This window comes from Peromyscus leucopus, chromosome 7, assembly GCF_004664715.2.
Source record: "Peromyscus leucopus breed LL Stock chromosome 7, UCI_PerLeu_2.1, whole genome shotgun sequence".
NCBI classification, from domain to species: domain Eukaryota; kingdom Metazoa; phylum Chordata; class Mammalia; order Rodentia; family Cricetidae; genus Peromyscus; species Peromyscus leucopus.
The window spans coordinates 20,709,134-20,831,029 of NC_051069.1; the positions used below are offsets into that span (position 1 = coordinate 20,709,134).

General features: G+C 40.1%; 1 protein-coding gene across 2 annotated transcripts; it reads left to right on the plus strand.

Moving 5' to 3' along the window:
- The first annotated feature begins 63,493 nt into the window (after window positions 1–63,493).
- Window positions 63,494–121,546, plus strand: Zc3h12c (zinc finger CCCH-type containing 12C). 2 transcript variants are annotated; one of them, XM_028864945.2, is made up of 6 exons: window positions 63,494–63,709; window positions 88,014–88,765; window positions 107,060–107,199; window positions 112,102–112,336; window positions 114,995–115,101; window positions 115,648–121,546. In XM_028864945.2, exons 1-6 carry the CDS (start codon window positions 63,686–63,688, stop codon window positions 117,042–117,044), a joined length of 2,655 nt encoding a protein of 884 aa, XP_028720778.1. In that variant the 5' UTR covers window positions 63,494–63,685; the 3' UTR covers window positions 117,045–121,546. The 2 variants fall into 2 exon arrangements, with proteins under 2 accessions (XP_028720778.1, XP_028720777.1); XM_028864944.2 differs by lacking the exon at window positions 63,494–63,709 and adding an exon at window positions 63,790–64,197.
- The last annotated feature ends 350 nt before the right edge of the window (window positions 121,547–121,896 follow it).

Below are 121,896 nucleotides of genomic sequence, written 5' to 3' on the forward strand. Positions count from 1 at the left end.
TGTGTTTGTTATCGCAGTTACAACGTCTTGGGATTGTAGATCTTCCAAAGTAGAAGAGGACAGAGCAAGGGGATTGAAGTGGAGTTGTTGTAGGTTGCACTTAAGGTGAGGAGGGAACAGGAGTGACGTCGGCCAGCGGTAAAGCGTGATTAGATCAGGAGTATCAGTCGATTAATGAACTTCTTTCTTGCACAAAAATACAAAATATATATAACTACTAAATATATTAACAATATTTGTGGGCGGGGATTATTAAAACCCTCAACCTTCCACTACCACCTCTATCTCAGCAAACATTTAATATTCCTCACATGACCAGAGGAGCATTGGAAACTCATCATTTTGCTAAGCCCAGACATATGTTCCCAATCGTGACGTGCCATTCGTCCCAATTATATTACATCTTGGTAGAAGGATCGCTGATTGGGAAAAAAAAAAGCCATATAGATGCTCTTAAATGGACCCCGCGAAATAGGATCGTACTATAGAGAATTTATGCACCATTACACATTATGCATTAGAAGAAAGGCTCCTGAAGATGCAGTCAGTTTCAACTTTGTAGTTAGGTAATGGATGGAAGATGATTCGATCTACAGGTGATACGCTCAGTCTGAGTACTTCAGTTCCCGTAGCATATAGGATGGGAGAATAAGGAAAATTTGGGGACGAACTTTTGAGCCTTTTTAGGTCAATATTGTCAATCGTTAAAGTGTAAGCCTGTATTTTCTCTACTAGACTGAGCAACATACTACCATTGATATTGCTGACGCTCATTAGTCAGATAGCTCATTTTTTCCAATCTCTAAAGCTAGACACAATCATTTAGTCAAGGTAACGGGGACTATGTGCTCCATGCTTTGGATCACTTCGCAAAAACGGCGTTTTTCAACCCTTAGCCAATACAGTTCAACTCGACACAGTGTCATGGACCAATACCGGGCCCCTTGTGGCCCTTCACGTTTTCTGACGACGTCAATAATCAAATATCCCACCAATTCTCATAACTTAGGCTCTGGAGAATTAAAACATTGACAGATTACTTCCTTCTCTCACACTAACTCATTCACGGTCATTGGGGATACATACAATAGAACATGTTGTTGCCTAATTGTAAGCATTGATAGGGCTTTATTAGATCCTCGTTCCTCTGTTTAGCTAATAATATTGTGGTTCTTAGGTGTCTCTTGGTATATCTCTATGCTGATTTAGAATTGTGAGAGAATACAGTCATTGCCGTGCTTCATCTATACCCTCTTACTACAGAGTCGCCTATCTCTGTTTATAATTAAGAGTTAGATCCATGAGGACTTTAAACGAAGCCCCACCATTTTATGAATGGTGTTGTGTCTTCCTGTACTAGACTTCTATACCATGAGCCTCAATGGATCTAGAATGCAGTCTGTTTATTATGTGCGACTCCATCTCCCAGGCCATTATTTGAATCCATAATATATTCAATAGCACATCCCATACTAATATCTGTGTGTATAAACCAGAGATTTCTTTCATCACGCACAAACCATACTGGTCAGCTCATGATAATAAGAATCGAGCAGAATTATGTCGATCTGTTTATATGTCTCTTTATCTCATATAGACGTTATGTATTCCATGCCTTCAATACGATATTACATTCATAGAAATTCAAACCCAAAGAGGGAATAGGCCATCCAAATCTGAAAATTAATTGTTGATATTTTATTTATCGTCGATTGAGACTGAAGCTTCAAAGTATTGCGTTGACAGGTGCTGAAAAATGTATCGATAATGATAAACATCACCAGATAGCTTCAGGGGCGGAAATGACCTCTTGTACGTAAGAATCTTTGGGTCACTAGCATTGTTTTCTCCACATACTAAAATTATCCGTGAGTAATCATAAAAATATAACAGGGGCGCCCCCAAAATAACATGGCTCTGGCTCAGTTTCCAAGTATTCATGCAATAAAACATGATCATAGTTGATATGAAAAGCCTAAAGCGAAGAGTTGTGTGGAGAGAATATTAGGAAGTACTATGAAAATATAATTATACTGCTATTTTTTAACAGGTTCAGTATGGACCTGATCCCTAAAATAGACACTATATTGGTGTAAATAGACTTAATAAATTAAAGCAAGAAAAGTAACATTACAATTAATTCATGGTTTTACAAAGAACTATGATACATGTCCCAACATTGAACATTTGTTACATAGTTCATAATTATGGAGGTCCGTGGCCTTCTCTTGCAAAGGATATGGAGTTCATTACATGAGCAATTGTAGAAAGCAGACGAGGCTGCATTCAGATCAACTTCACTTACGAACGAAACATCAATTTTCAAGGCTGTTCTTATTGATCCAATGTGGACATCATTAATGACTTGTATACTTGTTATATTGTTAGAGTTTTAAAAACAAACTAATGGATTTTAAGATCCCTCCTACCAATTGATAACGTTTAAATCGAATCACTTACTTGTCTTTATAGGGATATAATTCTACATACATTTAAAAGGATGTTTTTAACGCCTCCAATTGACAAATACACCTTGGGGCTTGTTAGACCTGTCTTCTCTCGCAGTTTTCCTGTTTTTACTTTTTTAATACCTGCTGTTTTTACCTTCATCTTTTTCACTACAAGTTGTGTTTTCTAGTCTAAGCAACATTTTTGACTTCAATTGACTGTTGAAGGTAATCGCCTATAGTCTCTTCATGACCATACCATTTGAAAATAAGGTAACACCCCGAATCACACATATTGCGAGACTTATCTGCTCTATATGGTCAAATAGATTAGTTAAAAAAATAACTTAAATATGGGCAAATGGTACACTTTTTTAGGAGTTTTTAGTCTACCTTAACCAATGCGGCTTCCTCTCCATCTCAAGAGAGAGGGTTTCAATGAAGGGCCCATGTATCGTCCTACAGAGCCCTCACCTAACCTGGACATTCCTTTCACTTAGGATAAGCTAAGGGCCCTTGCAATGAGATGGTGAAATTAGATAGCCAACTCCCCATGTTAGACGATACGAAGACAGGAGGAATTAACTTTCAGATGATCGTGCATACTCTGCGTGCATTCACATTTGTTTTCCTGCTAACTGTAGTCTTGACCTGAACACCAAATTCAAATCTCATAGTTAGAGAAGCTCTCTTGCGCGTTTGGTTTTTTAATTAAGCTGGACACTTGCTTTGAAACAACCTTTCATCTCTGAGTAATATGACACCATGAATCGTAGCTTTGAAGGTGATTAACTTGGCTCTCAGTTTAGAGCACTAGAACACATGAAAGCATACACACAATTGTGTCTTACTCACGCATTGGAATTTGTTGGAAACAAAAAATGATTATTTCTTAAGAACTAAACTCGAATTAATTGAGTTCATAGATTTAATAGTGGTGATTCATGTATTTTTACTTGTACGTCACACTCTGTATAACATAATAATTTAAATTGACTTAACTAAAAAACATTATTCATCCACTCAGTACTTACGTCAGATCTTCACTAGTCGTCGAACTGAAGTCACTTTTAAAGTTGGTTTTTGAGTGTATCGAGGAATTACATACTAATAATTTCACTTCACGTATGACTCGGAGGAGATTTACAAGCGGGGTGTCAAAGAACTATAATGAAATATCTATAGATTGTTAGATTAAACAACTTATAACATATTGAGTTTAATGCAAATTATGAACTTAGGAAGTAGGACCGCCGATAGATCGGATCTAATCAACCCATTTAAATGATCTTGTATATAAAATATAGGCATTTTACTCTATAATACCCATGTGAACTTCCTAATAGGGATGAGTAGTTGCATAGAGTGGTTCCTCACACTCACCTCTTGCATATGGAGAAGCATAGTGTTTAGATTTGCCTGTTAACACCACTAGAGCTATTATAGTGATCAGAAGACAACACATTAGATATTAGGTGACACATTTCCAGGTTCATTATCAAAGAGAAAAAATCAGAAGGGTAAGCTGAAGGGACCCTTTTACCTTTTATTGTTCTTGTAAGTTTTAAGAACAGCGAAGAGAGCTATACTTTCGCTAAATCCCGCTCATGTTCAATGTTCCAAATGCTTTGGCTATTGCTTCGTAGAGGAGGCTTGTAATTCTAGAGCCAATTCTTGCCCGTCCTTCTCGGCACATTTAAGGAAAGCCTACTGCAGGATAAGCTCAACTTTGTCCTCGTGCAAAAGAAGATTTAGCGGTGCCGAACGTGGACGGTATCCACGAGTTCATGACCTGTCCTCTCTCACATTTCATTCTTCATAAACAGTAAGCACAATTATAATACATATCATTGTCTTTCGCCCCTATATATCTCAGGTGTAATATAAGGAAGATTTCATAACGTCAGTGCATAAGATCCCCAAATAAGACTCAATATAGACCCATAGGATAAGAATAGTGTAAAATCGCCACTTTCCTCACTCTTTCAAAGCCTTCTGTTTTTCCCAAATCAATTGTCTTATTATTGGTCTGACAGTGTTTAACTTGTAATTATAGAATAATATAGTCTATTTATTAAATAATAAAAACAATACTTGTCCTCCTTCATAGATCGAGTCACTCACTAATTCTTAGATAATGCCTCTGGTTTCCTAAAATGTCAACAGGCCTTATGCTTAGATTATATGTCAGTAGTAAAACACTAGACTTTCCTATGCTTGACACTTCTGATTCGTTATCCCCAGTAGTATTTCCACATGTGTCAGGAGATCCCAGCACTACTCGTTGGCGACAGTGTCCTTACATGAGTCTCCTCACATAATAATTGTCTCACTCTGCATCCTCTCTTCATACATCACAGCTATCTCTTCTCTATTCCTACCTCCTCTCTCTCTCTCTCTCTTACTATCACACACTGAGTCACTATTATCACTATCATTGCTAGAATTACATATAATTAAATATTAATTCACCTCACATGATAGAAGATCTGTCATACTCTACCATACATGACGTTTTTGTTTGTAGATTGCCATTATGCTGTGGTCAACCACACCCTACCTTTTTTGTTCCATTGACAGCTCCTTACCTATCTTGACAAATCGAGATATATTGTCCTTTTACATCACAAGGTAAGCCATCAGATAACATTTCTAAAAGAACTGCTAGAGGATTACCATCAACAATCTCTACAAAACTCACAAACCAGTCTTCTTCACTCATATTGTATACTACTAACCTATCTCGACCTTATGACTGTATCTCCTCATACTATTGACATAGCCTGAGAAAGGGCTTGCTTGCTGGCTCGTCGCGGGCTGTTAGAAACGCTTCACCTCTCTGTATAACACGGGTGAGGTCCATCAAGACATAGATTTGCATATCTTATCTGAGATCTATAGGCATTGATAGCAGAGAAGCAGATAGGTAAAATGGTGGTCCATAAGGCTGACTTAACAGCATCAGAGACATCTGAGAGGTTGCTCTATTCTCTCTCCATGTAGCTTCTATAACAGTGTGATATACATAAAGATATTGTCAAGATATGAAGAGTACTAACAAATAGGTGTTATTATTACACAGACGCCTCAATAATAATCCACTTCCAGCCAAAGTTCTAATGATTTCTTATTCTCATAGGCCATATTAATCCGGACGAGTAAATATTGAACCAGGAAGGGAAATATATATTTAATTAAGGAGATCCTCTCAACCTAACAGCTCTATGATTAGGAGAATTAGTTGAACATACTACGACGCCGGATAAAACTTACCAGGATCAAATAGTTCCAAAGAGCTCTAATCGGTGTATGAAGTACAGACGTTAAGTATCTAATCGTGAAGTGCGCTATTCACATATATATCTCCTATAACTATAAGATTCCTATATCTCTTTGCATAAAAGAAATAACGATAGTTATATATATAATATCTATATACTATATGGATCAAAGAAAGTAAATATTGTAAATATTTCTACTGGGAATCAACTCACCATGAACATTTTCCTAATATATAAAAACCCTCCCAGATGAATATAAGGTTATGGGTTTATTTGTTTATCTGGAAAGTGAACACCTTGTTATATTTGCTTTTTTAGTATTAGAGTGTGTGGATGATATTGCAATTTTACCATTATTAGTGTGGTGCTGCATGTAAGAACTGATCAAGAAGAAGTAAAGCGAAATCCAGCTCTATATATCTTTGAATCAACTCTTGATAACCTCACTCAATAGAAGAGTGTGTAACACATCTCATTGCAGCCTAGGTGTTAAGACTGTGGCAGTGCGCACCTCCTCCCATGACTTCCATGTGATATCATTACTTAGAGTATGCAACGAGAAGACCAATAGACAAGTGATGGCAATCGCCTAAGACTATATGTCCACAGTGTTATACAGATAGCGTTGCTGTGTGTGGATATTACAGCAAAATTTGTATGATCCTGAATCCTTCATGAGCATGCCACTTCTTAGCCTACCAGTGTCATACATACGCTCTTGACTCTCGAGCTATTCGTCTTTAAATTCACAGTCATCAATAAATCGCGCCAGCCCCACATTACAGCGGGAGGAAAACTAGAAACAACCCCACCACTCCCAAAAGGTTAAAATCATCTTTTATTGATTTCATATTTATGCCTTGCCTTTTGTTTGAAGACGCTTTATGCCTTGCCAAGTAGGAAGGAGTCAGCTAGATTTATAATGCTTGAAAGAATACTATATTTGGTATTTAATGGAAAGGCTTCTATACCTATCTTAGTCTCCAGAGTCTGACAGCATGATTTTCACCAGGCCAGCCAACTTCGACCAAATGATCAAAGGCTGGGTTTAGCGATGTCAGAGCAAGTATTTTTATTATAGAATTCTCCGTTTCATTAAGGTGGTGCGTATAAATTTTTCAGCAGGAAAAAGTGTTTCTACAATTGATTTAGAAGTTTCTGTTCATTAATTATACCGTATTGTCACCATAAGTGGATAAAAAATACAAGTCAACTTGTATATGTGAATGATCTTTAAATCTTATCTTCCCTTTTTAGAACTGCGTGGATATTAACGCGGTTTTCACGATAATGCGTCTTCCAGGGGCTATAAAACCATCATCACTGTAATTAACTTCTCTCTACATTCCTAGAGCACTATCCATCATAACAAAAACACGTTTACATTGTCAGGAGGTTATGGAAATACAGGCCCACTAGTATGTGAACAGTATTAGAAGGCCTGCAGTCAGGCCCATAAGTTCTCAAAGACAAATCTCGGCAACTCCCCAACTTGTTCTGAATCATATATTTCCAACTTCGCTCCAACATGATAAAAGCTTGAGTATCCACTCAGTCTAACATCTAAACAGGAATTACTTTTCTGTCACTAAGACTCCTAAACTCGGACTTGCGTGTGACCTGGTTTGAGTCTGATACAAAATCTCTTTTTCCAATATGAATTACACTCCCCTAGCTGCTAAAAGAACTCTGCACACTCCCCTATCTCTATATAGTCCCATCTTGACATGTACATTGGCGGATTGTATGACTCTATCCAAAGACCTAAGAATCTGGGAAAATGCACTAGGACCCCTCGACTCTACGTATGTAGGGGGTCTCCTTGCTTCTTGCTGTCTAACTTCTGAGCCCAGACCTATCTATAATTCAAAGAGGGTTGTGTGGCAGAAGTATCCACATTTAGTGCATGTATTTTACAGGGACCCGGACACGCCTAATTGTTCTGATGTGCATTAGATTGAGCCTCAATGTCCTTCCTGTTTCATAAATTATATACTCTAAACCAAGACTAACTGCGCTAGTCTGGATTATAGAGGAATATTATGGGACAAAATATCGGCCTTCCATAAACAAATGGATAAAGTCTTCATACAACGAAGGACCAATATTTTATCTTTTATATCATATTTTTAGGGTTAAAAAAAATTGCTTCAAAAGCAAGCTCTCTAAATTTTTCTAGTACCATAGAGATTTAGATATAAGTGACTTCAAACATTAATGAGAGATAATTAGGAATAACAATTAAGCCTCATGAATCAACATAAAACAAGGCATTCCAAGAGTCTCAAAATGTATATGACGAGGAATCCAATAGATCACAAGAATAAAATTGCCATTCTCTGTCCACCTGAATTACTTGCCAGAATCTTGATAACAAAGAACTTGTGTGACCATTCAATGAATGAATCCGCCTTAGACAATTACTCACGTGACAGGATAAGGGTCTAATAGACGTGCGAGATTCGCAAGGGTGAAACCAATCTCACAACAAGAGCGTCCAGCGCAATATTTGAGATCGCTCTGTAGATCTCTATCTCCGTTTGCCCAGATTCCTATATGAGCAGAGTTACCAACAACAAGAGCAATAATTATGTTATATATTATTAATCGCACCTAAGAAGTGAAGTCAAAGATGTTTAATTGGTATGGCGATAGTGAACATGAAAGAGTAGATAACATGAAAGAGTGCTCCTTCTTACACTTCTCTTCCCTTATGGTGTGCAGCACACTAATCTATTATGGCTATTTCTTCTAGTATCTTCTTGACTGAACCAGAAAAACTCTTCTAAAATAGGAAGCTAATGAGAGCCGCGGTGCGGGCATCAAATAAGAGACGCCAATAAGCAGCCCCAGGGATGAACAGCACTCGACATACTTAGGTCTTAACATGCATACTGTAGGGTTGTTAATATAGTGTTATAAAGGCATAAGACCGCGGATAAAATCCTCAAATGTGGATTCAATTCATGAGCCATGACCTCGATCACAAGGTGTGCCAAGTGGACGAAATGCCATTAAGTACTCAATAAAAACAAATTACTCGAGGCTGTTAATGACTTATGGTAACACAGACAAGGAACACAAGTTTTTAATGTAGGTATTTAGTTGACCGAGGTCGTCTACAACTATTTTACAATTAATAATATCAGGACCTTCAATAGGCCTTGGATTTGTTTATATGTGTGCAGAGCTATTGTGTAGAAAGCAATAAAGAACCTATTATGACTACATCTCAGTTATCTTATGTAACTCCCAACGCTCGCATTGGTGCTGTGGTGGGCTGCGGAATGTACTATTGATTGAACATGAAAAAATAGCCTCCACAAGAACCTCTCCTTTCCCTTCTGCACCTTGGTGTTTGCTTTAGTCTGAGTACACCACACAGTCCAGACCTGTTTTCATGAACAGTAGAAACACTAGTGGGATTTCACTGATCACCCTAAGGACACACCTGTAAGAACATCAATTTTAGTAACTTAAAATAATCCCTTCTGTGTGAGAGAGAGATTGCTGTGATTGGTTTAATAAAGAGCTGAATAGCCAATAGCTAGGCAGGAGGCACAGGTGGGACTTCCGGGCAGAGAGAGGAAGTAGGAGGAGATAATTGAGGCACAGAAGAGATGCCATTGAAATGCAGAATGAGTCAGACACATAAAATGGGAGAGAGGTAAAAACCATGTGGTAGAATATAGATTAATAAAACGTGGGTTAATTTAAGTTCTAAGAGCTAGTGGGGAAAGCATAAGCTAAGGCTGAGCTTTCATAATTATTAATAAGTCTCTGAGTCATTATTTGTGAGCTGGTGGCCCAAAGGAAAGTCCATTATGAATTATATCAGCTATATATGCTCCACTTTTTTTCTAGTTTTCCATGTATGTTCCACCACTAAGATAAACAATATATATATATATATATATATATATATATATAGTCTGATTTTATTAAAGACTTTGTTATTTCTCATTCCTGACCAAATATTTCCAAAGATCCTCTGCATTACAAAGAATATCTTAACAGAGTTACTTTTTCTAACTTAGTGTGCAATTTTCCTGTGAGCCCACACTTCCCCTATTTCTGTATTTCCATTCACTCCCTCCACACTGATTTGTACTCCATGTTGTGCCTTTGTGTTCCCATCCCAATGGTCTCATCTTCTCTTTGTTTCGCATAGCCCCAGCCCATTCCACTCATTGGCACTCTCATACAGCAGCCAACACCTGCTGCTCTGAGTTTCTCTTTTTGTTCCCTGGGTTCAATGCACAGCTTCCCTGCCATCTCTCTCCGCCTCCTGTCCTTGTGCCTGTGGGCAGGTCCTCTTTGTCTTTCCAGGCTGCTGAGCAGAGGCTGCAGAGGCTTTGAGAGGGCCGCCAGGAGTTGGCATTTGGGCCACAGCTAGTCATGATCTAACTGTGCTTTAATCAGCAGGAAACTTACAGTATTCTAGAAGAAAAGGGGCACAAAGAACATGCTCCACCTCAGCCTTTGCTGGTGTGCTAGAAATACAAGGCTAACTCTGTCTAGTGTATTCAGACTGGCTTGCTTTTGATCCACAAACAGGACGTGTGGTCAAGCTTCTGGAGTGACTGTTAAAGGTCTTTTCCTTTTTTAAATTTTCTTTCTTTCTGGTTTGCCATTATAGTTGCAATTGTTGTTTGTTTAGTTTTGTGAGTGTCTCGTGATGGAGCCCAAGCTGGCCTCAAACTGACAATCCTGCTTCATTCTCCAGATGACTGCGATTATAGGCATGGTTAAGTGCGGCGACCTTTTTCCTTTTTATTACTTTCTCTGCGTGTTCATGTGGGTGCATATGCGTGTATGTGCATGCACATGTGTGCCGGGAAGAGACAGTCTCAATTGAGATTGGCCTCTGGGGCTGTGTCTCTGAGCAATTATCTTGACTGATAATTGACGAATGATGTAGGAAGGCCCAGCCCACTGTGTCATAGGCTGTAGAAGAAAGCTAGCCTAGCAAGCCAGTAAGCAGCATTCCTCCATAGTGTCTGATCTCATTCTTGCTTGAGTCTCTGCTGTGACTTCCCTCAGTGATGACTGTTCCCTGGAAGGGCAAGCCAAATAAACCCTCTCCTCTAATTTGCTTCACATCAGAGTGTTTTGTCGGAGCAACAGAAAGTAAACTAGAGCAACCTGTGTGCATGGAAGTGTGGAAGTGTGGAAGCCAGAGTTCAGCCTTGGGGTGTTGTTCCTCAGACTCTCACCTTGTTTTTGAGGCCCAGAGATTGCTGAGTAGTGGAAGATGGCAGAAAGCTCCTAGGTTCTGCTTGTCTCTGACTTCCCAAAGCTGGGATTACAAGCGGACACCACCACACCCAGATTTTCCTATGGGTTCTGGGGATGTAATTCAAGTCCTCATGCTCACACAGGAAGCATGCTACCAACTAAGCCATCTGCAGAGCACAAACCTTCTCCCTTCTGCTGCCATTCTGATCTTCCGTGGCGATGGGTCGTTTCCTTTTTCTATTTGCACTTATCTGCGAACAAAGTCCTTTCACTTCCTGGTGCTGTGCTTTGCCCAGATGCCATGCTGAAAGATTTTTTTTTTTTTTTCTGGTGATTGTTTAATCATCCAAGTAGAGACAATAGCTAGTCCTTAGCTGAGCAATAGCACATGGAAAAAGATGCACTAGACTGTTGTTGTTTGTTTTAGCTCTTTTGGGGGACCCGCCACCCAGCTATCAAATAATCACACCCAGAGGCTTATTCTTAATTATGAATGCCCAGCCTTAGTTTGTTTAGTTTCTTGCCAGCTTTTCTTAACTTTAAATCATTCTATCTAACTTTTGCCTCTGGGCTTTTCCTTTTCTATTCCTGTGTACCTTTCTTTGTTTCTTACCCCATGGCTTGTTGTGTAGCTGGGTGGTTGGCCCCTGGAATCCTCCTCCTCTGGCTCCTTTCTTGATCTCCCTCCTCCCAGATTTCTCCTTCTATTTATTCTTTCTGCCTGCCAGCCCTGCCTATCCTTTCTCCTGACTTGCTATTGGCCATTCAGTTCTTTATTAGACCATCAGGTGTTTACATAGGCACAGTAACATAGCTCACAGAGTAAAACAAATGCAACATAAGCAAAAGTAACACACCTTATAATAATATTCTGCTACACTAGACCTATGGGTCATAAACACCTGCCAGCATGGCCTGATAGGGGCATTTACAAGCAGTTTACCCTATTAATCAACATGCATTTTTGAGCACGTAGTAATTGCCTGTTAGATTTTTGAAAGATTTACAGATGTGTCCCTTGTCCTGGAGAAAGCAAGTTGGCTGGGGAGGCAAGACTAATTCACCAAGAGATAAGTGAGGGAGGCATGCTGGAAGAGAGCTGGGCTACAGATAAAGCAGAGGCAGAGCCTGGGGAAAGTGGGGAGCACTCCTGCTTTGCACTGAGCCAGGAAGGTGAGTAGCATTAGGAAGGACACCCAGGGACAAGGAAACCCCAAGGCTGATTGTGATGTTTATCACTTTAGAATGCTTCAGGTACCTGTCTTTGGACTCTGCTTTGCAGTCTACATTCTTCCCTGTGGCTTTAATACTAACTAACCTAGCAGGTTAATGATTCTGAAGTCTATTCAAGCCAGGCTCTCCTGAGTTCCACACTTTTACCTCTATTGTTTACTTGCTCCTTCTACTTGGTTGATTAGTAAACATTTCCAGCTTAACAATCAAAACAGAATTATTTCTTTCCCCTTTGCAAAACACCACACTCTAAAGTATTTCTGTTTTTCATCTAGGTGAATGGCACCACTAGTCAGTGTATTGGGGATGAAGATCTGGGGTCAGTCTTGATTCCCTCCTTACAACCAGTTCAGTTAACAAGTTCTGTTGTTCAGCTCAAAAGCGTTTCACGCTCCCCCCTGACAGGCTTCCCCATCTCTGCTGTCTCCAATCACTTTCCACTTCAACAGAACAAAATGCAGTTCCTTGGCCTGGTGCTGTGTGATCTAATTCCGCTTCCTTTTCTGACCTCATCCCTCACTGTTCTGCTTCAATCACATGGACCTTTCAACCCTTCAAACACCTTAAGTCCAGTCAAGCCCTGGTCCCTACACAGGTTGTTGCTTCCACCTATAAAGATCCTCCTGTAACTTTCTGTGGCTCCCGTCTCCTTGCTCACTTTGGGAGAAAAACCTCTCAGACAAAAATAATAATAGAAAGTAAAATAAAATCCCTGACTACCTCAATAACAAAAACACATTCCTCTCTCTTTATTTTCTTCATGGTGCTTACCTGGAATTATATCTTTGCTTATAAGCTCATAATCTCTTCCTCTACCTGCTCCAAGTTTTATGAAGACAAATCCTTTTCCCACCGCTTCTTCTCCAAGAGCAGGAATAAGGTTTATAGGTATGAGGCAAGGGACTGATCATTGGCACATGATGATGGGAAAAGAGGACAGAGATTCGGTGTGAATGGCAGATCACAAGCAGAGAAGAGACAGAATTCAGGGGTGAAGTAGAGCCTGACTTTATCTTCCCATCCAGGCAATTTGGATCTTGGAATCTAGAGAAGCCCTCTTAAAGAAGGGTTCAATCACATATGCACATACCAGCATCCCTACACTGTCCTCCTATCAACTCTAGTTATCCTTGAGGGATCTGGTCCAAGACCCCTATAAATACTAAAATACATGGATGCTAAAGCACCTTGTGTAAAACAGCATAGTCCTTACAAATAACCTTCTGTTTACTCTCAGTCATCTTTAGATTACTTACAATGCTTAATACAACATAAAAATCTGTGTGAATAGTTATATTTGTTCGGTGGGTATTGACAAAGAAAAGAATGTCTAGATGTTCGGGAGAGATCTAAGTTATTTTTTAATTTGAATCTACACATGCAGAAGCTGAAGTTATGCAGGGCTAACTCTGCATACTGAGAGCATGAGACACATTACGGTATAGGCAGGAGGAAGTCATTCTTTTCACCGATTTGACGGAAATATGATTAGAACTTGAAGCGTAAGGGCTACCATTCACTGAGCCCTTACTGAGCACCAGGATTTCCCCCTAAAGCATGTTACACTTTCATTATTCCATTCTCATTTGCACAATTATAAAGCAGCCCTCACTGTTCCTTCTTTGTAGATGAGAAAGACTGAGGCCCAGTGAGGCCATGTGACATCTAAGATGACAGAATGGCTAATGACAGAGACAAAATTCAAGCAAAGGACATCTTTAAGCCAAACCCAGCGCCCCTCCAGCCTGCTGTGTGTCCACAGGAAGAAGCAGCAGTAATGCTGGATCAAGGCTAACCTGTGATCTCAGAACAGAGGGGCAGTGGAAGGTGTTCTGGGCACAGTGCTTTTCAGGGAGTATGGGCATCAGCAGGAAGAAGGAATCTCCTGTTAGTCTGTGTTCCCATGACAGACAGCAGTAAAGGAAAAGTAAGCCAAGACAGTGTGTGAACTTCGTTATCAAGTGTGTCACCCATAATGCAATGCGGGCCAACTCTTCAGCCTTGGTGTAGCCCCATGAGACCTTTTCCTAGAACCATATGTCTTTCCTTTAGGGCGCTTGCTTGCCTCTGTTACAAATTTTATTGTACATAGAATCTTCTATCATTAAGGAGAGTATCTGTTTTTATTTTTGATTCTCTCATCAGGTATTATATATGATCAAAAGGAACACAATGTCTGGTCACTCATAATGATGCTGAAGTTGATTTCTGGGTTAAAGTGACAGGAAGCAGTCCTCTTCATTGTAAAGTGCACATCCCCTTTGTGATTAGCAAAATATAAAACTAAACGAAGAATAATGTGGAGTATTAATTTGGCTGAGAATGACTACCCAAGGTGGATATGCTGTAGTTTATAAAGTCTGGCAGTTTATGGGAAATCACACCTTGATGCCCCAGATCCATCCCATCTGAATCTCTCCTGGCACTCAATAGGTGTCGAGGACTTCCAAAGCCCTTCGGAGATACCAGTGAACAACTGACCTCAAGAACCACAGACATCTGCTCGATGGCATTAGCAGCGACTGACGAACTCGCCTCAATTTATTTACAATGAGTTAAAAATCAGTGATTTGCTAACTCTGTAGCTCCTTCCCCCTGCATTAAAGGAAAGCTTCCCTTGCTGGTTTCTGTGGTTACCCTATCTTACATAATCACACCTGAAGATTTGCAGAGAGCACCCACAGATGGAAGAGAACATGTAGCATTTGATGTAATCATATTTTAATTAAAAATATATTGAAAAAACAAAAAGAAAATTTTCCATCATCAATGAGGTTATTTGGCAGTTGCAAAACACAATTCAACTAAAAAGGCAGATAAACTCTTAATACTTTCTGGCATATGCCTTGTTACTTTGAAGAAAATCATACATTCACATCCCTTAGACATCAGAGGCTTATATAAGGAGAGTCAACAAGATGCTGTATTTTTTTTTCCAAGACAGGGTTTCTCTGTGTAGCTTTGGAGGTTGTCTTGGAACTCAATCTATAGACCAGGCTGGCCTTGAACTCAGAGATCCACCCGCCTCTGCCTCCTGAGTGCTGAGATTAGAGGTGTACATCACCATCGCCCAGCAGCATTCTTAAGACTTCCATTCAAATGAGGTGTGTATATACTCTGAAACATTACACACATATGCATGTGGGTAGATGAGTCCGTAGTCTCAGGTGTAAACATTCATTTGTGTCCTGGTTCTGGCCTGCCCCGTTCAGCACTCACCTATTGGAACAGTATCGGAGATGCCCATTTTGTTGTAGGTCCTCAAATTCTTTTCTTCTATTTTCCAGTCACTTTGTTTTTCTGTATACTTCAAATGACTTAAAATATTGTGTTCTCCCTTATTTTTCTGCTCCCAGACTTTGCTCTTTTAATTTATGTGTGTTGTCTTCTATTTCTTAGTTCTCTGAGAGTTAAGTTTTTCTACCCTGCCTGGGAAATATTTGCCCAGAGGTTATCTCAGAATGTGTCTTCATATCTTCCAATATTCCTTGATAAAGACAGACAATGGGAGCTTTCAACCCAAGCAGTCATATGGTCCTCAGATACGACCCACTTCACAGCACATTTGTCAGGATTTGTTGCAAGACCATTTGACCTTCCCTTCCTGCACCGTGGCTGGGCTCACTCATTCCACACACATTTCCTCTGCTTGGTTCTCAGATGCCATGTTTAACATCAGCATTTCCCTCGATGTTCCTGGAAGCAAATGATTCACTTGTAAACGTTCCTTTGGCCTTGAAGGTCTTTTGCTGTTTTCTGTGACTGTGAGGGACACAGAAATCATGGTGCAAAGGCAGCCAGTACACAAGAGCATGTTACACCCTTGGGTTGGTGGTCCATTCCGAGATACTTCATATGAGTTTTGAAAAAAAAAAAAAGAAAAAAGGGGAATTTGCTTTCCAGTTTCCCAAAGAGATAGGTGAATGTCTTCATAGTGTCCAAGGAAATGAGATGGGACTTGATACTCAACTGTGCCAATCCAAACTTGTCACTGCAGGAACATCTCCTGTTTATACTTGATTTTTAATAGGTATAACCCTTTCTTTCAGTTCAAATTAAACTGATTTGGCAGCTAGAGTGGGGGCGCACTCTTAATCACAGCACTCAGAAGACAAAGGCAGACAGAGCTCTATGAATTTGAAGCCAGCCTGGTCTACACAGACAGCTCCTGGCCAGCAAAGCCTACATAGTGAAACTCCATCTCAAAAAAATATATATATAGATAGAGATATATAGATGAGAGAGAAAGAGAGAGAGAGAGAGAGAGAGAGAGAGAGAGAGAGAGAGAGAGAGAGAGAGAGAAATGAAACCTGTTTTAGCTAGGCCTGGTGGTACAAGCCTGAAATTCCAACACTCTGAAAGTTCAGGCAGGGGGATCCTGAGCTTCAGAGGTCCATCTGAGCTACAAAGCAAAACCTTGTCATACCATACACACACACACACACACACACACACACACACACACACACACACACACTTAAAAACCTGTTGTTTTTTTTTTTAATTAAATCTACCAGCCTTTTTAACAAGTCAGTATCTTCCTCATGTGATTCTCTGCTGCTAGATTTGAATTATTTGAAAACCATGAGAAGTGAGATAAGGAACCTTAGTTTCTCAATACTCCTGTGACTCTTCTAAAATCCTACTAAGATATAGCTCCCATATTTTCTGCCACAGCACCCTGTCTCCCGTGGTATCAGCTGACTTTCAGGTACCTCATGGACTGACTGGCCCATAACCTATGAACTGGAAGAACTTTTCAAGATGGGCCAGGCCAATTAGAGTCCTCTCCAAGAATGTGAGTTATATGGAAGTCAATAAGATGAGCCATTGGCAACAAAGCACAAAATGAAAGTTAAGGATTATCAGACGGTAGGAAAAGCTGAGACAATCTTACTAGACCAAATGAAAGTCAGTCATGAGAAAGCAGAAGTTTAAAATCAGTTACTATTGCAAAGTGTTTCATAACATCTCTGTTTTAACATATAGTATTTAGATGCACAGTTTATATGCATGTGTGTTTCATGGCGTCTGAAAGAATTTGATCATGTTGTTCCATGACCAGTTCAGCACACTTCACTATTCTCCTGGCTTGAGAAGAAAATTCCATCTCAATCCAGGACATTCTTTATGCCCAGAACATACCTAAAAATTCCAGATGGAATTCTTCTAATGGTGAACACTTTCACTGAGTACATAATAGATATCATTTGGGTAGGAACAAGCAGAGGGACTTCAGAAGTACTCTCAACAATATCTAGAAGATCCTAAGGCCTCCAGGCTTCTGAGATTATCGTTCTCTATAAAAACGTGGCCAGCAGCTTGGTCCATCATCCCATTTCCTGTGAGAAGACCAACTTTCTTCCCCAAAAGTGGTTCATTTGTTCTTATTAGCACCTCACCTCAGTAAGCTTTACCACTATATTCTCAATCTGGGAGTCAAACCCTGTGTATACACAACAGTGGCATTACTCAGACAGTGTACTCAGAAATGAGACACCACTGTTCCTAGATGTTCCTGGGTGTTTATCCTTGCATTTTGTTTGTATCTTAATCCCAACATTCTTGCTTGCTCCCGAAGTCTCCACCCCCACCCTTGATGGCTGCCTATACAAACTTTAAACTATTTGTTTTACTAAGCAGAAGGACTCAGATGTCTTTTGTTCCAGGTCCTCACAGGTCCAATCACCTGTGATTATAAGTCAGCATCCATTTCAGACCAAGCCCTTTGTGCATTTTGCTAAAGAAACATCAATCAAACCAAGGGGGAGTTTGAATTATTAATTGGGTGAGGGGTTAAGTAGGCACCATGGAAAAATGTGAAGTTTCAGCAAGGATTTGAAGGAGATTGAGCAGCTGGTTTGCTGAGCTTACCATTATGTTGCTGTCACACAGATAGTGCTGTTTGGGTCAGAAACATACACTGAAGTCTTGGAGTGGAGGAGGGTGAGAGAGAACAGAGCAGCAAGTTATGATCAACTTATTCAGGAAAAATAAATTTTTGTATTGAGTGTGCAGCTTTTCTGTGACTTTGTGGTTGTTTCTAAGTAAAATAATACAAATGAAAGCTCAAAGCTATAATATGGATGCTAGTGATAAGGACAGAGACACTATTGAAGAGGCTGTTCCGCCTTCTAAAATGAAAAATGGTGGTGGTTTAAAAGCAGTGTTTGCTCTGTCAAGCGATCGGAGAAAGAGTTAACACACGGGGCGAGGTTCCTTTGACCTACTGCTGAGTTGTACAAGGGATAGGAGAGGAAGAGAGGCACTCAAGGATTGCAGGCTTTGGGTCACAAGCTTCTGGGAAGATTGGAGGAACACGGACACAGAAAAGGCTACATGTGTGGCAGGCTGGAGTCACCAGAGGGAGAAGATCAAGGGTTCAGTTTGAACGGGCTGAGTTTAAGACTGGACACCAAAATAGGGCTTTGTCATGTGAGTCTGGAGTTCAGAAGAGTCAACATAGAAACTGTACATAAATCGTCGCATAACATGAGCTCAGCCTGGGTGTGTATATACAGAGAGAAGAAAGCTACAGCCAGTCGTCAAAGCCTACCATAAAACCCACATGTAGCTATTACTTTAAAATATTGCCACTTAAAAGGAACAATTTTATTGATAATTGACAGAGCTTAGAAGCAACCAAAATTTTCTTTGATAGATGAATGGTTAAGCGTTTTTATATAGGCAGTGGAATTTTATTTAGCACTATAAAGAAATGAGCTCTCATTCCATGAAAAAAAAAAGCATTGAAGAAACTTAAGTATATATTATCGTGTGAAATAAGCCAATGAAAAGAATCTGTGTGTTTTATGATTCCAATTATTTCACTCTCTAAAATGGGTAAAACTACACAGCAAGGAATTAGCATGGCTGCCAGGGGTTTGTGTAAGGACAGGGATACCCAGATGGAGCACAGACTTTGAGGCTAATGAAAATGCTGCCAATGTTATGACAATGGAGATGGTATGAGGCCATTGTCCAAATTCGTAGAGTGTATAACCCAAGAGAAACTGTAATCTGAACTTTGAGCTTCAGGGGATAATCAAGGGTCAGTGTAAGTTCATCAGCCACAGCAGACATGCCATGCTAGTGTAGGATGTGGATACTGGGGGAGGTATCATGACATAGACGTGAGTTTAAGTCTTTGCTAAATATTCCCTAAGATACCTAGATGAAGGGAAGAAAATTTCTTATACTAAGACTAGTATTTGCTTAAGTTCTCCATTTTTTTTCAAAAATATCATTTTTTATGGGATAATAACCAATATTTCCAAGTGGCCTTTGATTTTTACCTTGCTCCAGATAGTTCTCTGTCTTGGAGTCCACCTCCAGATCATGTCTTATGATCCCTGACAAAAGTTACCCTTATATGTAGCATAGGTATCATTGCATCATGAATCTGAAGTCAGAAATAGAGAAAAAGGAAGGAAATCATGATGCCTATTTTCACAGAATAAACACAGTAGACATAATAGAGGGCAGTAGATGGTCAACGTTTCCTAAGACAAAATTGTGTGTGATTGGTATTAATAGGATATTTTATGGAATTAATGTGTTTAATAACTTGTAATGACTCAAATGCTCAGACACCTCTCAAAGCTTACTGAATCCTAGCCTTGAAGGAGCCCCTCTGGGCTAATTTCCTGTGCAAGAGGACATTTTTGGGCAAAAATTTTAATATCTTAAGCACTCTCAAACCTGTTATGCTTTGTCATTCCATTATTCATTATTACAGCTCCATCTTTATTCTGTTCATTCTTCATGACGTACAGGAAGCCTCACCTGCCCTCACACTGCAGCAAAGGTTTAACTGTGAGTTAAACTCAAGGTACTCATGAACTATACACAATAAAGCTGTAGTCATAGCCAGCAAAGTCCTTGCTCCAAAAGCAGTTTGATCTACAACAGAATTCACCAAGAAGTCCCAAGCAAGCCATTTGTTAAAGTAGAAACTGGGTAGTAGGGCGTGGAATGCTGTCAAAAATAATTTTGATAATTCCTCCTGACTTCAACCTGGCCTCATCCTGTCCCCTGTTTCTTTACTTCTTGGGGCCTTCACTTCAGGTACAGTGTAGGTGGAAGTTTCTGTCCCATAAGCCACTCCCAAGTAACCATACAGAGGCTTAATATTAACTATAAATGCTTGGTCAATAGCTTCAGCTTGTTACTAGCTAACTGTTCCATTTAAATTAACCCATATTTTTTTTGGGGGGGGGGCATTTTGTGACAGGGTTTCTTTGTATAGCTTTGTGCCTGTCCTGGAACTTGCTTTGTAGACCAGGCTGGCCTTGAACACACAGAGATCCACCTGCCTCTGCCTCCCGAGTGGTGGGATTAAAGGCATGTACTACCACCACCCAGCTAACCCATATTTCTTATCTATGCTTTGCCATGTAACTTGGTACCTTCTTTCAGTATGGCATGCCTGTCTTGCTTCTCTCTGCATCAGCTTGCTACTTCTCTGACTCTTCCCTTCTTCTCCCCAGTATCCTTAGTCTGGTTCTCCTGTCTAAACTTATCCTATCTAGCTATTGGCCAGTCAGCTTCTTTATTAAACCAATCACAGCAACATATATTCACACAGTGTAAAGGGATTATTCCACATCTCCCCCTTTTTGTCTAATTAAAATGGAAGGTTTTAATGTTAACATAGTAAAATTATATATAACAAAAAATTATTAAGAATTACAGTTACAATACCCAGTCCATTTGTATTTGGCAAATTTAGAGAAAATACTCTATGATTTATCTTATCTTTGTGAGCCTAAAGTTTTATACCTAGTTTACCTTTTTATCATAACTAAGGAAAACTTTAAGTCTAATTGTTTAGTCTTTAACTCCATCAAAGATCCCAGAAGGGTGAAGTGTTACCCAATGACAGGGATATCTAGCTGCCTGGACAGTCACCCAAAGTTCTTCTGTAATGTTTGGCCTTCCAATTTTGGCCTACAGGACTAGTTTATCTGACAGATTTTTCTGAGAAGCAAGGAATTTTGAAGGACTGTCCTACCTTATCTTGGCAAAGTTTGGCAGTTGCTTTTTTTTTGCATCCTGCTGGTTCACTTTGGACAGTATACTATCAGCAATTGAGGCAAAGGCAGTTTCTTTGCAAGAATGGCTAGCTTTTGCCATAAAGAAGACCAACCCCTCCAGGCAATGGTGGTGTGTGCCTTTAATCCCAGCACTTGGAAGGCAGAGGCAGGTGGATCTCTGTAAGTTTGTGAGCAGCCTGATCTACAGAGCAAGTTCCAGGACAGCCAGGACTGTTATATAGAGAAACCTTGTCTCAGAAAACCAAAAAAGAAAAAAAAAGACAAACTCCATATGGAGTTTCTTCAATGTCCATTATACTCTTTTAAAGTAAATTGGTGCTGTCAGGAGCAGATGTGTCTCACTATCAAGAAAAGTCTTACATTATTAAAACATTTTAAATGCCATATTCTGTAGGTCTTTGAAGTGTTTGAAGATCATCTATCTATCTATCTATCTATCTATCTATCTACTTATCTAAATATATTTCTTTGACCTTGAAAACATACCTAATATGACTACAAGTTTGATTATTGTAGATGACTACTAAGCTGTATTTCTTAATTATACATTCTATTTTTAAATAAGCTGCATAAATATAATACCCCAAACAAGAGAAGAAAAATATATACAGTATAACAAAATTAACTTTAAATTTGTATCAATAAACCAAAATCCATACCAATGTAAAATATTTTGAGATTAATGGTTGTTTTTTGGATTAAATTAGATTCAATAATCTACCCTTTTTTCTAATCATTTCTATGTCATGTCCCCCTTTTTTCCTTTAGGATAAGGTCTTTGAATTTAACTCCTTTGTCTAGCTTTTTTCCTAATTATGACCAATAACAAATTGTATCCAACCCCTTTTAAATGATAATAAACATCCATAACCCATCTTTTGGGAATCTGGGCATCATTCTCCAGACTACTTCCTGGTCTGGGGGTAGTAGACTCTTTGGAGGAACCTTGAGAAAATCAGGATAATTGTTAAGTCTTGAGTAGAGTGTTCTGTGAGGTTGGACTATCTCGGTCAGCAGCCTTGAAGCTGTTTTGGATGAAGGATTGAGGAGACTGTACGGAGACATTTTGAGATGCTGAATCACCTGGGCCATCTGTTTTCGTTGGTATCTGGTCTTCCTGTTCTGAATACATAAACTTTTAAAGATAACATATATCTGTATTAATACTAGTATAGATTGTACAAGTCAGCCAGAGATAATTTTTTTTTTGTTTTACGTTTAAGCAGGTAAAATATAAATGCTGTGTCTTGTAGTTCTTTTAGGTTTATTTCTTTATGTCTGTAGTTAGGATTTCAGGGAGTTTTCCTTGATCAAACCTGACCCATATCAATATGGCATGGATCCACAGCCTCTCATTTCCTATGGAAATAAAAGCATAACCTCTTCCCCAAAGTAGCATATCTTTTGACTTCCATTTTGAAGTCAAGACATTTTAAACTGTATAGGTTCATTTAATCCAGCAGTTTTCATAATCACATGTCTCTTGGTAGCTATTGCTCCTTTCTAGTAGTCAAAAAATTCAAAAACAACACAGTAACATACAGGATCCAGACTCTATATTTTCCATCTTTATGTGCCCTTTTATATATTACTTTACTCCCTTTTAAAGGACTTTGCTTTATTATTTTAAAATTATATTTTTTTCATCTATGACTTATATTCTCTTCCTCTTCTCTCTCCCAACCCTATGTATATTTTTAAACACATTGTAACCCATTCAGAGGCCTTTTTCTGTCTGGATCTGTTTTTACTGAGCATCTGATTATTTTGTGATTACATGAAATGAAACTGGTATGTCAGCCATCACCAGTGTAGCTTGGCTTAGTGTATGGCAGAAGTGCACAGTGGCTGGCTCTTCCCGCAGGCAGCTGCCAAGAGACACAGCTTGTACCACAGCCTGTGTGAGAGATTGTGGGAACCTACTGGGCAGCTTAGCTCATGGGATGCTGGCAGCTGCCAGGAGGTGTGTTTCTGTACTGTGGCTGGCATGAGAGACATGAAACTAGGAAGCTGCATTTTGCTACATTTTTGTGGGTTTAGAACCTTTTTAAAGCTTTTTTAGGCATTATGTGTATATAGGTGGTAGACATTTGGGTGCCATTTGTAGGCATAAGTTTCTGTCCTGTAAACAACTCCCAAATAACCACACAGAGGCTTAATATTAATTATAAATGTGTGGCCAATAGTTTAGGCTTGTTACTAGCTAACTCTTACATTTAAATTAACCCATATTTCTTTTTTTTTCCTTTTTTTTTTTTTTGGTTTGGTTTTTTTTCAAAACAGGGTTTCTCTGTGTAGTTTTGGTGCCTGTCCTGGATCTTGCTCTGTAGACCAGGCTGGCCTCAAACTCACAGAGATCTGCCTGGCTCTCCCTCCCAAGTGCTGGGGGCCACTGCTGCTCAGCTAACCCATATTTCTTATATATGCTTTGCCACATGGCTTGGTACCTTATCTCAGTATGGCATGCCCATTTTGCTTCTCTTTGCACCTGCTCACAACTCCTGACTCTGCCCTTCTTCTTCCCAGAATTCTCTGTTTGGCTTTCTCCTTAACCTTATCCTGTCTAGCTATTGACCAGTCAGCTTCTTTAGTAGACCAATCATAGCAACTTATATTCACACAGTGTAAAGGGATATTCCACAGGAGAGGCTACCATCTGCCTGTTTTTTGTTCCTTCTTGCAGCCATACTTTTTGAACTATACTTTATCCATTCTATTTTTCCATATTGGTGAGAGAAAGCAAATGAAGCTGAAACTGAGGCAAAAACATGCTAAGCAGAATAAAGGGACATCATACTCTAAGCCACAAAGTTCTTAGAATCAAACATGAAGGGAAAGCTTCATGAAACCAGAGCTGGCTATGATTTCTTGGATCTGATGATAAAAAAAAAAAGGCAACAAAAGTAAAATGGATGAACTGGACTTCGTCAACACAATACATTTGTGCATCAAAGAATACACTACCAACAGATTGCAGGCAGCCTATAGAATGGGGGAAAAATTGTACGTGATTAGTGATCAACATCCTGAATATATAAAATGTCTACAAAGCAACAAAAATATACAAACTGATTAAAAGTGAGGAAAAGGCTTGAAGAGGCATCTTTTGAAAGATACAGAGATAATCATCAAGCTCATGAAAAGATGCATGACATCGCTAGTCACTGGGGACATGCAGATCAAACCACAATGTAATGCCACTCCATGCCCACTAGGATGATTGATACTAAGAACAAAAGCAAACAAAACCACAGCAGGAAGCATGGAGAAACTGGATATGTGACATTGCTGGAGGGAGTGTAAAATGACCCAGCTCCTCTTTAATACAGTACAGCAGTTCCTGGGGAAACTAAACACGATCAGCAATTCCACTTGCAGATGATGCTAAAATAATAGAAAGCAGGAATCTGGGTATGTGTTCACCAGTGGTCAGAGCAGCATTAGTCACAATCCCTAATTGTGAAAACAGCTCAGGTATCCATCAATAACTGAAAGAGTACAGTTTAATGTAGTCTATGCATTGATGGACTATTATTCAGCCTTAAGTAGCATAAAACCCTGAACCTTGAGACTATCATGCTTAAGTAAAAGAGCCAGTCACAGAAAGACTAACATCATATGTTTTCTCTAATCTAAGGAACCTAGAGTAGTCACTTCACAGAGACACAAAGTAGGATGGTGGTCCCCTTGGCTGGGTAGGGGGAGAATGAGGAGCTTGTGTTTCATGGGTACAGATGAAGATTTTGGAAGACAGAGGACAGCAATACGAATGTACTTCATGCCACAAAACTCTACACTTAAAAGTGGTCTAAGAGGATACTTTTATGCTCTGCACATATGCCATATTAAAGAGTTGTCATCCAGCTTGACACAATGCAAAATACCAGTTGTTATTTTTTTATTAGTCTCACGATCTAAATTAAAATGTGCAAAACCAAGTGCTAAGAATATAATAAAGGGAAGGCTCAGCTACTGTGTGAAGTGAGGAAAAATTAGACAAGAAGCAGAAGTATTAGAAAGAAAAAATGAAACATTGTTTATGCAAGGCATGATTATGAACATAGAAACTTCTAATGAATCTACAGAAAAGAAAAACCAACACTAGAATTAACCAATAAAATCAGAATTGTTTGAACATATAAAAAGTCTAATTGTCATATCTCCTCCAGCAAATGATTAGAAATATGTTTAAAAGTAGGAAAAATCAAATTGCTAGAATTATACTTAACAAAAAATACACAAGATTCTAACTAAGCCAAAAACTATGAAACATTAAAAGAAATTCATGGGAAGCCAAGTAAATGGTTATGGACAAGTATTTAAAGACTCAATATTATTAAGATACCCATTGTTTCATGTTTATTTGTGGATTCAATACGATCTATATTAAAATTAGTCACATTTTGGTAGAAACTGACGAGACGATTCTAAAATGCAAGGGAATTAGGAACAACACTGAAACTTGACTCCCTGCTCCAAAGGTTTGTTATAAAGCAATGTTAACTGAGACAGTTTGGGGAACATAAGACAAACAGGTCCATGGAGGAGAATAGCGCAGCTTGGTGACAAATTTTTACATATGTACTTGGCTCATTTTCTAAAAAATGTTTCCACAACACCAAAATATATTTATGTGGGAAATGAATCTTTATCCTATTTGTTCTATATTCAATTTCTTTGAGGTAGTCCATAAACTGAACCATAAAAGCCAGAACTATACATTTTCTAGATGACAACATAGGAAAATATGTTTGTGACTTGGGGACAAGCCAGTGTTTCTTAGAAAGAATATAAAAGCATTAATAAAATACTAGCACATTGGCTTTCATCAAAATTAAAAGTTTCTAAACTTCAAATAGCATTAGTGTTACACTTCTAATTAAAAATCAACAATTATAACAGAGTTAGTGATGGAAGCAATGTAACTGGCCCCTAGAAGCTATCTAAAGCTGTATGACTTCGCTAGCAAGCATGAAAAAAATATTACCACAATTTCCCATCAAGTAAATAAGAACCTAACACATTTGTAATATATAATAACAGCAACAGCACACAAAAATGGGCACTGTGAAAGAATCAGTTGGAAAAATATTGAGGAAGGAAATTTTCAATATTTAATAATATGTTAGCTGTATATGGCTGTATCCCAGCTATTGTATTTCTGAGAAACTTACTTTTTTGTCTACATGCACAAACATATCTGTATTGGGCTTTTTATTAGTTTCAACTAAAGCACTTAAAACACATTTTGATATGGGAATTATAAATAACTAGTTTCATACACCATGAAGCAATTATATGGAGATACATAACTCTTCCCAGGAGTTATACTAGACTTCTGATATACACACGTAATTTTTCATATACACACAATGGTTATAAAACAATGAGCCGGGCGGTGGTGGCGCACGCCTTTAATCCCAGCACTCGGGAGGCAGAGCCAGGCGGATCTCTGTGAGTTCGGGGCCAGCCTGGGCTACCAAGTGAGTCCCAGGAAAGGCGCAAAGCTACACAGAGAAACCCTGTCTCGAAAAACCAAAAAAAAAAAAAAAAAAAAAAATGCACATAGAATGACCCTACCTGTGCATCTTTAGTGTATGCATGTATATATGTGTGTTTTGTATAGTTAGATATCACTACATAAATATTTAAGAACAGAGTAGGCTACACTTCAAAAATTTAACAGTGGTTGCTTCCAGGAATGGTAAGGGACACAAATAAGTATAAAAATCAACTTTAACCTTTTTTTCTAGAAGTGTTTTCTTTCATTTGAATCTGTCATTGGAACATGCCTCTGTCATCAAACCAGACTAAGTGGCATGCCTACTTATTCAACTATTTGGAGCCAAAAATATTTCCTAAGGTTCATTTCAACATGGTAAGATTTGTGTGTGTGTGTGTGTGTGTGTGTGTGTGTGTTGTTGTCATTTAGATAAATGAATAAGGGAGAGGGAAAATGCACGTGGAATATGTGCACAGTTTTCAGTTAAATGAAGCTGAATGAGCAGCATTAGGCAGGACTTGAAGGATTTATGCCAGGCGGTGCAAGGAGAGGGCAACACTCCAGCATTGCCCACCTCTAACTGCTGCACTCCCATGAAGCTCTCCTCTTTGCCCTTTGTCCATGAGTGTTTCGATGTCCTCAGTCTTAGAGAAACAGAACCTCCTACTTCCTCCTCAACCCTAGGACCCTGGCTATTGAATGAGATGGGCTTCTGGAACTCTGTGCTTCTCTGAATACATCAATGACATTTTTGCTGGCTAGAAATAAAAATTCCACAATTTTCAAGGAGCCCTGAGAAATGTGATGGTACAATTCTGTACTCCCATTAGTAATGTTCTATAATCCTGATTTCTGGCACACATTACCGTAAAAATAATGACCCAGGCATCCTATTTTTTTTTTCCATTACCGAAAACCCCATTAGCAGTTTTATTTCAACAGAGAGTGCTTTTTCCTGTAAGCATTACAAACTGTTTGAAATCAATCTACTTTTTTTTTCATAATTGGATATACAGTTGTTAAAAGTTTCATTTAGTTTTTTTTAAAGTCATGCTTTCAAATCGTCTTTGCATTGATTTACTAAGAATATATGATTTTAGCAAAAAGTTTTAAAATTTTCTTTCAGTCTAAGACAACATTTCACTTTCTAATCACCACAGCAAAACTGAAAAAAGTCCGTAAGTTGGCTAGTCACATCTGGTTGTTATTACTTTCCCGATTTTAATATCTGTACTATGGGTTTATAAGAGTATTTTCTCGTTTGTTAAGAAATACACATTGAAGCATTAATGATTATTATATTGCGACTTACTCTCAATTGTATCAGAAAAAAGTTATATGCATACACATACAAAGAGAAAACTATAAAATGGATTATAAAGCAAACATAGTGATCTGTCAGAATTTGGTAAATGTGGAGAGAAGGTAAACAGAAATTTAAACATCATTTTTGCAACTCCTCAACCCCTTCATTTTGTTCTTTGTTCTTCTGAAGAGCCAAACCTATGGCCTTGTACATACTGGGTGTCTTAATTAGTATTTCTATTGCTGTGAAGAGATACCATGACCACGGCAACTCTTATAAAGAAAAGCATTTAACTGGTGTGGTGGTATTGGGTTCCCAAAAATATTGTGCACCCTAATAAACTTATCTGGGGTCAGAAAACAGAACAGCCACTAGATGCAGAGGTGAGAAAATGGTGGCCTCTAACCCTATCACTTGGGAAGCAGAGATCCATCCAGATCTCTGTGAGTTCAAGGCCACATTGGAAACAGCCAAGCATGGTGACTCACGCCTTTAATCCCAGGAAGTAATGTCAGAAAGCAGAAAGGTATATAAGGCATGAAAACCAGAAACTAGTAGCTTTTGGCCTGGTTAAGCTTTTAGGCTTTTGAGCAGCAGTTCAGCTGAGACCCATCTGGATGAGGACAGAGAGGCATCCAGTCTGAGGAAACAGGATCACCTGAGGAATTGGCGAGGTGAGGAAGCTGTGGCTTGTTCTGCATCTCTGATTTTTCAGCGTTCACCCCATACCTAGATCCAGGTTTATTTTTTATTAATAAGACTCTTTAAGAGTCATGCTACAAACTGGGGCTAGCTTACAGTTCAGAGGTTTAGTCCATTATCATCATAAAGGGACTATGGAAGCATGTAGGCAGACATGGTGCTGGAGAAGTAGCTAAAGAGTTCTACATCCTGACTCACAGGCAGCAGGCAGAGAGAGTGACACTGGGCCTGGCTTGAACATTTGAAACCTCAAAGCTCCACCCCCAGTGACACACTTCCTCCAACAAGGCCACACCTTCGAATAGTGCCACTCTCTATGAACCTTTGAGGGCCATTTTCATTCAACCCACCACACTGGGCAAGTGCTCCACCACTGAGCTATACTCCCAACACTGTTACAACTTTTTAAAGTCTCAAATTATTTTAGAATTAAATATTACCCTCAAAATTTGTTTATCAGTTCATTTAAATGTCCCCATCTGCCCCTCTATGCCATACAGTACCTGCCTTCTCAAGGAGCATTGCTAACTCCGGGTCTTGTGAAGCAATACTGTTACCCTGTGCTACTGAGCATGTGAGAGTCTCAGCCATGGGAGTGTCTGATGGGACAGTCTAAGCTTTCTTCCATCTCTTCAAGCCCCCTTCTCCTGTTATCCCCACAACAGCCTGCTTTTCCTGGGCACATTTCTTTCTTTCTTTAATCATTATGGAATCCTTAGTCTTCTAATTATTCCAAAAATCTACCTCTCACCTGACTCTCCTCAGCCCATATATATGGTAAACTTAGATGCACCCTCTTTCCAAAGGCCTCTCTTAATTTTTTATCACCTTGTTGACTTTACAATCTGGTTTTTAAGATGAACTTGTCTCAGCAACCTTTCTTCCAACTCCCCCCAGTGAAGAGGCATTGTACCAGCATCCAGCTAGATGACTGATTTTTTTAAACTAGTGTTTTGGGTTTATGTAAGTTTCCAGTGAACAGAGGGGGAAAATGAAGAAAATTAGAGGGATGTTGGGAAGAAACAGACTTTCTTCTCCCTTGCCTGTAAAAATCCACAGGGAATAAAAGAGGTTGATATGTGTGTATAAAACTATAGGACAGTATTAGCTACTTAAGAGCAGGGTCTTATTCGTGATCTACTTCTGATTTAAAATATGTTGAACCACCAGCAATGAAAGAAATGCTCAAGACAAAGATGAGTGAAGTAATGGGATGATTCCCAAACAATCTTTCAGGCTTTTAGGTCAGATGAGATATTAGCAACAGAGGATGAGGGGAAAACTTGTCTTCCTGGTGAGTTCAAGATCTAATTTGCATATCACAAAGGGTTAATCAAGTGCCTGCTTGGTTTCAGGCAGCCATGAAACACAGGATAATCTGGGTTCTGCTGCTAACACTGTGCTCAAATATTGTGTTGGATCAGATAGAATGCCCAGAAAGAAACCCAGTGTCAAGCTGAGGAGCCCCCTCCCAGTGGTCACCTCCCTCCATTATCCCAGGAAGGAATAAATTAGTTTCTGTACCATTTCCTGAGGCCAAGTCTCAACTCCCTACATCTGAACAGTTAGTATTATACAAAGACAATCTATAGCCATGTGAACAGAGGTGACATTCAGCACTATACATGGAAGGATCGGTGAATGAATTTTATCCTGAGTATCCCGCACACTGATGAACATTTATGGATACTGCTTGAATGCTTAAGTAATTTGACTACCCAGTAGGATCCAGGGAAAAAGTATTATTTCTGCAGTTATATTTCTAAGTCTTCCCAACTCCATACCCAACTTGCAGTCTCCTTCTATATAGGCTCACTGAATCCTTTAAAGATATTTGAGCACTCAGCTGAGACTGAAGACCAAAAATTAATCTAGGATTAAATCAGAGTCAAATGCAAGGAAAAATCAAATAACTTGGATAGCCAATTCAAATGTTTGCAAGCCGATGACTGCCTCAATGTCATTGAGTTGCACTGTATAATTTTTGGTTTCTAACTCATTTCATTTATTCATGAAAATAATTATTAAAAATTTATTATGAGTCAGACAGCATCCTTAGCATTGGAACTAGAGCAAGGGGCAAGCTAACCAGTCCTCTGTACTTACGTTCATTCATTCAAATGGCAGGTGTTAATTGAAGGAGTCTTATGTTATCAGGATCTTGACTGAGCATACTTTCCTCCATGAGGTTAGTGTTCTAATAGAAGAAAAATGGAAATAAATAAGTTATGTGATATGTTGGAAGGTCATAAATCTTGGAGGAAATGGGTGGGAGAGGGCAGAAACAAAGAAATCAGATAGGAAGTGTGGATTGAGGTATAATTTTAAGCACCATTGTCAAGGTAGAAATAAGAGAAAGTTGCTTAGTAGTAAAATCCTAGAGGAGGTGAAGGAGCAGGAAAGAACGTTCCAGGCAGCAGCAAATGGAAAGGTCATGAAGTAGGAACACCCTTGGCAGTGGGATGGTTTGCATCTCAAATGTCCCCACGTGCCCACGTGTTTGAACATTTTGTGCCTAACATGTGGTGCTGTCTTAGGAAGGCTGTAGAACAGCGGTTCTCAACCATCCTAAGGCTGCTGCTACCCTTTAATACCGTTCCTCATGTTGTGGTGACCCCCAACCACAAAATCATTTTTGTTGCTACTTCATAACTGTAATTATGCTACTGTTGAGAACTGTAATGTAAATGTTTGATAACCCTGATGGACTTAGCCAACCCCTGTGAAAGGGCCATTAAAGGGGTCAAGACCCACCGATTAAGAAGTGCTGTTGTAGAACCTTCCAGATGTAGGGCCCTGCTGGCAGATGTAGGCCACTATGAGGAGACGCTGATTCTGGTTTCTATTTCTCTGAGCTATCAAGAAGCCACTCCACAAATTCCCAGACTCAGACCATGTCACTCAATTACTAACCAGGCTTTCACATGCCATGATGGGATGTATCTCCATCAGACTGTGAGCCCGAATGAGCCTCAGGCATCACAGAAATAAGAAAAACAATACATCATCATGCTTAATAACTAGAAGTGAGCAAAAAAGGGAGAGACACAAGAGGAGGGAAACGCATTGGAATGTAACTGATAAGACTTTGCCTTTGACTGGGTCAGGGGAAGGTATTTTTAAAAACAACACCAAGGAGGCTACCTGGAAAACAGGACCCCAAGAAAGACATGGGGATCGCCCAATGACGGAGAAATGGATGAGATCTACATGAACAGCCTGGACGTGAGTGGGGGCAATGAAGGGCAAGGGTCGAGAGAAAGAGAACTTGGGGGAGCGGGAGATCCCAGCTGGATCAAGAACAAAGAGGGAGAACAAGGAATAGGAGACCATGGTAAATGAAGACCACATGAGAATAGGAAGAAGCAAAGTGCTAGAGAGGCCCACAGAAATCCACAAAGATGCCCCCACAATAGACTGCTGGCAATGGTTGAGAGACAGCCCGAACTGACCTACTCTGGTGATGGGATGGCCAAACATCCTAATTGTCGTGCTAGAAACCCCATCCAGTGACTGAGGGAACTGGATGCAGAGATCCATGGCTAGGCCCCAGGTGGAGCTCCGGGAGTCCAATTGTCGAGAAAGAGGAGGGTTTATATGAGCGAGAATTGTTGAGACCAAGGTTGGATAAAGTACAGGGACAAATAGCCAAACGAATGCAAACACATGAACTATGAACCAATGCCTGAGGGGCCCCCAACTGGATCAGGCCCTCTGAATAGGTGAGACAGTTGATTGGCTTGATCTGTTTGGGAGGCATCCAGGCAGTGGGACCGGGTCCTGTGCTCAGTGGATGAGTTGGCTGTTTGAAACCTGGGGCTTAGGCAGGGACGCTTGGCTCGGCCTGGGAGGAGGGGACTGGACCTGCCTGGACTGAGTCTACCAGGTCGATCTCAATCCTCGGGGAAGTCTTTTGCCCTGGAGGAGATGGGAATGGAGGGTGGGCTGGAGGGAAAAGGAGGGGGGCAGGAGGGGGAGAACAAGGGAATCCGTGGCTGATAGGTAGAATTAAATTATATTGTAAAATAAATAAAATTAAATTTAAAAAAATCTCTCATGGAGCAAAGCGTGCTGTAACTTAGCATCTGTGAAAGAAGATACAGAATGAGAGAGAAGCGGTGTGGGGGCTTTGGAGTTTGTGAGGATACAAAACACCAACAGGGCAGTGGTACCCTGTCAGCAGAGGCCCGTGCTCTACTAGAAAAGATCATTTGATTCTTGCAGTATTAGAAATATGTTCCTGAGTTAACATGGTTCTAGTACCCAGAAGAGCTAGGCACACAGAGTACTTATCAGTATTCTTGGAGACAAGCCTTCTGAACACCGTGGAGAGATGTAGTCTCAGGACTTTGGACTGTCTTTCACATCTGCGTTAGTATTTCACTCAAGTGAAAAATAAGGTGGTCAACTAGAGTAGAGATGGATTGGGAAGTATTGTGGAAAAATCCACCCTCTCTGCATGAGGATGCACCTTTAAACAATCCCATGAAAAACTCCTACATTGAAATCTTGGGGATAGACCCAGTTTTAGACAAAAAAAAAAAAAAAAAAAAAAAAAAGACCAGAAAACATCTTTACACACACACACACACACACACACACACACACACACACACACACACACAGCATATGCAAATGCAAAGCCCTTTGAATACCACACCATGCACAAATGAAGGGACATGGTTTGGCAGGTGTCCATGATGAACACTGCAAGTCTCTTCTCTAAGGGCTGTTGAGATCTGAATCAGGCAGATATCTCTTTGTTCCTGGAAGTCATTTAAATTTAGGTCACTGCATTAGGAGTAAAGTGCCCTAGCATAGAACATGTCCAGGATGACGTGTCAGCCAGCTGACACACTGGTGAAGGGGAGAGAATGTGACTCGAGATCTGCCTCATACTGCCCATGGAATTCCAGTCACCAACCACCTTCCTTCTAACTGCTTACCATCCTGGGACTTTAGAATTCTCAAGACGTTTCCAGTCTTCCCTCCTCTGATAATAATAGCTCGGCTTACAGTTTACACAACAGGAAAGCAATGCTCAGGATGCCCTTGCTTTCCCAACCAGATTTCATCATCACCTGGTGCCACTTAAAAACAACCAAAGCGAACAAAAAAAAAAAAAAAAAAAAAAAAAAAAAAAAAAAAAAAAAAAAAAAAAAAAAAAAACCACCCTGTGGTAAATATTTTCCTTTTGTTTTGTTTTATTTTTTCAAGACAGGGTTTCTCTGTGTACCTCTGGCTGTCCTAGAACTTGCTCTGTAGACCAGGCTGACCTTGAACTCACATTGATCACCTGCCTCTGCCTCCCTGAGTGCTGGGATTAAAGGCATGCACCACCACTGCCTGGCCAATATTTTTAAACTGAAATAGTTTCAAGCATTATCTGAAATCCTCTGGCAGACCTGTTTACTGCCCAGTTTTTGACAACATTTTATAACTGTACTTCTTTTGCCAGGCTGTGCTGTGCAGAGAAAATGTAAGGAATAGGGAGGTATGACTGTCCCAACCATGGAGTCTACCTAACCAAACAAGGCACATAGGGAGCCTGCCAGGTGCAGTGGACAAGCCCTTAGCTCCCAGGGAACTTACCTGTGTGTAGCACGAATCTTGAAAGATCTTATTAATAAAAATAAACCCAGGAGCCAGGTATTGGGGTAAATTCTGAAATATCAGAGATCAGAACAAGCCACAGCTAACCTCACCTCACCAACTTCTCAGTTGATCCTGTTTCCTCAAACTGGAAGCCTCTGAGTCCTCACCCAAATGGATCTCAGCTGAACTGCTGCTAAAAGCCTAAAAGCTCAAACGGCTAAAGTTCCTGGTCCTCATGCCTTATATCCCTTTCTGCTTCCTGCCATCACTTCCTGGGACTAAAGGTGTGTGTCACCATGCCTGGCTGTTTCCAGCATGGCTTTGAACTCACAGAGATCTGGATGGATCTCTGCCTCCAGGATGCTAGGATTAAAGGTGGGTGTGTGCCACCATTTTCTGGCCTCTATGTATATCTAGTGGCTGTTCTGTTCTCTGACTCCAGAAAAGTTTATTAGGGTACACAATATATTGGGGGACACAATATCACCATACCTATGGCCTCATCTTAGAAGCCATAAAGATTTGTTCCTTCCTGGAGAATTAAAATTTGTTTATGTGTTTTTTATTTTTAACTTCTCCTTCTAACTCAGTCACTTTTTTTTTTAATTTACTGAGACAATAAATTATTTAGTGGTATTATTTCAGCATATTTCATTAATATATGTATATCTTAAATATCTTCTTTATATAGAGTTTATCTTAATAGAATTTAGCCTATTTTGTCCTTGTTTACTATTTAAATTTTACATTTTGATCATATGAAAAGGCTTATAGTTGATCAAGTTTCTAGGCTGAAGCATTTGACTGCTTTCTGTAACAGACCTATTTATTTCTGTTTAATCTTTTCTTTAGCCAGTTGTCGTAAGCCTCTAACTTTACATGGGCAGCCACCTACCTTTAAAACTCGGTCTGTAGCCCAGGCTAGCCTCCAACTCATGCTATTCCTCTTCCACAGGCTCCTGAATGCTGGGGTTTCTGCTGTGTACCACCATGACCAACTTTGACACAGTCTTAACAGACACTCTCCAGTCCTCTCCAGCTTCCAAATTCTCAGCTAAAAACACTAACCCAGGGGGTAGAGAGATGGCTCTGTGATTTAAAGCACTTGCTGTGGTCTGTGAAGACTTGAGTGTGATTCTCGGCACCCCCGTGATATTTCACAATCATCATCTATAACCATAGTTCTAGGAGGATGGTGTCTTCTGACCTTCTCAGGCACCAGACACACACACACAATACACATGCATCTATCTAGGCAAAACATTCATACACATTAAAGTAAATGAATTAAAATTCATTTACTTTAATGTGTATGAATGAATTAAGTAAATGAAATTATGAATGAATTAAGTAAATGAAAGTTAATTAAAAAAACAAAAACAAAAACTTTTATCCCAGAAAATCCAAAAGTTACCCTTCCTTCCTTGGACAATAGTTTTCTATGCTGCCAAGGGTAGGTAAACACAATGGCCCACTGCACAGAGACTGCTTAATCAAGTAAATCGGTATGTGGAACAGTAGCTACAATAGTGTTTCTCTCTCTCTCTCTCTCTCTCTCTCTCTCTCTCTCTCTCTCTCTCTCTCTCTCTCTCTCTCTCTCTCTCTCTGGGTTTTCTTGAGATAGGGTTTCTCTGTGTAGTTTTGGTGCCTGTCCTGGGTCTTGCTCTGTAGACAAAGTTGGCCTGGAACTCACAGAGATCCAACTGGCTCTGCCTCCCGAGTGCTGGGGATTAAAGGTGTGCGCCACCACTGCCCGGCTTCTCTTGAAGTTTCTGTGATCTGAAGTCCATGGTCCCTCAGTGTAAAGCCAATGTGTGGGAACCATGCCTGGGAGGGGCTATGCGGGAGGGAGAAGGGTTCTTTCACACTGTCCCCAAGCATATTTCAGCAAAGGAATTTTTCAGACATTAGGGTAATTCTCCTAAAAAGGAGCCACATGGAAGATGCACCACAAACATCAACACATATACACTCTCCACTTATTTGTAACTAATGTGATTAATCTAGTCTCCACATTTGGCTGGCATACAAGTTCCATTCTTGAGTGGGTCTTCCACCTCCTTTACTTAGGCTTAATGTTCAAAGAAAAGTGAGCTATGATAAGAATCATCCCTAATAAGGATGAAGGTAGATAGACAGATGATAGGTAGAAGACAGATGAATACATAGATAAATGAGAGATTGGTAGGTAGATATATAAATAGACAGAAAGGTAAAAGGGACAATGACAAACTCAGGATCATTCCATCAAGCAGGGATTTCCCCTGGAATGTTTGTACTCAGATAACAGCTTACAATCACATCATGTTTAGGTATGCTTCAGGATGTTATTCTACTTACAAATCCAAATTTATAATGACCCATCGCCAGTCATGGAAGCCTATTAAATTTTCTTAGAGACAGAGATAACAGAGAAAAAGTTAGCCTGGTTTAAAACCTTGTTAAATGGACTGTCACTCAACTCCCAGGATCACAATGTAACAACTTGCTTGCAGATACCTGACTCAACTCTTTGATGAGCTGAACACAATATGCTTAATGTTTATTCTCCTACCAGGATGCATGCTGATTGTTCAGGCGTCTTATCTCCAGTAACTGTGATCTTCATCTCTGAAAATTACAATGTCAAGATGAGCAGTAGTCTTGCCAAAACATTTCCTCCAACAGGTTGAGCCAACAGGATCATTTCCATTTGGCATGGCTGCTTCTCTACAGAAAGCTATTTTAACTAAGTGAAAAAAAAAAAAAACAAAACTCCTATCTAATCGGTAAATTTCACCAGGCATTGCTGAATAGAAGACTCTGAAATTAGTCTAATGTAAATTTCATTTCTTTCATAGATTTTTCTAGTAGTTATCTCTTCCTTTCTTATTACTAATCTTGGAATGCATATTTTAAATCACATTGAAAACGACCATTTTTATTGCCTGTAATGTACAAAATCATTCTCAGATGAGTAGGAAAAGGGAAAATATAAAGTATTAAAATTAATGAAAACATATGAACAAACAGCTCAAAAAAAGAGACCAAGCCTAAATGGTCAACAACTGTGTAAAAATGTTTAAATTCACCCAGAGTTGGGTAAATTTACGGTAAGAATAATCTTAAGATGTACTTTATACCAGTCAACTAAAAAGCTTGAGATGATGGTAACAATGGCATTTGGTGAGAGATATAAAGATATTACTGAAATGTGTGGAAAGTGAGATCAAGATATGTTACAGCTTTTGTGGACAGCAAACTCATATATTTACGCACTCATCAATGCCTCATCTCACTTGCTCACCAGCCTTTGGAAACAAAGTGCCAAGACTTCAGAACACATGTAAAATCCAAGAACTGAAAAGAGAATAAAAGTCTATTAATGGGGAAGATGGCTGAATACATGGGAGTCCATCCACAGAATTCCAGAAGGACACTAGGGAAGAGTGGTGGATGGAGATGGCCCCGGGAGCTAGCTTCTTCAGAGTACAGGACAACTTCAGAGGAAAGGTATTTGAATCTATTTGTAGAAGGAAATGCAGGTATGATGGGGGGGCAGCCTACCTGGCACACTGCACTTCTAAATAAGAAGCATGGCACACCATGCTCCTGAGTATTCCCAGAAGTCAGAACACTGAATTCTGAAGTAGTGTGTCTGTACTCTCCATGTCTCCTTTCATGTGCTTCTTCCATACAGAGACCCGGGTGATATGAGCTCTCACTGTCCTATCTGAGATAATATGCTAACCAATCAGTCAACAGGCTTCTACTATATGAGTAGTTGCTCATGTGCTATAAAGCAAACACGGTTCCCTGAAACCTCTCCAGAGTGGTTCATCTCTGCACCCTTTACCAACCCACAGACATTGAAGCCTTGTTGGGGGTGCCCAGTAACCAAGGCACCTATTCCCATGTTTAAGGGATTATTTTTTTAAATCTTAACATGATTAATAGGTTGCTGTGGGATAATTTTTTTTTTGTACACTGGTTTAATAAAATGCTTATTGGCCAGTAGCCAGGCAGGAAGTATCGATGAGCAGACTAAAGGAATGCTAGAAAGAGGAAGAGCTGAGTCAGGAGTCACCAGCCAGACACAGAGGAAGCAAGATATGAAGGCAGAACTAAGAAAAGATACCAAGCCACATGGCTAAACATAGATAAAAAAAATTATGGGTTAATTTAAGTCTAAAAACTAGCCAGTAATAAGCCTGAGCTAATGGCCAACCATTTATAATTTATATAAGCTTCTGAGTGATTATTTTATAAGCAGATGCAGACTGTGGGGCCAGGTGGGACCAGAGAAAAACTTCCAGCTACTATAGGTAGATGATGTTGATAGACAGTAAGATAGATAGATGATGGATAGGTAGGTAGGTAGATGATAGAAATAGGTAGATAGATAGATAGATAGATAGATAGATAGATAGATAGATAGATGATAGATAGATAGATAGATAGATAGATAGATAGATAGATGCCAAATAAAAAGGCCTACAGACAGTCATGTAACTGTGGATTCAGACATGTAAAAGAACTCATTAGGTCTTAACATGGGGCCACTTGGGATGGTCTTGGTTCATAAATAGAATACTAAAGTCTTAATGGGCTTGGGACTGAGATTGCAGGCACTCATGATAAAAAGAAGATATATAATATCCTATTCATATAAAATATGCATATAAATTAATACATAAATATAGCTAACACATCATACATTTTACTTATGCTGCCATAATATATTTGGAAAAATGGTTAGCAAAGTTTACTCGCGTCTGTCCCAGTTGAATTTTAGGCAAACTACACATTCTCTTTTATTCCTTATGTTGGTTGAGTTAGTTAAGATAATGTTATTCTACTAATAGTTTATGTAACATTACTTCCTTTATTTAATAATGTTATTCTACTAATAGTTTATGTAACATTACTCACTGTCATTTATACCCATAAGTGTATTCATGTGTATTGGGAAATATGTTCTATATTCTTTAATTCATATTTTCTATACTAATTAATAGTGAAAAAATATGAATGAAATAAATTAAATAAGCCAATGAATGATATAAATGGGAAAAAGTCTCTGTCTTCATAACCTTTACATTAGTGGTTCCCAAGCCTATGTTGACATAGAGTTACACTGTTAAAATTAGGTGCTCAGAGCCGGGCAGTGGTGGTGCATGCCTTTAATCTCAGCACACAGGAGGCAGAGCCAGGCAGATGTCTGTGAGTTCGAGGCCAGCCTGGTCTACAGAGTGAGATCCAGGACAGGCACCAAAACTACACAGAGAAACACTGTCTCAAAGAACAAAAAAAAAAAAAAAAAAAAAAAAAAAAAGGTACTCAGGTGCTGGGAAGATGGCTCAGTAGGTAACTGCTGGCCATGTGAGCCCATGAAAGCCAGGTACAGTGGCTTAGGTCTGTCCTCTAAGCACTACTAATGGTAAGGTGATGGCTGAGACAGGAGAATCACCAGATGCTCACAGTTCAGGTCCTCTCATATATACACAGTAAAGAGAGACTGTCCCAACAGATTTCCTATGCCACATAGTCCCGCCATGATGTTCTATGCAGCCACAGACTCAAAGCAATGGAACCAAGCAACTGGGGACTCATGTCTCTGGAACCATGTAACAAAATGAACAACTGAGCAGAGTTTCTCTGGATCCTTATTATTAAAAAAAAAAAAAATGGAGTGACCTATGCCCCACGAGTATTTCAGTCCCCACACATGAAAACATTGAATCACATTCAGACAACTGTGTGACCACTGGGGTAGAAAGAAGTTCTCCTGCCTAGGCTTAGAATGGTTCAAGAAGCCAACAGGGGGAGAACAGAACAGGCACCTCGGTTACAACCAGCTTTATCTCTTAATGCCCCGTCACTGCCCTTCCCCTCTTGAGGCAGGAAGTGGCTCTGGGATAAGCTGCATGAGTTCAATATAGACTCTGGTTATTTATGTTCACACAAAGCCAGCGTAGGAGCCAGTGGTCCCCTGAGAAGTCAGATGCTAACCTCCGTGTGTTCTAGCTCCACTTCTCTTCAGTTCACGCATTCATAATTTAAAATTACTTCAGGCAATCTGGAGGATGTCCCTTAGCACAGAGAGTAGGAGTAAGCATCCCCCCAAAGGATATTAATATAATATTGTTATGAATCAAGGAAAGGAGTCCATAAAATTTGTTCTCACACCTACTGCCAGAATGTCTCTGTATTAATATGCAAAAGCTAAAAGCATTGTCTCTGATATTCCACTGAATTAAACTACAAAGTTTAGTGCAGAATAATCCCTTGTACATTAATTTGATTTGTTTCCTGGTAGCACATTGTTCTCTTAATTTGTCCTGGAAAATAGCCCAGAAGGCAACTGAAAGACCTAAGATCCATCTCTCCTCCGTCAGTTCCACCATCACCTCGAATGGACAGTGGACAGTGGACCACTCTTTTGATAGATCCTTGTGTGGTAAGGAGTCTCCTGTGTGCTTACGTCATTGTAGCTACTCCCAGTCAACACACGCTGCCCACCTAAACTTGTGAAACCATACAGGTGCACACCAGAAGCACGCAGAGGTCTGTTGTGAATGCCGCTTTCCCTTCCCAGAGCTGGCTCCAGCCACCTCCTGTCCCATGCTTTCCAAGCTGTCATTCTCTTCCCATCACTTCAGTCTTTCACTGCTCTTTTGATAGTCCCCTGTAAACAATCTGTCTTGTCACCCCCCATTTCTCCTGAGCATAATTGTGGTTCTCCTCTTCCGGTGTCCTGAGAATAGCCATTGGGCAAGGGATACATACTTCCAATCTCTCCACTGGGCCCCTGGCACCTAATTGCCTGCCTAGGGAACCTAGAAAAGCTTCTGGCCACCTCTCTTTCTAATCTATCCCCGAAGTTGAAGCTTGTGGGCTCTTACTACAATAAAATTCTTACACTAGCTCTTCCTTGTTTAAAATTCTTCATGGTTCCCCTGACTGTCAACATGGCTAACTATGGGCAAAAGTGGCAGTCTCTCCTTGCATTCCAAACACCACTTCCCTTCCTGCCTCCTCTGCAACTCCCCCATGTTCATTCTTTGTCTTACGCACTGTGGTATACTTGCATTTCCCCCACCTAACCAAAATTTCATACCTGTGAGTACTCCATCATGTAGTAAGTGAATTCTAAATCTTCAAAATTTGTGTTGAGCATTTATCTTTCTAGAAAATGTCCTCAACTTCCTTTCTAGAAAATCTCCTGGCTTTCTCTGAGCAGAGCTTGCCATCTCATTCTCGATGGCTCCATGGTGCTTCCCATGAATCTTATTCCAGTTCACTCTTATCACTCTTCTTTAATGTTAGTCTTCCTGGTAACCCACAGACTCGTAAGAGACAGGACTGTCTTGTTGTTTTTTTAATCCCTAGTTCTCCACATAGTATCTGATTAAGGATAATTGTTTTATGAAGGAACTAATGAGTGAATAAATGAATGAATGTCAGAGTGAATCCAAAATACATCCCTGGGAAATTTTTAGTGCTACTTTGGGTATCTAACTACTGGAGGATTTATTTTTATGAGGAAAGGAATGAAAGGGAAGCACATGTTCTGTAGTTTGGGGCTCAATCCTGTTGGAAAAGTCACTGTTGCTATATCCTACTGATTCTCCAGGAATTCTGAAATAGCAAATGCTGGGATAGGGGAAAAAAAGGAAGGAAAACTGAAGATTTTGCCAGATTTAAATTTAAAAGCTTTGCTTTGGAATCATTTTCACATGTAGTACATAAGCAACAAGGAACGAAACCATGGCAGACAGGAATACTCTCAAGTTAGGAAGGAGGGCTTATGTGCATCTGAAGGTTGTGTTTTGAAAGAGAAAGGGCCCCATACACTCCTGTATTTACACTTGGTCCCCAGTTGGTGGCGCTGTTTGGAGAGGTTATGGAACTTTTAGCATGTGGAGGTTTGCTACTTCACTAGAGGTGGGCTTTGAATGTTTTTAGCGCCACCCCACTTTCTACTTGTTCTCTCTGCTTCCTGTACATGGTTGAGATGTGATCAGCCAGATTCATGCTCCAGCTGCAAGCTGCCATGCCACCCCTCCAAAGTTATGGGTTCTAACCCTTGAACCTTAAGCCAGAATAAACCCTTTCTTCCTTAAATTGGATTTGATCAGAGTAGTTTTATCATAGTGACAGAAAAGTAACTCATATAGCTGTGTAAGTGATGCTGTGAGAGAATGTGATATTGGTCAGCAGGCAGGATGTTAGCAGGGAAGAAAAAATGCCAAAGGAGTCTAGAGTTAGAGCAAGGTGTTCATAACTGGTGTTCTTTCTGTTTTTTATCACCACAAAGAGAAATACAATTTTTGTGGGTGACACTGGAGAATTAGAAAACCCATAAGATCTGTTTTACAACTTAACAAATATAGAAGCAGCTTTTTCATGGTTCCATTGGATTTTTTAAAAAATTCTAGTAAGTTAGACAGAGAAGAAAACAGGTTCCTAGTACCATGCTTCATATCCTTTAGGTGCTATACTTTCAATAATCCAACGCGTTTCCACAAACAGAAAGGGTCATCCAAGAGTGAGCTGGAAGTTCTTTGTATGTTAATAATACAATGACAGTCTGCCCTCTGCTATTTTTATTTTCAAGGCATGCATCGATCAACCAACCACAAAGACCACTGGCACATCAGACCCTGGAGAGAGAAGCCCTTCCTCAGCGCTATCTGCCTCCTGCCAAGAGCCTTTTGCTGAGAGAGGGATTACTTACAAAGTATCTCGTGGCCTGTAAACCCTCTGTTCTAGATAGTGTGTTATAGCCTTGAGTCAAATCAAATTGTCCAATGAGTGGTTTCTCAGCAAAACCTGCAAGAAATAGCCATCAAAAAATTGTTACTTGATCTCTTATATCAAATATTATTGGAGTCATTAAAGACTATGTCTTATGTGAAGTTTCATGTGTGTTATTTCTTTTTTAATAAAAGAAATAAAGACTAGGAAAGTTCTGGCTACTCAAAAGAAATTGTGTGTATTCTCTCCTTGCTAATCAGGTCAAAGAGAATTACATGCCAGAACCTGCTGACCCCTCTGCACCCACTTACCCCTGCTCACAGTGCAGCTCTGTCTGGCCGTTACCAGTTCAAATGGCCATTCTAGACCTTGCTTGCTCTTTTTGATTTTAGAAGCCAACTATCTTCAATCCTTCTTAGCTTTTCCCTCTAATTTTGTTAGACTTGAGTCTTTCTGATGATAAATTCCCTTTTATTCATTTATGTAAAAAAAAAAAAATGTTGTATTGAGATGTCCTGGGAGCCAACTGCCTGCCGGATGTAAGAATCCGCATGAGTCTGCTCTTCTGTTACTATAATGTAGTACCTGAGACACGCCAGCTTTTTGAAGAAAGGAGACTTGCAATTGTGAAGGTTCGGGGCAAGCCACTTCCATTCCTCAGCTCTGAAGAGGGCCTCAGAGCAGATGGTGTCACAATGGTGGTAAGAGGCAGAGGGGAAAGATCAGCTCTGGGAACTGGAAGGATCCCTGAGAGGCACCATGTCTTAAAGGATCCACCTCCCAAGATCCCCTCGTTTAGAGATGAGCTCACAATACACAAATTTTGAGGGACATGCAAACTGTCTAGTTCTAAACTAGAGTTAACTTATGCCTGGCTAGCCTGAGCTCTTGTGCAAATGCAGAATTTCTATCTCAAAATTCCTGGACTCTACTCTGCCTGTCAGCCCCTAGAACTGATTCATCTGGGACATCCTGCAGACATTAGCAGACATGTACCCAGCGGGCACATGAATAGTAAGTCATGAAAATTCTCCTGCTCATCAACCCCTTGAAAAAAGGACAAATTCTTCCAGAAACTAGAATTTTGAGGACATTTTAATTCCCATGATGTAATCCTTGTCTGTCTTTCCACCCTCTGTGTTCCTTGTTTCTTTCCTTAGTTAATATCAAGCTTCCCACTTCCCTGACCACATGACATTTCTGAATCCTGGATAACGTCAGCAATGCTGTCTTTTCTTCCGATTTGTTTGTCAACTCCTCCATCTGACGTTGTCGTTAAAACCGTGGTTGAAATCCTCTACCTCTCTGACGCCCATTGTCATTGCCCCCAATAATCCCTCCTTCTTCTGTGCTGAGGGCAATGGTGCAACAGTTCCCAGCTTGATTTGTTTTTAAAGATTTTTTAAAATTTTATTTTATGTGCATTGGTGTTTTGTCCCCATTCATGTATGCGTGAGGGTGTCAGATCCCCTGGAAGTGTAGTTACAGACAGTGGTGAGCTGCCATGTGGGTGCTGGGAATTGAAGCCAGGTCCTCTGGAAGAGCAGCCAGTGCTCTTAACTGCTGGGCCACTTCTCCAGCCCCCCAGCTTGATTTCTGAATGCAATGTAATCTGAGTTTTTCACCTGACTCTACCAATTTATTCACTGTGTGATACTCAACCGTTTGTTTAATCTTTCTGGGTCTCTGTTTCCCAATCTGAAAGGAGGGCAATAATAGCATCTATGTCATTATATTGTTAGAGTTAAATGACATAAAGAATGCCTCACACTTAGAATACTTTCTAACACATAAATACTTGTATCGAAGTGATTGTGTGACGTTGGGCTATACTTACTTATCCAGGTTCACTCTTTCCCACTAGACTGGCAACTTCTTAGAATTGGAGCCATAGCATAATGCCCAGCATCCAGGAAACATACAGCATGTGCATTTCAAGTTAAACTCCATAATGAAATAAAGAACAAATGGCTTAATTACTATACTGTGATACAAGGAATTACTGATTACAACTTGTGAGGACAACTATGTCAAGTGCAATTGGAGATCCTCCTCCTCTTCCAATGCCTTCTTTAACATGTCCTGTCCCTCCGGGCTTACCACCGGTCACTGATTATACATTCATTACCGTCTGTAGCCAAGTGATGCAGTAGAAATACCTACATGAGCATTGAAAAGAGATAAGAAAACAAGTCCAATCCAGTGATGTGAATGGGTGAATGGCTCATAATGAGACATTATACAAAATACCATGGAATATTTTAGGAGAGACAGCTAAGTTACATTTTGGGGTAAAGGAATGAAATAAAAGTCTCCCTGAAACTAGAACCACAAGATTTGGAGATGTACTCTGCCCACTGTACTAATAACTGATCAATCAGCTGCCCAGAGGCACTCCTCCCCCTTATCAATAGTAACAGTCATCAGGACACTTTGGAGAGCAGTGCTGTGGGTCTTGGGCAGCCCTAGGTTCCTTGCAGCATTACTTCCTGAAGGGTATTCATTTCTTATAGCTGACAAAGCTAAATATGAATGAGTTTTTAAAACCATGGGGTTCCTGTGGCAATACTAACTGGGTCCTCCTTGGCCTCTTATGATTCACTGCATGACTCTTCTTAGTTCATGTAAGAAAACATCTCATCATAAGATCCAGGTTGCCTCTAAACACTTGTTAAATTGTACAGCAATAAATGATGATGATGATGATGATGATGATGATGATGATTTGAAAAGCCTTGGTTCCAACTCTTGTAGTTTGTACTTTACACATATAGCATTCTCTTTTACTTGTTTATGTGTTTGGTTTTTTTGAGACAGGGTTTCTCTGTGTACTCTCAGCTGTCCTGGAACTTGCTCTGTAGACCAGGCTGGCCTCGAACTCAGAGATCTACCTGCCTCTGACTCCCAAGTGCTGGGATTAAAGGCATGCGCCGCCACCACCATCCAGTTTACAACATTCTTAGCCTCTCAGTTCTTCCATTAGTAAAGCATTTGTTGAACATATAGTGAGGCAGTTATTACTAGCTCCAAGGTTAGCAAATCCTGAATGTTTAAATGCTTTATTTCTTTTCTTCATTATTGCACATTTGGTGGGGGGTACTTATATAGTAAGGCAACTGGGGACAGAGTTAATACACTGAAGAATGCAACAATCAATAGACTCTCTCACCAGTTTTAAGCAGCTTCTGCCCATACCCTGAGTCACTCCATTCTCGACGTTCCAAGGAGTATGCTGAGAGTCTCCTCGTTTTATCTGAACACTACACTCAAGCAGTTCTCTTGAATTCGTACTTTTTCCTTTCTGTGTGAAATGCTTTGTCCCTCCTGCCATCCATATTATATGATTCTAAATGTTAAACTTGGCTTTTCTGGTAAAGTTTGAGAGCTGTGGATGCTGACAGAATTGACTTTGGATTCTGGCTGTACCATGAATACCATGAATGAGGTGTGTCACCCTCAGCAAGCTCCTTGTTATCTCAGGAGCTAGTTTCCTGGTCGGAGTAGAATTGCTGTAAAGATTGCATGTTGGAGCTGGGAAGGCAGTTGGTAGAGTGCTTGCCTAGCATGCAGGGATTCCCGGGCTCCATCACCAGCATCACACAAACTGGGTCTCCCCACACACCTGCAACCTCAGCATCGGAGGCAGAAGCAGGAGTATCATAAACTAAGGATCATCTCTAGCTATATAACAAGTTCAAGGCCAGTCTGGGCTCCACAAGACCCCGTCTCATAAAACTAAAAATAAAAAAGACTGCATGACATAACACTTATAAAAAGCTTTCATTATTCTAATAACTAAGCATTGTTCCAAGTGTCTCAGAGGGGACATGGGGATAAATATCCTAGCACTGTGTTATCGGGAGTTCTAACACGCCCCATTTCTATCTCCCAGTCATAAAGATAAAGGGCTGTTTCCTTCCCAAGCCCAGCCATGAGGTGTTATTAGCTCCAGTCCTCTAGCCTTCAAAGCCCTCTAAGCAGACCATTAACAAGCCCCACGTGACCGCCTCCCTGAGGCAGGCAGCATGCAGCACTTCGCAGTAGCTGCGAACGTACCTCTGCCTCCGCGTGCAGCAGAGCCGGCGGCAGACATGAAGGACGCGGCCAGGATGAAGGACGTGGTGCACAGCGTACCTTTTTAGTTTCCAAAGGGCACACGGACAAGCAGCCTTGCCACAGCATCTGGCTGGGAAACAACAGTGACTCACAGGAAAGGCAAAGACGGAGGAAGCACCAGCGAAAGGCCACCCTTCTCATTACCATGACTTGGGAAACGTTGTCTCCAGATGGAAGGAGTAGAAAAATATGCATGAAAAAATGTCCAGGCTTTTGAGGAACGTCTAATCCCCATCAGATTTCCTCACATGAATTAGCCATTCTAGGTGCTGGGAGGGAATGCAGAAAGACCACAGAGCTATTAGGGATGGCTGTGTGTGGCATACAGTAGCATCACAGCCAGCACTGCAGATAAATTGTAAGATGACTATTAGACGCATTTGAAATGAGTTGTTACAGTCTATATTTTGGTTTACAAAGATGCTTTATCAGTGGAAAAACAAAACTGAAGCTTCTTCACTACATGTATATCTTGTCACAGGTCTAGACAGAAACCTCAAGCAAAAACTTAATGCTAGAGAAAATCTTTAATGCTCTATTCCTCCTTGCTTATTATTATTATTATTATTATTATTATTATTATTATTATTACTCATTACTCATTACTTAGGGCTACCTAATCTTGGTATGTCTTAGTATGAAGGAGTCCTATTACCTTTACTTCAAATCTATTTCTTATTTTATTGGGTAGTTATTGAATATATTTTATACATTTATAATATTAGTAAGTATATATTTGTGCAACAAAGAGACACCTTGATTTTTTTGAAGCATGTGTGTGTGTTTGTGTATATGTGTAGGGAGAGTGTGTATATGCACCTAGGGGCCACAGGAGGGTATCAGATGTTCTGCTCTATAATTCCCCTGCCTTATTCCCTTGAGACAGGGTCTCTCGATGAACCTGGAGCTAGGCTGGTGGCCAGTAAGCCCGAGGGATTCTCCTGTCCCTGCTATCCACAGCACCCTGGTTATAGGCCAGCACCTGATCATGCATGGCTTTGTAAGTGGGTATTGGGATCTGAACTCAGGTCCTTATGCGTGCATAGGAAGCACTTTGACCCACTTTGAACTCAAATACTCTTTAGATGATATTCCTCAGGGAGAAAACTGCAATCACCCATCCTTTAGCATTGTGGGCCCACCCTGAGAACTGCTTTGTTGTGTGACTTTGTTTTCTGTGCACGTACTGTGATGGCTACAAGGTCAGCGGGTCAGCGAGTGATCAGGTGATCAAATCTTTTAAGACTGAGACGGGAAAGAAGGACTGGGAAAATTAAGAAGGCATGGGGAATAGAGAGAAGCCACTCACCCTTACAATTCTGTAGGGGGCCAGCCCCCATCTTTACCTGGGTACTCTTGAGGAGTGAGAGAGAAGAGATTTAGATAGAAGGAGAGAGGAGAGAGAAAAAGACAGAAACACAGGATAGCCTTGGGAAGGCCTGGATCCTTATCCACCGGCCCAGAACTTTATTTAAAAGGGCTATTTATAACAATGCCAAGGGGTGAAGCAAAAGACCTCCCCCTTGCTAGATACAACCAAGTGTAGACCCTTCCAAACACCCACTACCCAAATCATCCTCTTATTCAGTCCTGCTGGTAAAGCAAGCTCAGGTCTCACTAGGAAACCTCTGTGGGCTCCCACACATTTCTTGTTAGCTGAGAGTCAAGAACTCAATACTACTGGCAGGAAACAGACAGAAACCCATTCTGAAGGCTGCCTACAGAAAACATTCAAAGAATGTGGTAAAATCTCAAGTGACCCAATCTTGCTTAAGCCAGAGCATAGGGGACCTCTGACTTTAACTTCATCAGCACTCTTCACCGATCCTAACATCTGAATAATATACCTCATAGGCCATTTACAATTTGATTTACAAAAGGAAATTCAACAGAGATAAAACAAACATGTAAACCAAATCATATGGTTATACTTAACCTTTAAACTTTGTTTTTAAACTCTGTTTACTCTTTAAACCTGGCTGTTAGCTGGGAGATGGTGACTGATACACGTCTTTAATCCCAGCACTCAGGAGGCAGAGGCAGACGGATCTCTATGAATTGGAGGCCAGTCTGGTCTACAGAGTAAGTTTCAGGACAACCAACGCTACACAGAGAAACCCTGTCTCAAAAAAAAAAAAAACAAAAAAAAAAACAAAAACAAAAAACCTGGTTGTAGTTTCCGAAGTCACAGAATTGCAGATAGAGCCGTTGTTAAGATGCTTAACATATGTCAGTCTTTATGCCCACACTAAAATGTGTATTCTCTCTCTTTTATCACTTCCTTAATAAATCCAACTTTGCTTCATGCTGACTCAGCCTGAAGAACTTTTCTGCTGCTAGTCAAGATCCCAGGGGTACTTCAGTGGAGCTTCCAGAGACAGGAAGTCGGCAGGCAGCATGGAGCTGGATCTCTGTCCACTGCTGGCAAGATCAGCATTGTCTATATGTGGTCTGTTGTTGACCGAAACATAATAAAATCAGTATTGCCTTTGCTTTCTTGGAGAATTCTTAGAAACTGACTAGAAGAATTTGAGAGCTAAAATCAAAATGCTTGGGAGTTCTGTGCCAAAATATCTTGTAACTATTCACTGGACTCAAAGGATTCTTACAGACTGTGTGTACGAGTGCACATGCATACATGTGTTTATTGTTTTTTGTTTTTGTTTTTGTTTTAGCTGAGGATCGAACCCAGGGCCTTGCACTTGCTAGGCAAGCACTCTACCACTGAGCTAAATCCCCAACCATGTTTATTGTTTTTATTTCACAGCCTCTAACCCTGCTTTCTATCTGTGGGAATCATCCTGAGGCAGGTGCCTCCTGGTACTATAGAGAATGGCAATGCTAGGTGTTAATTATCTAGCTTCTCTCCCAGCAAAGGTTTTGGACTGTGGCCTAGACTCTCTGACTGGGGGCTCTCACCATAGGTTTCAAGCAAGACTCTAATAACACACAAAGAAAGGGGATACATCTTCTCCAGTCTGCCCTGGCAAGGGCAGAAACTGTCTTTTTTTCACGACTTCTGTTAGTCATATTTTTTGTGGTGCTGAGGATCGCACTCAGGCCTGAGGCTTATGCTAAGCCACTGAGTTCCTTCCCTATCCATTACTTTCTTTGAGACAGGGTCTCACCATGTAGCCCAGATTACTCTCGAATTCACTATCTAGCCCAAATTGTCTTTGAACTCATGATTCCCCTGTCTTTGCTTCCATAATTAATTTTTTAAGAAGAGTCTTATTCCACCTCATCTCCTTTGGAGATAAACTCACAGCAATAAATTGCATACATTTTATCAGAAAGTAGAACAGTGTAGGCTCTACATCCTGCAGCTGTTCCATATTCTCTGTCATGAGCAGGAAGAAATTTTCTTTCTTTTTGTACTTCTGAAAGAAGACAAACTCTTTGGTGAGAATTACATCTGTGTCCTATTCCCAGAGACTAGTGTCCCTCTAAGCAAAATCTGTAAGAGCTTTAGGAATTCATTTGAATAACTCAATTATAACTGTCTCACCTACTAAGCAAAGATGCTTATTTATGACCCACATGGTTTGAGGTAAATGTAGTTAACCACAAAATCTAACTCCTGTAGAACTATGAACACATCATCTTAGCAGAGAAAAGGCATGCATGAGTGAGATTCACCAGCTTACTGAAGCATGCAGCTTATCACAAGCGAAACTAGATTGCTCAGACTCAAAACCAGCCTCCAGACTTCAGACCTTCTGTTTTTCCACAACTAACTGTATCTCATAACTGTAATGTTAACCATGGTGCTTGTCACTCAGGGACCCCAGAGCCACCAGTGAGGATTTGGATGAAGGAGCTGGGTAGAGAAGAAGACAGTATGTACAGTGCATGTCCTGAAGGTTTGGTCCCAGTTTCACAGTCTCCTGTGTTCAGGATGGATTGATCACACCTCTCTAGCTTCCAGTGACTGAATAGGAGCAGGCAATGACAAGGAAGCCAGTCAGCAGCCTGTCCCACATAGTTTTGACTCAACAGAGGTGATCTGTTCTAGCCCAGTCTTGTTCTTTCTAACAGGAGCTTCCAATTGACTCAACTTTTCTGCACATAACGGCTACATACACTATTTTTATTATTGACTGGGCGGAATAACCCTGTTCAACTTTTTCTTTCACCACGCTGTGTAGACATGTCCTAACATGGAAAAAAAAAATCACACATCTGGAAGTTCCCCATCTACTTTACAGCTACTTTTCTTCCAGAAACATTTGTTCCTTGGACTCCATGACCCCACTGCAATCTTGTTTCTTTTCCTACTTTTTTTGTGTTTTCCTTGATCCATGTGCTAAAAGGCATTCTGAGTATTTTTCACAAATTGCCTTAAGGCATACAGCGAACTTACAAAATAAATATTATCTGTATAGTCATGTGATTGATGAAGACTGCCAGACACAGGAGCAAGGCAAGGGTTCATATCAAGGTGATGGTAGAGGAGAAGAGGCCATAAGTTGCCATTTGAAATGTCTCTCCCACGTTCATGCACTGAAAGCTTTGTCCCCAAGGTAGCAATGTTCTTAGGTGGGATTTTTGTATACGATCAGATCTTGGGTGCTCTTATTTTATCAATGCAGTAATCCACTGGTGGATTCTTAAAGTAGTCTATTATTGGGGAGTAGTGACTATTTTAGGAGATGGACATTATTTTGAGGAAGTTGGTCATTTTGGGGACTACCCTTGAAAGGTACCGTGGAACTCCAGCCTCTTTCTTCTCTCTGGCTTTCCTTTCTGGCTGTCATGACTTGAGCAGCTTGGCTCTGCTGTCACATGCTGCCTGTATGATTTTCTGCTTCGTCATAGACCTAAAAGGCAATGGAACCAGCCAGCCACCAGCTATGGACTGGAACTAGGAAGCAAAGTAAATCTTTCCTGTGAGTCTTGGGTATTTTGTCACAGCAGCAGCAAGCTGAATAACTGAGTGTATCCTAGAGGTAACTTGAAGGCGGAGACAGTAAGGAATCAAGCAAGATGCCTACGTAATGCCACGATTTGTGCTGCCGTTTGTCAGGTCCACTGCTCCTTCTCCAGTCGAACATTCTAGATGCTCACCAAGTTCACTCTGTCTAAAACTGAATTAATTACTTTTTCAAACACGCCTGCTCTTCCTTTCTCTCTCTCTCTCTCTCTCTTTTTTTTTTTCAAAAGATGACGCTGTCACTATTATTAAATGTCTGGTACTTTACCAAAAGAGCCACCAGTCAGAGAAACACAACAATAGTCAAGATCCTTCCAGGTATTCAATTGGTTTTCTCTGACTTAATCATTTACTAAACTTCCCGTCCCCTCTTTTAAACATAAGCTACTCAGTGGCCAAGGTTGTCTGTCATCAAGTCTAACATTTATTGAGTATTTTTCCAAAAGTCAAGGTTTGTCCTAAGCGCTGTATGTGTGTCATCCTATGCAGTCAGTACTCCCAGGAGCAGGCCTGTGAGCCACAGTGGTTACAAACAGATTTAAATGCTAGCTTTGTTGTGTGACTTGGGTGAGCACATTCCTCTCTTCTGGGGTTTATCATGTAGGACTCTGAGAGCCTAGAAGAGGGACATCTAGCACACATAGATGAGACTAGCAAGAGTGGAATGAAATGCTGAGATAAATCTTGCCTCACTAAGTTATTAGGAGAAAAGTGTTATAGACCAAGAGATCAGCCTGTCATTGATAACAAAAGGTCCAGAAACTTCCAGATGCCAATAGCTTGACCAAGAACATGAAAGGCATGCAAACTAAAATGTCTGCAAGGGCCTGACAGGTCAGATAAAGAAGGGAGGCTGGGCGAAGATAAGGCGAGAGGAAGATAAGATGTCCCAGGCAAACGGGAGAAAACATGACCCACTTAGACCAGTCAGCCCATACTTGGACCAAGAGCCTGCCCTCCCAGACCATGCCCCTCTACTGACCATATGCCACACTTTGATCTCTCTCTCTCTCTCTCTCTCTCTCTCTCTCTCTCTCTCTCTCTCTCTCTCTCTCTCTCTCTCTCTCCCTCTCTCTCTCTCTCTCTCTCTCTCTCTCTTCCTCACCATAATATGCTGCTTCTTACAAAGGATCCTTAACAAGTGTCTGCTCTCTGGAGTCTCTTTCACTTGCTCTTTGTGTGGCTACATCCATGACATCACCGGAGCTCAAGGAGGATTAGGAAGAGATCTTCTCTCACCACCAGCCACAAACCAGCCTCAACCCTGGTAGTAGTCTACTTTGTTTCTTCAGAGTACTAGCTGTTTCCTGGAATTCCTTTTGTTCATTTGCTCATTTGCATATCCCATCTGCTTTTCTAGGAGATGTGAGCCTGAGTTTGATCTCCAGAACCCTTGTAAAAATACTGGGAGTGGTGGTGTGTGCTGCTAATTCCAGTGCTGGGGAGGTGGAGACAGGAGGATCCCTGGGGCTTGCCAGACAGCCAGTCTAGCCTAATTAGTGAGTTCTATATTACCCTCTGGCATTTATGTGGATATATGTTTGCGCATGTGCGCGAGCACACACACACACACACACACACACACACACACACACACAGGATAATGGGTTACAAATTAATTCTTTAGAGGAGTAGGCAGTAGAGGACCAAAACAAAGAGACTGATCTGAAGAAGCAAGGAGGAGTCCAGGGTGCAGATTGAGACTTGATTAGACAGCCTGCTTCTTGCTCCAGGGAAGGGGATGGGAGTGGGGGGGGGGATGAGCAGCTGACACCTGGCTAGCCCAAGGCTTATCTCATTTCTTTGTCTCCCTCTTGTCTCATTGCTTTGCCTCATTCTTATGCCCACGGGAGACTTTGCTGAAGAAAGTGCCTGCGGATCTACATCTGTCTGGATTTCCTGTGATGTGTCCTAATCATAATATCATTGTCTTTCTACCTAGCCAGATAAGCCTTCCTTCATTTTTGCCCACAGATAAACAGACTTCCGTTCATATACAATGACTTGGTTTCTTATAAAATTATTTCATCTTTATCAATACAGAATCTCCCATTTTTATATTCTGACCTTCCTATTCCAGAGCTCTCAAATCATGGTCATATTATGACCCTATAGTTTTTATATTATGCTAAGAGGACTGAAAGTGACCAGAATAAAGGGAAGATATATGTGATATTCTAAATAAGGTGTTATATAGGATGGCTTCTCTAATCAGGTGATATTTGAATAGAAACATAAAGAATATTAGGGAGAAAACCTGTAGACACTTGAGAAGGGTTGTTTGAGAGAGAAATACCAGGATTGTGGAGGCCAACGTGACTGGTAGAGAATGAGCAAAGAAAGATGGAAGGTGAGTTGTCAAAACAGATGGAAGCAACTTTCTTCCACTTGGAAATTCTCAAGTCACCTCAGGAGGTCATGGTATATGTAAAGAGTGCTTGGTACACAGTGAGGACCAGTAAATGTTTATTGACTGAATAGAATCCCCTTGGTACACAGATTGTTTTGAAAACTGAGTCCTGAGGAGCCCAGATAAGTGAATGAGTTCTTGCTTCCAGAAACTTGGACACTTGATTTTATAATCAAGTGTTTCCTCTAGGTTTGTATTTCAGTTGTGTCTCATATTGTAAAATCATAGTTTAGGATATGGAGTGTGTTTTTTAAATGTCGTGATTCTGAGCCCAGTGCTGGTGCTCAAGACTTGTTTGCTTGAGTTAAATACAGCAGTGAAATACAGGTATAAAATATAAGAGTGAAAAAATAGTAAAGGGTGATCGGTTATCTGCGTGATGGGATTAGACATGACTTACATTTTTGAAACAGCATGACTTTAAAACTTTCTGCAAGGATCATGTATCCACTATAATTTAAAATAACATTAGAATGCTTAATGTTCCCAGATTTTAAAGCAAGTAAGAGCCTCCTCTACCAACTCTTTCCTACTCCAGTTCCACACGGCTAAGTTAGCTGTGCTCCGCTTCACAACAGAGGGTCTCAGAAAATGCCAGCTCTTGCTTTTGAACACAAAGAACCAACCACTAAAACAACAAAAGTGATCGTAAAGACCATCTCCAAATGTGCATGTACCTACAGAAGCAAGTTTTAGTGAAGCACACCGCTTCAGCAGCTCTGTGTCCTCTCAACATTACCAAAACTTGGTGTTTATTTGTAAATTGTAGCTATCCAAACTAGGATCAATGGTCCCTGAATCCTTCTAGCAAGATCTTCATCAGAAAGTCGATATTGCCTACGGCAAACAATGCTTGCTTAAAAACAAAACAAAACAAACAAACAAACAAAACTAATAGGTTTTGTATGGGTGGGAAGATGGCTTAGTAGGTAAAATACTTACCCCCAAGTATAAGACCCTGAGTCTGGATCCCCATCACCCACACAAAAAGCTGCACATGGCAGTAGGCACACTTAATCTCAGCTCTGAGAAGGAAGACATAAAAAGATTCCTGAAAGAGAGTGGGGAATATCTAATCTTGACCTCTGGGTTCCACATACATGGATGCATAGGCACACACACAGGAACAATATACACTCCAACACAAAGATATCGTAAGGATAACCCAGGGGACCTTGCCTTCCTCAGTAAATCTGTGTATACAACTCAAAAGCTAGAGAAAGATGCATGATGATTGAAGAGCTGGGGAGGCAATTCAGGGCACCACCAATACGGATTCAGATAAGGAGACCAAAATAATGGACCAGAGACACAGAAGTAAGTGAGTACCTTTAACGCTCTACCCTGGCTATAGAACAGAAAAGGCAGAATAAAAAGGTCTTCTGGAGTCACTTGCACCCAATCCCTGACCTGTGATTGACAAGGATCATTGGATCCACAAAATGCCTTCAACATGTTTATCCCTTTATAAGGCTTTAGTCATTTCCAACCTAATGCTGTGGCTCTTACATACTAAACTCATAAAGACGGGCTTAGCATCTCCTGCCTGGAGTCCTCCTTTCTGATTCCGAGATAGTTTTACTTTTTGAGACAATGTCTCACTAAACTGATCTTGACCCCTCAATCCTGATGCCTCAATTTCCCGAGTGGTGCGATTGTAGATGTAGATTACCATCCCTGGCTTCTAGACACTCTTTTCGCGGGTAGGTCAAAGAATTTCAGTGTTCAAACAGAAATACTGATAGTGCACTGAAATACTGATAGAAATACTGAAAATGAAGTCAGTCATTTTCCACTGACTTCTACGCAAAGGTTGAAGGTGGGTGCTCAGAGCTATCTAGATTGATTGCTTCTCCCCGACTGTCTGACATTAGCCACCGAGCTTACTCATCATCCCACTCTCCTGGATGCTGCAGCCAATCTAGACCCTCCGTCAGGGTGACTGGATCCACCCCCACTCCTCAAGTCTCTGGTCCCACAGTGACTCAGCAGCCAGTATGCTCTGCTGATAATCCTGCACTTCCTGTCACTGCAGCCCTGCTTACAAGGCTGACTTCTCCTTTCTTGCTGCATGCTTTGTTGCTTGTTTGCAAGGCAGAGTTTCATTTCATGTATTTGCTGACCAGTTGGCAACCTTTTAATTCTCTTCTTTTCCTCCTCCTCCTCCTCTCTTCTTTTCTTCTTTCTTCCTCATGCCTGTACTACCCTAATATCTGAGTCTCTAATTCCTTTCCTTATTTCCCATGCTTGAGTATTTTTTGCTTGAGTATTTTTCTGATTTCCCATTCGCTTTGGGATTTGAATTTTACCTTGGCCACGCTTTCAAAGGCTACAGCCCTGAGTCCTAGTTCCTATGGACATGCCTTCCATAGGAGCTTCTAACTGATCAAAGAGAAATAAATAGCCACAGATTGGAATGTTGGGGTGTTCTAATTATCTAGAGCCACCCTGTGTGTCACATCTCTGCTATGACATAAGACTTGGAGATCTTTTGGGGAGCAAGACAGAGCCTCTGCCTCCATGGAACTTCATATCGTGATACAGGAAGACAGTAGAATAAGCAAATAGAATTATATGTGATGTACATTATGAAAAAACACACATGTTCAGTCTGCCTGTGCCTATATCTGACCTAGCATGAGGCCTCCAGTGTATGATAAGCACTTCCTTCCAGTCTCTGGCTATGAGAACATCACCTCAATGTTTCCCTTAATTAAAGTAGTTCTTTCAAAAATCTTCATAGAACCTGAGGTTAGAGTTTTAACTAAAGTGTAAGCACTGTGACTAATCCCATTAATTCTGTCTGGGAATCCTTAAGCAATCACGGGTTCTCCCTTTCCACATGATCATAGACATCTTTCCCTCGATTGGGAAGCCCCAGACTCCACACGTGCAACTCACAGGGCTTCCTTCACTTCCTCTTCCTCATCACTGGGAATAATTTTTTCTTTTTTTATGCATGACCAAATAGGGGGCTTCGTTGTGGTGTATTTATACATACATACAATGTACTTTGATATCTCTGTCTCTTGTTAACCCCTTGCCTGTTCCCAGGAGCCCTCTTTTTCTTTTCAAATAGTTCCCCTGCTGCTTGAATCTCTTAAAAAACAAACAAACAAAAACAAACAAACAAACAAAAAACTTGTTTCAGCATATGAGGGGAAAAAGTGCAATATTTGTCTTTCTAAGTCTGGCTTGTTTTGCTTAACATAATGATCTCATGTTCCATTCATTCTCTACAAAAAGCATGTTCTTCATTGTGGGTGAATAATACTCCATTGTGTATACACCACATTTTTTAATCATTTCATCTGTTGACTGGCTGATTCTATATCTAGGTTATTGAGGATAGTTCTGCGAGTACATCAGTATTTCTATAATGTGCTGATTTCATTTCTTTAGGTGGCAAAAGAGCTTTGCCATCTAGTAGTTCTATTTTTAGTTTTTTGGGGAACCTCTATGCTGATTTCCACAGTGACTACTTTAATTTGCATTCCCATCAGCCATGTATAAAGTTGGAATTATTTCTATTACTTTAAAAACAACTGACTAGGCACGGAATTCAATAGAAATGTATCAACAAAAAGACACATTATCAATAAAAATTTCCTTTTAAACAGTGTTTTTGAAAGGTGAATTCATAAGTACAATTTAAAATTCAAAAACCGTGAGTATACAGAACAGCAACAAAAATCTCGTTTACCCTTTATTTCCATTTATTTGGTCCTTTTGCCCGTAGACAACCAGGTCCCCTAGTTTGTTGTGTGTTCATCAGAGATACCATGTGCTTATGTAATCATAGACTTTCCTTCGCTCAGAAGCTAAGGACACTCTACCTTCACTTTTCAGTAAACAATGTATCTTGAAGTTTATTCCATAGACATAAAGCAACTCTAACAGCTGCATGTAGCATCAATGAATGGGAAGAGTATGTTAATTTAAATAGTCTCCCATTTGTGTGCATTTAAACTGACTGTTTTTTCTTAACCTTTGCAAATAATGCTAAGTAAAGGTCTTTGAATGTGACCTTAGACTCTAGCCTGTTTTCAGCTAGCCCGATTTTGCATATTTACAATTCAAAGTACCGGTTTCCTTTTCAGACTGCCGAGGACTGTTGAGGTAAGGAAGAGGTTTTAGTTCACTTGAAATCCCATCTCTGAAGAAATCCTCCGAAACTTCTGAGCGGTGTAAATGGCAGCGGCATCGCAATCACAGTCCTCCTCGAGATAGCAGCGATATTTCTGTTGTTCTCAGGTCCCCTGTGTTTGCCAAACATGGTAAAAGTGATGCTGCCATTCCAGGCTCGGGGAGAAAACCAGCACATGGCTATGACATTGGCGTACAGAAAACTTTGCCTCTGTGGCTCTCTGGTGACTTTCCCTGATGGCCTCTCTCAAATGCTGGAGGAAACAGTCACACCGCTGCTATGGAATCTGTGGTTACCCATTAGAAAAAAAGAAGTCCTGGGATTGGTCAACAGCACGTATCTTGTGTCTTCCAGTTTCCTACTCTAAGAACACAGCATTAATAAGCAACTGTAGCTCCCCTCGAGACTCACTGGGCAGGAGTATGCTGTATTGCTCTGTGTGTCTTACACAGGGCATGTGCTTAGTAAATAGTTTTTCTGCATTAATGCTGGTGAATGAAGCTAGGTTTCATTTATAGGTTGTTGGAATTACAGAACATTATAAAGGATACAGAAGCTGTGAACGAAGCCCTTCACCAGAGGAAAGCATTTTTGACTCAAGAGCCGAAGACAAAGGCACACTGAAGGAACTGCTAACATCATTCCAGCTAAGGTAGGAATGGTTGGCAGAAATGGGGGAGGCGTGAGGAAGAGACTCCAGAGTGCTAAGAAGTAACTCTTGCAACTCCATGTGTAGCTACAGGTCCATAAGTGACCCGTAAGAAAAGCCCCAAGATATCACTCAGAAACCTTTGAGTACAGTAGAAACATTTGCCAAGAATGTGTGGCCATTTTGAATCTGATAGCTAACTGTTAGAAGCCTCTGGAGCTCTTAGGTAAGGTAGTGAACTAATGGAAATTATTATTACTTTATCTTTTTTTTTTTTTTTTTTTTTCCAAGACAGGGTTTCTCTGTGTAGTTTTGGTGCCTGTCCTGGATCTTGTTCTGTAGACCAAGCTGGCCTTGAACTCACAAAGATTCACCTGCCTCTGCCTCCTGAGCGCTGGCCTCCTGAGTGCTGAGAATAAAGGCAAGCACCACCACCGCCTGGTGGAAATTCTTGATGAAGGCAAGCCATGGTGGCATGGGATGGGCATCTAAAATTGTGCCTTTTATAGTTCAAGCATAAACCTAGGAGTGTGAGAGTCTACCTAAGAGTGTGTTTTAGGAGGGAGAAGTACTGCCCTCACAGCCATCCTTCCAAGGGCATTTTTATCAACTAGCGATGCTGTTCCAAGAGCTGGTCACTGTACAGAGATGGCCTTTTGAGTTCTGCAACTGTATTCGATTTCAAGTTGCGATTCAAGGTCCAGGCTTAATTTTATGACTGAAATACAGACTTGCTCCCCAGAACTGATAGTAAGAAGGTGCTGTCCTTGCCTGATGCCTGCTGAAGCCATACTATCAGACAAGCAGAATTTGATCCCTGATCTCACCCAAATGACAAGTGGCTTCAGATTAAGTGATGTTTCCTTTCAACACTCTGAACCTGTGGAATTGTTTTGTTTATTTCTCCTTCCTTACTAGGAAGTATAATAGCCTGGGTTAAAGAAGATGATGTAAGTGGGATTGCAGGGAGCCCATTTAACTCAGAGCCACAGAAAGCCCATTTTTATTAGAAATTTTCTTTCAATGCTGTTTTACAAAAATGTCCCATCGTACCTGATTACTTTGTAATGGAGGCCCTGTTAGATTTTTGTATTTTTCTCTTATTAGCAGATAAGCACCTCTACTAAACTATCTGCCATTTTAGATAACACTATGCCGTTCCTACATGCAGAACCTGGTATTATCGCAAATGCACGGGTAAAAGCAAATGATCTGAATTTCAGAAGTTGTTCCATTCACCCCACACTGCCTTTACATCAGGTTTCCCATGACACTCATTTGACTGCTGGCTCCCCTTTTTCAACCCCATCTCTCCATGGAGTGTATTTCCAGATATCCACGGGGCCTCTATTTTTTTTTTAGGTTTGTTTATTTATTATGCATACAGTGTTCTGTCTGCATGTATGCCTGCACTTCAGAAGAGGGTGCAGGTCTCATTACAGGTGGTTGTGAGCCACCATGTGGTTGCTGGGAATTGAACTCAAGACCTCTGGAAGTGCAGCCAGTGCTGTTAATCTCTCCAGCCCCTGGGGCCTCTATGTTTTAAGTCACACAATAATATGTCTCTTCCTGTCCTCTCTCACTTTGCTGTTTGCATCATTAGTTCAGGCTGGTTCTACCTTGAGCTTCAAAACTTACTTCCCATTGCCTTCCAACCATCCCATCAATATACTAGGCTTGTCTTCCTAAAATAAGACATTTTCCAGATGATCTTCTTAAATCTGTCACAGATTCTCCACTGGTTTGTAGGCTGCGTGGGACCATATATCTACCTGCATCTCTCTCCTTCCCCCTCTTTTCCATTCCTCCTTTCTCCCTCTTTCTGCCCTCACAAATCTCTATGGTTCTGCCCTTCTGCCCCTCTCTAGCCTTTTCTTTGAATCTCTGCTCCCCAGGCTTCCCTGGCTCTTCATTAATGCTGTCCTTGAATGCGATCCTTATCTCCATAATCATGAGAATACTGTTCACCCATCATAACCCGCCTCAGATTTCCCTCTTCAAGGCTCAGGGTCATCTTTAGGTGTTCATATCTCCTCAGCTAAGTAACAATGTGAGTGAGGGCAGTTATTGCATCTTATTCATATAATAGGTCTTAATTTTAGAGTTGAACGGTCTAAACTGTAGTCCTTGTCCTCTTAGTTTTCTGATGACTGTAATCCTGGTCTCGGTTTTCTCACCTGCAAAAAGAGAGATTATGGCAAGTAGCCCTCTATGTGGGTTTTATGGGCATTATACAAGAAAGCGCATGTGAAGACTAGTATTTGGAATTTTGTAATCATCCAATAAATACTAGCTTTTACAAATAATATTCACCTTATCTCCAAAGTACTCAAAAGAGTGCCCTGATCTTGGAACTTGGCTGAGTCAATTGCAGGGCACGGCAAGAGGAAGGCTATGTGGGCAGGACACTGTAGAATGGAGAGACTTCCTGGTGTCGCTAAGGTCATGTCATAGTGGCTGGGACTGACTGTTGTCTGCCAGCCAAATTCCTTCTAAGTCCCTGCCACCCTCTTAGTCCTGTTCCAGAGATACCTGTGGGTTTGGCCCAGAGTACAGGGGCTGCCTTCCCAGAGTAGTCTAACTTTCCTGCCAAAAATCTGACCTGCTGCAGAGAGCAGATTGCTAGTCTTCTAGGGGTCTCCAATGTGATACTAAAACTTTGGACCACTGACGCCAACCTCCTGTCTGCCATTGTATTGAATAGAGGCCCCAAGACTGGTCTGCTGAAAGTGAAGAATGAGCTACGGCATTCTACTTTCTTCTCTAGGGCTGAGAACGTCCACGGGCATCCTGAGAAGGATGTTTTCCGCTGGGACCTCTTCAAAACTTAAAGTGCTGTAGGTGCAATGGGGCCAGGTGTGCTGCTCGACTGAGCCACGAAGGCAAATTCCATTTTTGTAGAAAGAAAAGAAACATTAAACTATACAGTTCGAGCTTCAGTAAACATCATGAATGCTAGAACACAAAGGAGCCCGAGATCCAGGCTTAAATGATCTATGTCCTATTGAAAACAGTTCAGAAAGGCAAGAAACAATTCTAATCAAGGCGAGCAGTGTAATCAAAGGCGCCAAAGGCCAGTCCTGAGACAAACACGTGCTTTGTATGCAACACATAGGGATCTTCTATTCAAGCTGTATAAAACTTTAGAACTTGGATTGCCTGACGATAAACAGGGTCATAATACCTAGCTCACCTGGCTATAGTGGCAATTTCATGAGATAAGGAAACCACTGATGGCGGCACATGGTCCATTACTGTCTTTTCCTCCTGTTCCAGAATTAGATGCATCCAGCAAGGTCAAGAAGTGAGACTCCTGATAACGTTTCCATAAGCAGATGAATAAGATGACGGGAGCATTTCCGAGAAGTTGACCTAGATTGTGCTAGGTGGTGTTCACTTCTCTGAAACAGAGCTCAGAGCGATTCACACGTGTCCCTCCCGGTGCACAGGGCTGCCTGCTCCCAGCCCAAAGAGATCTGAGCTTATCTTGGGTTTAACCTCAATTCCGAAGTGATTGCCATTTCCAGCAAAGCCAGTTCCCTAGCTGAAGGAAGTCCTTCCCAAAGGGTGAAATCCCTACAGCTTCATTTGTTTAAATTCCCTTACTAGTTTTATTATGCAGGGTGTGGTGTTTTGTTTGCCTCTTCCCGCCCCCCTCCCCCCCATTTCAGGGTATTAATAATAAGTCAACAACAAGGAACATGCCCTGAGAAAGCAATGCGATTTCCTTGACTGCTCAGAGCATAATCCGAGCTGGTGCAGGGTGGAGATGATGTGGCCAGATCAAGAGGCACCGTCCGGGGCAAAACCGGGGAGTGGAGAGGAGGGATCCGAGACCCCAGGGTTGGGCCCGGAGGGGAAAGCGCGGGAGGGGAGGAGGCTCGGGTAGAGCCCGACAGGTTCCAACAGCTCCCCTCACCCCTCTCCACGCCTCCCGGGTTTCCCCCCCTTGGCTTCGGGTTTCCTGTTTCAGTTCTCGGCGTTCTCCAGCAGCAGGTGCTGGTCTGCCAAGCTCCGCTCCAGTGGCGGCGAAGGAAGGCAGGAGAGCGGAGGGGAGGAACGCGGCACGCGGCGGCTGCAGCGGCTCGGGGCGGGCGGGCGAGCGAGGAGCGCGGCGGCGGCGGCGGCGGGCGGCGGAGCCCCGGGGGCGCCTGAGAGCCGCGGCCCTGGCGTGCGGTCCGCCCAGCGGGCGGGCGGGCCGGCGGCATGGGGGAGCGTCCCGCTCGGCCCGAGCCCTAGCGGCGGCCGCGGCGGCCCGGCGCTGAGGCGAGAGTGTGGCCGCCTGGCGGAGGGGGGCCCGCGGCCGGCCCGGCTTCCAGAGCATGTCGTGATGGCTGCGGAGAAGACACTGCAGGTGGGTGGCGCGGCGGCCCGCGGGGTGTGCGGAGGGCGGAGGTGGCCGCGGTCGCCTCCCCTCGCCGTGCTCGGTGAGCCACGCTCCCGAGCCAGCCGGCGCGGGGAGGCCCGCGGGGCGGGGAGGCCGCGCCCGAGCGCCGAGCGCCGAGCGCAGGATCCGCCGGGGCCGGAGCGACCGCGCTCAGGGGACTCCAAGGCCCAGGCGGCTCCGACCCCCCGAGGTCGAGTGGCCCAGCGCCCGCCGCTCGGGGACGCCGAGCGGGAGAACCGAGCGCATCCTGCCCGCGGGCGGCGCCGGCCCCGCGGGGGAATTCGGGCGAGGTGAAGCCGGGCCCGGCGGCCTAGAACGCCGGTCCAGTGGCGCCCGCCCGGCCGCCCGCCCGCGGGCCACCGCCAGCGAACATGGAGGCGGGCCCGGGCGCCGCCGAGGGAAACGGACCCATCGCTGTGATCCTGCCGCTCGGACCCTCGCGCGCCGCCGGTGGGGTGAGGCATCACCCGGCATCTCCATCCAGCCCGCCTGCCATTCGCTTTCATTAGCCATCCTTCCACCCGTCCTCCGGCGGGTCCTTCACCCTTGGTCCCGGTGGTCCCCCACTCCTCGGCCCCCCGCCCGAAGCCCGCATCCATTTCAGCTAGGATCGTTTTTTTTTTTTTTATAACTCCCTGCGTGCGACAAGGTGTTACTTAACTTGGAGAAATGAATTCCGCTTTTCTGCCCTAAACTGTTTCATCCTTTACTGTCCCCGAAAGTCCTTACAAACAGCGGTTGCTTCCCAGTCCTGATTACTCTAACTGGGCTTCCTGCTGCTTAGGGTATCCGTTAACACTCCGAGGTGGGGGTTGTGTTCTCAGTTTTGTGATAAAAGAGATGAAACCGTAATCCACATTTAGGGAAAGTTCTCCTATTGGTTGCAAGGCTGTCTTGGAGTATCTCCAGCTCCATCAGACGCTTATTGATTCAGATTTCTTCTTCTTCTTTTTTTTTTTAAACCGCCTTAGAATAGATGAAGAGATAATTGGGCCTAAGCGTTGTATATTTAGAAATGTGAGAAAGTTGTACAGTTCTTCACTCATTTCCTTACTGAGATTTTCATTCTTCAAATATAAACAGAAAACAGGAGCCATGCCTCAAACACTTTATTTATTGACTTTCCAAGACCTATTAAAAGACCACAGCTAGGAGCAATGGGACACAGCACAGGCCGGTGATCCCAGCCCTCATCTGAAGCAACAGGATTCTAAGTTCGAGGCTAGCCAGGGCTGGATAGGAGGCTGTATCAAACAAAATCATGGGTAAAGGGCATGACTTAAGTTTATTTAGTTTCTTACATGTATACTTAATTTTGCTTACAGTTTCTTAATCTTGGTGTCTCTTTGGAATAAATAACTTCACTAAAGATGTATTAAAAACCAATCTTATTGTTGGTTTAAGCCCAGGACCAGGCATTTTTCAGATACTTTCTGTTCACATCTTTTCTTGCAGTTCATTATTCTATAGCTGTCTACTTGAAGGTACCGTAAAGACATCAAAATGGTCTGTCTTGTTGCATCTGAATCCATGTTGGAATGTTTTTCTTCAAAGAATCATTTTTACTTTCAAAGTTCCAATTCTTCTACTGTCTGACCATTAAGAAGAGGACACGTGCCTCTAATCCCAGCATTTGGGAGGCAGAAGCAGGCAGATCTCTTGAGTTTTAGGCCTGGCTGCTCTTCATGGCAAGTTCTAGGCCAGTCAGGGCTATAAAGTATGCATCCTTGTCTCCAAACAAGCAACAAAACAAAACCAGGAAACATTATAAACAAAGTAAATGAGCACTTCTTTTCTTTTTGATATTTGGGGTTGAACTCTGGACCTCCTATATGCTAGGTTTTGTACCATTGATTTGTATCCCATAACTCAGTTTGAATGACAACCAAGAGATCAATATTTTTAACTTAACATTTAATAATGGAAGTCTAATGGAGCTATTTCAGTGTAATGGAAAATATTAAAGGATGGGAAATAGAAACTTGGAATGTTTATATGCTGAAGGGAGCTTTTATTAGTCACTTTCCTTTACCATTTTTTTTTAGATGATCACAATAAAAATATCCTGTTTTGGCTGGGCGGTGGTGGCGCACGCCTTTAATCCCAGCACTTGGGAGGCAGAGGCAGGCGGATCTCTGTGAGTTCGAGGCCAGCCTGGGCTACCAAGTGAGTTCCAGGAAAAGGCGCAAAGCTATACAGAGAAACCCTGTCTCGAAAAACAAAACAAAACAAAGATAAATAAATAAAATAAATCCTGTTTTATATTTTGGGCTTCTTTGGAGATGTTTTAGTGGGCTACAACTGCCAAATTGGAGCCCAAACGGTTAATGGGAAATGTACCTTGAAAACGTTTTTTCTAGTCGGAAAATGAATTACCTTGCTGTCATTCTAGCAGAGTTCAATGGTCCTTGCATTTAACTACTGTATATGTCTAAAAGTGTTGCTGTGGATGCCTGCTTGGTGATTTGGTTTTTATCTAAGCTTAGAAGAATTCCTTCATTCTGATTTGAAGTTTTAAAGAAAAATGTTGAGGGAATTTTTTAAAAATCTTTTTAGACTGTGAAGTAACAAACTGACCTGCCAGTTATTGCTCATTGGAAGTTGTTTCATTGTTCAGTAGTTATTTAGGTGTGGAGTAAGGGCCCTAACCTCTAGAGGACTTCTTACTAACAGGTAGGACATAATACTTAATGGAAGTCCCTGAGTACTGAGAGTGAAGAAATGGAAAATTCAGATTCTGTGTAAGGCCTCAAAATTAGGCTCAAGTAGCTAGGACTGAGAGCCATGCCCTAGAGGGCTGCAGGGAAATCGGAGTGGCTTGTCTAGAGCATGTGGTGGCCATGTGGGATGGTTTGTATTTGGAAGGACAGTAACAAATGAGTGAACACTGAAGGAGGATTCCAGGTTTAGCCTCCCACTGTTGAGAGCCCGGTGCTGACCTGCAGTGTACCAGTTACTCCAAAACAACTTCCTGCTCTTCAGTGCTGATAAGCCTCACAGGCCTGCAGCATTCAACTGTAGTTAACATCGACAGAGTGAGGGTTTCCCACCTAGCCCTGCTGCATCCTTGTTGAGTCAGTCTTAAAGTCTCTGTAACCGAATATATTGTCCTGCATATTATCGTGAAGGTGAAACAGTGCAATAGCATCATCCTTAGGAGTTTGATTTTAAGACAGCAGAACATTTTCTCATATTTGGAGTTATATTATTTAAGGAGTTGAATCCCCCTTCCAGTTCCTATAATAATGTGCATCAAGATTTTACTTATTGTATTAACAATACTTCAAGTATTTTCTTTCTGACAATGTTATTTTATGTAATCATCCTCCTGCTTTCAGACATTTGTGTTTTCCTAAAATTTCAGTATCATAATGGTTTGATTGAATATCTCAGTAAAAATGTGTTTTCAATGTCTGTGGTTTAAGAATGTATTTCTAAATACAGTGATTGAAAAGAATACATTTTGACCACAAGTTGTATTGATTTGTAAACCCACTAACAGAGTAAGAAGGCTGATTTCATCACACTTTAATTAAAGAGTAACTTGAAAAATGTTTGGCAGTTGGGCTGGTTAGATGGCTCAGCTGGTAGAACTTGCTGCCAAGCCTGATGACCTGAGTTTGAGTCCTTCCACAAGGTGGAAGGAGAGAACTGTCTCCTACAGGTTGTCCTGTGACCTCCCGTGAGCACTGGAGTGTGCACATGAAATGGATAACTAGAGGTGTTAAGAATTTTGATCCAGTTGACAGAGATTCACTCTTTAAGTAGCTATGCAGATTGTGTTAGATGTGGGAAGTGTGAAGAATTAATTATGTTGACTACATCAGTGATATTGTCTTCTCTATTTGTTAGTAGCTACTCCTTAGTGATACTGTCACTCACTTTCTCTAATTTGCAAATGATATCAGCTCTGCATTGGGAAACTAAATGATAGCAAGCTAACCTTATACCTAAAAAGTCAGTGTCAGAAGGCCTAGTGAGTGTGTCCTGCCTGCTACCACATGAGACCCAGAATGGCTAAGATCGGAGCGCAATACAACGCTGTAGACTTGCTTCAAATGAGATTTTATTTGTTTTGCATTATTTTTGGTAACTTCATTGTGTAGTTCTCAAGCCCTGCAAATACGTTGTGTGTCAGTGTGTCAGAAGTTTGGACACATTTGGTAGAGGCTGCTCCGATAGTATAGGTTGAGGGATGAAGAGTCATGTTGTATGGAAAAGGCTAGCTCTAGCGCTGTCATTTCTCTGGCTGTCACCCTAAGTAAGAATATAAATTTTATTTCTGTTTCTACCCATCAAACATTGTCTACTTTGTAGCCTTGCATTTACTGGTACAAAATAATAAATGAGGGCAGGTGAGATGACTTGGTGTGCAAAGGTGCTTGCCTCCTCCAAGACTGATGTCCTGAATCAAGAACCCTCACAGTCTAGGGAGAGAACCAGCTCTCACAGCTTGTCCTCCAGTCTCCACAAGCATTTTATGGCATGTGTGCAGCGAGTCTTTCTCTGCCCACCAGCCAGCTCACAACGTTGAGACTTACTAATTATGAAAGCTTGGCCAATAGCTTAGGCTTGTTTCTAATGAGCTTTTATAACTTAAATTAATCCATATCTTTTAATCTATGTTCTTTTACATGAGTCTGTTACCTTTACTCAGTATTGCCCATGCTGCTTCCTCTGCATCTCCTGGCATCTCCCTTCTTCCCAGCATCCTCTCTGTCTGGAGATCCTGCCTAGCTATTGGCTATTCGGCTTTTTATTAAAGCAGTCAGAGGGTCACATCTTCACAGTGTACAAAAAGATAGTTCCACAACACACACACACACACACACACACACACACACACACACACCACTCTCTCTCTAAATAAATGTAATAAAAATTTTAAATGAATGAAAAATGCTAGATAAGGCATTAAGTTAGTAAGAAAAAAACATTTAACAGTTATCATTGGTTTGATTGGATAGGAGCTTTTATTTATTTATTTTGCTTTTTACTTAATCCCTGGCTCTTAGTTGTATTGAGAGTAATTGAAGTTGCCAGATGTAAAACTTCTGTAAAATCAAGCTTTTATTGTTAGAAATATGTAAGCTTATATTTTTGGGTTTTAAAAAGTCCTTTAACTCTATTACTTTATGTCTTTTAGGATGAAGCTAAAATTAGTTTTTGTTCTTAGTCATCTGTACTCATTTCCTATTCAAAATTATGTGGGCTTAATTTTATCCTATTCTGTGATTTAGTCTGTTTCAGATCTTGGCTTTTACTTCAAAATTTATTTTCATTGTTTCATACACTTACATTCATACATTGAATGGTTTGCTCATATTATTGAAGCCATCTCATGTAACTTACCCTTTTAAAATATTTGTGTCATTTTCTTTGGCCTGAGTTGATCTTAGGGAATTACTTAATTTTAAGATGACTAGTACAGCTATAAAAAAAAAACTTGAACTGTACAATAAATGGTCTATTTAGGTGAAATATATTATTCCTGTTTTTGCTAAGACAAAAGTGCCTTGAGTAACACAGAAGTCACGAGTTCCAAGTCAGTTAAAGTTAGCAAGGTTACATACATAGGGAAAATTGTCTCAAATAAAGAGGAGTGGGCTTGTTTGTTTGCTTTTTGTTTGTTTATTTGTTTTGGTTGTGGTTTTTCAAGACAGAGTTTCTCTCTGAAACAGTCCTGGAACTCACTCTGTATACTAGGCTGGCTTTGAACTCACTAAGATTCACCTGTCTTTGCCTCTTGAGTGCTGGGATTAAAGTCATGAGCCACACCACTGCCCGGCAAAGAGGAATGTTCTCTAAACTCCATTTCAATTATTATTATTATTTTACCACTTCAACCTATCTCTTAAACTTAAGTTTTCAGTTTAATATCTTGAAATATTTTATCATATTTGTCAAACATATAAAAGGTGTAAAATAATTATGAAAACACCTATAGTTCTCCCCAAGAGATAATTAAAATGGTAGGTTCTCAACCTGTGGGTCATGACCCATTTGTTGGTAGAATGACCCTTTATAGGGGTCACCTAAGAGCATCAGAAAACATAGATATTTACATTATGATTCATAACAGTAGCAAAATTACAATTATTAGGTAGCAACAAAAATAATTTTCTGAAAAAAATAATTTTCTGACTGGAGATCACCACACTAAGAGGAACTGTGTTAAAGGGTGATAGCATTAGGAAGGTCGAGAACCACTGCTTCCAGGGATTGTTTTTACTGCCTGGATGATACTGAACATATTCAAGTACTGCAGTTTGATTTTTTAAAAAAAGAGTCAAATAAGATTTGAAATGGAAAAAGAAACATTACAACTGATAACACAAAATAAAAAGAGATTACTGTGGCCTATTATGAAAAACTGTATGCTACCAACTAGGAAAGCCTGAAAGAAATGGATACATTTCTGGACACATAGATTCTGATCAGTTTCCCCCCATAATACAATTGTGGGACAAATGTCTGTATAGGGATCCGTGCCCAAAGTGTGCTACATATGAATTTCTTTTTTATTTTTGTTATTTTAACTGTGTGTGTTTGTGTGAGTGTATGCACACAAGTGTACAGGTGTCTTGAGAGGCCAGACGAGAACACCAAAATGCCCTCGAGCTGGAGTTGGAGGCAGTTGTGAGTCACCTGGTGAGTGCTGGAAACTGAACTCTGGTCTCTTAACTGCTGAATCATCTCCCCAGCCTGTATTTTAAACCATTTTCTGATCTGTGATCACAGCAGCTGACCTCTAGAGAAGTTACACTGGTTAGTACCCTGCTAGTGTAGGAATATTCATTTCTACGCATCCATCATTGTTTGCTCGGAGTCTTCACACAGCCTTGTTGACTTGCTAGATGTGGGTGGCTGTAGTGCCACAAGCTCATTTTATAGTCAGGGAGACCGAGGAGTCTGCGGGGGACCCCCCCCCCCTCCCCGTGTACTGCTGCATGGTATGTGTGTGATTGGGGACAAGTTTCTTTCTCGTTTCCCTGAGTCACTTTCCTGTCTCCCAAACAGTGACAATAACAGGTTGTCATGATGTGACCATGTGAGATGACTGTTGGGAAGGACTGATGATGTGCACTGAAGCACTCAAGCCTTAGCTATCCTTCTTTACTATGAACAGCTTCTCATTATACATAGTATGGTAATGTGGGCATCCTATAATTTGAAATCAGAAATGCTCCAAAATGCAAAACTTCTGAATGTTAACATGATGCCCCAAGTAAAAAATTACATGCTATGAAAATGTATTTTATGAGTAAAGTGATTAGAATGTTATATGTGATTATATGTTCAATATGGAATGGCCTCTTACTCAGTTTGTTACATTTGTTATCTCTTTAAAAGATAAAGTTAGAAGGTAAAGTAAAATGCTCAGCTACTTACTTTACAAATACTGATTCCTTACAGACACATTCACTTACCAAATCATTGTTTCCTCCATAGTCTTTAGACATTGTTTACCAAACTCCAGCGGGCTAAAAATTTGTTAAAAGTGAGAAATGCAGTTAGCAAACCCTAACCCTGTATTCCTTAGTGAATGCCCTTTAATTTTTTACATAAGAGACTGAGATAAGCTACTTCTACTCCACCTCCACCCCCACTAATGTAGAGGAAGGGGGATTCAGGGAACCAAGGAGGTCCAGAGACCAGGAGCAGCCCTAAGATGTGGTTTAGTAAGCTGTTCCTGTTACTCCGCTGTATCTCAAGAACCTTCACACTTAAATGCCTAATTCTTTGAATCATGCAAGGATCCTAACACTCACTGACCTTTCTTTGGGAGTTTTGATTTTGGGTACGACAGATCATGGCAGGGGTAAGGACGGTGGCTGTGGCCTGGTAGGTGGCAGCATGAAGCCTGAGTATCCGAAGTGCTGAGAGGTTAGAGAAAGGCTAGGAAGGGAGGCAGAGCAGGTACCTCACCACACTTAACCTTGTCTCCTGAAGCCTGGATTCCCTGGCAGGCTTTCATTGCCTCACTCTGCACTCCCAGTTGGTCCTGCCCCTGCATCGTGCAGAACCTTGAAAGAAGTACAGAATTGCGGGGGGAAGACTGGCTTTAGCAAAGGATCACGGGGGCCATTGCTTTCCTGACAGTCAAGTCTTTTTTTTTTTTTTTTTTTTTTTTTTGGTTTTTCGAGACAGGGTTTCTCTGTGTAGCTTTGCGCCTTTCCTGGAGCTCACTTGGTAGCCCAGGCTGGCCTCGAACTCACAGAGATCCGCCTGGCTCTGCCTCCCGAGTGCTGGGATTAAAGGCGTGCGCCACCAACGCCCGGCTCTGACAGTCAAGTCTTAATCCCCCTTCACTGTGGGTGCTCGTTCAGTTAGTCCCATGCATGCGTGCATCCATTCAGACACAGGTGTGCAGGTACTCACCTTTAATTGCTGAGATACTCCTCCTCTAAGGTTTCTGTCCCCACCTCAAAAAGTGGGGAGGGACAGGTGACTCCTTCTTTTGAAACTATTCCTATCCCTTCCTGCCATCCCCTTAAAAAGGAAATGTTTCTGTAGCTTAATCCTTTCCTACCAAACATATGTCATCTCTTCTGAAGTATGCACACTTAATTTTTTTTTTTTTTCTGTGCAGAAATTGAATCTAGGGCCTTATGCATGCTAGGCAAGCAATCTACCATTGAACTATATCCAAGAGTTCTTAACATATGTTCCATTGATTCCCCGAAAGGTCGCACGTGCACATGCACAAGACACACACACACACACACACACACACACCAGAGAGAGAGACTCTCAAGAGCTATATTCACCTATGTAACCTGTCTGAGTCACTTATAGCTCTTTCTCATGACAGGCATGCAAATAAATGAATTGATGAATTTATTAGAGCTGGCTTAACCTCCCATTTGCTTTGAATTTCTAATTGTGGACCATGTTATTTTCTCACGTTTCATCGAAGTATTACTTTAAAACTATATTACTTAAACAGACTTGCAATAAGGTTTAGTCAGCTAGCTAACATGTATAATTTATATGTTCTGAATTTCAGTTAAATGACTATTAATAAAACAAACTAGTCATTGTTGGATTTTTTGCAAATCAAATGATTCTTTAGGGATGTTTTTAAATACACTATTTTATTCAGTAGCAATATCTGAGGGAATTACTATGGCTTTAACTTTTCAATAGTTAATTTGTAGGCCCGTGAACATAACAGAAAAGTGTGGCAAATAGCAATGTATTGCTTTAGGGAACTTCTGTGGTTAGAAATGGCAAGGTTGAAGAGATGGTGCCATGCATAGGCCGGAGGGATGGCTGCTCTTCGTCTGTCACAGCTGTGTGCTTTAAAGAAAATGTTAATACCTACCATCTGTATCACTAAACTGAAACAAATGGTCGTGTGTTATTCCCTCGAAAAACACTGCTTTCCTTTTAGGCGCTTGTAATATATCTTGTAATTGTAATTTCATTCATTCTTCCTGCCAGTCTTCCCCATTCCCCCTCTCAGACAGATCTCACTATGGGATTTGGCTGTCCTGGAACTTACTATGTAGATCAGGCTGACTACAGATTCATAGAGATCCACCTGTGTCTGCCTCCCTAGTGCTGGGATTAAAGACTTGTGCCACTACACCTGGCCCAGTTACTATCTTTTTCCCTTATTCCTGCCCACCAGTGAATCAATATATTTCTTCTAAATTACTGATTGCCAACAATTTTTATACATTTTTTCACCAGGTACTACTAACATTTTATAATTAGCATCACCAGCTAAAGTCTTTTCTGGCCATGTAATCTTGGTGTTTCTTTAAAAAAACAAAAACAAAAACAAAAACAAAAAAACACTGTATCGTTGGCTTTTCTGAACTAAATGTCATATCTTTTTCCCTGGAGAAATATCGTTCTAGATTGTTTTTGTTCATAAGTTCATGTGATGTGATATCATGAGCAAAGGAATATAATAGGGTATGTGAACTCTGAGGCATTTGATTTTGCTGTTCTGTAAACAGGGTAAGAACAGCTAGTGAGATGCAATAATAGACTTTTCCTGAATGATGTTCTTTCTTCTTAATTAGTTAATAAGGAGAGAACTTTAGAATTATTTCCATTTGAATGTAAATAAATAGTGTGAACTATTTGATTTCTTGGCTCTTTAAACAGGTGGTGAGTGGGACCCAATGAGAGCCTTTGCCTGCATGTTATTTTTTAATTCTATAAAGAGAGAACCCTTACAATTAGTTCACTGAGAATATAAATACTGTAAGTCAAGATTTCTACTTTTTCGTACCATAGTTTCACTTACATTCATTTTGAAGTACGTGTTTCTGCTTTTACTGTGTCACAGTTACAAGTTATGATGTGTATTAATTCCACTGGTCCGTGCAACAACCCTCTTCTAGCACTCATGTTGAACTGAGAGATGATGAGTAACTTGTAGGTACTAGGATAGTTCGGGACAGAGCATTGACATGCTATTGTGTTTTACATCTATACATTATAAATTTATATCTTATTCTTACCTTGTTCATCTTCTCATTAGGTTCCATGCTGCAGTTAACTATACCCTAGGATTTATAGTAAGCATTCAGAGACAAACTTCCGAATACCAGTGAATCATCTTTAGAAATAGCGACACCTAAATAGGAACAAGTGGTTTCACTCATTTTTGTGGCATTGGCCATTGAGAGATACTGTTGAATAAACTAACTATATCTCGTTTAAGTTGGCAAACACTAGGGCCCATGTGTAGCCAATGGATAAGTTATAGAAAATGACAAGTCCTCCCCCTGTATTTATATTAGATAGTCAAGTAACATATTCATATTAATGAGTTAAATGAAAACGTACATGATAATGTTTGGTGTTGAGGTAGGAGCTCACCATGTAGTCTAGGATACTGTAACCCAGGACCCTCTTATCTCTGCCTCTAGTATGTGATCTGCTTAATAGATCATTTTAATGCAATCAGCATTCTTTGCTTTTTCTTTTCCTAAACTTTTGATAAAGGAGAGAATGTATTTGTGTAACTGATTTTTGCAAGGCTATACATAGTATGGCATGCATGTGATATGCATTAATATAACTAATACTGACTGGTTATTATGCATCTAACACTGTTTTAAGGGTTTGATCATTAATTTTCAAAATAACCATATTATATGCCTTTATTTTCTACAACTGAGGATACCTAGGCATGAGTTTGCCCAAGACCTTAGGTAGGTCAATAGATAAGTAGGTAGATAGACAAACACACACATATTCTCTCTTAGTCAATTATTAGTAAATATAATCTTCCATCAAATGTATGCATATATGTAACTATATTTTTATGTCATATGTAGCATTTTAAAAACCCAGCCATTCATGCTATAGGGTATCAGCGTCAGCACACACTCATGCATGTGCATGCACATTGTTCTTTAATATTACAGTACAACCAGTCAGAAGTTGTGATGCAGATGTAAGAGTTGGTTGGGAAGATGCACTCTGATCTATGTACCTGAAACACTCAAGGGTCACAGGGAAACACTAAAGCACAGTTGAGATGTAGTTCACTGAAGTTTCATGTCTCAAGTATTTTCTAAGATACCAACAATAGCTAGTCAGAAAATATAAGGAGAAGAAAACAAAACAGCAGAATATTCTAAGACAACTTTCTTGAGACGCCTATGACCCCATAAAGGATCCTGTTGAAAAACAAAGCCAACTTCACTGGACTCAGTGCAATCAGTGGGCTCCTTACAGAAGTGCTGCAGCAGCAGGGTCCCCAAGAAGTTCTCAACAGCTCTTGCTGAAAACTTTGTCAAAACACCTAACACATACCTGGAAGCATGTCCATACAACCACGGCCAGGAATGGAATTGAAAACAGGAGAAATAGAGCAGTAAAGACTTGTACATATGGCGTATCTAATCTATTGTAATCAATAGTTTTTCATTTATTGTCCAAGTTACAGAAATAGAAAAAGATCAATGGAACATGGTACAAAATAAGCCCAAGTTTGTAAGCTACGATATGGAAACTGGCCTGGCACCCCTCTATCCAAAAACTCCTATAGTTTGCCACCTTAGAATAAAGGACAGATTCTTTCTATGACCTGCAACCTGGGGACCCATGGCCTTTATGAACATACTAAAATGTGGGCTGTTTAAATCAGAATCTCCAGAATCCTCATTTGGTTCAAATGCAGTGTCAAGTTTTGAGGAGCACTGCCCTTTAACACTCTGGTTTCCTTGGCCTTAGTTCCCGGTCTTTGTCACCTCCCCTGCCCCTCCATACACACTGTGCTGTAAGACAAGAGGATGCACTTTGACCCTGCAGCATCCTTAGTGCAAGACACTGAGCACATACTCAGTTTAGAAGAAAGCTGGTATTAAAAAATTATAGGGCTAGAGGAATTTTCAAGAAGGAGAGCAATTACACTGGATTCTTGTGATTCACTGTAGCTTTGTCATATAAAGTTCCCACAAATAATTAACTAGAGAATACTGAGCCATTTCCTCCCACAGGAAATACAGCTGTCTCCCATTGTCTGTTGAAGATACTTTCTAAGACCCTGATGGATGCCTGAAATTTCAGATAGTGCTGAGTGCTACAGACAGACATCAATGATGGAACTGCCTTTGATTTTGAAAGTTATGATTATTCTTTGTGCCCTGTTTCACTAATCAGCTTTAACTAGTATGCCATGTGGAATTAATACAAAAGAATAAAAGACATGCATGTAGCTTTTGAAAGAGCTCCTGCTAGATTTACATATCAGGTCACTCGCACTCCAGGGGAAAGACAGAGCTGCAGTGTTACCCCAGTGGAGGCCTCATAACCAGGAATGCAGAGGCGTGTTCAGCACTAGGAGACTTGGGCTCCCTTGAGTGTTAGCCCTACTGACATGCTCACTCTGTCACACACATAGAGATAAAATAACAGTTGCGTTTCTGTATTCAAATTGGCCAAGTCCTGTTATTATGATTACACTTTTACTGAAGAATCTTCAGGTGTTAGTACACTGCTCATGCTAAATCATTTGTACACAGGCATAACTGAAGACAAAGTAATTCTGCTCTCCAGAAGCTCACCTGGTTCATAAATAGTGCAGTCTAGACTACTCATGCTGTAGATGTTCAAAAGAGCTGGGGATCATTAAAGTCTAAGAAGATCTTATGGGAAGTGAGCCTTGAATGACAGATGTGATCGGGAGAAGTAAGGCAGACCTTTTAACATCTGTACCTTTGCTTTTGCTGTCTCTTCCCTATAAATGAAACGAGAAATAAGACAATAGAACCAGAGGAGGCCCAGATCGTAGTCTGGAAGACAAAAACCATCAGCAACTTGTGATTTGAAGCTGCCTATCTGTTTAGCCGGAGAGTGATGTCATTGGCAATGACTGTCAGGAAGACACTTAGGGGTAATTAAGGAGATGCATTAAGAAACACATCTTCTAAGCCTGAGGGGAGGGTATGCTTTGCCTACCTGGAGGTTATTCATGTTCATACAGAGGGCAGCGCTGAGAAGAGAAAAACAATTAGGAATTCATTAACTAGAACTTAAATGAATGAAGCATCTGAGAAGTGGACAGAAGGTGAATAGTTTCTAGAAGGCACTACTGCCCCAATGGAGTCCTTTAAGCAGGTGAGAGCCATCACACAGCTCAGATGTGAAAGCAAACCAGTGCAGTGTTCCAAGGTGGTACATTTGTTTCATGTGTATTTTTGTTTTATAAACATAAAAATTAACCTGAAATGTGGGTCATTTTGATTTAATGTTATTACTGACCATTTTCTTCCCTTTGTTTTTGTTAATACCACCTCATCAGATGAACTCTCAGCCTACTCCATATAGTTCTGAGGGAGCTGCCAATCACAGCCCCACATACCCCAGACCACGCTAATTGAGTGAAGGGATTAGCTCATGACCCAAAACCGCACTACTAAGACTGTCTTGGGAATTTGAATAGCCAGCCCAGAATCATCAGATGAAAGCGCTCTAGAAACATGACAAGTCAAACCCTGAGTTCTGTCCTGGTTGTTGGCCTTCCAGAAGGCGTACATGTTGAGTTCTTTCTTTGATCCTTGTCTTAGGATTACTATTGTTGCCATGAAACACCATGACCAAAGCAACTTGGGGAGGAAGGGGTTTATTTGTTTTCCATATCACAGTTCATCATCAAAGGAAGTCAGGACAGGAAACTGCAGGCAGGAGCTGATGCAGAGGCCATGGAGGGGTGTTGCTTACTGGCTTGCTCCATGACTTGCTCAGCCTGCTTTCTTCTAGAACCCAGGACTACCAGCCCAGGGATGGCACCACCCACAATGGGCTGGGCCCGGCCCTCCCACATCAATCACTAATTAGGAAAATGCTCTACAGGCTTGCCTGAAGCCTGATTTTAGGAAGGCATTTTCTCAAGTAAGATTCCCACCTCTCAGATGACTAGTCTGCATCAAGTTGCCATAAAACTAGCCAGCATAAGCCTATAAATTTTTTAAATTTCTTTTTCTTTAGAAGTCTGTTTTTCCTGTGGGCAAAGATTAAATTCATATACAGTCATTATTTCTTAGTGTGTTTGATTGTTGAGACATCTTATTCTGAAGCCCAGGTCGGCCTTAACTCAGCGTTTTACCTTCCAAGTGCTAGGATCACAGATACGAGTCACCACACTTTGTTCTTACTCTTATTTTCTTTCTTTTTTCTGCTTTTATTTAATGTTGGTATTGTGTGGTATTTTTAGGGGCAAGTAAATCTTATACTAAAGATTTTTGATATTTCATTCTTGGTATGAATTGGGAAAGTTTTTTTTTTTTTAATTAATACAGTACTGGCTTATTTTGTGGCTGTAGAGGAAGATGTATTAGTGATAATTTTAGCCAACTTCCCTATCTGCCAGCAGTGTTTAACTTAGTAGTGAGAAATGCCAACTATCTCATTGAAGAAAGTGGGAGCAGAGGATGTGTTTGGAATTTGAAATCTGCACTGTGTTCCAGCAGGGCTCTTTCCATCGGGTTTTGTTTCCATCTGTATTATAATGTATTAGTGCATTTTTTGTTGTTTTCTTACTTTGCTGTTTGGGATGAGGTATTTGTAGGTTAAGTTGGCCTCCAGTTTGGGATTCTCCCACCTTCACCTCCTGAGTGCTGAGACTATGGGCAGGTGCCACTACATCTGGCCTCTTAGTATATTGCTAGCCAGCCAATATGAATATTTTTCCTCAGATTATGAGCTTTGTTTAATACAAAATCATTTGTATTTGATTATTTACCTTAATAGAAGATTCTGGTTTCAGTTTATATCTCTTCTCACCAATGTTATATACAAGGATATACTTTCTATTACTTTTTTTTTTGGATGGATTATATTTAGGGCCATATCCAAACATGAATTAATGTTGAAGTTTTCATCGTATGCCTCCTCTTCTTGGTTTTCACTGCACAAAAGAACTTAGGAGAATTATGATTTTTTGGGAACGTGCTAGGATCAGCATATAAAAAGTTATATTTATCAGCTCTTGATACAGTTGACTCTGTGAGTTTAGCTGATACTATGCAGATCTACAATAATTTGTATTTAGTTTATTTAGTCAGTATTATCAGTGTTGTGATTCAACATTTCAAATAACACTTCGAAAAATAGTTTAGTGTATGGAACATCTCCTGCCTTCCTAATAGACTCAGATAGGGCTATGAGTACCCAATTCCTCTGTTCCATCTTTTTACACTATGTATGCACGTTATCATTTATGTTTTGTTAGTTCATTTTCTAAAACCTTGAGAAATAGTAACAAATTTACTATATCTTGTAACTTTAGGGGCATGATTGGGGAATTTTGATATAGTAATCTTTCATGATACTGCTGTTGGGATCAAGAGTGCTCATGTATTAAAGAGAAAGGTAACAGAAAGTCAATTTGAGTCACCTCTGGCCAAGAGACTTGCTTCCAAACACAGCCTCAAAGCACACTTGTTTCCCTTTCAATGCCTCAGAACATGTACAAGGCCTGCTTTTCAAATATCAGATACAACCTTTGCATTGACAGATCGTAAAGAATACCAAGAACTATGCTGGCTCCTTTTCCTTTTGTTATTTGTTTCATTTCTGTCATATATGTGCAGTCATTTTTTGCAATGACCCCAACAGAGCTCATGAGGTACAGCTGTTTGTATTTGTCCTGCAGTGGGAAGTGGACTAGGCAGGCCTATGTGACATGTGACCAAAAATGCCACACTGGGCCCTTTTCACCTACAGATGTTTTAATGTGCTTAACATTATCCAACACTAGCAATGGAGAGGGTCTAAATATCACAGCAGGATCTGATTAGCTTTTTCAGATCACTGCCTTTATTTGCTGTTTGCAAAAAAGCTTAATCCAGTGCTGTAGATGAGGCTTCCTGCTGCGCTCTGGGGTAGTTTTCCTTCTTTGGGATTCCTCCTGCTGCAGCATTAAAGCTGTAAAGTAGTAACTATGGTAGCAAGTGATAAAGAAAGACTGTCCATTCATACTAGGTGGTTTCCTTGTACAAACAACAGAAAAGGCCTTAATAGAAATACTTAAGAGTGTTCTCACTGTGTCTTCTCGTCAGTGCTTTGCAATTTAGGTATTTTTGGCTATAGCTGTAATTACTTTGCATAGATTTATGCTGTGTTCATCATTTTTATCTGATTTAGGCCTTATTGCTTTCAGAGTTGATACCTTTTTGACCTTTTAAAAGAGCTCTGGAAATGGAGGGAGGCAGAGATAATTTTAATTTTCCTTAATTCTGTGATACTCATATGCTTACCTCAAAGTGAGGCTTTGCATTCTGTGTACTTGACATAGTAATTTACAATAAACTGTGACAGTAGAGATACTTTATCTTGATTTCCGGTGGGCTCATGAAATTACATCACAAGTTTAACTGCTTCTGCTATATTGCTACAGTGCTTGGCAGAAAAAAAATAGTTCTCACTTCAGAAATTAATATGACATCTAGAATCTAGCAGTTACGTTTTGTTGAAAAATATTGTCACCGAGCTGACAAGATGGCTTAGTGGGTGAAGGAGCTTTCCAGGCCTGACACCCTGAGTTTGAACACTGGGACCTACACGGTGGAAGGGAAAACCAACTGGAGAAAAGTTGTTCTCTGATCTCCACACTCAGAGTGTCTCTCTCTCTCTCTCTCTCTCTCTCTCTCTCTCTCTCTCTCTCTCTCACACACACACACACACACACACACACACACACACACACTTTTCTAACATTTGGAACAACAAACCAGTAAAATATTAAGTTCTGTTGAGGGAAAACATCCATGGACATGATGACCTACAATATCATACTTTGTCTTTTCTTTCTGGAAACTAATTTCAAGTTTTTAGTGAGCAGGAGGAATGTTTTTGGTGAGATAGCTGAAAATTTTAAGTGCATGAAATAGATCTTTCTCTCATTTTGTAACTAGAGAAAAGTTTGATTTGTGTTTGAGTGGACTCAAAAAAGACAAGGGCAGAAGTTCCAAACTAGAACTTTCTCTTCCTAAGTTTTCACAAATAGTCCCACTGTGAGCAACCGCTGTTGATGTGTGAGAAGGGAAGTTGTCTTACATTGTTTGGAGTACTTCAGTTTTCTATCTTTTGAGTTCAAGATTATAGTTTGTGTTGTTGTTTTTTGTTTTCTGTTTTTGGTTTTTTTTTTTTTTAAGTCTGAGCTTTGCATAAATCAGCAGTTCTTGGCCTGTACTGGAATTTTATTTGCATTTCAGTGAAAAGGGTGTGTGTGTGTGTCTTGTGTCTGTGTCTGTGCATGTCTGCCCATGCTTGTGTGTGTATTGGTTCTGCACTACACAAATGAGTAGTCTATATCACATAAGTAAGAGTGATATAGTATTTCCTTACTGAGCAAAAATACTACAATGCCTTGTAGTGTTAACATTTGGATTAAATGTTTTCATAATCCTAAATCACTCAAGATATAGCCTATGCAGCACTCAGAAGCAAGTAGGATTATAAACACTGTCACGTTTAACAGAAGTAAATTAGAGGTACTTATTAAGTGTACTTTAGATGTCCTTCAAAATTATCCCAGTATTTCATTTTAGTATTAATATATTCTGAACTTAAATTTGAGTATTACAACTTTCAAATTTTATGAAATACATTTTAGCAAGTATGTTATGAAAGATTTTGCTTTTATTTAATTAGATAGCTAACCAGTGTCTATAATAAGAAGTTTTTACATTGCTATTTGACATAGCTCATCTGGGCTGGTCTGATGATTTTAAGTTGAAGTTAGTTTTGTTAAATTTATACTTTACGTTACTTGTTTTCACAAACTTAGACTAAATTAGTATTTTATTTTTACTACATTTCTAGAGAACTCACTTTTTAAAATGAATTCTATTTGTAAACTCATAAGCCTTTTACTTTGCAATCTTCACCAGGTCTCTTTAACTTTTATTATATTGTAACATAGTAACAGATATTTTGTTGTTGTTGTTTTATTTTTCCAGACAGGGTTCCTCTGTGTAGCCCAGGCTGTCCTGGAACTCACTCTGTAGACCAGGCAGGCTTTGAACTCAGAAATCCACCTGCCTCTGCCTCCCAAGTGCTGGGATTAAAGGCGTGTGACACCACCTCCTTTCTAACAGATACTTTAAAGTGCATCTTCTCCACTATTGCCAGAGAAACAGATCGACTATAACCTCTGCCTCATTTCACCGTCACTCCCTTATTAAAGGAGATTGCTGCGATAGTTAAGTACTACTTTGACACACCTCATTTTCTTTATATCTCAAAGAAAAATGAAACACTAATAGACTAGCATATAGCCTCAACTTTTTGGAAACATGCAACTTTTCCTGCTTTAAAATATAATTGCTTTCTTTGTTTTCATGCATTAAAAACAAGGAGGAAAGGCTGGCCTGCCCAAGCCAGGTGTTCCTTGTTGGCAGCCTGCTCCCTAATGACTGCTCTCAGAGAGCAGCTGCCTGCTAGTCAGCTTTGTATGGCCTATTGTTGCTGCACACCCCTTGTTAATACACATGCTGCCCGGGGCAGACCCAAGAATGACATCAACTTGCTTATCTTAGAAACCTGCGAACCTGACGCAGGGTACTGAGGTTGCCTTGCATCTGCCTGCCGAACTAATTGTGAGCTCTCTGGCCTGTGATTGGCTGGAGTTCCACTCGGTAATAGGTTAAGCAAAGACATTGCCATTCCATCTGTTCAACACTCATTGTTCTTCTTGCCTGCCTGGAAGTCTGCAGCTAAAATTGTGTTGTTACTGCTGAAGCTGCCACAGAAACCAATGTCTTTGTACTTTCCTGCTAACGTGAGTATCTGCTACTTAGTGCTTTGGAAGTTAAACTTTGCTGTAAGGGCTATAATTTCATCTCTGTGAAGGCTAGGAAGCACCACAAAAGAAAACATGCAAATGTGTTAGTGCCAGTATACCAGAGAATCTGGTTCTCTATGTAAAAATATATCTGTGAAGCCGAGTTTTATATTTTTATGTTTGTGGATTTTGCAAATAATTACTTGTAGGTTCATGAATGCTTTCAAGCCATAAGCATTACACACAAGAATTTGGAGCTTAAGACAAGTTACAAGGAAGTTCTAATATCGTGCTAAACAACAAATTAGATTTTATCTTGTCAAATGCTTATGTTTCCTAAGGCATCACTGCCATAGCCAGTTCCTGTGAAATGCTAGTCAGACTCAGTAGATTTTTTATTGTGTTAGAGTCTAGTTTACAGAGATGGATTGATACTGATAGATGTTTCCAACAGCTGGTTTTAAAGACGATGATTAAGCATTCAGTTGCCTTGTCAACAATTTCAGTATTCATGTAGAATTTATTTCTTCTCTCCTACCCTTTTCCTCTTGTGTTAATTTCAGATATTAAATTAAAGGTGCCGTTCGAGTTACTTTCAAGAGTTCTGTAATGAGGAAGTGAGGAGTACACAAAGACTTTCATCTTGTCAGTTCAGGGCGGTGGTGGGATGGGGGAAAGAACATAAAGGGTTAAAGAGAGGTTTTCGTTTCCACCACATGCCCTATTGTGTGAACATATGCATAAGTCTATTGAAAGTTTTCAGAAGATAGGCAGGCCACCAGTTGCTGGTCTCCTGCAGTTCCAGTAGACATCTGTTGCCCCAGAACATTAACCAATCTGTTCAAAGGGACATCTTTCCTTTGTTAGCCAGAGAGATGCAGACAACAGTGCTCGCTCAAATACAATGGTAATTAAACACGCAAAGACCATAGCAGTCGGTATTTATTACATATTCATTATTTTATTTTCATTGTTCTCATAGTATAGCCATTTGGATAACAACCAAAACCTACTTTCATGGCATTGTAACTTTACAAACAAATAATTGGATGTAACAAGTTTGTGGTCTAATATCTTTAGAATGCTACAAACTAGCTTTACCTGATTCTGAGGTGAGTTGTTATCCAAGTTATCTACTTGAGAACTTTCAACCCTTTCACTAGAGGAATTCCAGTATATGCAGTAAATTTCAGGTCAGTACCCTTTATGTCCTAAACCTGCTTTTAGCCACTACAGTTATTTTTTGACAAAAAAATGAGTTTTTCAACATCATCATTGACAAAAATAGCATAATTCATTCTTTTTCAACAAATACTATTACTTAATTTCTAGTAGATAGTATTTATCAAGAAAAAAGTGGGTTTCTGATATAATATATAATATCTAGAGCTAATCTATGGATTGTTGAAACTGGAAACGTCTTTCAGATTATTGTATCTTTACCCAGTACCTTTTGTGTTCAAGAATATACATGTATAATGCCTCTGTGATACAAAGTTTCTAATTTCTTCTCAAAGTTTTCCAGCGACTCTGGAAGTACAAACTGGTTTGCCTTGCCTGAGACACTTGGGCTCTGCTTCTGCATGAACAGAGGAGAGTTACCCTTACTAGTAGATTTTATTTGAGTTTTATGAATACCTACATAAGCTTGGGTTTTACTGAATATTCATGGTTTAGAAATTAAGAAAAAGATATTATTTATTACCTATGATAAGTAACACATTCTGGTGAGTCTTTTTCTTTTGAAAACTTAGTCATTGTTAAGAGGCTGAACCCAAGTAAATATCATGGCGATCTTTATTCTGTAGTTTTGCATGTTAGCTCCTTGTAAGCTTTGCATCTTCTATTACTATTTGTATCTCTTTGTAAGTCTTTAGGCTAGCATTTAAGTTTTTTACTGAATAATTTTAAGATAGTGTCAAATTCTGGATTGTTTTTAAATGCCGTATTAAGTCTTGGCAACTTTTTTCTAGCTACAACTTGATCAAAGTGTTCTACAGACTGAAGCTTTAAAATCCAAATCTTTACCATTTCAGTCAATACAAATCAGGCTATTTCAGATGTTATTTTAAAACCTATTTATTTTTAACATTGAGAAACATTATTGAAAAACATTATAAAACACTATTTAAATAGTATGTACAAATGACATAAATTGTCTCAAGTTGAAAGTATTCATGTTTGTTAACTATTAGACGGCGTAATATTACAGACGTCACCGAATATCCGCTTCTCCCTGCCTTATCACTGTAGCCATGTGCTGAAGTGCACACAAGAGCAGCCTCGGTCCTGCCACTGGGCCGTGTTCAAACACTAGCCTGCAGGTGAAAGAGAAGGACTGATTGGAATGCAGTTGTAGAGTGGCCTCACTTTCTGTTTCAAATCTTGGCAGTATCTGGGTTTGTCACTTTGAAAAGTGAAAATTAACAAAATCCATATATCCTTGAATCAGAAATTCCATTCTAATGTTTTTCACTGTCTGTATTTTCTGTGTATTCGTCATGTCCAATATAGGTCCTCTAGCTCAAACACACAACAAAACTCCTCAATATTAAAAATAATATTCCCTAGTTCGACTCAGCAATTTGGTCAGCAAGTCATTATCTTGAATTATCTCACAACAGCAACTTATGCAAAACCAAAACTTTTCAGGGGAGATCAAAACTGTTGCCATTCAATGCACTTCCTGCAGTCAGAGCAGATTGTGGGGTTTGCAGAACAATGCTGTCGGAGCTTCCAGATTGGCTTGGCAGCTGCATTGTTCTCGGAGGGTAAACCAGACGCACTTAAGTCCCAGTCTCTTTTAGAGGCTTTTGTTCATACCAAATTATTCTTTCACTGCACTAGCATTCATGATGGCATGTTAAAGGAGTGCAGCTTAGCAACCATCTTCTGGTTGCCAGGCAGCCCAGCTTCCAATAGATTTTCCTTGTTTAAGATACTTTTGGTGGGAGCTTTACTAAGGCTACGGTGTAGATTTTTCTTTTAACTTTATCCCATTATTGGGATGCTGTAGTGATTTGTTACTTGCATTATGGTGTTAGTACATTACTGTAGTTAATAAATCACAGGGTGTGCAGATTTACTTTCAAAATCCCTTCCATAATTCTAGGTAATTGGGCCATGCATATCCATATTAATAGAAAAAGTTGAAATGGATACAGCTTCATAATGAAGCAGATGCTCTTTATCAGTGGGGCATCCAGGAACTAGGAAAGTTTCTTTACTGAGTGTTGTATTAGTAGAACAGTGGTGTTCAAGTTATTAGCAAAGAACAAACCATGGAGAAAGTCTTATAGAAACGTGTAGGACTTCTACCCCAAGGAAATACTGAAATTTTGTATTTTTTTAAGATTGTACGGTTTCTAGTATTTATCATAGTTAATAAAATTCATTACACTGTGTAGAAATATTTGATCCTGTAGTGGGTTTATTGGATAAACTTTAAAATTTCTCAGAAAATCAGAATTTTCTTTTAATAGTTATATAATAGCTTTCTTCTGGTATATTTTGTTGAACAGGTTCAGTTTAAAAGAAAATGTTTCTCCAGTTTTCTTCATTAGATTATTCAAATAGGTTTTTTTTTATGACAACCTTAGGTTTTGCTACCCCTGATTTGCCAATTAATGATAGAACACCAGAGTTGCCTTAATCAATAAACTCCTGGAGTTGATGTAGTCCTCATAACGAAGTATAAAGAAAATGTAACTTTACTTTTCTGACCTATCCCTAATAGAACACTAAATTATTTCCAATAGGTCTTAAAGAAAAGTAATGTAACAACAAAAACATTTTAAACAGTAACATATTCCTGCAGGAAAAATGGAGAAAAGGTGAGTTTTTAATGAAATGCAGGTATGTTGTCAATTAATCTGATGCAATACAAAAATACTTTCTATCATAAAAACCAAGAAACTGATATGACAATGTACTTGTTTGCCTCAGATTTTATGTACAATATTTAATTTCACTGTTCTCAACAAATGTATATAGAAAAAACTTTTTTCTTGAATGAAATAGACTACAATGTCTCTGCCACTTAATAAAGGATCATAATACTTAAAAGTATCTCCTGTTACAATGTTCAGTATTCACAAAGTCATAATTATTAATAAAAAATTTATATTCATCTCAAAATGGAATGTAATTAGCCTTTTCTTCTTCTTCTTCTTCTTCTTGAGACAGGGTCTTTCTGTAGCACAGGCTGGATTGGAACTCACTATCTAGCCCAAGCTAATCCCAAGCACATCATCATCATGTCTCAGTGTCCCAATCGCTGGTATCACAGGCATACAGCAGCAGGATTGACCAGAGATGGAATTAGCTTTGTGATTATTCAATTCCTTACTGACCATTTTAGAATATGTGGCCCTTCATTTCAATATCTAAATTAAATTATTTTTTAAGATTTTCACATGAGTACTGTATTTACATCATTTATTTTTCCCTGTCCTCCCTTCATCTCCCTTCATGTGACCCCCCTCCTTTCCAAATTCATGTTCTCTTATTCTTATATATATATGAGTATATATATATATGTGTGTATATATATATATACATATATATATATATATATTACTTTTACTTTATTTTATGTGCATTGGTGTGAGGGTGTCAGATCCCCTGGAACTAGAGCTACAGACAGTTGTCAGCTGCCATGTGGGTGCTGGGAATTGAACCTGGGTCCTCTGGAAGAGCAGCTGGCTCTTAACCACTGAGCCATCTCTCCAGCCCCGCTCTCTTATGCTTTAATTGTCACACACCTATACATCTACACACATACAGAGAGAAAGAGAACAAACTTTTGTAAAATCTCCAGTTTGATTTTGTGTTTACTTGGCTGCCTTGGGAGAGATTCATGAAAAGGAGTCTTGGCAAGTTTGCTATGCGTGATGAGAGACTTCAGACAAAATACAAAGTATCCGTCCAATGGTTTGTCAATTCTGACTTGTTCACTGAGGTAAGATTCAAACAATAAATATGATGTATTAAATATTTGACAATTTTCTCTAGGAATACGGGGTGCTCTGCATTCAAGAATACAGGAAAAGCAGCAGAGTGGAGTCAAGTGTGCGGAACAGCTTCATGGGCTTGAAAGATCACCTGGGGCATGACCTTGGCCACCTTTACATGGAGAGCACTGACCCGCAGATAAGTGCAGCTGTGCCTTGGCCTATGGTGGAGAGACCGACAATGGAAACAGTCAGTTCAGGGAAGGAAGAGAAAGAGGTGTCTGAAGAGAATGTGAGCTCCGGCGACTCTGAAGAGAGTACAAGTTCGGATCCTGAGTCAGGACAGCTGAGTAGCCTTTCAGTAGAGCCCTGCCTGTTAACCAAGACTCACAGGCAGTTATGTCGGTCCCCTTGCTTAGAGCCTCACCTGCTCAAACACAGTGACATTTTGCAAGACTTTAAACCAGATGGGTCCCAGACTCCATCCAAGGATGTGAAAAAAAACCCTGATGTGCTTCGAGAATACCAAACAAAACTGGAGTTTGCACTGAAGTTAGGTTATTCTGAAGAACAGGTCCAGCTTGTACTAAACAAACTTGGTACTGATGCTTTAATCAATGACATATTGGGAGAACTTGTCAAACTTGGAAATAAAAGTGAAGCTGATCAAACAGTTAGTACTATAAACAGTGTAATGCGGGAAACATCATCACTGGAATCTCAGAGGTCTGAATCTCCAATGCAAGAGATTGTAACAGATGACGGGGAAAATCTGAGACCAGTAGTTATTGATGGCAGCAATGTGGCAATGAGGTAAGTTTTTTTTTAAATCTTTATTGAAGATATTACTAAATCTTTGAAAGTTATTTCCAGTTCTTTGGCTGTTTTCCTATTCATAGTCATTAAAATCAGTATTACTAAACATTTCTCAATATTAGCTTTTAGAAAACATTTCTTTTCTGTCCTTGAATACTGTATTTTAGATATTTCTGTTTTTGTTTTTCTTCCTCTGTCTAAATAGCTACAGCTTAAAAATTAGTGTATGTTACCAGCTTAGTGTTGATTGTGAGTTTCACAAGAACTCAAGTATGATGGCATTCACCAATTCTGGAGTCTTAGTCAAATAGCCTATTTTTATATGAAAAGAACTTAGGAAAACTCAGTTCTTCTAGAAGATAAAACTCTGTTCTATAGTTGGATAACAAATCAAAGGTATACTTTTCAGTTCTGTGCTCCATTCAAGAAATGTAATTCAAACACAATTCTTTAGGAACTGAGGGAAAAATGAGAGGAAAATATTTTATTCAAGTAAATTTGATGCACTAAAGTTTAGAGTGAATCTGAATTCAGTCACTCTAGTTAAGTGCCCACAATATTCACTGCATTTAAGGATGAAAAGACACAAAAAGACCTAAGATCTTCAAGAGCTTAGAACTTCATCTATTGTGTATCAAAAGGAGATCTTAGAGACACCTCGCCAAGAGAAGCTGTTGGAAATGTTTTGTTTGTTTGTTTTGTTGTTGTTTTTCTAGCAGTGTTTTCAGTGGCAGTACAATGCAAACTACATATTATTTTAAATGTCTTAGCATTTATACTAAGACGTTTAAAATAACATATAGTCAATCTTTAAAGTTACTAATAAGACAGTTAGCATTATTTTTGTGATAATGAGTTTTTAGAATGTGGTACAGTATATCTCATCCTGGAATTGCTGTATTTTGCTACTCAGTAGCACATGTGGCTATTGACTGCCATAGTAGGTAGTCATTTTAAAATGTCACATATCCATAACCACCTGAAATTCAAGGCATAGCTTGGACATTCATTCATAAGAACTCTTTATTTAACAGTGATCTATACTGAAGTCTTAAAACAGCTGTTTCCTATAGATCACATAAAGTTTGAAGAGGACTAGTATGTACCTCTTTCAGATGGAGGCAACAGGATCTTTCTTTCATTTATCAGCAAATTAGATTTACAGGATCTAAATTACTTACCACAGCTAAACATTATTCAAAACCAAATGTGACTGACTTCAGTGGGTACACCCTTCATCATATAGTAGAGGAGGAAATGTGGCAACGGTTCTAGCTAAATCTTACAAGGCTTTAATGGGGCTGGGGATATAGTTCAGTGGTAGTGCACTTGCCTAGGATGTATAATTCTATGAGTTAATCCCTAACAATGTAATAAGACCTTAAATGCTTTGCAATCCAAAGATAATCAAAGGGTTTTTAATAGAAGAACGTTTTACACCAACCTGTCACTTTTGTGTAGCAAGTAGGAGATATTTTTTTTCTTTTTTTTCTTCTTTTTTTTAATTATTTTATTTTATTTTACAATACTAAAGGAGATAATTTTTAATGCAAACACCACATTCTGTTGGATGAAGAGAACCTTGACAAGTACCATAGAGTATGAAGCACACACATGACTTTGAGAAGTCTTTCAGTAAGAACCCCTCTGCTGTTTGATCTCTTCCAAATTTGGTGTCAGAATGATAGTTTTTCCTATAATAACCCAGAAGTACCAAATGATTACCTTGGTGATAATATATATAGTTCCAAAATTCGTGAAGAAAATAGTAAGGACAGTTGTAGATCCTTTAGGAGAACACCTGTTGTCATGGCTATATGCCAGAATTACCAGAGCCACCTTCAATCCTCGCCCTCAGGAAGCAGAGACAGGCAGATCTCTTGAGTTTGTGGCAGCCCCTGAGTTCCAGGGTTATACAGAGAAACCCTGTCTTGAATAACTAGCAAAACAAACAAAACAGCTTGATTATAGCAAGGGCTACAGAATGGTGCCCAAATTAGGTGTGGGCAGATGTTGTGATGGAAAGCTGAAATACCTATCATTTTTGGCACTGTTATTTTGATGGCTAGACATTGTTGAGAATCAACAACTTTAAAAAATATTGATATCTAGAGGGCAGTGCAAAGAAGGAAGGGCTGGCACAGAGTTGGTAATGTGAAAGACATTGTTAGAAGAATTTGTACTGCTATAAAATTCAAGAGACAAAAAAATGTGTCATCAAACAAAAAGAAGAGGAAGGCTTTTATGGGAGAATAGCCTGTGTTGTACCAAAAAAAAAAAAAAAAACAAGTCACAGGACATCACAGCCAGAAAATTGTCTTTAAGAATCCCATAAGGTATTGAAGATAGAAGCCTAACTGCTGAACGTTAAGGAATTGATCTAGACTGTTACTCTAGAACAGTGGTTCTCAACCTGTAGATCATGACCTCTTTAGGGGTCAAATGAGCCTTTCACAGGGGTCACATATCAGATATCTGCATATCAGATATTTACATTACGATTCATAACAGTAACAAAATTATAGTTATGAAGGAGCAACCAAGTAATTTATGTTGGGGGTCACCACAACATGAGAAGTATTAAAGGGTGGCAGCATTAGGAAGGTTGAGAACCATTGCTCTAGAAGATTAACACAAGAAGAGAAGGGCAAGGAGGAAAGGTTGGGGAAGGATTTTGTTGAGTTTAATCTGACATGTTGAGCATTACCTACAGAAAAGTTTTAATGCAAGACACATGGCATAGTTAAAACATTTCAAACAATAATTTTTATATAATTATACAAACAAACATCTGCCCACACCTAATTTGGGCACCATTCTGTAGCCCTTGCTATAAAAATGGGGCCATGTAGATCCGTTTCTTTTCTCCCTCACATATTTTAACCTGACACCTAAACTGAAGTGCTTCAGGCATTCAGGAGAGAACAAGTTGACAGGAAATTATTATTGTAGCAGTATTATTCTGTCAGTCACAATAAGACATTTTACCATGTCTGTAATTTTGAAAGTACCAGAATTCATGAAAATTTATAGGAAACTTATACATTCTGCCATTTATAAATTCTACCTACAGTTACAAAGTCATTTATAAATACATATTTACTTCAGGTCCAAGATTTTTCTGTAACAAAAATACAGAGAGATTGCCTCCATTTCACGCTGCATAAATATCATATGCCTTCACTTTTTAAAATTCATTTTCATTTTATGCCAAGCTTAGTAAACCTGTTTTGTATATTCTATGTCTGCACATATAATAGGTTATATGTGATAAGTAAATATGGAACTAGTTTAGAATAAATCTTATTTTGCTATCTTTCTTATTTCCAGACAGATTCTATAAATAAGAAAATGTATTTCATTCTCAGTTAAATGCTAACCACAGACTTGATATACACAGTCATATTTGTATGCAAATTTAAAGTAGGCTCCACAATACCATTTTTATTCAAAATAAAAATGGGGTGAGGATTGAACACAGGACCTGATGCATGTTAGGCAAACTACCACTAAAATTCCCCCAGCTTTATTGTGGGCTTTTACAATACTTAGTTCTCGGGGCCTGGGGAGATGGCTCAGCAGTTAAAAGCACTGGCTGCTCTTCCAGAGGTCCTGAATTCAATTCCCAGCAACCACATGGTAGCTTACAACCATCAGTAATGGGATCTGGTGCCCTCTTCTGGCTTGCAGGTGTACATGGAGACAGAACACTCAACACATTAAAAAAAAAAAATGAATTAATTAAAAGAAAAGCTGAAAATTAAAAAAAAAAAAAAAATTAGATGCCGGGCGGTGGTGGCACACGCCTTTAATCCCAGCATTCGGGAGGCAGAGCCAGGCAGATCGCTGTGAGTTCAAGGCCAGCCTGGGCTACCAAGTGAGCTCCAGGAAAGGCGCAAAGCTACGCAGAGAAACCCTGTCTCGAAAAACCAAAAAAAAAAAAAAAAAAAAAGAAGACAATACCTAGTTCTCTATGTCATAGTCTTCTCTTTCCTCCAGTTGGTAAAGTCTCAGCCTGCTTTCAGATTCTTAAAGGAAGAAATCTTATTTTACATCATTGTTTATCAGGATGAGAGATGTTTGTTACCAATGCTTAATATTGTCATAGACAGTCAATAAATTACAGGTACTCTTACCTTAACCAATCTCTCAATCGAGAATATAGTAACAAATGAGAATTTGGGCTGGGGCTGTAGCTTACTGGTAGAGAATTTTACTCCCATGAATGAGGCCCTAGGTTCAATTTGCAATAGTGTGTGTGTGTGTGTGTGTATGTGTGTGTGTGTGTGTGTGTGAGAGAGAGAGAGAGAGAGAGAGACAGACAGACAGACAGACAGACAGACAGAACAAAATCTTAAACAGTTATCCTGGTTCTATTTTATTCATGAACCATTTTTTGAGAATTTCATGCATAAGTACACTATATTTACATAATTTTTACCCCTCCCTCTCACCTCTAACTCCTTCCATTTTTCCCCAGCCACATCCATCCCCCTTTCAACTTCATATTCTCTTCTTCTATAATATTGTTTTATACCTACTTACATGTGTATATACACACATGTGCACATACAGTCTGAGTCTAAATATTATTACCCTCTGTACATGAGTTTAGGGATGACCACTTAGGTAACCTATCAGGGAGCTTGTTCCCAAAGAAAACTGTTTTTCCCTCCCTCAGAAGCCATTGACATCCTATAGCTCTTTTGCTAGGAGTGTGGCCTCCTGAACTTCTTCTCATCTATGTTCACATGCCATCTTTAGGGTCTTGTGCAGTTCATAGCCATAGTAACTTAATAGTCCATTTTATTCTTATAAACTGTGATTGATATGTTTTAATAATTGCATTGATTTCAGTCATCATGCCTCCAATGACAGTTTCCACAGTGCCGTAAAGGAGTCTCCAGAATATATATAACATGGGTCCCAAAAAATAGAGAGCTTTTCTGTTGCCTTAGGGAACACGCTGCCTCTTTGAGCTTAGTTAATGGTTTTCTTCTTGGTGGTGGTGATAGTTGATGTTATTGTTGTTCTTTTAATGTGTTACAGTGATAAGAATTGAATAAAGTCTGTTGAATGCACAGTTTGCCACAGACTGACAGATGAATACTCAGTAAGCCTACCGCAGTTTGATAGCTACTTCACTACCAACCAGGTATAGGATCATCGAGGACCGAGAATGCAAAACTAGAAGGGTGAGCTATTTTTAGAGAAATATCTGAGCTTTCCTGTAAAGTGATGGGAACCAAAGAAATGCTTGCTTTTGAGTATGGAGCGGAATAAAATTTCTATTTAGTAGAGAGCTAGCTAGTCTGAGAAGCTCTGACAAATGGCTGTAGCTAATATCAATTCTTTTTTAAAATGAGCTAAATTATTTCATAGATTACTCATTAGCAAACAGGCCTCTTTCCTTAGTAGTAATATTTCATAGTCATGAAGTTTATACTCCATTTACAGTTATGGAAACAAAATACAATATTTACCGTAATTGCTGGAATTCTTGTTATGATTACTATTTCTTCAAAATCTGTATTCCATTAAATTTGGGATAGCTCAGCAGTGGAATATAAAATTAGTCTTTCTCCATATGTTCCCATTAGTTTAAATTAATGGATTTCCTTAAATCCAGTTATTTTACATTTTTTCAGTTTTTTATGACTTGTCATGTTGTTAAGAAAGTACATGAGCTATCAGGGGTAAGAATTAGCTGCTGTTGGGACCCCAAAATGTTTTATTTCTTTAGTATGCTTTTAGGGCCTAATCATCTGACATTCAAATAAACTAAATCTCTACAGTCTACTTAAGTCTCTTCCAGATTTTATATAAAATAAGAATGACAAATAAGAAAAAGGAAAAAAACAACAAGAGGGCTGGAGAGATGGCTCAGCCATTAAAGGATAGGCTCACAACCAAAAATATAAGAAAAAACCAAGAGCCTTGTCATTACTGCCACAAAACACGATAGCACACATTTTCCTGTTACATATTGGGAAGGAAGCTGGGATACCTGTTCTCTTTTTGATATGACCTAACTACTATAGCCTTGCCTCATCACTGCAGGTCTTCTGTCTTGGTCAGTAAACTTAGGTTTCTGGGTTGGGTTGAATCTCCTGACTGGTAGGTAGACCAGAAGTCCTTAGTACACATTTGTGCCAAGTATCAGAATCAAGTATTTGTGGGCTGATACTCTCACATAAACTTCTTTTTGCCAATAGGCTCTGTCTTGTATTACCTCTGTTAGTACTGAAGAACCACTAGATGACTCTTATCCATGGAAGAGTAGTATAGTAGATTGACTTTTAGGAAAGATGATTCTCTAGGGAAGTTTAGAGAATGCATTTGGGAACTAAAACTGGAGATAAGAATATGGACATAGCTGTAGACGACTGGAGAAGAAGATGCACTGATAATATCAATACTTTTATATGCCAATGAAAAGACACAAAGCAGGAAAATAATCCAACTATTTGCTTAACAGTTTATGTTCTACCTCCTGCAAAGACTCCTGTTGGAAAGCAATTGGTATTAGTACAAAGCTGGCTTGTAGAAAAGTACTCTGGGTGAATCATCAAGGTAGTTCTCCTAAAGTTTGAACAGAAATCAGAAGCAGAGTTTTAATGTAAATACAGAACAATGGTATGCAGAAATTGTGATGACTTTCCTTGGTATGACAACAGTGATCCAAGCCACGCACTCAGAAAATGCATGCAGAGTTGAGCATTTTGTACCCTTGGGATTGAAACTTCTGAGTCTTTTTTTTTTTAAATACAAAATTTCTTAATTTGGATCTTTTTTTTTTTTTTTTTTTTTTTTTTTTTCTGGAGCTGAGGACCGAACCCAGGGCCTTGCGCTTGTTAGGCAAGTGCTCTACCACTGAGCTAAATCCCCAACCCAAATACAAAATTTCTTATGTGTGTAATCTGCTCTATGAAATTACACAAACTTGAGAACTCTTAAATGTCAGCAGTGAACACTATTTTGCCCAAGCTAAAATTCACCTTTAGTGGTGGGGTAGTTGTTTTTTTTCCTGTTGCCTGTTTACCATTTAAGTATAGCACTGACTTACAGTTACTAAAATCCTAATGCTTTGATTAGACTGAAGGAGAAACTCTAACTGGCTGGAGTTCATTCAGATATGTTTTGACTCCCTCAATAAACCTGTATCAAAATCATGTAAAATAGACCTTCCTGATCCACTGTAGTAGCCACTAGCAGCTCTGGCTATTTGTTTCAAAATATGTCTAGTTAGAATTGAGAAGCCAAATATACACATTTTCAAAGCTCATTACAAAATATATGTAAATTATTTCAATGATATTTATATTGATTATATGTTGATATGATTATATGTTAACTGAAACACATAATAAAATTGATTTCAAGTGATTCCACTTTTTTAATATGCTGTGCTAGGTTCCTTAAAATTACATATGTGATTCTCATATTTCTGTTGGACAGCCTCATTTTTTTTAATTTTATTTATTTTATTTTATAATACCATTCAGTTCTACATATCAGCCACAGGTTCCCCTATTCTCCCCCCTCCCACCCCCTCCCCTTACTCCCAGCCTACCCCCCATTCCCACCTCTTCCAGGGCAAATCCTCCCCCAAGGACTGCGATCAACCTGGTAGACTCAGTCCAGGCAGGTCCAGTCCCTTCCTCCCAGACTGAGCCAAGTGTCCCTGCATAAGCTTCAGGTTTCAAACAGCCAACTCATGCAATGAGTACAGGACTTGGTCCCACTGCCTAGATGCCTCCCAAACAGATCAAGCCAATCAACTGTCTCACCTATTCAGAGGGCCTGATCCAGCTGGGGGCCCCTCAGCCTTTGGTTCATACTTCATGTGTTTCCATTCGTTTGTGGACAGCCTCTTAGTAGAATGCTAAGTCCAACTTGCTCCATGAGTTCAAGGACAGTGTAATTTCCCTCAGGTATATCACTGGTATTACTTGCAAGTTAGCTGATAGTGTCCTATTTCTCTTTCTCCTTCTATAGAGTATGGAAAGAATCCAAAGTGGGATGTGTTTTTATTGTTTAATTGTACCAGTGTAGAGTCTGATTGAGACAAAGCCTAATTTTACCCCAGGATACCCTGTCACTTTAAGTACATAATTCTAATTGTCATTGATATCACACACTTTGAGAGAGCAGTGGCAATAACCTCTCCTATTGCCTTACATGTGTTTATTTAAACCATAACCTAAAAAATAGCAAACTAGTAAAGTTAATTACAGATATTCACATAAGTAGTATTACTGATGACAATAACTGAAAATGTGGCTGGAGTCCACATTTTCTACTTTTACTAATGCACATGTTAATTTTTCCTTAGCAGATAGGTTTTCTTTGTCATCTTTAGACCCATAGCCCATTCAGATCTAGATTAGCAAGATGTGCTTCCATGTTAATCTTCCTCAGATCATGGACCTTGTAAGATAAAGAACATCTTCCTCCTCTTCCTCTATCTTCCAAATCTCAGCACTACCTCTCTTGCTGTGTTCATAATCAATTTTGGTTGAATATTTTCATTTTCCTAAATCAGTGATCTTTCAAACTTTTCTTTTCCCTGAAAGCAGTATAGTCTTGCAAAACTTGCTTGAAAGCAAAGTGGAATTCTGTTTGACTTGGGGCATGTATGTGGGGCTTTGTTACCCACTGTGAAAATGACCTTGCCCCTCTCCCCAAAAGAGCCTCTCTGCCCTCCTGTGAAGTTTTGGCTGGAACACAACTTGTAACCCTGGTTTAAGTGACCTGTATCAGCAGGATTTACCATCCTGCGGTGGTGGGTAGTGGTAGTGGCCGAGAGTAGGCTGAGATCCACAGTGATTTGCTGCTGTTGGGAAAGAGATCAGAGACAGTGCAGTGGGGTAGCCGCAGTGAGGTAGCCGCAGGAGTGACAGCAGGCGAGCCTAGATGAGAAAACACATGCTTATTAACCTCGGTCCTGCGGGACAAAGGCTCCAGATGCTTTCAAGTCCACAACATGAAATGAATTGTAGGGTCTCAAGTACAATATGATTTAACTGGACTACAAAACCAGAAAATAAAATGTTCTGCATTTCTGTATTGAAGGTGTTAGTAATTCTCGCTACCTAAGACACAGCATAAATAAAAAATGCGTTTTCTTCTAAAAAAAATTATTAAACATTGAGGATTTTTAAGACATTTTTAGGTTGCTTTAAAATTAAAATCTATTTTTATATGTCTAAGATGGTTCATGCATAAGGCAAAAACTTGAAAAATAAAATAAATTTAAATATTTGGAGAACACCTAGGCTTTATCTAAATACTTTAGTGTTCCTCAAATATTTAATATTATTATATTACTATTACTCTGTGAACTCTTAATTTTCTGTAGTATAGATCTAAACAAAAAGGGCTTGAGTACTAGAGATTGGAATATGGTTCTTAATCATTAAAAAGTAGTCTTCATCCTGTCGGTCTTTCATTCTAGACACTTTGCTGACACTCTCCTATGTAGGGTATCATGATGGGTAGTTTGGGATGAAGATCCATCAAGTCTTAGGCATTTCCTATATCCATACTTCATCTTCTAGGAAAAATGTCATATAAAGACCCATTTTAGAATTTAGTAAATGTGTAGGTCAAGTATTGTTGTTGTTTTAATAAAGAAATAGAGGATTACAGAAAAGCAGTAGTTTTGTTCTTGAGTCCTCTAAGTACATTGCTCATTTTTGGTGTTTCTTTTGAAAATTAGAACTGTTTAGTGATGTTCCCCAGTCCAAGATATGTAAGAATCATTATACTGTATGGTGAGATTGAAGCTTAATGGTCTTTCCCCCATTCTAAACCAAGTGTCCTTTTCTAGACACTGAGGACTAGGACTCATGAGAAACTGAAGGAACTAATTTTTGTTAAAGTCTTTGATTTGCTGAACACTCAGTCAGGCTTTTTATATATATTACTGTTTTTGAGTCTCACAATCATATAAGGTTTTTAATATGAGAAATTGAGGTTCATAATAAGAATTTGCCCAAGATCTATAGAAAAGTGGTCTAAAAACAGAGACATATCTAATTCCAGAGACAATCGATATTTTCACCATATTAGCTTACTCTTGAAAATCTGTCCTATTTTAAATATTAAAACATGCCATTCTGGGTACAATTTTGATAATTGGATTGTAGATGTTATGCAAATTATTTTTAAGACTAACTTTTCTTTAATCATATAGTTAATATATTTATGCAATAAGTATAAATATATTTTATATAATTTTATGTAATAAAAAGTCACCTATAATTTCTAAAGTTCTTCACAAGCATTATAATACAAACTGTAGTGAAATGAAATTTTAAGGAAATAAAAGGGTAATTGAAAATTACCTGTGTTCTTTCTTGCCCTTGGCTGCCATATAAATCATTAAGAAGAAGCAATCCCCTTAATAAATGAGTTTACTCCTATTTTAGATTCTCCATCATTTACTGCTTGTATCTCCCATTGGATGATGACAGTTACAATTCTAAAATAAGCTTTCTTTTCTTTGGGTTAGCCTAGTTAATGTTATAACTGAAGATAATATGATGTAGGGAATTGCATTTACTAGATAAGGCAGACCAGGGTTGGTTTATCATCTCCCTTCTCTGAATCACAAAAATATAATTCAATAAGTGGTTCATTGAATCTTTCTCTAGATTAAAAAAAAAAAATCTACCTTTATAACCCATTAAGCCTCAGAGATAGTTTAATGGCATTAATAAGCAAGTATACCTTAATTCTCCAGTGGTAATTGTGATATAAATTATTATAAATAAGTTTTGACTTCTTATGAAATTGCCTCCATGTTGAAGACAGAAAAATAAAATAGATGTGTTTTTCAGATATATTGTAGTGGTAAATATAAACAAATTACAGATAATCCTTTTACATCTATGAGAAAAAGTGATCTCACAGAGTAATTAAGAAGTAGTAAAAGTCTTAAAGAATACATTTATTACTCAAGATAATTTGTATCCATCTTATCTCCTGCTGATTTCCAATTTACTAAGAATAGGGAGCTGCATATGCCTGAAACTATGATTGCCCTTGTGGAAGTAATAAGACTCAAATTAGCCAACCCAATACTCAACGGTCCTTATCATTGCTTCATCTATAAATTAATTTCACCTTTCTTTCCTGTGCAAGGTCTATAATATATTCTAGTATATTTGCTTAGGAAGTCTCATTGACCCTTATAAAAGAGTGGCTCACTTTCCATGTGATATTATTGTTACCATTAATGTAGGAAAGCAGCCTGTGTTCTTCACAGTCCATCCCATGGCATGGAAGACTATCAGTATTCACTACCATTGAAATGGTCACATAGTCAGCAGCTCAGGTGACTTATCTCCCAGAAGCTTCAGAATGTGGAAGCTCTTGCTCCACACGGCAGGTGGCAGGCGTGTTTCCCACAGGGTCATGGCCTGGAGACACGAGAGAGGAGCACGAGAAGTCTAATGGCAGGACTTAGTTACTCCGTGACCTCAGAAGACAGAACAGGCAGAAGGCTATCAAAAGAAATTGACCAGGTATTCCTCTTATTGCAAAACATTGCCTTCAGTTTTCACAAGAAAGACAGGGAAAGTTGAAGGCAAAACCCACAGGCAAGCATGTGGTGGTTTCCTTCCCATCCTTGAGGTGCCACAATTACACCTTTTGTGTTGCTTTGCTCATTTGCCAGTTGCTTTCTGCCTGCTTCCTGAGGGTACAAGCATTGGAAGAAGGCAAGAGAGCTTTAGAATTGAGTTGCAACCTGTGACCTCCTCAGTCTCTCCCAGCATTCCTTTTCTCAGTGCCCAGGCTTCTTATCATCCTGGCCTACTGACTTTGTATTAAAAGTCTCCTCTTCCTTGACAGTGGCCCTAGAAGAAGGTTTTCTCCCTGGTTGTGTGTGTTTCTCTTGGGGTGTTCATTGGGGATGCTGAGGAAGATCAAACCAGGCCTTCACATGCACTAGGCTACCAACTGAGCACCATCTGTTTCCTGAGCATCCCCTATGCAGACTTTTAACTGCATGTTGCAACTTAAGTCACCTTACCTTCTCTATCGCTCTGCATATTTTCCCTCTGCTCTTACTTAGGTTTGAGTTTCCAGTAACATGGTTGCCCCAGAGTATAAATGAGCCAGAGTCTATTTCAGTCTGTTCCTAACACCATCCTCATTTATTTGAAACATTTCCCAGTGGACCACTGGTAAAGCTCAGTGAGGGACTGAGCAGCCTTAGTGGGGCTTCTCCTGCATCACCTCCTTCAGAAGGATTTCATGAGCTGCTGCCAGGACAGGGGCAGCCAGAGCTGATGGAGGAGATAGTCAGCTTCCTGAAACCATGGCATAATTATGAAGAGGGTATACTTTACCCCTGCCTTGCTTGTTTCGCTGGCCAGGCGAAGTTACCTAATGTGGTATCTTCACGCATAGGGCTGTAAGCCGAAAACATGCCACAAAGCACCTTGGTGAGTTTTTACAGGTTTTTCCAGAGCTCTGGAAACTAACTTTTAAGATGAGTCCTGTCAGCTGAGAAACGAGGCCTGTGAACTCTTTATGTACCTGGTGTTCCAGATAGTCCTGACTCTTTATAAAGACATTTGAGAGCCTTGGCCTACTCTACTATTGTTCTCTTGATTCTACATCCTATTACCTCCGTTTGCCTCATTATGAGACCTAGAAAAGGGGTGGATGGATAGATATTTGCATTGGCTATAGAATGTGTGGGTAACTAGCCCTTCAAAGGGGAGAATTGTAACCATATCAGATTAATCTAACACAGATTCATTTTCTAAAACTCTCCTAAGCTGAGCATTCAAAACACAGCTAAAGGGCTGGAGAGGTGGCTCAAAGGTTAAGAGCACTGGCTGATCTTCCAGAGGTCCTGAGTTCAACTCCCAGCACCCACGTGGTGGCTCACAACCATCTGTAATGAGATCTGGTGCCCTCTTCTGGCCTGCAGGCAGAACACTGTATACATAATAAATAAATAAACCTTAAAAAATGCATTTAAAAAAAAACACAGCTAAAAAAAGAAGAAATGAAGAGGAAGGAATGTGGAGTTTGACACATTGGAATCTGTTCTAGAATTAAAGATGCAGGTTGGCATGTGGGTTCCTGGTAACTTGGACAAGAGGACCCAGGAGTCAGAACACCAGACAAGCCTACCTGGAGCTCCAGTGACTCCAGTGTCTTCTTTCTTTTTGAGACGGAGTCTTTCGGTAGCTCTGGCTATCCTGGAACTCAGTGTGTACATCAGGCTGTCCTTGAACTCACAGGGATCAGCCTGCCTTTGCTTCATGAGTATTGATTGGGATTAAAGGTATACCATCATGCTAGGTTCTCACTCAGTCTCTGTGGCTACCTAGATCATCATTTTTATTCCCTGAGAAATACAATAAGTTCCAGAAACACAAATGATGCTTTTTGTTTTCAATGGAATTTATCTAAGAACCTCTGTAAATACATTAATTCGTTTGCCTCAAATGAGCTCTGGTCACTGTAAAGTAGGATTCTCAAGTATACCAACTCCAAACACAACAGAATACAATAAGCCTCCTGTTTATATGAATGAGACCTGGGCTTCTCATACCAACCATCAACAATTGCTGAGCCCAAAGGACCTTCAAGCTCTCACCCATTTGCTCCACAGAAACTTAGTACTTACAGTAAGGGTTTGGAATTTTCCCTGGAAGTCCAATCCCACTAATCCAAAATAGTTGGGGAGGGAGGCTCTTAGTAAATAAATATTCATGGTCTCTTACTTAATCCAAGGTGACTCCAAATCCTCCAACACACTCATCTACCATGAGGTGTGCGTAAGAGATGTCAATTATACTTATTATTACAGTATTGAAATCAAAAGAAATTGGTACCCAAAGGAGCATATTAAATTATAAATACAGGATCAGCTTTTCTATGGAGTGTGAAGACACTCTGAATGCATGCATAGAGTTCCTAAATGCTTGCAAAGCTACAGTAAATTGTCTGCTCTTCATGTGTAGAACTAGACGTATACCTTTTTAGTAGTCAGTCAACAGTTGATTTGTCTCTGTTGCTACAGTATGCTTTTAGCCACTTTTTCAGACTTACTCTGTCTTCTCCTTCAGTATCCCCGCAGCTGATCCTTGTATCTATCACATGTGAGAGGTCATACCTTGCTCCATGCCTCAGTAAAGAGAAACCTAGTTCAGTGTCCCCCACACTCTCCTCACTGTCCAAGTCCCATCTGCAGTTTGGAGCCACCTGGTGGTTTTCTGTTCAGAGTCATGCATTACTAGGGATGATTCTGAGACTTGGTGGCTGATGGGGACTTCTATCCAAGGCCATTTTGTCAATCTGTGAGTATTTTTTTTTTTTTTTTTTTTTTTGGTTTTTCGAGACAGGGTTTCTCTGTGTAGCTTTGTGCCTTTCTTGGATCTCGCTCTGTAGACCTGGCTGGCCTCGAACTCACAAAGATCCGCCTGGCTCTGCCTTCCGAGTGCTGGGATTAAAGGTGTGCGCCACCACCGCCCGGCAAGTATTCATTTTTAATGCTGTATTTTCATTAATTCTTCGAGAATTTCCTACAATATATTTTGCCACATCTAGCACTAGTCCAGGGATGGACCTGCTGAGGGGCAGCAAGACGAAGAAAAGACAAACACAGAAAGGTTGGGTTGGGTGGACTCTACTCCATTCTGATGGAAAAACCATAGCAGCACCAGGAAGCTCAGCATGTTTGTTACCGAGTTAAACAGAGAGGGGGTTCTTGCATACAGCTGAACAAGGAGGCGGAATTACTACACACAGATAAACAAGGAGGCAGAGTTTATGGAGGACAGCTGCATCAGGGAGATGGGTTGAGCTAACCTTGGTAGGAGCAGTCTCTGGAGGGGAGCAGTCTTCAGGCTGTAAATGTCTGGGCAAGGGAGCTTTGTAGACTTTTTTGTGTATACTATCAGTATGAACACTCGGATATCCCAGCACACCACCACTACCAAGGAAGGCCCTCCCATTTCCCATGGGGCTGAGGCTGTGGGATCCTTGACATGCTGTGCCCACATCAGCAGCACACATTCCTCAGGATTTAACCCACTCAGGGCTTTCTCTGCGTGATACATATTTTTATTATATTCACTCCTCTCCCCCGACGCTCACCCTTATCTCCTTACCCCCTCCCAGATTCTTGTCCTCTTGTTTTTAGTGACCCAGTGAGTCCAATTTGTGCTTCTCATATACTCACAAGTGTGGAGTCCTCCACTGGAGTATGGTTGACCTATGAAGGGCCACACCCAGGAAGGAACCTTTCTGCCATCAGGAAGCAGTGAGCTGCCTGCACATGCGCCCTTCCCTCCTCCCATCCCTCCTCTGTGCTAGAATGTTGACTGGCTGTGCAGACAGACACAGCTGCTGTAAGTCCATGAGTCCTATCATGTTCAGAAGACCCCATTTTGTTCTGGTCCCCCCCCCCCAGTCCTCTGGCTATCTCGGCCTTTTCTCCCCATCTTCCACAATGATCCCTAATTCTTAGGATGAAGGAGGGTATAGGTGTCCTATTTGTATCTGAGCACTCCAATGACAACATTCATTTTCTGACCTAATCAGTTGGAGGTTAGATCAGAAAATCTTGGACATTCAGGACTTACCCTGCATTTGCCTTTTATTTTTTTCATCCCCTTTCAAAGGCAGGAACATTGGCTTATGTCTACTTGAAATCTAAGACTAGTTAGATAGAAGTCAGTGGCTAACTGCATTAAATTCAGCTTTGGGTTGCTGTAGGGTTTTACTGTACCTAGATGTAGAATTACTATGTTTTAGAGAAAGTACGCCCTCAACTTTGTAGTATTGCCAAATTGTTCTCCCAAATAGTTACATCAATTTACACTCCAACCTGTAATGTATGAGTTCCTATTTTCACACATTCTTGGCAACATCTGGTGTTTGCAGATTTTATTTTTACCCATCTGATGGGTGTGAAGTAGTGTCTCATTTTGGCTTTAATTTGCATTTTTACCATTGAGCATTTCGTGTTTATTGGTCATTTGGTTCCCTCTTCTGTGTAGTGACTTGGCTGTTGATGTAGCTCCCATGTGTTCTTGCAAAGATGTTCTCTTAGTTAATCTTTGCAGGGTTGTATGTGTCCATTAGATCAGCATTCAAATGGTTGTTCCTTTCTTCTGTGTCTCTTGAGTAGCAATTAGTATGAGTATGGATTTGCTCATTTCTTCTAGTACTCCTGGGTTCTTCTGCCTTATCATTCCAAAGACAGAATCCAGAAGTATTGTAGTTTCCTATGTTATGTGCCTCTTTGTAATAGCTTTGTAAATCCCTAAGAATGTTTTTCCTATATTTTCTCCTAGAATTAGTAGAGTAATGCCAGCTTTCTTCAATTTATAGTATGCCTCATAGAAGTTAAGAAGAAGTTCAAGTACAGATAGTAGAAAACTTCACTGTAGTTACTTAAGCAAGTGGAGAATTGTTTTTTCTCAGAGAACATGGTTGGATGTGTGTACACTGCTCAGAAGTGCAGACTCTGTAACTTCACCCTTTCTGTGGTCAGCCTTCACCCTCTCTTCCTCCTTTCTTCCTCAGAAGCTTAGGGATGGGGAGCAGAGGGAAGTGAGACAGACAGCCTTGATTAGCCCAGCTGGGTTTGTGGCCTCCAGTCTCCTGCCCTGGCACCTCTAGAATTTAAATAGTCTGCTGTTTATTCATAGTTTATGAACGATCTTTATTAATGATCTTACTTTCTAGAGTGAGTGTGACAATTATCCTCTCTCAGCAAATGAAGCACCAGAAGGAAAACACTTATGTAGGCCTGTACTGAGAGCTGGAAGAAGCAATGACATTGTTAACTCTCATTGCCAGATAATACAGTTTACTAGCAAAGCATAATACAAATAGATCTCCAACCATTAAATCAAAGTAACACTGTAGTTAAGGTTTACCAAGTGGGGTGTATTTAGGAGTCCTTGCTGTATATAGTCTCTCCAGAGATAACTTGATTTTCCTAGGTTTTGGGGATTTTTGTTTGTTTGTTGTTTTGTTTTGTTTTTCAGAAGAAAGATGAGATTTCAGTCAGTATTTCCCACGAAACCTAATATCATATTGTACCGTTTGCTGTCCGGCAGCCTGTCTTACTTAGGAAATGTGACCTCAGATTCTTCCTTCTCCCATCCTCTGAACATTTCAGTGCATCTGATTTCACCTCTAGCCTTGTCCTGGACCATTAAAATAGGCCATGGACTATAAGCAGTCTGCATTTGCACTTTCAGCCTTCAGCATCTTCAAAGAGTAGATTTTATTTGTTTTATACTAAATTGATTTCCGTATGTTAGAAGGTTCGGTGCTTCCAACTAGGACAGTATATAATATCTGGTACATGTTAAAAGCTAGCAAAACATTTACCTATATTATTTTATTATGCCCTTTTTGTTCCAAGAAGAAAAAAGCATGAGAAACGAAGCCTACAATGTTCATACTGGAATAGAAGGCGACAGAGTGCATCCGAAGCAGGAAGCTTTTTCTTTAAGGACATTAGAATGTGTCATATCTTTAGTTACTAGAACAAAGGGTATAAGTTGAGCTGGTGCCAGGTAAGTAAGTGCTAACAGAATGGCCACACTGGCACTGCTAGTCCAGTTCTGAATGCCCTGTAGCCACCATTAATCTTGTCTGACACAGTGGTATTGAGCAGAACTCAGGGTAGGATAGATAGTGTTTATGAATGTTTTTCCAGGTCAGTAAGCGTGTGGTATTCATTTACACTCCTATTCATTTACACTCCTCGCCTTTGTGCAATTTTTATTTTGTATTTGTGCAATATTTTTTGTGTTATTTTACACACCTAAGCTTTGTGCATTACTTAGCCATTAAATGAAATACATAATTAAAATTCTTTAAAAAAACAAATATTTTAGAAAATGATAATGTTTTCCCCACTGGTTTTTATTTATTTATTTGTGTGTGTGTGTGTGTGTGTGTGTGTGTGTGTGTAAGAGGTTTCTCTTTTTTACTGAAATTCTTCCTGTTGAATACTTTTTTTTTACCCTAGCAACAAAAAGAAGTTATATCTTTTTATTAGTTAACCCTTGTAGCATAAAAACTCACCTTTCTCTATTGTCTATATTCTCTCAGTTTTCTTTTTTTCACACAGATTCTGATTTTAACTAAGTTAATTGAAGTCAACAGCTTTAATATTTCTGAGTTGTGTAACTTTAAATTTCAAATTTCTTACTATTATTATAATTATGTGACTGTTTCTTTTTATAAACTTGAATTTAGGTTTTGTTGTGCCTTAAGTATTCTAAAATAATTTTTCAGCCATGGAAACAAAGAAGTATTTTCCTGCCGAGGAATAAAATTGGCAGTGGATTGGTTTTTGGAAAGAGGCCACAAGGATATTACGGTTTTTGTTCCTGCTTGGAGAAAAGAGCAATCCCGACCTGACGCTCTCATCACAGGTAAGCTTGTTGCTAGTGGCTGTTTCTGCCCCTGACATACCCGTGCAGGCTGGCACGTGAGGGGTTCTCAGTCTGTTTCTGTTTATTCAATCTATGTGACGGCCATTGTCTTGCATGGAACATTTTTTTATTGGCCAGTTTGAAAATGATCTAATTATAGTAACTAGATACTGTATTGATTAGTTACTTTTCTGTTTCCGTGATAAAATGTGATGATGGAGTGAAGTTGGCAGCAGGAGTAGCTTAGGGTTCACAGCTCAAACAGAGAGCAGCATGCAGAGAGCATGGCGGGAACGGCATGAGTCTTTGGAAACTTCAGAGCCCACTCCCAGTGACACACCTCCCTAGCAAAGTCACCTCCTAATCCTTTCCAGACAGTTCCACCAATTGGGGACCAAATATTTCAAACATGAGCTTATGGGGATCATTCTCACTCAAACAGCACAGCTATGTAAGTAGGATAATTTTCATTTATATGGAAACTTGGACATCAAATTTTATAAAATTCTGACTCTCCTAGACATACTATTCTAGCTTTGGCATTCAGTCCGTAGTACTTGAGAAACCACACCGAAGCTCTTCAGAAACCACTTTCATCATCTATGAAATTAGCCTAGGCAGCTGTCAGGTTCTAATGACTGTAGGACATAAAAAGTCTGTTAAGACCCTGGTGTATGTGACCCAGCCCCAAAAGAGGAGGTGACCAGAACCCAGTAATACATTTATTTTTGCACTATTTTGTCACTTTTCTAATGTATGAGTTTGAGGCAAACACGCCCTCTTTAACTGTTAATTGTTGTTGAACATTTAAGTTATAGTGACTCACAGGCAGGATCCAGTCCTTCTCTCTCCCCACTGTAGGCAGAACTAGAGAACTTTCCAGAGAGGGAAGGAGGAGTAGAAGGAATGAGGGAGACATAAACAGACGACTAGGCTTCCAGTGAGAAAGATTGTTTTAAGGTTTTCTTTCTCTCTGCTGTCATTAGGGAATGTTAAAATAGGATGAGGGGAGTTGGCAAGTATTGGTGGAGGCTAAAGCCATAGGCTTTGTCCAGTCCGAAAGGAAATGGGGACTAATGGCTGTGTAAGGTGTGTATTGACGTACAAAGTGCTTGCTGGCCTAGGATCACTCGGTGCCTGCGACTCTCCTCAGCTCTTCTCACCCTGCCCTGTACCCTAAACTTCTGCAGCTCCTGGGCGTCCCTTCCCCAGCTCCTCTCCATAGATGACCATGCACTCTCTTGTTCCTCTCTCAGAGATGACCATGCACTCTCTTGTTCCTCACTCAGAGATGACCATGCACTCTCTTGCTTGTGTTGTCCTGCTCTGTCCCATCCAGGAAAGGTATCTTCCCTTTGTCCAGCATCTCCAGCCTGTAGGCACTACTCCATACCCCTAACCACTATCTGGTAGCCCTCTTGGACAAGCAGATTGTCTATTGCAGTGCTTATGCATAAAGTAACCCTTACTTTATTTAACAATAGCCCAAAGCAATACTAGCAATTTGAGTATCGACACAGAAAAGCTGTAAAGTACACCCTTGAAGTGAAAAGGTAGAACTTCTCAAATTTATAAAGAAGGGAAAAGTATATGCTGAGAAAGGTCATGTTCAACATCATTGTTAACAGTATATTGTTAGAATTGTTCCATTTTTGTGATGGTTCATTTTATGTCAACTTGACGCCAGCTAGCTTCATTTGGGAAATGAGAACCTCAGTTAAGAAAATGCCCCGACTAGATTAACCTGTCAGCAAGCCTATGGAACACTTCCTTGATTGATAATTGATGTGGAAGGGCAGTACCACCTGGGCTGGGATGCTGTAAGCAAGCCTGCTGGTCAAGCTGCGAGGAACAAAGAGCAAACCAGTGAGCAGTATTCTTCTATGGCTTCCCTGGGACCATGGCCTGTATACTATAAGATGAAATAAACCCTTCTTCCCCAAGTTGTTTTTCTTCATGGTGTTTATCAACAGGAGAAAACCTAAGACATTTATAAGTTAATTCTGCTGTGCCTTATTTACAAATTGAGTTTTATCATAGATATGTATGTGAAGGGATATATATATGATATATATCTGATTCTGTACTCTCCGTGTTTTCACTCGTAACTGGGGGTGGGTGTGTCTTGGAGTTTTTCCCAGTGGATAGGGGGCAGGAATTACTGTGCTCTTAGATTTTCACATTCCACTTTAAGGAATGAGTCCCAAGAAAATAAGAAGGGATATATATAGGTGAAGGTTTAGAGCCAAAATTCAATGTAATATTATTTTCAATAGAAGGAAAATGAAAACCAATTGTATATTCATTAGAAGAATAGTTCAGTAAATTAGAATATCACTCAACGGTACAATATTTAGGCAGAATTTTTTTGATGTGTGTGTCTGTGTGTGTAGGTGTTCTCACCCCTGTCTGCACATCTGGTGGCAGAGGTCAACACTGGGTGTCCTCCTCTATTGTTTCCTGCCTTCTATCTTATCTAGAGGCTCGATTGGCAAGCCACTGAGCTCCTGTGTCTGTCTGTGTTCCCTCAGCACTGGACTCGTAAACACATGCCGCCATGCCCAACTGTTATATGGTTACAGGAATCTGAACTGCTGGAGATTGGAACTCAGGTCTTCACTGTGAACCAAACATTTTGCCCACTTAACCATCTCCCCAGCCCATAGATAGAAAATTTTTTAGAGAATATAGAATTATATAAAACTCATGCTTTTATTATATATGTATGTATATAAATTACTGCTTTTTGTTTTTTCCTGTATATATTTTATATATGCATACATATGTGTACATATCAACAGAAAAATTCACAGAAAGTATGCCAAAATGTTAAATAACCTCTTAAGTTGTGCTTTTATGGGATGTTCATTTCTGCCTATTTCATAAGTACCTTAAAATACTTTGATAAGCAGTGGTAGGGTATGGTAAATTAAACTAAAATGAAAAGACAGCAGCTGGGCATGGGGACACACATCTGCAGTACCAGAATTTGGGGGGCTGAGACAGGAGGATCTCAGGTTTGCCTGGACTACTTAGCAAGACCATATCTGAAAAATAAAATAAAGGAAAATAAAAGTGGTGTTGAATTATGCAGATGACTTTCGTGCTTCTTGAGGAAGGAAAAGTATGAGATCAAGAAGGGAAATAAGAATCTACTTGTTGGTGTGCATGGTTGAGTCCCAGGGAAAAGTCCCAACATGCTGGGCCCCAGAAGACATCAGAATGCAGCTTACTTTGTATGATGCGGGAATGGTAGTCATGGTCTTTCAAGTGTTTTCCTCCCCAAAGTAAAGATTTTCTTGACTAAAGCGCCCAACCACATAATCTCTGGTGAATGGAATAGGTCAGTACTCTTTGACGGGGTCTAAGTCAATCAATCGTACATTAACATACATCGAAATTCAGAGTCATGGGTTCAGACTAGCACTTCTGCTAATCTCCTTTTCACGTAGCAAATACTTGACATGTACTGGCTATGTTAACTTCTTAGCTGTAGACTAAACTTGTATTTTTAAGGTGGAATTATCTACGTGTCATCCTAAGTTTTTTCAACTTTACAAGCTGTTTCATAAGTGCAAACTAAACAAGTGGTGGTACCTTAGGCTGCTCCTTTGCTCTGCCAGCTTCTTCAGTGAGGTCCAAAGCAAACGACCATTGTTCGGGAAATAAAGGCCCATGAGTTACTCAGGAGCAAGATACAGGGAATGAACTAGAAACTTCAGAGTATGCAGCCTTTAGTGGTTCCTTTATCCATCCATTCCATAGACATTCTTTGAGTAGCTACTAATGTGTTTCATGCGCTGGATGGATACAGAGCCCAGTGAGACAGGGCACTGTGCTGTCATAACTATAGCATGCTGGATTCTATTACTGAATCCGGCCTGCAGGGTTTGCGCTAATTTTCTGTGAATTTGAAAGAGCCCGGCAATTGCATATGATTGAAATACATTCAAGTTAGGTTAAAGGACAAGGTCCGTGGGTGGAGGGAGCTTCCTGGCCCCACCTCTCCATGTGTTAACTCCTTTACTCCTTGCAGCCTGCCCACTGCATTTCAGTGAGATTGTGATTCCCTCGTGTGAACTGGAGAAAACCTTGAGTTTTATGCATGATTGCTTATTCTGACACCCACGTTTCTCCCACTAGTTCATTCTGAACTTCAGTGACCACTAGGTAACAGGTAGTAACTATCTGTAGACTCTTTGGTGGGTTTTTGGAAATTATTAACTGACATTTGTTACCGCCTTTCGGGGGACAGGATGCAGAACATGGTGCCGTGCTTGTCCCAGCACTTCAGACCCACTGCCTTTGTTCCCGTGAACCTGTGTTTCCAAATGGGTCTTTGGCTTTCTTCATTACAACACCATCACATCTTCTGTGTAGAAAAACCAAAACAAAACTGTAAACCACCCGCGGATGAGAGGAAAGTGCCTAACAGCTCAGTGTGATTGTCCCCGTGGCACAGTGCTTCAGAAGCTGGAGTGTCACACTAGTGCTGTGACTTGAGCTCTTCTGACTGATGTTTCTAAAAGGATTGTTGAGAGTTCTAGATTATGCTCTGCCCATCAACTGTGAGCTGTAATCTCTACATTCCAGCTCCTATGAGAACTCTCCAGGAAGCTGGAGTGAAGACTCAGTAGTCAAGAGCACTTGTTCTTGTAGAGAACTTGGGTTCAAGTCCCAGCACCCAGATGGCACTCAGTCATCTGTAACAACAGTTCCATGGCATCTAATAATCTTGTCTGACCTCTGTGGGTACCACACACACATACACTGACCTACATCAAGCAACACACTCATATCCATAAAATAAATATTTTTCCTTAAAAACATTCTCATTGTATGAAAGTAATCAGTGTTTAATTATGTATCTACTCCTGAATTTCTACCCTGTTGTTATTGCAGACCAGGAAATTCTGCGGAAACTAGAGAAGGAAAAAATCCTGGTCTTTACACCTTCACGGCGCGTCCAGGGCAGGCGAGTGGTATGCTATGATGACCGGTTCATCGTGAAGCTGGCTTTTGAGTCTGATGGTATAATTGTGTCCAACGATAACTACAGAGATTTGGCGAATGAGAAACCGGAATGGAAGAAGTTCATAGATGAGCGGTTATTAATGTATTCCTTTGTCAATGACAAGTAAGTAAGCCGGCTGTCCATAGCAGCCGCAGTACTAGCCTTCCCATTTTGCCACTGACCAGACCTGAGACTGGTTTCTTCTCACCACCAGTTTCCCATGAATCCTGATGGGAGCCAAAACTGAACACTTGTGCTATAGGAGGACAAGTGTGAGCTTTGTGTCCCTCCCTGAGCTGCTTTCACAGGACCTGAGGCCAAAGAAGTTTCTTAGACTCTATCTGAGGGACCTGGCTGACAGAACCATCTATACTGCCCTCCCACCCCCACCCCAACCCTCATCCCCCACCAAATGCCTGTCAAGTCAACTTAGAGCATGATAGCTTACTAAACACACACATGTTGAAAGTTGTGTTTCCAAGGAAGACTATGGTCGTGATCACAGCCTTCAAATTGATAAAGGGACAAATGATATAAACAGGCACAAGTTATAAGAAATAAATATATTTCTAACCATAGAAGAAGTTTACCTATTAATGTAAACCTAAAAAGAGTTTTCTACCTGATTAATTCACAAAAATATGAACACTTGTGCTATTAAAGATGCGTAAACACTGGGGCTGGAGAGATAAGAGCACTGGCTGCTCTTCTTGAAGACCTAGGTTCAATTCTCAGCACCCACTTGGCAGTTCACAACCATCTGTAACTCCAGTTCCAGGGGATCCAGCACCTTCTCCTGACTTTCCTGAGCACTGCATGTACATGCTGCACAGACATGCAGGCAAACACCCATACACAGAAAAATAAGGAAGTTTAAAAAATTAAAATGCATGAAAAGTGTTGTACAATTTAGCAAAAGCTTCAAAAATATGTTTACACCCTCAACCTTGCATTATTCCTTAGAATATATTAATGAGGAAAAAAGAAAGATCAAATGAGCTAATTTCTGTATTTAGAATTACAGGATTCCAAGGCAACTCAGCACACAGAAAAATCAGTCAAGTTACAATGCATCCCTGCTGCAGTATTGCTCAGTGATTCACTGAGAAATGTGGAAAGTGGCTGTGTTGGCACACGGCTATGATCTCAGCATTATACAGGCTGAGACAGGAGAATAACAAGTTCAAGGCCACTTGGGCTGCATAGTAACACTGTCAGAAGAGGAGGGAAGAAACATGGAAATAATTTATGTCCCAAGGCTGGGATGGAATCTGTGGCCTCACTCAGGCTAGTCACGTGCTCTACCACTGAACTGCAGCCCTAAGCCCTGGTTTTTCACGGAACATTGCCATTTTGCTTTTGCAATAGTAACACTATTTGCTAAGTGTTTTCTTTAGCCATTTTGATTGTTCCTCATTGAGTTTTTATATTGTGCACATTCTCATTTTGTAGGTAAACTCTTGGGGTTATTTCAAGTTTAGAACAAGGATGTAACAAGTATTAGCATTTATTTCTGTGCATGATATGAATTCTTCTTTCCTCCATTTGATACTCAGTCCAATGATAAGCTTGTGTCCTTAGATTTAGTTCCTTCTCTTAGTAGTATGGGTCAAAGCCAGGACCTCATGTATGCATGCTAGGCAAGCATACTGCTACACTGAGTTACAACCTTCCTGCTTTTGTTTCTAAGTGTTTTTGAGAAAGGGTTTTATGTAGGCTGACCTTGAACTCATTCTACAGCTTACAATCCTGTTGCCTTAACCTCCTCGAGGCCCTCTGCCAAGTAACTAGGATTTCAGATCTGTGACATCATACCTGATTGATTGATTGATTGATTGATTCTCTGTGTAGCTCTGGTTGTCCTGGAAACTCGCTCTGTAGACCAGGCTGGCCTCGAACTCACAAAGATCCACTTGCCTCTGCCTCCTGAGTGTTGGGATTAAAGGTGTGTGCCACCACTGCCTGGCTCAGATCTGATCTTAAAAAACCATTTTCCTTAAGATGGGATCTTGTTCTGCTATCTAAGCTGGCCTCAGAGACTTGCCCTCCTACCTCAGGCAGCTGGGATCACAGGCGTGCTCTGCCTCCTTACAACTTACTTTTTCCATCTCCACTGAGAAGCCATTGCTATAGTGGGAAGAGAACAGACATCAGAGTCATGTATAATTGAATCATGACTTTGTCGTTGGATGTTGGACACAACATGACTTAGTTCATGTGAGCCTAAATTAGAATTCTTGATTGAGCTGTGAAATGGAGCTTGAACTGGGAAATGAAGTGCTGTGTGTAGCACATCTGGCAATAGTGGCAGCAAGTGAGTCTCTTGTCCTCACTGCTGTCCCTCCCCCTCTTTCCCTGCTCAACTGCTCCACGCCCCCCGCACACACACACACTACACACACACACACACACACACACACACACACCACACGCATGCACGCACGCATGCACGCATGCCCTTGCAAGACTGGTGTTCCTAAAATGCTCTGGTAATCATTTTTCAAATCCTTTCAAGCATCCCAGGATTGGGAAGAAGGGGGAAAAAAAGCACTGTTAGGACATGCTGTCTCAAAATTGATTAAATTAAAACAGATACAAGTTCAGGAGAAAGCTGCACTTTATAGGAAAACTTGATGTAAAGTTTGGGTTTCTTTAATCTTATAAATATTAACCAAGATACTTGGATTAAAATTTCAAAGAAAATAGAATGAGTGACTCTATCACTGGGATTAAATTGCCCTTCCTCTGGGGTGTCATTTTTTATTATTGTCTCTGTAACAGGTTCATGCCTCCTGATGACCCACTTGGAAGACATGGCCCAAGTCTAGATAATTTTCTGAGGAAGAAACCCATTGTTCCTGAGCACAAAAAGCAACCTTGTCCATATGGTAACTGTCCTTATGAATACTTTACGTGTACCTTTAGAGCACAATATACTGTTAAACTTTGGCTAATATAAATAAACATTGAAAAGTCTCAGATGGTATACTATGCGGTTCTTTTGATGATAATTAAATTTAAGAAAGTGTGTTAGTCTGTTTTTACCTATTTGGGTTCAATGTATGAATTTCTCTGAGTGAAAATATGGTCAGAAAATAGTGGTAACTCTGTTTGAAGTTAGTTTTTATGGGAATGAAAATTCTTCTATCTAGGGACAAATCAGATAAGCATAGCTTTATCGCGTTACAGCAGTATAGTTGCTCTTGATGGCAGAATTTCCCACACAGTTGTAAAGACGTGGAAGGGAAAAGGCGGATATGAGAGTTTCCTCAGTGCTCTTCATAGTAAGCGAGAAGACTGAAGAGCGTCAGGAACAGACTAAGACTCAGCCGCCTGCCATTTCTGCCTTTGCTGTCGGGGCAGATAGGCGTGCTTCACTAGCTGTGCAGGATCTCGGGGTGTGCTCCTTTGCCTAATTGACTTTGTCTCCGTAGGGAAGAAGTGTACCTACGGACACAAGTGCAAATATTACCACCCAGAGAGGGGCAGTCAGCCACAGCGGTCAGTAGCTGATGAACTGCGTGCCATGTCTAGAAACACAGCCGCCAAACCCACAAACGAAGGAGGACTGGTGAAGAGCAACAGTGTTCCTTGTAGCACCAAGGTTGATAGCACTTCGGACGGTAAGCGAGGTGCTCCAAAGAGGCAGTCAGACCCGAGCATAAGGACTCACGTCTACCAAGACATAGAGGAAAAGCTTCCCACCAAAAACAAATTGGAAACCAGGTCTGTACCTTCCTTAGTTAGTATACCGGCCACTTCTACTGCAAAACCCCAAAGCACTACATCTTTAAGCAATGGCCTTCCATCTGGAGTTCATTTCCCACCTCAGGATCAAAGACCACAGGGGCAGTACCCTCCAATGATGATGGCAACCAAAAATCATGGAACGCCAATGCCTTATGAACAGTATCCAAAATGTGACTCTCCTGTGGACATTGGATATTATTCCATGTTGAATGCATATTCAAATCTGAGCATCTCAGGCCCCCGAAGTCCTGAAAGGCGTTTCTCCTTAGACACTGACTATCGAGTCAATTCTGTAGCTTCAGACTGCAGCAGTGAGGGGAGCCTGAGCTGTGGGAGCAGCGACTCCTATGTGGGGTACAGTGAGCGCCCCTATGTCAGCTCTCCTGACCCACAGCTGGAGGAGAATCTCAAGTGTCAGCACATGCACCCTCACAGCCGCCTTAACTCCCAGCCCTTCCTGCAGAATTTCCACGACCCCTTAACCAGAGTGCAAAGTTACAGTCACGAAGAACCAAAGTTCCATCACAAGCCTCCTCTTCCACACCTGGCTATGCATCTGCAGCACCCTGCTGTGGGTGCCCGCTCCAGCTGTCCCGGGGATTACCCCTCTCCACCAAGCTCCGCACACTCTAAGGCACCACACCTAGGGAGGTCCTTAGTGGCCACGAGAATAGACAGCATTTCTGATTCTCGACTCTATGATAGTTCTCCTTCAAGACAAAGAAAGCCTTACTCACGCCAGGAAGGCCTGGGAAGCTGGGATAGGCCAAGCTACGGGATGGATGCATATGGCTATCGGCAGACATACTCTTTACCCGATAACTCCACACCCCCGTGCTATGAGTCAGTCACCTTCCAGAGCCTGCCTGAGCAGCAGGAGCCCACCTGGCGAGTCCCGTACTGTGGCATGCCACAAGATCCTCCGAGGTACCAGGACAACCGAGAGAAGATTTATATCAACTTGTGCAACATCTTCCCACCTGACCTTGTAAGGCTCGTCATGAAAAGGAATCCTCATATGACAGATGCCCAGCAGCTTGCTGCAGCCATCTTAGTGGAAAAATCTCAGCTGGGTTATTGAAAAGATGATGCATCTTTGTGGTGTTGAGTAGTTTTTTGTTCAGCTCAGATGCTGAGGGAGGTTTGCTACAATAGCACATGTGCTCTCCTTCTCAGCAAGGAGGTTATATAGTATCCATTGTTGTGAACTACTGTATCATGGAATCTGTATGGAACCCCACTTGGTGGACGGATCACGGGATTGCTTTACATTCAAACTCTTTTTTAAACATTTCCTTTTTAAAGCTATACACTTGGCTGGAAGTTTCTCCAGTTTGATTTAATAGATGTATCTGTGATCTTTGATATTCCTCTTTGGTGCATCAGGGGTTTATATGCAGCACTTTTTATCCTTGTTTCCTGTCTTATTAACTTGGTGTTTGTCTGTCAACTGCAAGCAATTGCAGTACCTTCAAAATGTGGAGGTACTGGACTAGACCTAGCAAACTATTTCCTCAAGCCAAGCTTAACTAGAATCCTTTACAGCTTTTTAAGTTATTTTTATTTGGGGAAAGTGGGCTTCTTTGTGCTATAATCATTATTTATAGAAACAAAGATATACTACAGCACTGACTTTATATTTTAAACAAAATGTAAGTTACCAGTTATATTAAAATGAGTAATAGTATATATTAGAATGATTTTCAGTATGGCACTTTTTATTATTTTATTTTTGTTTGGATGTTTCCTGTTAAGAAAAATAGTTGATTTTAAATGGTCAGTTTAAAAGAAAGCAGATGCAATCAATGGAAAAAAAATGTTTCCATTTCCTTTTTTATGAATAAGGCAAAAGCCTTAACTATTACAGGTTAAAGCTTTGGTTTCCAGCTAAAATGTGCTTCTTGACAGTAGAAATGAGATGACCGAAGCCCTGGCTTTCCATTAACATGTGTTTTGATGTCTGTCTTTCTGTGGGAGGCACAATACTGGATGAATAACCCTTTCACAGTTCTTGCCTGTTTTTAATGAATCTAAGTATTCTCAATGCAACTTTTCTATTTAATACACTCTAGCTTTCCTGCTATTTATCAAGGCTGGCCTGAGGTGGTCTGATGATGTGTTGAGGATATGCAACATTTATTGATACTGCACTATAGAAATGGCAATGGAGGACATGTAAATGGTAACTTAAATTTTTTGTAAGATATTGTATATTTTCCATTTTCCTGAAGGTAGTTTTTTTGGGGGGCCTATTATATTATTAAGGCCAGACTCTTGCCACAAATAGTGTAGTTTTAGATACAGACTAAAGTCTGTTCTAGTATTAGTAAGGGATATTTCTGGTTGCAAAGTCATGGGTTATGCTTGCTGTAGTGACATTTCTGAGGATTGGAAGATGGGTTATGATCAGTGCAGACAGAGTTGTGCTGGACAGAATTTGACCCTGAATCACTTCATGTAAAGGACAAGTCCAGCTCTGGTCTGTCATCAGCCTGGATGCTCTGGTCTCGGTGGTCCTGCAGCCTGAGAGAGGCAAAGCCCTGAAAACCAGAAAGTACCTTTTACTGTTGATACAAATTGTATCTTTTTAACAATAAGAACTATTTTGATTTGTAGATCTAGTTAAAAACACAAATGTGTAACTATAATTAGACTTTTGGGCAACATTTTATCCCTTATTTAAATACAAAATTTTAAAGTAAAATTGAAAACTAGAATAGGATAGAAAATAAAACTAACAATTAAGGTAAATAAGGGTGTCTGTCTTAGTTTTATATATTAAAATATATTAAATAAATTTATTGGCATTTTCTTTCTCCTAAAAACTTACCTAGTGTGAACTTATCTTAAAATAAAGGTAAAATGCTGCCTGAAAATAACGTCCAAGCATCTTCGACTAGGATAACATTTTCCCTACTCGTGTGACACTGTGTGTCGCATGGAGCAGGGCTTGGGTACACAGTAAATGCTTCGAAACGGCATTGTGCATATTAGCATATCCAATAATCTGAACCATGTTCAGCAAACTTAATTCAGGAGAGTGATGTTCTGCAGTTACTGCTGTTGTGTTGGAGTGAGTGTGGCGCACATCTTTACCAAGAGTGGTGCAGGTGGTGTCACAGCGGCCATTCCGAGTGCTGTCTGTCTGAGAGTGGCACCACTGACTTGTGAGACTGTCCTTGACTTTGTCAGTCATTCGCTGAAGGACATGTGGAATTGTGGAGGCCAAATGAGCGTCAGAAGCAGGGTTGCAGAGGAGGGCTCCTTCCAGCCCGTCTCCCCAGGCAGTGTGTGGCTGGAGCGGGGGTCCCTTCAGGTGAGCAAGTCACTTTTGCTTCATTTTAGCACTGTGATTATTTGGAAATGGGCAAACTTGACTAGAAAGACTTAAGGGAGACCTTAGGGAAGAAGGATATGACTTTTCAAATTTGGCCTTCTAATGATTTTAGCTGACTAGTTACCCTCCTTTTCATCTTTAATAGAATCCATGCCACTGTCATGGAGTGGGCAGCCCTGAGCCACCCACACCTACGTTTCTCAGTACCATTAGCTGTGTGCTAAGGGAAAGTTTTCTGAGGACAGGAGGACAGCCTGTCCCCTTTAGTGAAGCACCAACGTTGCTTGCAGAGTTTAACGTAATTGGCAGACTTTAGCTACATCCAATTCTCAAAAATCTCAAGTAATAAGTAACAGGAGTCCGTTACTAAGCTCATAGCTGATCATAAACCTTAATTCTAGCTAAAATATTTCTTCCCAATGGCTAATTCCTATTTACCAGACTTTCTAAAATAAATAAATAAACAACCTGAAAATGGTGTGTTAATAAGTAGTAAAAATGTCAGAATTGGTCAGCTGATTAAAAAGGACTCAGACTGGAATATTCTGCCCCTGAATATAATAGACAGTTGACTGTACTTCATGCAGTAATTAGCAGTTTGTTTGTCCCTGTGTCTTAGTCCAGAGGGAATAGTACCTAACTGGCCAAAGTGGCCCTTAGAATTTCCTCTTTTCTTGCATGTCATACAGATGTTTTCAGTCCCATTATCCTAATGGGAGTTTGTCACTGACCTAAACAGTGAAAGTAATGGTCACCAGTATAAAATAGTTGACACTGGTGGAAACTTGAATTTTGTGTTTTTATGAAAATACATTTATGAGAATATGTAATATACCTGAAGATGGTGTTTTATATATACACACATTTGTTATGAAGTATTAAAAAAATGGGGGGTTGTCTTTTAATGGATAGCATTTTCCTGCTTGAACTATGTTTCTTTGAGTTGTGTGACCAAGTTCAGGGTCTGTTTGACCAATGATAAGATTCAGAACTACTTACATGGAAGGAAACACTTGGTTGGTTTTATTCTTGGTATTTTAAAGATTATTTTGATAATTTTAATAGAATGTGTAATTTTTAAATACACAAAAGTAGTATTGATTATACAAATGATTATTTAACATGTCTTTTATGGATGTATCTATATGTATATAGACAGTAATATATTTATAAAACAAATATACTTTATGTTGTATTTTTTAGTTTATGATAGATGTGAGGAATGTGTGTGTATGTATGTATGTATGTATGTATGTATGTATGTATGTGTGTATACACATGTATCAATGCCTGTCTGCTGTCTGCCTTTCTGTATGTGAAAGCTGAAACCCTTTCCCTGTCTTGCTGGTATATACCCTAAATTGTATTTGGTTTGTGTTTCTCCTTTTTCTATCCTGTTTCCTTATTCAAGAGAAAATAAGAGAGACAGTTTTCTAGTCTCTCTGTTGCTGGGTGGCTCTTCCATTTTATTAATCTCTAATCCTTAGAGAATGCCTGACATCAAGCAGATTATGGCTAGAGATAATGATTGTGTTCCAAATATATTAAAAGTGAAAAATCCAGCTGTAGTGTAAAAGTTTCAGGATGAACAAAATAAAGCATAGAAGACTGTCACACATACTTCAGAATGTGAGGAAGCCAGGTACCTGCGTGTGAAAGCAAAGACATTGTGTTCTAGATGCTTTAGGAATTAAACCCTAGGTGATGTGCCAACAACTCTTTCTGTATAGGATCTGGTAATAAATAATTCAGGCCTCTCAGAGAATCAAAGAGTCTTTTAAAAACTGCTCACCTTTGCCTTTACAGTGTAAAAGTCACAGGCAGCATATAGATAAAAATGTGACTTTTTAAATAAGATTTTATTTACAGAAACAAGCGTCAGGCCAGTTTTTACCTGTGGGCCATTTCTCAGCCCTGCCCTTAAGGAAGAAAGCCCGACATTGCGCAGTAAGTTCTGGTGTGTGTTAATATAATAAATACTAGCTGCATGTCAGCAGTCACTGGCGTCCTTCAGAAGATGATGTGCGGCAGTCATTTCAAAGCACTTTCATGCATTTATGCTGAGTTCACACACCCATCAATTCAGATGTTTCTTGTCTAACCAACAAATCTGCCAAAAGAGTATTGAAATTTTTCTTTGAGCTTTGAGTTTCTATTTATGAATAAGAGTCCTTTATCTTTTGTTTTTTTTAATGGCCTCGTGGACCAAAAAAAAAAGTCTGTTTTAAAACTTAGCCACAACTAGCCATAATTAGCCACAACTTTTTCAAAGATTGTATTTGTCAGTTACATTTTTCTGTTGACTTTGTCTTCTGATACTCACCAGACCTATTGTTCTTTACAAGTGGTTTTAAAGATTAGCATACTGTAATTTCACAGTTTAGGGTTTTTCTGTAATATTTAAAACCGAGTAGTCTAACAGCTATAATGATTGTATTTCTTACATTGTCACTCTTAATAAGAAACATGTGTGTCTTCTTTCTCTGTCCAGATACTTACTATAGAGGTTTTGGATACTTTAGGGACTGCCATGGGAGTGATGTTCTTATGATCACCTGTGAGTCTGAATGATTGGAGGTGAACACTGCTGAGCATG

Coding starts and splice junctions, on each gene's coding strand:
- Zc3h12c (XM_028864944.2), top strand. CDS start 64,114: ATGGAGGCGGGCCCGGGCGCCGCCGAGGGAAACGGACCCATCGCTGTG. Junction 88,766..107,059: donor GGCAGCAATGTGGCAATGAG/GTAAGTTTTTTT, acceptor ATAATTTTTCAG/CCATGGAAACAAAGAAGTAT. Junction 107,200..112,101: donor ACCTGACGCTCTCATCACAG/GTAAGCTTGTTG, acceptor TTGTTATTGCAG/ACCAGGAAATTCTGCGGAAA.